The 144,179-nt window shown below is 45.1% G+C and overlaps 1 long non-coding RNA gene and 1 pseudogene across 1 annotated transcript; both read left to right on the plus strand.

Moving 5' to 3' along the window:
* The first annotated feature begins 753 nt into the window (after positions 1–753).
* On the plus strand, positions 754–96,696 carry LOC137211848 (uncharacterized). The gene is made up of 4 exons (XR_010937238.1): positions 754–994; positions 28,106–28,235; positions 31,607–31,853; positions 96,508–96,696. It is a non-coding gene; the product is annotated as an uncharacterized lncRNA (long non-coding RNA).
* Positions 96,697–115,670: 18,974 nt separating this feature from the next.
* LOC137219766 (antizyme inhibitor 1 pseudogene) lies at positions 115,671–117,842 on the plus strand (annotated as a pseudogene).
* Positions 117,843–144,179: the final 26,337 nt, after the last annotated feature.

A 144,179-nucleotide genomic window follows, 5' to 3' on the forward strand; every position in this document is an offset into this window, starting at 1 on the left:
GGAGGGGAGGGGAGGGGAGGGGAGGGGAGATCCCTTCTGGGGGGGCGGAGAGACGGATATTGATGATGATGATGTGATGATGGTGGTCGATGGAGGTGGGTGTCATTTTCTCAGCACTGCTTAGATGCTGGGTGCCGTGCTTTAGTCCTTTATAGGTATTAGTTCATTTTCTCCTTACAAATTACCTTGAGGCTAGAGTTACTCCCACTTTCAGATTTTACATTTTGCAGTTTACAGATGGGAACACCAAGGCTCAAACCTCCGGCCACCAGTGGAGCCCCCGTCTGTCTGAGCTCCTGAGTACTGCCCTCCCTGGAGCCCTTCAGAAATACTGGGTGGGGGGCTGCAGGGGAGCCTAGAGCAGGTGTGGCTCAGAACCAGCCCAATATGGGTTCCTCTTGTTCTTTTGTCTCCGACTGGCAGGGTCTGGGCCATCTTCGGTTACATTTATAGGTTTTCAAAAGCGGAATTATTTTCACCCTTGACTCTAAAATAATATACTTTCTCTAGCCTTTGCTCATAAGGAGGAATGGCTGTCTTTAAAAGACTCTTAAAAATGCTTCCTGCTATGACTCCTCTGGGCCATTTTACTATGAATTGGCACAAGAACTAACAGCTTAAACCCTTCTGGGCAAAACTACAGAAGAAAATAAATCCTGGAGTGTCACAGTTGGCCACAAACTGAGCATGAGTAAGCAGCAGAGATACTGATTGGTGAGAAAAACCTGATTTGTGGCAGTGTGATGTGTGTTACCCTCCCTCAGGAGGGCAACTTCCTTGTGAACTGGGCTCCAGGGATCTATTTATGGGTCACTTTTAGGAACTGGGAACCGCTTCCCTCGCAGAACAACCGTTATGCACGGAGGCGAAGTTCTGAAGCTAGTTTAGAAAGGCCCACCTGTGACTCGACACCTCCTTCTTCTGATGGGACAACAGAAGAAAGCAATTCGGCTGGGATGTGCAGCTGATTTTCACCATTCCTGTGTTATGACCGGTAAATACGCCGTCGGATACTTTACGGGGGAAGCGATGATGTCATGGCCAGAAGCACAGCTTCTTTCAATTTTCAGGTTGTTAGTACTCGGTGCGCCTCCGCTTCTTCCTACCCCCACCCCACTGCATCTTTCTAGAAGGCTTTCAGTTCTCTCCCAAATCATTTGCAGGTGTGTGCCTGTGCGCGCATGCGCACTCACACAGGTAGCGGGCTGCCTCTCACGCCCCGGCCAATGATGCACGTGTGTCCGGCCTCACCACAGCCTGTGTCTCCGACTCCCGGTGTGAGATGCTTCCTCATGCACTTTCCTAAAGTCTGCCGACAACCATGTGACAAAGGTCAGTCCCGCCTCCAACACAGAGCTCCCTCCAGATCGTACCTCCATCCTTCTGTTGGCTCCATCCTCATTACCAACACCCTGGTCGTCGTTTCTCAGGGAGACAAGGGCGATGGCCCAGCTGGCTTCTTTACTTCCCACTGCCTCCCCTGCCCCAATCCCCGCTTCCATTTTCCACACAGCAGCGAGAGCGATCTTTGAAAACTGTCATCAGTTCATGTCACCTCGCAGCACATTGAGTGAAATCCACCTCCTACCCTGACCCTGCCAGGCCTGCTGTGGCCTCCCTGCCTCTCACCTCCTTTCTGTTTTCTCAGCCACCCCCGCCCACCCGATTGCGGGCAGACACCAGGCTTGCCCCTAGGCTCTGGGCTTTTGCTCTTGCTTTCCCCTCAGTCTGGAACGCTTTTCCTCCCCCTGCCTCTTCTCATCTGGCAGGTGTCCACAGAAATATTAGCCCCCCTGCTCAGAGAAGCCTTCCTTGATCTCCCTTTCTAAAGGGCTTCCTTCTCCTGTGCTCTCTTGCTTGATTCTCTTTCTTTCCTTCGAAGAAGGCAGTCACAATCTGCTGTGCTCATTTGTTTATGTGTGTTCTTGTATACTGCGTGTCTCCTCAACCAGAATGTCATTTTGAAAGCCCAGCTCTGTCCAGCCTTTTGATCACCGTCGCTGCGGCACCTAGAACAGTGCCTGACAGTGAAGGTGTTCCTAAATGTTTGATGAATGAATGAATGAATGAATCTAGAGTGCTTTAGAGAGGGCAAATGAAAAAATGTTCCCACAACAGGGAAATTTTACAGAAGGGATTTTGGAAGGTGGTCGCTGTGTAAACCCACAGAATCCTGCTGCCTGGGGACTGGCTCAAAGTCGAGGTCAAGGTGGAATTGTGTGAGGCCTCAGTGGTTGGAGGGCATCTGCTGGGTTGGTGAGGATGAGGCTGAGAAGCACAGACCTGGGGTCAGTCCCGGACTGGAGTGGTGTAGGGACTGATGCTTCCAGGAGGGTCATGTGGGGAGGGCGTATAGTAGCCGCTGGTCAGGACCTTGTTGCATCTATGCTTATAACGAATTGGGATATGTGGTTCCAAGCCCCATCCTCCCATCCATATTAAGTGGATTGAGAGTGATAAGGCTGGGGTGAAAATAATCGCAGTTTAATTGGTTTTAAGTAGGCTAATACCTGTGTTGGAAACACAGTGATGTGAGCACACCTTTGGGGGTGTGACCTTTATGCCACACAGTGGGATGACTGATGAGTGAGGCAGACACCGCATAGATAACTTCGGGATGTATTTATGAAGAGTCAAGTCCAGATCTGGGAGAAGAGAACTGGGGATGTGTGAAGAATTTGGTGGTGAGGAGAGCTGAATGTATGAATAGAGGAGGCAAAAGAAGTAAGTTCTTTTAGATATTGGTCTTGGGCCATGAGAGAGACGTGAGATATTATTTTTGAGATATTAGAATAATGGATTGTCAGGTTCAGTAATCAAGATGCTCCTATCCACTGAATCAATGGGTTTGTGGCTTCAGGGGAGACTCACACATTCTAGGACAAAGAAGTCTTACTCAGCTTTACATTTCTAATTAGAATATTACAAGTCCATAGGAGGCCAATAATCAATAATCTTGAAAGCCTGAGGAATTCCCTGGCAGTCCAGTGGTTAGGACTCCACACTTTCACTGCTGAGGGCCCAGGTTCAATCCCTGGTCGGGGAACTAAGATCCCACAAGCCACGAGGCACGGCCAAAAGAAAAAAAAGCCTGGTTGTTGAAAGGGAGACAGTTTTCTACTTTCCAAGAAGATGCCTTTTCTGTAACTAGAGCACCGTGTGGGACTCTAAGCATAGAGTGATGTGTTAAGCCGGGGTGCAGAGAACAGAGGGCTCAACACAAAGGAAGCTCTGGCCTCGCAGGATGGATGAAAAACCTATCTGGTGTTGGGAGAAGCTTGGCGTGAGACTCAGAGGGATGAGGACATAGGGTAAGATGCTGTGTGCCCTCCCACTACCCACAGATTCAGGGTGGAGTGGGCAAGATGGTAGAATCAGCCCAGATTGGGTGACAGGAAGTGGGGAGGAGAGGGGCTTATGTCCACTTCACTTTTGGATCACTGGGAGGAGAATCCCTTGCAGATGTCTGGGTGGGGCAGTCACAGTACGGTAGAAATACTGTTGTGTTGTGTTTCAGCAGAGGGAGGGCCTGAGACAGTGGCCCTTGCTTCCACGAGCCCTGCATGACGGTGTGTCCAGAACCTCCCAGATGACCCCTAGAGATACATCAGGAAGCTGGGAATAAGAGCCAGCATACCTGGGGATTGAGAGCCTCACCCAAGTGACTGGGTCAGTGGGACCCGTGGAGCGTCTTGGTGTGGATAACCAGAGCTGGGACCAGAGGGAGGATGTGGTTGAGCCCTAGTGGGTCAGTGGTGCCAGGGAGCACAGAGTGGGGGTCCACGCAGCAGGAGGAGGGCCACACTGCCTGGGTACTTGTTAGGTCTAGCCTCCTGGAGAGGATAGGACATGAGCATCCCAAACCCAGCCAGACAAGGGGCAGGAGAGGATGTGGCTTTGGGACAGCTCATGGGGAAAGCACTTAGGGGTTTTCATTCATGATAAAATCAAAGTGAGTTCCCAGTGTGAAATATTAAGACTCACGGAAAAAAATGAAGGGGTTATATAGTCTGGTCTCATTCTTCTCCGGCTGGTCAGCTCACTTCTGGAGCACCGTAGTCACCCTGGTGTCCCACCTTGAAACTGAAGAGACAAAGCAGACCGCATTCCCAGGAGAGTGGTGAGAGACTGCCATGTGAGAGTAGGTTGAAAGGAATCAAGAATGTGTAGTCGGGGGCTTCCCTGGTGGCGCAGTGGTTGAGAGTCCGCCTGCCGATGCAGGGGACACGGGTTCGTGCCCCGGTCCGGGAAGATCCCACATGCCGCGGAGCGGCTGGGCCCGTGAGCCATGGCCGCTGAGCCTGCGCGTCCGGAGCCTGTGCTCCGCAGCGGGAGAGGCCACAACAGTGAGAGGCACGCGTACCGCAAAAAAAAAAAAAAAGAAAAAAAAAAGTGTAGTCGGGAGACAGACAATTCAGGGGTGACTCACTGCTTAGTTCCTCTGTGGTCCCAAGGGCAGCCTTGATGTGTGGACATTACAGGGAGAGAGATTCCAGCCCTAAACCTAAAACAACTGTCCAGTGATTCTCAGCTGGCATGGCCTGAATCAGGACATAATGCCTTTCCTGGAGCTGGTGTATCTAAGCCAAAGCCAAGACATCATGCAGGAGATTCAGACGTCTGTCTGGGTCATAGGCCTGGACAACCTTCAAAATGTCTCCCAACCTTAAGATTTTGTGGATTGCTGAATGAAATTCTAATTTGATAATTTCTGGCTCAGAAGAGGCGCTTACTTTGGGTCATCAGTTGGCGTCTTGGCGTCAGACAGATCTGGTTTCCAAGACTGGCTGCGTCACTCACTAGCTGTGTGACCCTGGAGGACTTCCTTCACCTTTCTCAATCTCAGTTTTTTCATCTATAAGATGGCGATACTTACCTGGCAGGGTTTTGTTGGCCTTAAGTGAAACAATATAGTAAAAGATGAAAACAAAATCAAAGCAGACTGTGTGTGTACGTGCGTGCATGCGTGCGTGCATGTGTGTGTGTGTGTGTGTGTGTATTAGTGGGAGCAGGGAGACTATAGGACCTTTGCAGTGCTGTAAATTGCATTACTGCCTACTGGTTAATTTTCTTCTTCATAAGACCAGCTTACAGAGCATCAGGTTTAATGCCAAGACGAAAGAGACTCTGACGTGGTGTGGACAGATTCTGGCTTGAATCCTCTTAACGGGGAAGGGAAGGGTCGGCCAAGGGGAAGAGGGAAGGGCTGAGACTGCACTGGGGGAGGGGCAAGAGAAAGTCATCCTCTGAGGGCTACAGACAGACACCCTCTGGCCCTGTTCCTGGCTTTCTGGCCACGGATGAGTCTGCCTGTGTGGGTACCCACTCTCTTTTGAAAAAGGAGTGGTCTTGGACAAGACCCCCCTGACTGTCTGTGGCGTAGCACCATCTGTGGCAACCTTCAGCTGTGACGGGGCACAGGGTTTCTTTTAACCCTCCCACCTCAGCTAGCCCCAACTCCCTCTTACTTAATCCGTCCTGACTCCTCTGTCACAATGTTTCTCCTTCACAAGGAGCTGTAAGTGACCGACAAAGCTAAACATGCTACCTCTCCCAGGGATACTGCATTTCAGCTCTAAGCCAGGTGTGACGTTCCACTGGGGGCCCCTCTTCCACGGCACAGGAGTACCGGTGGGAGTAGGCACAGCTGGCACCAGGCGGTGTGTCTTCTTGCAAAGCTGACCTCCTCTTGAGTCCCGGTGGACGGTGATGAAGGAACAGGCCCAGCTTTGCCTGGGGTGGGGGACTGCTCCCCCTCTGCCTGGTTGGAGGAAGTGAGTGGTCCTTCCTGAGGCCCCAAGCTGAGTCAGCAATTCCTGGAAGGAGGTGATGTCATGGTGACATAGCGGTTCCCCTCCCCAGCAAAGGCAATAGGAGAGTGAGGGACGAGTGTGTCTCCTGGGCACCAAGGCCTGAGGCGCTCTTAGGAGTGACCATGTCCCCTTGCGGGCCACTTCACGCTGCCTCCATCGGTAGCTCCCTTCTCCAAATTCCCACAGCTTGGATCATCTGTCCCTACAGTGATCCCATATTCGGGGCAGTCTGGATTGATTTTAAACATTCTGCCTCTTTGTTTTCCCACGTAAACACATTCACAAATCATAGAAAAATCATCCTAGGTCTGCGCATGCCTCCTGGGGCTTTGGGAACAGGAGCCACCAGGCTGGATCACAACCAGAGCGCGGGATCCTGGGTATCCTTGTGTCTTTCTCTGGTTTCACATCTGCATGTCTTTTCAACAATATTAATAGCTCCAAAGAGTCTGAGCTGTGTCCCTTTACTTCTTTTGTCTTCTCCGGACTCCCCCAAGGGGCTGAAGGTGTGGGGAACTAAAAAAACGCTTGGCGGGGGAGGGATGGTAAGCACCCCATGTTGCCCTTGTCAGGCGCTCCCTCCTTTTACCTCATGGGGGTTGGAGGCATCCGCAGCAGGGCCCCTATGGGTAGGTAAGAGGCCCACGTCTTGCTTCTCCGAGGTCAGACCAGCGCTAAATTGAAAGGTAACTGTACTCAGTCCTGGTGTGGGCTTGGGAAAAACCCGGCTGGATTTGTCGCGGGGCCGGGGATGCTTTCAGAAAAACGCTGCCTGATCCCTTGTTCACCAAAGACCCGACTTTCCGGGAGGCCGCATGTCAGACCCACGTGGAATAACACGGGTCCTTTGTCAGCTGGAGTCTGAATTCAAAGCCGTCTCCGCGGTCCTTTCCCAGCGTTTGACAAGGGAGGCCCCGGCGTGGCCGTACGCTGCCCGATGCTGCCCCCTGCAGGCGGTTAGGGGGCACAGCCCCTCACCACCGGGTTTGCAGGCTCTGAGCCTGTGCCGCCGGAAAGGTAGCTTTTCATCACCTAAAGTTGTCAGAGCAGCTAATAGCCCATGAACATGGAGAAAAATAGGCTTCTCTAAGTGAATTGGGTGTTGAAAGACACTGAGATAAATGGTGGAGGTAATGCGAATGATGGATGGTGTCGTGTCTACGGCAGCCATCTCATTTAAATCCAAGCTCACCAACACCCCAGAGGAGAGGCAGGTGTTCCGAGGCCCTGTCTAATGAATGACAGAACCAGTCTTAGAAAGGTTAAATGATGTGCCCAAGGTTATATATCCAGTAAATGCTGGAGCCAGGACTTGAACTCAGTGACCCCAGAGCTTCGTGACATCTGCTGTCCATCACCCCGTGCTAAGAGAACAGAATCCTGCCCAAGAGGAAGATCCCTTTATCTATGGTGTGAACAGGGTTCTGTGGAATGAAGGTGACTTTTCAACAGCATTCTCTTCACTGAGAGTTTTAGCTGTAGCCTCTGTGATGTGATTTTAGGGATGCTGGGAAGATCTCCCTACCTGGAAATATGCCCCCAAGTTGCCCATCCCATTGCTTGGAATTTCACTATAGGAAAGCCATTCCCTTGATTAACATTGGTTAGGTGGTACTCTCATGCTAACTAGAAATACGATTCCTAAGGGGAAGTCACACGTTTACCCTTACATCGTAATTCTACGTCAGTGGGGATGAGCTTGTTGGATTGCTTCATCCCTGTGGTGGAGAATTAAGGATGTGGGGAAAGTGGTGGACTGGGGTGCCTCTGATTGTTTTCCTGGATGTCCAGAGGCTCCCCAAACTGAAACTGTCCCAAACTAAATGCTTCATCTTCTCCCCCACACTGCTCTTTCTTGGACATCAAACAGGACCAGAAATCTTCAAGTTCTCCTTCACTCCTCCAGCTAATTGGTCATGAAGTCTCACCTGGCCTGCCTCTAAAGTGGTGCTTGAATCTTTCCCGTGCACACCTCTGGTCTCTGGTCCTCTCAGGTCCTCATGAGCCAGCTTCTTTCTAGCTCTGGGCCTTCACTGTTCAATCAAACCCCAGGGCAGCAGCAGAAGAAGACTTTCTAGAATGTAAACGAGATAATGCTGCATTTCCTCTTAAGATCCTCCTCATTGCTCCAGGAGTGCAGACTCCTTAGGATTTTATTACAGGTCCCTCAGGACCTCATTGCTACCCCTCTCTCTAGCTCCAACTCTGTCTCCCTCTGTGCCTCCCTCCATCACCCTCCTCCATCCTATTCCCAGCCTGACTGGCAGACACTTTTCCTTTGTTATCTCGAATGTTCCTTCACATCTCCATGCCTTTGCCCATGTGTTGGTTTTGTCAGAAAAGCCCTTCCCTTCTGTGGTCAGTTGGCCACTCCTCGGTGAAGCCATTCCTGATTCCCATCTCCATCCTCCAAGGAGGAGGTAAAAATTTAAGTCTCTGTCTCCCCCACTAAGCCTGGGTGCGTAAATGAATGAATGAAGGATGAGTAAATGAAGTCAGCTGATGAGTGGGCTATCTATTTCACAGGCTGTGCTGCTGTTTTTTGAAATGAATGCAAACCAAACCGTGGCTGCATTTACAAATGGTGCTGTGATGCGCCGAATGTGTATGTGGGCGCATTGGTGGGGTATGCTGGCTCTGTTGTGATAAATAATTTGATGGGCCTTGAACTTACTCGCACAAGCAGAATAGTTTCAGAATGTTGCCATGGAGACGAATGAGGAGTCAAGCAGCAGGGTACCACTTAGGCAGTGACAGATTTTACAGAAAAAGGGCTTAGACACACCCTGCTTGTCAAAAAATCCCCTAGCTAATAGGAAGAGTGCTTCAAGGCAGAATAAAACCTTGCACCCCCGATGAACAAAAAACCCTTGAAGTTAGGAAAACAGGAAGTAGCAGGTCAGGAAGAAGATAAATTCTTAGCGATGGACTGAAAGACAAAAGGAGAAAGAGGATGCTGGAGCCCTGACATGATGTTGGATATTATCAGAAAATAAGCAGTGGATGAAGATGTTTCAAATATATCATTACATTAAAGAATGTGAGGAGGGAATCCTGTTGTGTGAAGTGATGGGATATCAAAAGGAATGTTCAGGGCTGGAGGAAACTGGACCCTTGGACCTTAGCAACGTGTTCATCATTTATTGCAGAACTAGAACTAAGGTCTTCCAATTCTGATCTGCAGAGAATGACCTTCCCAGCCTGCTGAAAACCTGTCCTTTCAAGGGCCAGTTCAAATGGCAGCACCGAGTGAATGAAGTCTTTCGCGACTCTCAACACAGGGATAACCATTTCCTCTTCCCTCTGCTCGGTACATCAATCGATCCTGCTTGTTCTCATGTCGGCCATGGCTGGACTGTGACCCACGTGAGGACAGCGCCCTTGTCTCACCATCTTTAAACCTCGACACCCAGTGTGGTGTCTGGCATAGAGCATAGAAGCTGAGTTGTGTCTCCCAGTTTCCCCACCAGGGATCGAACCTGGGCCCCTGGCAGTGAGAGTACTAACCACGGGATCACCAGGGAATTCCCAGACAGGCCTTTTAAGAGGTGGTTAAGTTAAAAGGAAGCCGTTAGGGTGGACCCTCATCCAACTTTACTGGTGTCCTTATAAAAAGAGGAAATTTGGACACACGAGAGACATCAGGGATGTGCATGCACAGAGGAAAGACCCTATGAGGACTCAGTGAGAAGGTACCATCTGCAAGCCGAGGAGAGAGGCCTCAGGAGAAGCCAACCCTTTTGACACCTTGATCTGGGACTTCCAGCCCCCAGAACCGTGGGAAAACAGATGTCTGTTGTTTAAGCCTCCCAGCCTGGGCCTTTTGCTGTGATGGCCCTGGTAAACCAGTACAGCACACTTCCTCAATAACTCTGTCAGCGGAAGACAGAGACACTGATTAGGAGAAGAGGTGGTAGCAGGTTTTGGCTGAAGATGTTAGGAATAGAACCTTCAGGAAGCCAGAACGGCTCACTGCTGTAGAAAGAGCCACATGTCTGAATGGATGCCCTGGCCAGCCATAAAAGGGAGAGATGTGTGGCTTTATTATATATATTTATATTTATATATTTATATATTTACATATATATATAAAACTTTTAATAATTTATTTTGAAATAATTTCAAACTTTTGGAAAAGTTGCAAGAACAGTATAATGAATTCCCATATCCCACACCCAAATTTCCCAATTCAATGCTTCACCGAATTTATCCTATTAACCTCTCTCTCTCTGTTTCTCTGTGTGCGCCTGCACATATATGTACGTGTATATATATGTCTGGACCATTTATCTCTTTCTGAACCTTTTAAGAACAAGCTGTTGATATGATCCCCTACCATTTCTTCATACTCCAGTGTGTATTTCCACCAAACAAGGGTTTATATACCCTCCATACAACCCTCCAAATTAGGGAATGAACTTTGACACATCATTACTGCCCAGTTCACAGACCCTCCACCCCCCTTTAACATTTTCAAGACATCCCAACAATGTCTCTTTTTCCTTTCTGGTCCAAGATTATATCCAGGAATACATGTTGCATCGTTCTCATGCTTCTTCAGTCTTCTTCAACCTGGAAGAGTTCCTTAGTCTTTCCTTGTCTTTCGTGTTCTCAGTTCTTTTTAATTAAAGAGTACAGACCTTTCATTCTGTAGGATGTCCCTGGGTCTGTCTGGTGTCTTCTCATGATCAGACTTGGGTCATGCTTTCTTGATAAGAATACCACAGAATTGTGTTTTCTCAGTGGATTATATGGGGGTGGGCTGGGGGAAACATATGATGTCAGCCTATCCTACAACTGGTGATATTTACCTTTTTTTTTTTTTTTTTTTTTGGTACCTTTGACCACCTTCACCCATTTGGTGATATTTATCTTGATTACTAGACATGTTGGTGTCTGTCAGGTTTCTCCCATATAAAGCTACCGTTTCCCCCTTTTATACTGATTGGCATTTGAGGGGAGATATTCCTGTTCTTTATCAACCTCCCATCCATCAGTCTTAGTCTCCACTGAAGTCTCCCACTGGAAACAACCACCGCTCTGACAGTTACCAAATGATTGTTTTCTGTTTTCATCATTCCTTCTTCTTTTATTAGTTGAAAGGCTACTGAAATAGCGAGCTTTCCCATTTTCTGCGTTTGTTTATATATTTAAGTGGTTCCTTCAGGGTAGTCCCTGCATCCTTCTGACATGTCCCCTTCATTCTCAACCCTTTCTTACTTTCTGGCACCACAATTTGTCCCAGTTTCACCTTATACCTTTTCTGCCCCAGCTTGGAATTAGCCCTTTCTCCAAGGAGCCCTGCTATTTTTTCAGTGGAGGATGGTATTTAGAAATCAAGATCTGGGCACTTAGTGTGTTTATTGTTGCTGGAGTTCTAGGCCCTTTCATTGGAGAGATTTAGGAAATATATATATACACACACCTGCATATACACACACTTAAATCTATTTTAAGATTCTTACTAGTCAGGTATATTCCTAGGCGAGAGACATCAGGGATGTGCATGCACAGAGGAAAGACCCTTACTTACTATGCTCTGTGGTCTGGCAATTACACTGAATGAGAGCAAGTCTGGAAGCAGGGAAACCAATTTGGTCGTTGCTGCAGAAATCCAAGAAAAGAACATGGAAATGGCAGAGGGAATGGAAGGAAGTAGAGGGGTTTTAGATGCGTCCAGGGTAGAAGGTCAGGACCTGGTGGCTGACTGGATAAGGGCGTTGAGGGATGGGAGGAGTAAAGGATGATGGGCAGGTGTCTGGCCTGGTTTAGGCCTGCCATATGCCAGCAGCACACATTGCTGAACTGGGGAAAATACTACAGAGTAGAAGGAGGGGCTTAAATATTTAAAACTACAAGATGCAGTCAAAATTTTTACTTTGATCTAGGCTTTAGAAGTCATCGCACCTTATCCCACGATACTGGCAGGCAATATAAGGTCTATATATCTCCAAAGAATTTGCCAGCCACTCTGGAAGGCACCCTCTCTACTGGAGGGCCGCAGCCATGGAATGAGAGCCCCGTTACTAGTCACAGACAGCCTAGGTCTGTTCTGGGAGCCAGATATAAGGGAGATCTTAGCAGTGCCAGGTGATAGAAGCGAGAACGTGGACTCTGGAGCAGGTAGAACTTGGTTTGAATTCTGCCTCTGCTGTGTGACTTTAGGCATATAACTTAACCTCTCTGAGCTTCTCTGAGCCACTGTTTTCTTACCTGTAAAACCGGAATGATGACACCACACAATGCTGTGGTCAGGATCAAAAAAGATGGTGTTCTTCCACCTGTACGAACCCACACCTTGTCTTGTTGACATGAATGCCTGAGACCCTTTCTCAGGCAATCCTGATTGCATTGGATACTACCAGGACTGGTGCCCACTTACCAATTATATTTATTTCCTCCACGAGGCCTGCTCTGACCTCCAGAACCCAGAGGAAACTCTCTTCCAAACTCTCTACCCTATCACCTGCATGGGCCCTATCCTGCTTTGCTGAGCGAGCTTTCTATTTCTGTATCTGCAGTTTACTTGCTCAACTAGACTGTAATCTCTTTGAGACCTGAGGCTTTCATCTTTTTTAATGTTCCATTTTGGAATCTTAGCACAGTGCCTTTTTGCACCTAGCACTTGCTCAGAAAATAGAGATCAGTTGATATGTTACCTACTTTCGTCTCCTAAAAGTTGCTCCAGAGTCATAAGCTGAACTCAGCCTACGTAAGGTCATTACTACAAAGAAAGATGTTTATTCATTTCTCTATGTATCCAGCTGCCCTACATTGACACACATCCAAATGAGGACAGTGCCTTTTAAGGGGGCTTTCTCAAGGATTCCAAGGAGCCTATCGCCTCTCAAAGCATTTGTGGAATTGCTGCTTTGAGTTGGGTGGCGAATCCTCACACCTGGGAGGAGCTGTTTTTGGACACAGCGAAAGTCATTTTGGCCAAATTTGGTAGGTGTGGTCCTTCAAGGGGCAGGTGGCTGTGGAGCAGGAGGCATGATGGTCAGTAAATATTTAACTGGGCATTTCCAGTGTGTCAGGCACTTTACACTCACTGTCTTATTTTCATCTTAATATCATCTCTATGAGGCAGGTGCTATTATTATCCCCATTTTATAGACAAGGAGCCTGAGGCTCAAAGAGTGCAAAACACACTCTCTATAAGGGGCTCCATTGCTCCTTTTTCCATTACTAAGCTACCGTTAGGGGCTGGGAAGTGCACAGGACAGACGTACCAAAGTGACCCTTCTGCACCCCAGCAGAGATGAGGGGCCTGGGTGCTTTATCTAAAGACATCAAACCCAAGAACTGTGACACTTGAATTGATGGGGGCGGGGAGAGTATGAGGAACGCAGGAGCTGGGAAAACTGGTCCTTTCGTGCACCATAGGCAAATGCAAGCACCGAGGAGGTCTCCTCCAAGAGAGACCAGAGAAGAGGGGAGGGGACTGGTCCATGATTGGGGGACCCGTGAGCAGGGGAAGGATTCCCAACTGAAGGATTTCCTTCTGTGCCTCTCTTTTTTACTTTCTTTAAAACGGTATTCATATTTACTGACTATAAAAGGAGTTCAAGTTCACTGTAGAAAACTTGGAAAATAGAAGTATAAAAGAATTAAAATTATCTATAAATGACCCCCCTCCTGAGATCCCAGGCCTTGCTAAGACAAGGCTGCTGAGCAGATCAGTACACAGGGGGTTATTTATAAGCTCCCTCCTTCCCACCCACCCACTCCCCTCTCTGCCTGGGCTAGAGCAGGGCCTTCAGCCAGGACATTCCCTTGCAGCCGACTCAGGCTGCTATATAAAGCCCTGCCCTTCTAGGAGCTGGACCAGGCCACTCCTTATCTCTTTGCAGCAGGGTTCTGATCATGTGCCCTGTTGGCAGGCGCTCGGAGATGTGCCAACGGGCTCTGGCTGTTGCTACCAGGGCCTCCAGCCCCCTTGGGGTCGTCTTCTCTTGTTCCCACTGAGACCTGGCCAATGACCCTGAAACCTTCCCTATAGGAAATCGTTGGCTCATTTCATGAGAGGGCAGTTGCCAGACAGCTGAGGCAAACCTGACGGGCCTGGCACGGGTGATGGGTGTGTCTGGCGCGTGCAGGCGCCGCGGTCCGTGTTCCCCTCCTGAAGCGGCGCTGCCCGCCCCCTACTCTCTCGGCCCCCACCCCGACTTCCCTCCCCTTTCTCTTTCTGAGCGCCTGGCTCAGAGTCTTCATTCCATATGGCTTCAGCAGGCAAAGGCCTTCCCTGGCTGGTGGCCTGCTGCGTCTCAGTTCCAGAATTGTGGGCTGGACTCCTCCTTAATCGACAGTGGACTGTAGCAGATGTATTCTCTCCGCCCGGAAAAGAAGTTTTGCCGAGGGAGGCAGATCCACCTTATTGCTGCAAGTCAGGGCAGAGGAGAGACAAGAGAGGCATCCTGAAAACATACAAAGGCTTAAATCAGGCAGAGCCACTGTGAAGTCCTAGCCCCTCCACTTAAAACGAGGTGTGATCGTAGCAAGTTATGTAACCCCTATGAGGCTTAGTTTTCTCATCTTTAAGATGTAAAGAATGCTATCTCAGAACTCACGTAAAAATTACAAAAGATGACATATATAAAGCACTGAAGCCGTATTATGGTAGCTGTTACAATTTTGTTAATAATATTATTATTTATGATGATTTGGATGGGAGAGGGATGGTAGCTTCTTTTTTCCCTCTTGGATTTGAGATTTAACAGGGGAACTCTTGATGTTGGTTGTTAAGAAGTTCATCTAGGTAAGTAGGTGCGTGCTCCATTGGTACTTAAATGTGAGGTTCTGAGAGAATCCTTTCAAAGCAATTTCTGGGCCCTGAGGAAGTCCTGGTTCACCTTCATGTTGGCCTCAAGAGAATCAGATTAACCTTATGTGAAAAGGCAACTGGTTGTACTTATTGCCTGGTCAAAATTTAGTAGCAAAACATTCCTTCTGTAAGCCACAAGGCACTTTCTAGAAGGAATGATTACCTCTAAAGTAACAAAACATTTCTTATCAAAACTTAGGAGGTACACTTAGAGCAGTGCCCAGAGAAAATAGTATAGTGAGATTTTATGTGTCAGTTGGACTGGGCCACGGGGTGCCCAGATACTTGGTCAAACATTATTCTGGGTGTGTCTGTGAAGGTGCTTCTGGATGGGATTAACATTTGGATTGGCAGACTGGGTAAAGCAGATTGCCCTCCCAGTGTGGGTGGGCCTCATCCAATCTGTTGAAGGCCTGCCTAGGACAAAATCTGCATAGGAAAGAATTCTTTCTCTCTGTCTTTGAGCTGGGACATTGGTCTTCTTCTGCCTTTGGACTTGGACTCAGACTAGAACTTACACCTTTGACTCTCCTGGGTCTCCAGCCTGCTGTCTGCAGATCTTGGGACCTCTCAGCCTCCATAATCATGTGTGCCATTTCCTTATAATAAATTTCTTTTTATAGCCTATTGATTCTGCTTCTCTGGAGAACCCTGACTAATATAGATAGTCTTATAATGAGCTAATAAAACATTACACAGGAATGACAAATGAACTAAGCATCCAACTAAAGTAGTTAGAAAAAGGTAATAAACATAAGAAAAGCAGGAGGAAGGAATGAATAAATGTTAAAGCAAAAGTGGACGACTTGTAAAACAAAAAGTTTTATAATGAATAAATTACAAGTAAATAGTAAATCTAATTCTTTGCAAATAGAATAAGATTGATAAATTGTCAATTGATAAATTGTCAAGAGAAAAGAAGAAGGGGGCACAAATAAGAAATGCCAAGGGGAAAAGAACCACAGATGGAGGGAATGAAGAGAATCCTTAGGGACAATTGGGTCAGCTCCATGCAAATAAATTTAAAAACTTAGGTAGTAAAAAAATTAACCTTACCCCAAGAGAGATCTGGCCTTGGTCTTTGGCTCCTGGGAGGTAACTTCTAGGCCTAGGAGTGTCTTTGTTTACCTTGGGCAACACCCCACAGTCTAACACTATGGTTTATGATGGGATCTTTGGGCCATACAGTATTTGCTCTATCTCTGGGGCACCTGGAGACTAAAAGTCAGCCACGTGGGCAGTCAGTGATGTCTTATGTGATTGAACCCCCATAGAAACTCTGGACACTAAAGCTCAGGTGAGCTTCCCTGGTTGGCAATACTCTGTGTGTACCACTGCATATTGCTGGGGGGGGGGATAGGAGCACTGTCCATGGCTCCACTGGGAGAGGACAAGTGAAACTCTGTGCCTGGACGTTCCCTGGACTCTGCCCTCTGCACCTCTTTCCTTGGCTGGTGCCAATCCGTGTCCTGTCACTGTAATAAACTGTAACCACAAATACAGCAGCTTTTAGTGAGTTCTGTGAGTCCTTCTAGCAAATTTTTGAACCTGAGGATGGTCTTGGGAACCCCCTAACTTTGCAAAACCTAATATATTGGATACTTCTCTGGAAAAATATAGTTCACCCAAAACTGACCCAACATCATATTCAATGTCAGTTTGCCTTAGTTAACTTATAAAAGAAATCCCAATAAAACTAACAGCTCATATGGAAAAAGAAGCTGAAAAATGAATAGTAACTAGCCCTATAAGATGTAATGCATATTATAAAACTTGAATAATTAAAATAGTGTAGGACATCTTGTAGCTGGAATAAAATAGGAAGTCCAGAAATAGACCAAAATTTATTGGGAATTTAGCTTATGATAATGATGGCATTGCAAATCACTGGGAAAAAGATGAACTATTCAATAAATTGTGTTGAGACAACTGGGTAGCTATCTGGAAAAAAATTAAGTTGTATCCATACCTCATTTTTTTAATATCAGATACATACCAGGAGAAATAAGTGATTTAAAATTTTAAAAATGCTAGAAGAGGGCTTCCCTGGTGGCGCAGTGGTTGAGAGTCCACCTGCCGATGCAGGGGACACGGGTTCGTTCCCCGGTCCGGGAAGATCCCACATGCCGCAGAGCGGCTGGGCCCGTGAGCCATGGCCGCTGAGCCTGCGCGTCCGGAGCCTGTGCTCCGCAACTGGGGAGGCCACAGCAGCGAGAGGCCTGCATACCGCAAAAAAAAAAAAAAAAAAAAAAAAAAAAAAAAAATTGCTAGAAGAAACTATGGGAGATTAAAAACTAATCTAACGACTATTTTTTAAGGGGAAGAACTTTTAAAGATGACACAAGATACAGACGCCATGAAGAAAAAAATAACTTCTATTGCATTAAAACTATGTATGGCAATGGGACTTCCCTGGTGGTCCAGCAGTTAGGACTCCGCGGTCCCAATGCACGGGGCCTGGGTTTGATCCCTGGTCAGTAGATCCCGCATGCTGCAATGAAGATCCCACATGCTGTAACTAAGACCTGACGCAGCCAAATAAATATTAAAAAAAAAAATTATGTTTGGCAAAACTAGTAAAAGGAAATTCTAGAGTACCATCAAACCAGGAAAAATACGGTAATATTCTTAACACATAGAGACTTTTTACGAATCAAGAAGAAAAATGACTATGATAAAATTGGCAAAAGATATGAATGGCAAGTTCACAAAACAGGAAACACAAATGATTTATAAACATACGAAGATGCTTCACATTACTCATAATAAGAGAAATTGTAGAACAAAACTACAGAGAGATACCATTTACCATTTTTCACTTACCAAACTGACAAAGATAAAAAATGTGTTTATAAACTGTTGGTAAACTATGGAGAACAGAAACTCTTACATGTTGCCAATGGAGAACTGAATCTGTACAGCCTCTCTGGAGGGCAAAAAGTAACAAACACACATATCTGTTGACCAGCATTCTACTTCTAGGAATTTATCCTAATCATTTTGGACAAAATATAGTATATCTATTTGGGGAGATGTTATTTAAGGGTACAAACTTGCACCCAGTCGGTAAATAAGTCCTGGAGACCTCATGCACAGCATAGCAATTAGAGACAACAATATTGTATTATAACTTCAAAGGTGCTAAGAGACTAGATCTTAATCATTCTTATCCCCAAAAAGATAATTATGTGACATGATAGGGGCGTAAAAATTATATAGTATGTACAAAATTATTCATTGCAGCATTGCTTGTAAAAGACTGGAAACTACCAAGATGTCTATTTAAAAAAGACTGGCTTAAATAAATTAGGTGCACTGAGGCAACGCAATGCCATGCAGCTCTACAAGAGACTGAATGAGCTCCGAGATCCACTTGAAAGAGAAAGAAATTAGATGTAGAACAGTATGTGTGAAACAGTGTGATATCACTTCTATAAGATGGAAAAGACCATCCATTACATTGAGCGCTAATATGTGTTGGGGCATGGGGGCAGCAATCTGTTGAACAGAAAACCCTAAGTACTGTCAGCACATCCCCGTAGAATAAGCCTTGGCTGCTGGCCTGTGATTTTGTCCACGTCAAAGGAAGAGAAATGTCCCCTCCTCCGCTCTGGGAGAATTATTACTTTTGCGGACAAGCACACTATGCTTCCTCTTCTCTGATTTCAGGGAAAGGGGAACCAGTTCCCAAAGCTGTCAGAACAGCTGTCTCTGAAGTTTGCTCAAGTGCTGGTGCTGGCTGTTGAGAGGGGCTACCAGGCCCCCGTCCCCAGATTCAGTCTGTTGGGGCAGAAAGAACGTTTTCCTTCATCTTACCCTGTTCTAGGCCAGTGATCCTCAGCTGTGACTGAACAACAGTATTTCCCCAGGAGCTTTAAAAAATCCTATTGCCCGGGTAGCAGCTGAAGTCAGCTGAACACGAATAGGACTGGGGGAAGGGCAACTGTGTGCCTGAAAGCTCCCCGGGGGATTCCTGGGTGACGCTGGGCTTGGGAACCTCAGTCCTTGTGTGTGGTTCCTGTAAATGCCTCTTTCTTTACAGCTTGTAACCCAGTCTGGCTAAAAGCTGGGCAGGTGTTCCTGATGTTATAGTGTTGAACGCTGAGGCAAATCAACGTGGGCCTAGGGGAAAGGTGAGTAGGGCAAAGGGTAATCACCAGCGCGAACCGCTTCTGAGTAGATTGCCATTTACCTCCTCACTGTCGAACAGATGTTTGTACCTGACATAGGCCCCCTATTCTTGTTCCCAAGGGTCAGTAAAACTCCACCCACACCTCCCTCCTTGCTTCATTGGCTCCCTATCTTGTACAGACCCCAACTACCATGCATGTGTCTTGGTTGTCTTGGGTTACTAAGACTGGGTGGATTAAATGACAAACGTTTATTTCTCACAGTTCTGGAGGCTGGGAAATCTGAGATTGGGGTGCCAGCATGGTGGGGTTCTGGTGAGAGCACTCTTCCTGGTTTGCAGATGGTCACCTTCTTATTATAATCTCACAGGGCAGAGAGAGGAGGCTCTGGTGGCTCTTCCTCTTCTTCCTCAGAACTTCATCTAAATCTAATTATCCCTCAAAGGGCCCACCTCTCATACCATCACATTGGGGATTAGGCCTTCACCATGTGAATTTTGGGGGGACATAAACATTTAGTCCATAACAGCATGATTATCTTGTTCTACCAGAAAGTGTTCTCATCCTTACAAAAGAGTTAACAATGCCTAGGTCATAACCTGACCTTGAGGGCTGAGAGATATACTACTTATGAAATGTCTAATATAATTCCTGGCTTATTGCTGAAAGCAACATATCAAAGCTGTTATTGCTATTACTGTTCAGATATGTTGTACTTTTGTTGCTTACTTCTTTTTTAAAAATTTATTTATTTATGGCTGTGTTGGGTCTTCGTTTCTGCACGAGGGCTTTCTCTAGCTGTGGCAAGCGGGAGCCACTCTTCATCGCGGTGCACGGGCCTCTCACCATCGCGGCCTTTCTTGTCGTGGAGCACGGGCTCCAGACGCGCAGGCTCAGTAGTTGTGGCCCACGGGCCCAGTTGCTCCGTGGCATGTGGGATCCTCCCAGACCAGGGCTCAAACCCATGTCCCCTGCATTGGCAGGCGGACTCTCAACCACTGCGCCACCAGGGAAGCCCCTGTTGCTTACTTCTTAATTTTTGTAATTTCCATTGTGATTTCACTCCTTAGTACTTCTTTTACCTGGGGCCCATGGGTTGTAATTTCTTTTAGTACAGCCCATGGGCCCTAGGGCTGTACTGAAAGAATTATTATTGTGTGCCTGAAAATGTACATATATATATTTTTTCTTCTCACTCTTGAATGAACAATAGTTAATCTGGGTATAGAATTCTATGTCAATTAGTAAGTTTCTCTCAGCACTTTTCAGGAGCTCCTCCCATGTCTTCTGGCATCTGTTGCTACCATCAGTTTTTCTTTCTTTTTTGTGGGCAGTCTTATTTTTTCGGTTATGATTTATTTCTCTATCCTTACACGTGTTGCAGTTTCACTATGACGTATGGGCACTTGGACACATCATTGTGAAAATACAAGTTCCTGTATATCCATATTTAGAGTTCTTAGTGAATTCTAACTCTAATACTGGAAAACTTCAGATGTTATCTCTTTGGACATCACTTTTCTCTCATTCCTTCTGTTCTTTTCTTCTAGAATCCCTATTAGCTGTATGTTGGTGCCTGTCAGTCTACCTTCCAAGGCTGTTAACTGTTCTTTCATGTTTTTAAAAGTACATTTTCTCTCTTTGTGCTGTTTTATGGGTGATTTCTTCAGTACTGCCTTCTAATTAATCTCTCTTCCACTGTGACTTCATAGCATTTATCTACCACTACTGAGTTTATGTATTTCAATGACTATATTTTTCATTTTATTGGTTCTTTTTCCTAACTTGCTTTTGTTTAATTTTGCTTATTTGTTGTTTTATAATTTATGTTTTTATATACGGTTGTATGTTTATATATAGGATCTTTGAGGGTCCTAAACATTTCTTCACAGCACTTGTTACTGCTTGGCATATTATGCAATTTTGAAAAACTGCCTGGCTCTTCCATTAGAATGTGGTCCATGAGAGCAGTTATTATTTATTATTGTATCTTCAACACTTAAAACAATATCTGAGAATTGTAGGTACTTAAAATATTTGCTGAATAAATAATGAATTTTTTTTTTTTTTTTTTTTTTGCGGTATGTGGGCCTCTCACTGTTGTGGCCTCTCCCGTGGTGGAGCACAGGCTCCGGACGCGCAGGCTCAGTGGCCATGGCTCACGGGCCCAGCCGCTCCGCGGCATGTGGGATCTTCCCGGACCGGAGCACAAACCCGTGTCCCCTGCATCAGCAGGCGGACTCTCAACCACTGCGCCACCAGGGAAACCCTATTTCATTCTTTTTATGGCTGAGTAATATTCCGTTGTATATATGTACTGCATCTTCTTTTATTGCATTTATTAATTACATTTTTTAATTGCAATTTTGGACTGCCTCTCTTAGTCTTTCTCTTGGGGGGACTTATTATTAGTAATTTTGATCTCTCTGGTGCTCACCCCTTCCCAACCTAGTGGTTTTGAAGTTACTTCCTCTTGGCCTCCATAGCCCCCAGTTCAGAACCAGATTTCTATCATCAGCTCAAGTATCCATGCTGTCATAATTTGGGGATATTTCTGATCCTGTCATTGGGCTAGGGACCAGGTTCCTCCTCATTTGGGGGTATGAAGCTTTGTATAAGCCTCAGCCCTGGAAGCAGTTTGTTATGTGTTTTATACCCCTGGTTGTTGGGTGTGGGAGCCCCACACAGTCCCTGAGTTGGGGACCCCTCCTCGTGTGGTATTCCCCATCTCACCACAGGAGAAAAGCTCCTCACTACCTCTGCCTGTTCCCCGCCCTGGAGACCCACAATCCCAAGCACCATCCCAGTTTACAGCGCTGTGTCTCTGCTGTAACCCTTGGAGATGCTGATCTTTTGGAGTAATTCTTTGACTTCTAATTTTTTTGTATTTTATCTGTTATTGTTAAGTGTTTGGAGCAGAGGGGACCTTAAAGCATGAATTTACAGCACTATTGTGCCTGTGTGTAAGTCCTATAATGACTATTCTTTTCACCAAGCCTGTGATAACACCAGGCCCACAGGGTTTACACTTGAAAGTATGGAATGAATGCTGAGGTCGGAGGTTGCCTTAAAGTTCACCTCTCTCGGGGCTTCCCTGGTGGCGCAGTGGTTGAGAGTCCGCCTGCCCATGCAGGGGACATGGGTTCGTGCCCCGGTCCGGGAAGATCCCACATGCCGCGGAGCGGCTGGGCCCGTGAGCCATGGCCGCTGAGCCTGCGCATCCAGAGCCTGTGCTCCGCAATGGGAGAGGCCACGGCAGAGAGAGGCCCGCGTACCGCAAAAAAAAAACAAACAAAAAAAAAACAGTTCACCTCTCTCTGCCTCCTCATTTCACAGAGGAAGAAACTGAGGCCCAGTGCCTTGCTTTGGGCTCCACACATTGTTAGCAGTAGATCCAGGAAGGTTAACCTGACTCTACAGCTTGGGTCTTGGAACACCTGCCCTTGAACATGATTTCTCTCATGCAGAACGGCTTTTCTGTTTTGCTGCTGTCTGAACCTCACTCACGGTTTAAGGGCCAACTCAAGTTCTACCCAGTCCTCTGCGGCCTCTCGCTCCTCTAGAGGCATATGGCACTTAAGAGCAAGGGAAAGAGGATCAGCTCTAATTACTGAGTGTCTCCCTTGTAATGGCTTTGCCTGCAGCGTCCTCTCAGGTAATATTTGTGCGGAAGTTCACATTTTATATACGCTACTGCCCTCTAGTGGCCACAATGGGCATCAACTTGTATAGTCCGGAACAGCAAGATTTTTTTTTTTGTTTTTTTATAAATTTATTTATTTATTTTTGGCTGCGTTGGGTCTTCGTTGCTGCGCGCGGGCCCCCTCTAGTTGTGGAGAGTGGGCGCCACTCTTCGTTGCCGTGCGCAGGCTTCTCATTGCGGTGGCCTCTCTTTGTTGCGGAGCACGGGCCGGGCCCTAGAGTGCGCGGGCTTCAGTAGTTGTGACACGTGGGCTCAGTGGTTGTGGCCTGCAGGCTCTAGAGCGCAGGCTCAGTAGTTGTGGCGCACGGGCTTAGTCGCTCCGCGGCATGTGGGATCTTCCCGGACCAGGGCTTGAACCTGTGTCCCTTACATTGACAGGCAGATTCCCAACCACTGCACCACCAGGGAAGTCCCTGGAATAGCAAGTTTAAGTTGCCCCAAGACCAGTCAGTTCGTCTTAAACACATTAAGGTTCTCATAGTCATAACTTCCCTGCCCTGCATGGAAACATAAATTCAAGTCCTATTTATTTGGTATTTCAATGCCAAGTATATAAAATATATAAGAATATAATCAAAAGCTATAAACTACCTCGATAGCATCTAACATTTTCAGGTGGGTGCTGCTCATCGAAGCAGCACTGTCAGTAGAAATACAATGTGAGTCACAAAGTAATTTAAAATTTCCTAGTAGCATCATTTTTCAAAGAGTGAAAAAACTGTTAAATTCATTTTAATGATATATTAATATATCCAGAATATTATCATTTTAAGACACATTCAATATAAAAATGACCAAGAGATATACTTTTTTTTCTTGTACCAAGTTTCTGAAATTTGGTGTGAATTTTACAATTACAGCACATCTAAGTTCAGACCAACCACATTGCATGTGCTTAATAGCCACATGTGATTAGTGGCCACTGAATTGGACAGCAAAGGTCTGGGGCAGTGGGTTCCACACTGTCTGTCCTTGTTATTGCACTGATGTTTGTACGTCCGTGAGGAACATTTCCACCCATGTGCAGCAGAATGAGACAAATATGAATCATGTTTTTTAATATATAAAATCAATGTCAGATTATCACCTATCTTGCTTGAGGGAATGCTTGGAGGTTGTCCTTCTGACTTTGTTGCTGTTAATATATTTATTCTTTTATGGAGTGATGGTCATAGCAAATGATAGATTATTGATTAAGTGTTCCTATTTCGTAAATGAAAATTCTCAATTCTCTCCAGGAGCCCACACTTTGTGTGCACATTTTACTGGTGTGTGATGTATTAAATTCTGGGAACCACATGCCAGGCACCCCCTTGCCCTGCCCTGCCCCAGCTTGGACAATTGATGGTTACAAATGGGACACACGTCTGTGTGGCGAGGCTACTGGGCAATTCTCAGCGTGTCAACTCTACACCTTTCTCTCTGCCTCACGAAAACGTAAGGACAAACGTAGTAAGGTAGATAGCTAGTGGGAAGCAGCCGCACGGCACAGGGGTATCGGCTCGGTGCTTTGTGACCGCCTGGAGGGGTGGGATAGGGAGGGTGGGAGGGAGGGAGACGCGGGAGGGAAGAGATATGGGGACATGTGTACATGTATAACTGATTCACTTTGTTATAAAGCAGAAACTAACACACCATTGTAAAGCAATTATACCCCAATAAAGATGTTAAAAAAAAAAAAAAACGTAAGGAAATGCAAGAGAGTGAGCGTGATGCAAATATAGGGGTGACCTTGAATTTACTCTAAAAACCACAACTAAAAGAGTAAGTCGTTAGTCAAATCCGGACCTTAGCAATAATTAGCAACAATTACTACTCAGTTGAGTCTACAGACTTGGTTGCCACGCATCTGGAAGATGGCGTTGCAATGTCACATGGCTGGTTTTAAATGCAGAGCAATGGAGGTAATGAAATGCTAAGAGAAGCCACTGTTTTATGGGAAAGGTCTTTAATATTCTCCCAGGCTTTATAACAGGCAGTATCTGAAGTGGTGCTGGGTAAATTTGTCTCACTGAGTGTGGCTGAGGGATGGAGGGGTAAGAGCTCCTTTTCCGGGAACCTGGGCCTTTACCGTCTGTACACACATAAAGAGCTTCTAATTGCAGTAGCTCCAAACTGCAGTCTGGTCTCTGGGTCTCCTCTTCTCTGACTGATGTTCCCTCTTTGGTTCACCTGTCTGCCTTGTGTGTCCTAGCAGGTCAGAGCCCTATCCCAGGCTTTGAGACATCTGCAAGTAGTCCTTAAAATATGCCTTCTAGCCACCCTGTTTATAAATGCAAATGTTTCTTTCTTGCTCAGCTGCTGTCACTAGGGTACTCATTAGCAATTGTGTTTCTTTTTCAAATACAGCCTCTACACTCGAGGTATAATATGGAAAAGATGCTGGCAAATTGAAAATTTGTAAATCAAAGAATTTGTATTGCTCTGGGAACTCACTATTTAAGAAATCCTATAGTGAATTCTCTTGTAAATTGAGTCATCACCCGCTGTTTTAAAAATTCACGTTTTAATATATTATCTTGCCCGAGGGAGGTAAGTCCATTCGTATTAAAAAATTAAAACGATGCAAAGATTAAGCCTCTAGTGCGCCTCCTCCATATTTAAATAGTGGTATGTAATCACAATCCTCCAGCTACAAGCAATTACGCCAGTATTAACGAAGGGACCCTAGTCAAAAACTGTGCCCAAGGGAAACTTCTGCCTGAAAGTCAGGGTTAAGGGCCCAGCGATTGGTTTAACGGATTTTCAATGAGGTGTGAAGATGACGGGCCAATAAGGGTGAAATTCTATGACGCAGCTAAATAGGCACAATTAGTGTCCTGCCCTTAGTCTCCTGACCTTGTTTCTGCTTTTATTTCCTTAGGGTCCTGGTGAACTGATTCCCTGCATGTTTAATTATTAACGTACGTTTAACAGAATTCATAGAGCCTTTGCCAATTCAGAGCAAAGCTGTCCCATCTCAGCCGCTTTTGTGGGTGGGGTGTTAATAAGGACCCTCCCTAAAGACGTTTCAGGGGTGAGCCTGACGTCCATGACTCTAATGACCCGCCCACTTCGGCTCGCCACCAGCTCCTTCCAGGCTCTCCGGCCCTTGTCATCTAGAGTAGCCAGGCCCCGCCCCCCCGGGAGGCGTGCGGTTACAAACTCAGCCTCCAATCAGAACAACTGCGTTTGCTTCCCACCTCTAGTGGCTGTGAGGCAAGTCACTGGGTCTTTCTGTAAGATGGGCCCTTCCAGGGCCTGTGAGGGATCCTCCCCGGCCTTCTGCCGTCCCTCATTGTGAATCCAAGTCTCTTAGCCCAGACCCTGGGCTACACCTGCATTGACTCTACCCCTAGCGCTTCTGGGGACTCAAAATTTGCTCCTGACTTTTATTTCCTGGGTGGAATTCCCTCTTTCAGAAAGGCTGCACCAACCCTTTCTTTTTTTTCTTATTTTGGAAATCTGTCTCCTAACTTAGGGGTTGGCAAACTGTGGCCTGTGAGCCATGTCTGGCCCACTGCCTAGTTTGTTAATAAAGTTTTATTGGAACATAGCCATGCTCACTCATTTACCTATTGTCTGTGGCTGCTCTCCCGTGACAGTCTAAAACATTCACTATCTGGCCTTTTACTGAAAAAGTTTACTCTTCCTTCTCTGAATGGATTGAATTATGTCCTGTGAAGAAGATACGTTGAGGTCCTGACCCACAGTACTTCAGAATGTGGCCTTATTTGGAAATAGGGTCTTTATAGGTAATCAAGTTGTTAAAATGAGGTTATTAGGGTGAGTCCTAATCCAAGATAACTGTTGTCCTTATAAACGGGAAATTTGGACTCTCAGTTTATTAACTCTATTTTCTTATTTTCTCTATTCTTTAATTTTTATTTTATATTGGAGTATAGTTGATTAACAATGTTGTGTTAGTTTCAGGTGTACAGCAAAGTGATTCAGTTATATCTATTCTTTTTCAAATCCTTTTCCCATTTAGGTTATTACAGAATATTGAGCAGAGTTCCCTGTGCTATATACAGTAGGTCCTTGTTGGTTATTTATTTTCTGTATTCTTTTTTTTTTTTTTTTATTTTGCGGTACGCGGGCCTCTCTCTGCCGTGGCCTCTCCCGTTGTGGAGCACAGGCTCCGGACGCGCAGGCTCAGCAGCCATGGCTCACGGGCCCAGCAGCTCTGCGGCATGTGGGATCTTCCCGGACCGGGGCACGAACCCGTGTCCCCTGCATCGGCAGGCGAACTCTCAACCACTGCGCCACCAGGGAAGCCTTATTTTCTGTATTCTTGATCCTCTGGTATCTGGGGCTTCAGTGACTGGGGAGAGACTGTCTCTCCCAGGGCTAAACGGTTCCCAGAAGTAGCAAAGGACCTGCACAGAAGCATGTCTTTCGTATGCTAACTAACCAATCCAGAGCCCACACTCCAAAGCATCTCCTCTATCTGGCTCTTCCACTCAGGAGGCAATATTCCTAATCAACGTAGGGCCACGTCCTGGACAACTAGGGACCACCCCACAGCCCAGAGCCTGCTGAAATTATTTGAACCATCCAATCCTAAACCTACTCAGCTTGCTTACTATACTGTCCTCATTCCCTCCCTCGAAAACCACAATAAGGACCCTGCCCACACTTTCTCCTCTCCTCTACCTCCTGACCAATCCCGGTGCTTCCCCGTGTGGCCCTGTGTGATGTGGGTTGCCCCCTCCTTTTGAGAACTACGAGGAACAAACTCTCTTTTCAATGGCAATCATCTTCTGAGCGCTTGGTCTCACCACACCTGAAAAAAATGGAAATCCCAGGTGCGTTTTTTTTTAACCCCTGTATTGGAGTATCATTGCTTTACAATGGTGTGTTAGTTTCTGCTTTATAACAAAGTGAATCAGCTATACGTATACATATACCCCCATATCCCCTCCCTCTTGCGTCTCCCTCCCACCCTGCCTATCCCACCCCTCTAGGTGGTCACAAAGCACCAGGTACATTTTAAAACACAGAGATAGACACACACAGAGGGAAAATAGTGTGAAGACATAGGGGGAGTATCATGTGAAGATGGAAGATTGGAGTGATGTATTTATAAGCCAAAGAACACCTGAGGCTACAGGAGGAGGAGAAAGACTGGGAACAGTTCCCTCCCTGCTGACTCCTCGAGTTTGGACTTCTGCCTTTCAGAATGTGAGACAATAAATTTCTGTTGTTTTAAGTCACTCGGTTTGTGGGACTTTGTTATGACAGCCTAGGAAACTAATACACCACCTAGCCAATTATTTTGTTTTGTTTCCTTTATTCCTCATTGTTCTTTTATGTAATGTATTTGTATGTGTGTTCCAGTCATTTCAAGGTGACCCTCACACACATTACTGTGTTCGGGTCTCGTGAGGTAGTCAAGCCAGCGGGCAGCTCATTTAACCCGAGACTGAGGCTCAGAGACTTTGGGGGACCTGCACGACGTCCCCCCACAAAGCAGTGAGGCAGGGGGTAGACTAGTGCTACCGGGGGCTTATTCTGTGCTTTCCTCACATTACCTCAGGACAGCCCCCTACCCATAACCAACCTGAGGTTAGTTGCTGGACAGTCATTCTAATCAGATAACTCTGAATGCAGGAAGGATGCTCTCTTCTCACCTCTCTCTCCGGTCTTTACTTAGCTTCTCAAGGCAGAACCATACGAAGGAGGTCAGATACCTACAGCTTTTCACGGCCTTGATTGGAACCAGCCGGTACTGACTGGACCGTCTGGGGAAGCTGTTTCTTCGAAGGACGATGCTGGACTTATCGGTGCGTGGTGAAATGAGACAGATTGCTCTAGAGACCCCTTCTGTTGCCCCTCTGGGCTGTACGGGGGCGAGGAGGGGAGGGCGGAGGGAGGCCTGGGACTGTTCCAGCGTGTAGTGGTGTCATGACAGCTGGAGCCAGTTCTGGTCAAGGCTTGGCTGGGTGCCGTGGATCCCCACGACCTCTGACACCAGGTGCCTAGTGCACCTCCTGAGGTTCCTGCAGCCATGATCTGTTTCTTCCTTGTTCAATTGTTACAAAGATTCTTCCACATCAAGGATATTTTGTAAAGCTATGCCAGGATCTTGGGGACAACGAATGGGGGGGCCATCCCAAGAGGGCTGTTATACCCATTTTGAAGATGTGGACCTTGAGTGTCAGTGGGGTCAGGTCTCCCAGCCAGTCAGGGATGGCATTGGGGGCAGGCCCTTCTGGCTCCATAGCTCCTGTCGTCACACTGGGCTGAGGCGGGGCAGGGTCCACGCCCTTGCCTCTTTGGTCATTAAGCGTTGTTTAGAATGTGACTCAGAATGCGATCCCTGTGTGTGAGAGAGAGACACCCAGCAAAGGCTCAGTGAACTCTCCTGGGTGTACTGAGTATGGCAGGTGCGCCTGATGCCACTGGATGTTACCAGCTGAGGTGGGAAGGATGGAGGATAAGAGGCAGAAAAGTCAGAGTGTGTCCCGGGGGAGAGAAGAAGCAGGTGAAAGAACAGAAGGAAAGAAAAGTGCAGAAGAGACAGAGGGACATCCCCCCTCGCACACACACACCCTGCCTGTCCCCTGTAGGCTCTTCTCTCCCCAAAAAACAATTCAAAGAAGGTACCGCTGTCCTGGCCTCCGTGACACTGGTTCCCAGGACTGCCCGGCCTTGTTGTGCCTTTAACAGGAGAAAGCAGGCGTGACCAGGGGCCTGCAGCTGGTCAGGGACGGTGTGAAAGCCTGGGGTGGGAGTGAGGGCATCGGGTCACAAGTCCCAGAAGCTGGGCTTGGGAGAGGCTGATGGAAGGAGTCTGGGAGGCGGGGCTCCACCTCAGGGGGGGCGGGGCGGGTGGCCTGGCACTGCAGACATGGCAGCCGATGGATGTCATGACAACAGATAAGAAGCAGGCCTGCCTCGCCTGCCTGTGGGAGGCTGAATAACGGCCTCCACATACGTCCCTGTCCTAGCCCCCTGAACCTGTGAATGCTGCCTTACACGCCAAAAGGGACTTCACAGGTGCAATTAAGTTAAGGATCTTGGCGATCATCCTGGATCATCCAGGTGGGCCCCAGCTAATCACAGAGGTCCTCTCTGTAGCTGCAACCCTCCCCAAGCATGTAGTGTAGCAGAAGTTTCGTTCATCGGATGAAAAAAATTTTCTTTAATTTTTATTGGGGTATAATTGATTTACAATGTTGTGATAGTTTCTGCCGTACAGCAAAGTGAATCCGTTATACATATACACACATCCACTCCTTTTTAGATCCTTTTCCCATATAGGTCATTACAGAGTATTGAGTAGAGTTCCCTCTGCTATACAGTAGGTCCTTATTAGTTATCTTTTTTATATATAGTAGTGTGTATGTGTCAATCCCAATCTTCTGATTTATCCCTCTCCACCCTTACCCCCCCGGTAACCATAAGTTTATGTTTTACATCTGTAACTCGATTTCTGTTTTGTAGACAATTTCATTTGTAGCCTTTTTTAAGATTCTGCGTATAAGGGATATAGCTGATGAAAACTTATCGAACGCCTAATGCGTGCCAGGGACTGCTCTGCAGACCCGGAATACAGCAGCGACTAACACAAAACTCCCTGTCCTCACGGTGTTCATAGTCTAGCGGAGGAAGACAGGCAGGAAATAGGCCAGCACTTGTGTATCAGGTGGCGATAAGCACTGTGGGGAAAACTAGCAAGGTGAGGGCATAGAAAGTGCTGGGTGGAGTGGGGATGGGGTGCTCAGTGGGGGCCTGGTAAGATGCAGTTTGAGCCACAGAACTCTCTGAAGGAAGGGAATAGCCGGACCCAGGCTGGGGCAGGAGCATGCCAGGCACTTTCAAGGGTAGCAAGGAGCCCAGGGTGGCAGAGTGAACAGTGGGGCAGCGACAGCACGTGGAGTGTGTGCAGAAGCAGAGGGTGGATGGTGTGGGCCCTCAGGACAAGGGAGCCCCTGGAGGATTTTTAGCAGAGGAGTGAGCTGGTGTGAGTGTTAAAAGATTCCCTCTAGGAGACCCGAGACACCTCCTTTCCCTGTTCTGCTACTGGGCCCGCTGAAGGGTTGGCCCTCAGCTACGTCACTAGAAGGACAAAGAAACCACTCTTCATGGCTCCATCCTCCTCTTCCTTACCCCATTTCTCCTCATTAGTGGACCCACTGACCTATGCATGGTCCTCTCCTCTCTTCATTTGCACAACAGCTCCCTGCCCCCCAATACCCTATCAGTCATTTACACTTTAGTGAAATCAAGGATATGTATCCCGTTACCTTCTCCAAGGCTGTGGATTGAATTGTATCCCCCAAAAGACATGTTGAAGTCCTCATCTTCAGTGCCTCAGAATGCGATGCTATTTGGAAATAAGGTCATTGCAGATGTGATTACTTAAGATGAGGTCATACTGGAGCAGGGAGGGCCCTTAGTTCAATATGACTGGTGTCATAAGAAACTGATGTGAAGATATGAGAAAGGAATGTCAAGTGAAGACAGAGGCAGAGATTGGGGGGATGAAGCTGTGAGCTGAAGACTGCCAAAGATTGCTGGAAACCACCCAAAGCTAGGAAGAGGCAAGGAAGGATCCTTCCGTAGAAACTTCAGAGGGAGAGTGGCCCTGCCAACACCTTGATTTCAGACTTCCAGCCTCCAGAATTGTGAGAGAATGAATTTCCGTCTCCATTGTTTTAAGCCACCCAGTTTGTAGTACTTTGTCACGGCAGCCCTAGGAAACCAATACAGGGGTGTTATCTTTTTTAGGATCTTATGCCTAATTGTGAAATTTAAGATTTTATCCTCTCCAAAGAAGATTTCTGCATTCTATTAGCCTACCAATCAGACCTTCCCTGAAGGCAATAAGGCTTTGTTTTTGGGGGGAATCCCAGGGCTCCACGAGAATTCAAAAGGGCCCATTTCTCTCCACTGCCTGGAGGTGCTTATGTTTGGGGAGTGGGGCAGCTGGACCGCTGCCCCACTGCTGGGTAGAGTTTGGCTCCAGGACACTGAGAGTGTGGGTTTGGGAAGAGGAAGACATGGGGGTCTCAGTCCTGCAGTGTTGCAGAGGCTGGATGAAGGGGGCCCGGAGCCCAAGGACATTAGATGCTCAAACCTTGACTACTATTTATTTGTCTGAGGATTAAACTATCCATAGCTGGTAATTACTGAGCCTTTCCCTGTGCAGGTCTGTTCACGGGCCGGAGATACAGAGTGATCAAAACAGAGTTCCCTTCAAACAAACACTCGTACGCAAATGTCCACTGCAGCGTTACTCACGGCAGCAAAAGGTACAAACAATCCAAACGTCCATCGGCTGACCAACGGACAAGCAAAACGCGGCATATCCACACCATGGAATGTCATTCAGCCAGAAAAAGGAAAAAAGAAGGACAGCTATCCGATGCGGTGAGAGGAACCGCAAAGACATCATGGTAAGTGAAAGCAGTCAGACACAAAAGGCCGCCTATTGTACGATTGCAATTATATGAAACATCCAGAATAGCTAGATCCACGGTCACAGGTTGGAGGAGGGAAGAAAGGAAGCAACTGCATAACGGGTATGGGGTTTCCTTTTGGGGTGATGTACGTGTTCTGGAACTAGGTAGTGGTGCTGGCTGCACAACACTGTGAATGCACTAAATGTCACTGAGTTGTGCATTTTAAAACAGTAGATTTTATGTTATTGTACTACACAGACACACAAAACCCAGAGTCCCTGCCCTTCTGCATTCAAGTGAGAGGAGACAGACAATTAACAAAGAAGTATACATTTAACACAAGTGCTGTGAAGACAAGACAGGCTAAGGGGACAGAGAGCGACGGGGAGGTGTTGTTTTACAGGGTGTTCACTCTTGGCCCTTCTGAGCAGTATGTGAGGGAGAGAGCCCAGGAGATGGCTGAGAGGGGACCCCTCCAGGAAGAGGGAGCAGAAAAGACCAAGACACTGAGGCAGAAGAAGGCTAGAGTGTTGGGGAACCGGCAAGAGGCCAGCGGGATGGAGCTGCGGGAAGAGGGCCTGCAGGGGAAGAGGTCAGGGCAGAAGAGGCAGGAGGCTGCCCAGGGAGGCTCGTGGACCAGGAGCCTTGGGAACCCTGAGGGGCAGGGGCCGGCGGAGGAGCGCAGGGGAGGGAGCATGCGCAGAGGCGCGGCCAGGAGGCTGCGGTCACAGGGATTCACGGCTGCCTAATGAACAGGTCGAGGAGACTGGACAGCCTGGCTTTGGCTGTGTCAAGTAATACTAATGAGAGTTATTCAGACGACTTACCTCTGGTCTCGGTTACCACGCAACACGGTCAAGATTAAGCAGGTGTGTAACTAGGTGAGGATTTTTGTCTTGCTTTTTGAGCTCAATGCCTAGGTATGTTCATTTATTTTTCACTTAGGTTGCATTGAATGACATACTGTATTTCACACAGGTGGGTCTCCTGTTGTTGTCCGCCTTCCACGGGGTTCCCTGATCCCCTCACCCTGCTTTCTTCTTTTCCATTGCGCCTACTTCTCACTACTCAGGCAGGTATATACCGCTGTGTGGTTAATTTCCGTGTCCTCTGGGCCAGGCTACAGTACCCAATTATTCAATCACACACCAACTTCGTGCTGCTGTGAAGGTATTCTGAGGATATGGTACACATCTACAATCAGTTGACGTTTAGGAAAGGAGCTTACTCTTTTTTTTTTTTTTTTTTTTTTTTTGCGGTACACGGGCCTCTCACTGTTATGGCCTCTCCCGTTGTGGAGCACAGGCTCCGGAAGCGCAGGCTCAGCGGCCATGGCTCATGGGCCCAGCCGCTCCGCGGCACGTGGGATCTTCCAGGACCGGGGCATGAACCCGCGTCCCCTGCATCGGCAGGCGGACTCTCAACCACTGCGCCACCAGGGAAGCCCAGGAGCTTACTCTTGATAGCATCTAATCGGTGGAAAGGCCTTAACTACAGAACTGAAGTTTCCCTGTGGAGGAAGAGATTCTGCCTCAAGACGGCAGCCTCCTGTCTGTTTCCAGGCTGTCTGCCTGCCCTGCAGACTTCAGACTTGCCAGTCCCCACAACCACATGCACCAATTCCTTGAAATAAATCTCTTTCTATATCTACTTCTATACATACACATATGTAGACACACACACACACACACACACACTTATATATATCTCCTACGGGTTCTGTTTGTCTATTTACCGTCCCCTCCCCCAGATGCCTGTTTCCTTCACAGCGGTGTCCCAGGGCCTAGCGCAGTGCCTGGCAGTGGTAGGGGCTCAGTCAGTATTGCCCAATGGATAGTTCTTTATAATTCTTGTTTATTTGTGTGGTTGTTGGCTCGGCTTGAAAATCAAGGGAAAAAAAAAGACCCACAACAGTCTTACCTGAGCTGGGATTTCCCAGGGGAACCCAGGGTTGTGGGTCCTACTCTTGAGTGTGTGCGTCTATTTGCAGCTGAGAAAAAGCTGTGGCAGTGAAGAAAGGTTGCAAATTTAAACTCAAGTTCAGGTTCTCCTAGCAACATGCCCACCCCCGGCTGCTGGCTCGTGTAATCCAAGCAGCAAATACGCACAGCTGGGGCAGTTCGCGTTCCTAGGAGAACAGGGACTCCTGACTGCCGTGCTACTACCAGGGGCATGGACTGGGCGGTGCCTTTTGATTCCCCAGTAATTGTTTTACAGCAAGGTGTGCAGGAGGACCCAGGTGAGTGGGAGAACGAGGGGGAAACGCATAAACCCTGATGTTTGTTTGTTTGTTAGTATGTTTGTTTAGGAGCTAGTGGTTCGTGCAGAGCCTCTTGTTTCAGAAAATGTCCCAAATGGGTTTGCAATTAGGGACAGAGTCTGTAGGAGCTTATGAAGCAACCAGTTCCCCGTGCTGGCTGGCTTCCAGCATCCGTAGGCCATCTGGATCAGAGCGTAAAGTGTGCGGGTGGATGGGGGGCGGGGTCTAAACACCAACGGATCAAACTGGCATTGGTTGGGGCCGAGAGGGATTTGGGTTTCCAGATTTTACATTCACTTAATTACATTCACAGACCATTCTGACCTCCGTCTTCTATCCAGTTGTTAGGGCCGAGTCAGTCAGGTTGACTGGTTGAAAAACAAACCAGGACACCCTCCCCCGTCGTGGCCCTGACTCTCACTTTGTTGGCTTGGAGGAACGTTAATTAGCCTGGAGAGGATGGTGTGGTGTTGGTTGGGGGATGGGAGAACAGAAGAGGGCCAAAGAAAATTCCGCTCGTGGCCGCCCTTTATAAGTATCGTCTCCAATTGGTAACCACCCTGTGTTACCGCTTCTACTTCGTAAAAAAGGAAGCTGACTCAGAGGGCTGAGCTGTCCTAGTAAGTGACAAAGCTGCGATGTAGGCCCAGCTCTGTCCCATTCTGAAGATCGCCTTCTTTCTCCCATGTCTGCTGCCCAGGTGGAATGACATCATCTGCTATAGGATTTGAGGGGAAGCACGAAACGCAAGTTCCCTCCTAGAGAAGCCTCAGAAGGAGTAGGTAGCAGAAAAAATACTATGTGATCATTGAATTGATTTTATTTTCCTCTTGAACACGTGGAAAGACTGTTTCAGAGCTTCTACTACAGTGAGGTGGTGTCATGGGACTGCGTTTCTGGCTAATGGATGTGGCTAAAGGAATAAACTCCCCCACCCAGTATGGTCCCCAAACCTGCATGTGATCTCCATGTGCTTTCTTCCCACCTGCTGGTGGATGCAGAGGACCCAGGGTGGGGGTCCATGGCCCTGCAAGATAATGGAGCCCATGGGAAGGAGCCTGGGTGCCCGAATGACTTTGTGGAGCAGAATATCTCCTACCCTTGATGATACTGGATCACGAGTGAGAAAAGCCTTTGTTGTGTCAAGCCCTTGGCTTTGGGGGTGTTTGTTACAGCAGTTAGGCTGTGCTGACTTATACAGAGCATACATGGGGGTAGGTGATAAGATCCCTTTTGTTGGGGCTGAGAGAGAGATATTTGGCAGAGGTGTTTCCATGAGGAGGTGGGGAGGAGCCTCCTAGCGTCAGAGGGGTGAGGTTTCATTAGCCACCCTAAACTAGGAGAAAATGTGTAAAAATTGCAGTAAACACCCTCTAGTGGGATCCTTCCTGAACTGTAGTTAAAGATAATAATAATAATGATAATAAAAATAAAAGTTAACTTTTATTGCAGACTCACTTTTCTAAGTGCTTTACATGGATTTTCTCATTTACCCTTCATAATATCCCAATGAGTAGGAACTACTAATGTCATCCCCACCTGACAGGTGAGGAAACTGAGACAAGGAAATTCCCCTGTCGCCGGAAAGTCAATGGCAGAGCCGGGATTGGAACGCAGGTATGTTGGCTATGAAGCCTGCCTCTTACCTGCGATGTCTATCTCTGTGGAATGTGCATTGACCCTTTTTCATGAGGACAGGATTCAGCTCTCTTACTTTGTTGTCCGAAGCAAAGGCGGAAGTAATTTGGGTGGCTTAAGTGTCCCAGATTGCTAAGGAAGCCATGCTATTTGAACTTCTCTGAAATGGTGCCAAATGTTCCTGGAAACATCCCGGAGGGAACAGGAGTGCTGGGGTGATGGGGAGGAAGACAGTGGGAAGGGGGGAGGCTGGCCCGTATTCACTGTAGGTTTAAAGCGAGGGGCGTATGTAGACCTGTGCTCAGGCAGAGGGAGCCACAGGGGCTGGACCTGTGTTCCTCTCGTCACCGCAAGTGGGGTCCAGCTGCTCGCCGCTCAAAAGCCATGAAAGAGGCAAGGTTGGTGGAAAGGAGTTTGCTTTATTTTGGTTGCTGGCAACTGCGGGGTCGGGCAGGGGAGGGTGGATTCCTGTCCAAAGGCTGACTCCCCCCCTCCCCCCACTGATAATCAGTGGGCAAGAGCTTTTATAGACAGAGGGAGAGGGCTACGTGCAGAAACAGCACAGTCGGCTCTGACAGTCATCTTGCAATTGGTCATGCGGTGGTCTGACCAGTGTCATCTTAATTGTTTTAGGTACAGTTAATCTTCAGTTCCAGGGTCGGTTTGTTCCTATTTCCTTGAGGCCAATTCTTGGAATTGTGGCAGCTTATGTCATGGCTGCAGTCTGGTCATCATGTAGTTAACATCTTCCACCTGGCGGGGGTTTCAGTGTCTATAAGACAGCTCACATGGCTCAGAATATTATCTGTAGCCCTTGAGGAGGAACTAAAAGGTCCTTGACTTTGCTTAACGGCTAAACTATTATTTAGTCTTGTTGGATTGTTTTCTTTTGCTTCTGCATTCTCTCACTTCTCTCATTAAACTTATTCTTTGGCTAAAGTTTTTCCGCAGACGAAAGGCAGGCAGAGGACATGAGGGGCTAGGACCACAGGGTCCTGCTCCGTTTCACTCTGACCCCGGGACCCCTCTGGAACATGCCGGCTCATCTGCAGAGGGGGCTCTTGGTGGGAAGAGCCCTGGTCGCCCTTTCTGCTCTGTGTCCTGAGAAGAAGGACAGGCCTGAAGGTACCTTACACAGGAGAGGTGCTTGACCAAAGTTTATTGAATCTACATAACAAATATTTATAAAGGGCCTACTGTGTGCTAGGCAATGTCCTAGACCTGGGGATGCACTAGTGAGCAGAGGGACACGGCCCTGCCCACATGGAGCTTTCAGTCTGGATTCTAGATGACGGATGTTTCACTGGAGGACCAGCTGGAGGTCACAGGCACCACAGAGTTGGGGTGGGGTGGGGAAAAACTCAGGACGGGGCGTCCAGCAGCCTGCAAAGCTAAGTCATACAGTGTGACTGGGACAGGCTTGTTTACCTGCAAGTGTTTCCAGACAGCTAGAAGCCATTGGTAGATACAGTGCATTTCAGAGGTGAGGGAGGGAGGGGGAAGGAGCCGTTAGTGGTCTGGCTGCCCTCAGGGAGCCAGAAGGGGAGCTCTTGGGTGGCAATGTGGATAATTCTTTTCTAGGACCAGCAGGAACCATGCCCAGAACAGGCTCTTTCCATTTCTGATAGCACTTTGGGATCTACATTTGATTTGCTCAGTGCCACAGGCATTCAGACGGAGCCGAAGTCTTGTGTCAGATGAGGAAACACCTAATCATTGGTTGGTCTGGAGTCTGGAGACGCGACTTGCTGTCTGGGGCACTGCGCAGAGGCAGCCTCCCTTCTCCCCACTGACGCTAGCGCTTCCCTGGGTTAGGAACATTCCATAGTGTAAGCGTTTTCCCTTTGATGGTTGTCTGGCCCTCCGGAGCAGGCGACTTGATGTCCCGATTCCTTAAACGGGATGAGTTCTGAGTGGGAGCAGCCTGGGCTCAAGAATAGGCCCCCTGTTAATCTAAGCTGCGTCAGGAGTGTGGAGCCTGCTGACTCTCTTCATGTTCCAGGTAAGCGCTTGGACCCCACATACTCAGCATGCCAGGTTTAGTGACACTCACGGTAACTTACAGGTGAGAGGGCAGAATTCCAAAAATAGCCCTTTTCCGGTCATCTCTCCTGACCTCCAGCCGCCCGCCACGCACACCCCATTCCCAGCTGCTCTCTGGACGTCCTGCCACACTTCAAAGTCAATGTGTCTTCCTTCCCTCAAGCATCATTTCTAGAGTCTTCTCCATGCCAGGCCCACTAGGGGTGGAGATAAAGAGTCAGAGAAGAGATGACCCCCTATTACGTGGCCAGTCTCTGTTTTTTGGTTGTTATTTATTTATTTATTTATGGCTGTGTTGGGTCTTCGTTGCTGTGCATGGGCTTTTCTTTAGTTGCGGCGAGCAGGGGCTATCCTTTGTTGCGGCACACGGGCTTCTCATTGCAGTGGCTTCCCTTGTTGCGGAGCAGAGCTCTAGGCTCCTGGGCTTCGGTCGTTATCGCACACGGGCTCAGTAGTTGTGGCTCGCGGGCTATAGAGCACAGGCTCAGTAGTTGTGGCACACGGACTTGATTGCTCCGCGGCATGTGGGATCTTCCCAGACCAGGGCTTGAACCCGTGTCCCCTGCATTGGCAGGAGGATTCTTAACCACTGCGCCACCAGGGAAGCCCTAGTCTCTGTTGATCTGGTCTCCTCCTTCCTCCACTGGACCAAGCATTCCTTGAGAGCAGGCGCTGCTTTTGCTCCCTGGTGTGAAGTTCTCAGCACCTGGGGGGTTAGCACAGAGTAGGTGCTCCATAAACACTTGTTCCTACCTGTCGAATAAATGAAACACCTGATGGGGGAAGCCGAGAAGGGAACCAGCAGTTGTGGTGCACCCCGCACACGTGTTAGGGTGGAGGGGAGCAGGAGGGGGGCACTTAACTATGTCCCCGGGGTGGCGCTCAGGGACAGCTTGCAGGGGGAGGCGATCTTGAGCTGAGGACTGAAGAATAAGTGGGAGAAAGGGGAAGCGGAGAGAGGAGAAGCAGCGCAGGGCACCAGCTGATGGTATTCTGGGGCAGTGGAAGGCGGCAGGGTAGCAGGCCCAGGGCAGGTGGACAAGCTCATCTTTCTGCGAAGCAGCCCCGCCTGCCCTGACCCCCCAGTTTCCGTGGAGGCACCCGAGACCTGTTCTCTCTGTTCTCCTGGAGACTTTTCCGGCAACCCTCCACAGCCCATCTTCTGTCTTCCTTGGGACTCTTGTTCTCTGGGTTCTGTGCTCGCCCTTCCCCCTGGGGCCTCCGTCCTGGTCCCACCATCCTGCGTTTATGTTCTGCTTGCCTGGGTTACTGTGCAGGCTGCCGAACTGGTCCTTCTGCCCTTGTCTTGTTTGGCTCCAATCCACCCCCAGACGCTTCCGCCAGATTCTTTCTAGAGCTCAGTCCTGACGGCAGTCCTCCCTGCTTGGTAGCTTTCAGTGGCTCGCAGATGTCCACTAAATTAGGTGAAAACTTCTGGACTGGGCATGCGGGGACTCCAACCTGTAGGTCTACCTAACCTTCTAGAATCTTCTTCCATTGTCCACATTCATGTGGCCAGCACCACACTGGACTCTTTACTCTTCTCCAAACGTGCCTGAGTTCCTTCTGCCTGGACTGTCTGTCCCCACGTCCCCAAATGTCAGTGGGATCCTATACATCTTTCAAGGCCAGTCTCCAGCTCCGCTCTCCCCGTGAAGCCTTTCGCCGCTCCCCAGTAAACTTGATTGTCTAGCTCTTACCTCGTGTCACGGCACAGTTCTAAACTTCCCGCTGAACTGCTTCTCCTGGAGCATGAGGGGTCGTCACCAAGGTTGGCAGCAGTGAGGGGCTAATACGTGCCTGATGGCCAGAGGACCCAGGGAGACCCCAAACCCTAGCATCCACTACCCACAAAGTCCCAGAGGGACAGTTAGAGGAAGAGCAGAGACGAAAGAAGAGTCAAATTGGATGCAGCTGGGTTTGGGTCCCCACGCCTCACACAGCAAACTGGGGTAAGCTGGGCTGAGCCTGTGGGCCTTGTTCTCCCCAAATCTCTGCTCCTCCTGTGCTCTGGGCAGCTTCATGGAAGGACAGGGAGAGGGCATCAGCCTGGGCCAGTGAACTGATCTGCTGCAGGAACAGAGGAGACGGATGGGCCAGCCACCGCCCCACCCCAGCCCATGTTTCAGGAACAGTGGCCACATCCACCTGCAAATATGGGCCAATCGGTGACCTGCAGTCTGCCCAATCAGATGAGCATTCTCCCTCCTCGGGACAGAATGACGGGAGGTATGCAGAGATGGGGAGCCCTGAGATGTCTCCTCTTACCTCTGGAGTCCTCCCCCGCAACCCCCAGCACAGCACTGGAGACAGAGTGGGAACGACAGGGACCTGTTGGATGAATTTGAAACCAGTGCTGCCAGAGTGAGTGATGGTCTGGGTCTGCCCTCCCGTCAGGGTACAGACCTGGAATCTCTAGACAGGATGGAACTGACATCAGAGTGAGCCCTCTCCCTGCCTCCCCACGAGTACCCATACAGCGGTGCACAATAAGTGCCCATGGCCCCCTGGGCTAGGAGGATTCAGAAGAGGTGTATGTGAAGGTTTACACCCAAAGATCCTGGCTCTCTTTGGGAGACCATCACAGAGGAAATAGATATTGCATGACGACATGGAGCCAAGATTAAGGAAAGTCTAAGAAGCAGAACAAGTCAGGACAAAACCACTGGGCATTGGAAATACATGGGCTGTGAGAGTGAATGTGACCCTCTCTGGTTAGGGAGAGAGGACAGAGGGGAGGAAGGGGCCATGGGGACCTGCATAGGGACCCTGTATCAGAGGGAACTTTTAAGAGATGTGTCAACCAGGGAACTGAAATCCCAAACTCGTGTCTGCCCTGCCAGGTGCTGGGGCTCTGGTCAACTTGCCCCAATCCTCTCTCCTAAAGCGGGTCTTCTGGCTCTGCCTATCGTGTGCAGGCAGTGGGTGATGCTGGTTGGCTCACTGCTTCACTTGCGGGTGGGATTTGGGGTCAGGGCTGCCTCTTATTTCTCTCCCTTACTCTGCTGTCAACTCCCATCCTGTCTAGAGGTTCCCAGTCCTGGACTCTGAGATGGGGGCAGCCTTATTCTCGTTATACTGGGCCAGTGGTCGGGGGGCCTGGACTCCACATCTAGGGAGATCAGAATGGGACCAGCACGCGGATTTGTTCTCCTACAAGGACGATGCGCTGCCTAGTGGAGGTGTTCACTCAAGTTCTGAATAGAGGTGCCTGCAGCTGCAGGCGATGTCCCAGGCCAAAGTGAAAGCCAGAGCTTCTGTGATTCTGCCTTTGCGGTGGTTCTGAGTAGGATCCTAGATAACTCTCTTGGCTGCTTCTTCATCCTCCAAATGTTTTGGGGGATCATAGTGTCTATTCCACAGGTTTCCTAAAGAGCAAGCTGCCTTCTAAATTCAATGTGGAAAAAATCCACAAGACATTCTTGATCATTTAAATTTCCCATATGGAACTTTGTGGTTTTGGATCTCAACTGCACGTTCCTTTCCTGCACCTCCAAATAAAAATCTCTTGTTTGAGGAGTTTTTAATAGTGAGGACTTGAGGGTCTTACTTTTGAAGCAAGTGTGCTTGTATTTGCCCCTCGTCACATGGCTGCTAAAGTTATGAAGGATCAGGAACTCCGAATAGCGATGGCTATTGTTCTTGCAAACGCTTTCCCCAGTGTTATCTTGTTTGAGTCTCACCACCCCTCTGTGAGGGAAGTTGGGTAGGTGTTTATTTTTATCATCTCTCCAGGCACTGGCTGATGGGGGCCGGGCCGCAAGGAACCAGGGCGGAGCTGCGGTTGGAATCTGGACTCTCGCTGGGTCCTGTTCCCTAGATGCCACCCACAGGGCGAGGAGGCTGCTCCCGGCCTCAGGGCTGCAGACGCCCTCTATCTTTGTCTCCTCAACAGCCCAGGGCAGTGCAGGGTAGTCAGGGATTTCCTGGGACAGGAGCCTCCACCCCCAGCCAAATACTCTCTTATGGGAGGAGAAGCCTGAGGACCCCAGTGGGAACAGACAAGGGAGAAAAGAGCCCCTGCAGACAGCCCTGCTTTTCCAACTGAATTAATTTCCTGTGAGCTAGATCCCACCAGTCCTTTTGGTGACATTCTCTCCACCCACCAACCTTCCCTTTCTTTTGCCTTCTCTTCCCTTCGTCCCTGCAGAGGCCCAGGACAGCTAGACCCCGACGCTCTGGACCTTCAACTCCACCGGCCTCCCCACCGCCGATTCCGCAGGTCGCCACTGGGTGGCGCAGCCGCACACAGTGTGCGGGCTCGGGTCACGGCTCTGGCTGTAGATGGCGCATCCTGCCTTCCATCTCCTCCAACCCCAGCTGGGAGCCGGGCTCCTAGGGGCGCTGGAGAGAGGAAGCAAAGGGAAGGGGGTGCCTTCCTGGAGCCTGGGCGCGGCTCCCAGGCTTTGGGGCCAGGTGGAGCTGAACAAGGCTCAGGGTCGTTTAAGGAGAAGTGGGCGGGTCTGGATGCCCCGGGGTGGGGCAGCGTAGGGTAGGAAGGGGTGGGGAGAGGAGGACTTGCTGGAACTTCTTTTTCCCCAGGCAAGCCGTCTCAGGATTAGAATAGGCCAGATAATTGCATTCCAAGAGCAGAGGAGAAAATAGCAATGCACGTGATTTGGGGAGGGGGGTTTCTTAACCTATTAACAAGCACACAACACTTACTATATGCCAGGCACTTTACAAATGTTAACGCCTTTAATGCTCAGAACAACCCCACATCTCATTTTGCAGCTGAGGACACTGAGGCACAGCTTCCCCAGTTAGTTAAGTGGCATAACGGGGGTCCCACCCAGGCAGTCTGGCTCTCCTGCAGTCTCCTCTCAGGGCTGGGGTGGGCATCAGACGCCCTTCTCCTCGCAGACTCTAAGGAGGCATGCCTGGGCTCTGTGTATAGTTTAGCTCTGATGCCCTCCTGCTTTATTAATTCATTCTTTCAACCAATGTGGATGTAGGGCTTCCTGTTTGCCAAGCATGCTGCTTGGCACTTGGGCTACGGTGGTCAGCAAAACCAGCCACAATCCTTGTCCTTGTGGAGACCTTATCCCTGTGGAGCTAGTCGGGGAGACAGAGATTAATTAAATAATCATACCAATGACACTTACGGAGATCAGTATTCTAGAGAAGGCTCCTTTTTCCTCCTGGCCCCCCTCCTTGCCCCCTACCTGAGGCCTGCTGGGCATGTCTGAGCCCCTATGTGTCTGCTCAGGAGCTAAGGGGACAGATGGTGACTAAACTTAGTTGCACAGCCCTTTGTGACTTAGAAGGCAGCTCACATCCATTATCTTGTTTGGCCTTATCCAGGATTGCCTGGCGTGATTCTCTTGGGGAGCCAGGCTTTTTAGAAAGGGATGCTTTAATCCAGAAAAAATTCTGGGCGAGACTGGAAAAAGTCTTTGGTTTCCGACTTGGGTTTGAATCCAGACTGTCACCTGATTTGTAGTGTTTGCCAATTTCTGTGGTCCATCTGTTGGTGGATTTCAAGTTACCAATGTGATGTCACTGAATAAGGAATTGGGAAGAGATGCACAAAGCTGACTTTCACAGCCTGTGTGAGCATGCACCAGCCCACTGGTCGTGGTGTCTCTTACTAGCTGTGTGAACTGGGGCAAGTGATTTAACCATTGTAACTTCAGTTTCCTCATCTGTAAAATGGGCTAGCGATACCTCTCCCAGAGTATTGGTGTGTAGATTAAGTGACTTACTGTTATCCCTACCTATCTCATCGAATCCTTATGATGCCCTTACTCATTCTACTTACTTGGGTCCATGTCTATTTTTCCAATAGACTATGAGCTCCTTAAAAGTAGGGACCACGTCACACTCATTTTTTTGTTGTTGTTATTATAGTTGTTGTTTTGTCCTATTTTTTGCCTTTCAAAAAAAATCGAAGTATAACTGACTTACAATATTACATTAGTTTCAGGTGTACAACATAGTGAGTCAATAGTTTTTATACATTACAAAGTAATCACCATGATAAGTCTAGTTATCATCTGTCATCATACAAAGTTATTACAATATTATTGACTATATTCCCTGTGCTGTACTTTACATCCCTGTGACTTATTTATTTTGTAACTGGGAGTCTGTACTTAATACCCTTCACCTATTTTGTCCACCCCTCCCCCCATCCCTCCCTTCTGGCAGCCACCTGTTTGTTCTATGTGTCCATGAGTATGTTTCGGTTTTATGTTTGTTCATTTATTTTGTTTTTTAGATTCCACATGTAAGTGAAATCACGTGGTATTTGTCTTTCTTTGTCTGACTTATTTCACTTAACATAATTCCCTCTAGGTCCACCCTTGTTATTGCAAATGGCAAGATTCCATTCTTTTTTATGGCTGATTAATATTCTATTGTATATATATATACCACATTGTCTTTATCCATTCACCTATCTATGGACACTTAGGTTGCTTCCATATCTTGGCTATTGTAAATAATGCTGCAGTGAACATTGGGGTACAGACATCTTTTTGATTTAGTGTTTTCATTTTCTTTGGAAAAATACCCAGAAGTGGAATTGCTGAACCATACGGTAGTTCTATTTTCTTTTAATTTTATTTATTTATTTTTTTATACAGCAGGTTCTTATTAGTCACCTATTTTATACATATTAGTGTATACATGTCAATCCCAACCTCCCAATTCATACCCCGTCCCCCACCTCACTTTCCCCATTGGTGTCCATACATTTGTTCTCTACATCTGTGTCTCTATTTCTGCCTTGCAAACCGGTTCATCTTTACCATTTTTCTAGGTTCCACATATATGCGTTAATATATGATATTTGTTTTTCTCTTTCTGACTTATTCACTCTGTATGACAGTCTCTAGGTCCATCCACATCTCTACAAATGACCCAATTTCATTCCTTTTTATGGCTGAGTAATATTCCATTGCATATATGTATAACATCTTCTTTATCCATTTGTCTGTCGATGGGTGTTTAGGTTGCTTCCATGACCTGGCTATTGTAAATAGTGCTGCAATGAACATTGGGGTGCATGTGTCTTTTTGAATTATGGTTTTCTCTGGGTATATGCCCACTAGTGGGATTGCTGGGTCATATGGTAATTCTATTTTTAGTTTTTTAAGGAACCTCCAGACTGTTCTCCATGGTGGCTGTATCAGTTTATGTTCCCACCAACAGTGCAAGAGGATTCCCTTTTCTCCACACCCTCTCCAGCATCTGTTGTTTGTAGATTTTCTGATGATGCCCATTCTAACTGGTGTGAGATGATACCTCACTGTAGTTTTGATTTGCATTTCTCTAATAATTAGTGATGTTGAGCAACTTTTCATGTGCCTCTTGGCCATCTGTATGTTTTCTTTGGAGAAATGTCTATTTAGGTCTTCGGGCCATTTTTGGATTGGGTTGTTTATTTTTTTAACATTGAGGTTCATGAGCTGTTTATATATTTTAGAGATTAATCCTTTGTCCGTTGATTCATTTGCAAATATTTTCTCCCATTCTGAGGGTTGTCTTTTCATCTTGTTTATAGTTTCCTTTGCTGTGCCAAAGCTTTTAAGTTTCATTAGGTCCCATTTGTTGATTTTTGCTTTTATTTCCGTTGCTCTAGGAGGTGGGTCATAAAAGACCTTGTTGTGATTTATGTCAAAGAGTGTTCTTCCTATGTTTTTCTCTAAGAGTTTGATAGTGTCTGGTCTTACATTTAGGTCTTTAATCCATTTTGAGTTTATTTTTGTGTATGGTGTTAGGGAGTGTTCTAATTTCATTCTTTTACATGTAGCTGCCCAGTTTTCCCAGCACCACTTATTGAAGAGACTGCCTTTTCCCCATTGTATATCCTTGCCTCCTTTGTTATAGATTAGTTGACTATAGGTGCGTGGGTTTATCCCTGGGCTTTCTATCCTGTTCCATTGATCTATCTTTCTGTTTTTGTGCCAGTACCATCCTGTCTTGATTACTGTAGCTTTGTAGTATAGTCTGAAGTCAGGGAGTCTGATTCCTCCAGCTCCATTTTTTTCCCCTCAAGATTGCTTTGGCTATTTGGGGTCTTTTGTGTCTCCATACAAATTTTAAGATTTTTTGGTTCTACTTCTGTAAAAACTGCCATTGGTAATTTGATAGGGCTTGCACTGAATCTGTAGATTGCTTTGGGTAGTATACTCATTTTCACAGTGTTGATTCTTCCAACCCAAGTACATGGTATATCTCTCCATCTGTTTGTGTCAAAGAAATCTTTGATTTCTTTCATCAGTGTCTTATAGTTTTCCGAGTACAGGTCTTTTACCTCCTTAGGTAGGTTTATTCCTAGGTTTTTCATTCTTTTTGTTGCAGTGGTGAATGGGATTGTTTCCTTAATTTCTCTTTCTGATCTTTCGTTGTTAGTGTATAAGAATGCAAGAGATTTCTGTGCATTAATTTTGTATCCTGCAACTTTACCAAATTCATTGATTAGCTCTAGTAGTTTTCTGGTGGCATCTTTAGGATTCTCTATGTATAGTATCATGTCATCTGCAAACAGTGACAGTCTTACTTCTTCTTTTCCAACTTGGATTCCTTTTATTTGTTTTTCTTCTCTGATTGCCATGGCTAGGACTTCCAAAACTATGTTGAATAATAGTGGTGAGAGTGGACATCCTTGTCCTCTTCCTGATCTTAGAGGAAATGCTTTCAGTTTTTAAGCATTGAGAATGATGTTTGCTGTGGGTTTGTCATACATGGAGTTTATTATGTTGAGGTAGGTTCCCTCTATGCCCACATTCTGGAGAGTTTTTTTTTTTATCATAAATGGGTATTGAATTTTGTCAAAAGCTTTTTCTGCATCTATTGAGTTGATCATATGGGTTTTATTCTTCAATTTGTTAATATGGTATATCACATTGATTGATTTGTGTATATTGAAGGATCCTTGCATCCCTGGGATAAATCCCACTTGATCATGGTGTATGATCCTTTTAATGTGCTGTTGAATTCTGTTTGCTAGTATTTTGTTGAGGATATTTGCATCTATATTCATCAGTGATATTGGTCTGTAATTTTCTTTTTTTGTAGTATCTTTGTCTGGTTTAGGTATCAGGGTGATGGTGGCCTCGTAGAATGAGTTTGGGAGTGTTCCTTCCTCTGCAATTTTTTGCAAAAGTTTGAGAAGGATGGCTGTTAACTCTTCTCTAAATATTTGATAGAATTTACCTATGAAGTTATCTGGTCCTGGACTTCTGTTTGTTGGAAGAGTTTTACTCTCAGTTTCAATTTCATTACTTGTGATTTGTCTATTCATATTTTCTGTTTCTTCCTGGTTCAGTCTTGGAAGGTTATACCTTCCTAAGAATTTTTCCATTTCTTCCAGGTTGTCCATTTTATTGGCCTAGAGTTGCCTGTAGTAGTCTCTTATGATGCTTTGTATTTGTGCGGTGTCCGTTGTAACTTCTTTTTCATTTCTAATTTACTGATTTGAGTCTTCTCCCTCTTTTTCTTTCTTTCTTTCTTTTTTTTTTTTTTTTTTGCTGTACGTGGGCCTCTCACTGTTGTGGCCTCTCCTGTTGCAGAGCACAGGCTCCGGACATGCAGGCTCAGCAGCCATGGCTCACGGGCCCAGCTGCTCCACAGCATGTGGGATCTTCCCAGACCGGGGCACGAACCCGTGTCCCCTGCATCAGCAGGTGGACTCTCAACCACTGCGCCACCAGGGAAGCCCTCCCTCTTTTTCTTGATGAGTCTGGCTAAAGGCTTATCAATTTTGTTTATCTTCTCAAAGAACCAGCTTTTAGTTTTATTGATCTTTGCTATTGTTTTCTTTGTTTCTATTTCATTTATTTCTGCTCTGATCTTTATGATTTCTTTCCTTCTACTAACTTTGTGTTTTGTTTGTTCTTCTTTCTTGAGTTCCTTTAGTTGTAAGGTTAGACTGTTTGAGATTTTTCTTGTTTCTTGAGGAAGGATCATATTGCTATAAACTTCCCTCTTAGAACTGCTTTTGCTGCATCCCATAGGTTTTGGATTGTTGTGTTTTCATTGTCATTTGTCTCTAGGTATGTTCTGATTTCTTGTTTGATTTCTTCAGTGATCTCTTGGTTATTTAGTAATGTATTATTTAGCCTCCATGTGTTTGTATGTTTTATGTTTTTTTCCCTGTAATTTATTTCTAATCTTATAGCATTGTGGTTGGAAAAGATGCTTGATATGATTTCAATTTTCTTAAATTTACCAAGGCTTGATTTGTGACCCAAGATGTGATCTATCCTGGAGAATGTTCTGTGTGCACTTGAGAAGAAAGTGTAGTCTGCTCTTTTTGGATGGAATGTCCTATAGATATCCATTAAATCTATCTGGTCTGTTGTGTCATTTAACGCTTGTGTTTCCTCATTAGTTTTCTGTCTGGATGATCTGTCCATTGGTGTAAGTGAGGTGTTAAAATCACCCACTATTATTGTGTTACTGTCGATTTCCTCTTTTATAGCTGTTAGCATTTGCCTAATGTATTGAGGTGCTCCTGTGTTGGGTACATATATATTTATAATTGTTATATCTTATATTTGGATTGATCCCTTGATCATTATGTAGTGTCCTTTCTTGTCTCTTGTAACATTCTTTATTTTAAAGTCTATTTTAACTGTTATGAGTATTGCTACTCCAGCTTTCTTTTGATTTCCATTTACATGGAATATCTTTTTCCAACCCCACACTTTCAGTCTGTTCTGTCCCTAGGTCTGAAGTGGGTCTCTTGTAGACAGCATATAGATGGGTTTTGTTTTTGTATCCATTCAATCAGCCTGTGTCTTTTGGTTGGAACATTGAATCCATTCACATTTAAGGTAATTATCGATACGTATGTTCCTATTAACATTTTCTTAATTGTTTTGGGTTTGTTTTTGTAGGTCCTTTTCTCCTCTTGTGTTTCCCACTTAGAGAAGTTCCTTTAGCATTTGTTGTAGAGCTGGTTTGGTGGTGCTGAATTCTCTTAGCTTTTGCTTGTCTGTAAAGCTTTTGATTTCTCCATCAAATCTGAATGAGATCCTTGCTGGGTAGAGTAATCTTGGTTGTAGTTTCTTCCTTTTCATCACTTTCAGTATATCGAGCCACTCCGTTCTGGCTTACAGAGTTTCTGCTGAGAACGCAGCTGTTAACCTTATGGGGTTCCCTTGTATGTTATTTGTCGTTTTTCCCTTGTTGCTTTTAATAATTTTGCTTTGTCTTAATTTTTGTCAGTTTGATTACTATGTGTCTTGGCGTGTTTCTCCTTGGGTTTATCCTGCCTGGGACTCTCTGCGCTTCCTGGACTTGGGTGGCTATTTCCTTTCCCATGTTAGGGAAGTTTTCGACTATAATCTCTTCAAATATTTTCTCGGGTCCTTTCTCTCTCTCTTCTCCTTCTGAGACCCCTATAACGCAAATGTTGATGTGTTGAATGTTGTCCCAGTGGTGTCTTAGGCTCTCTTCATTTCTTTTCATTCTTTTTCTTTATTCTGCTCCACAGCAGTGATTTCTACCATTCTGTTTTCCAGGTCACTTATCTGTTCTTCTGCCTCAGTTATTCTGCTATTGATTCCTTCTAGTGTATTTTTTTTAACACTTCATTTCTTTTTATTGGCAAATAATATACCATTGTATGGGTAATATCATATTTTGTTTATCTAATCATCAGTTGATGGACACTTGGGTTGTTTCTACTTTTTTCTTTTCACTGCTGAGTAGTATTCTATGATCTAGATGAGCCACAGTTTATTTACCCATTCACTCATTGAAGGACATTGAAGTGGTTTCTAGCTATGGGCTATTACAAATAAAGCTGCAGTGAACATTTGTGTACAAGTTTCTGTGTGAAAATAAGTTTTCATTTCTCTGGGGTAAATGTCCAGTGATTCCTTCTAGTATATTCTTCATGTCAGTTATTGTATTGTTCATTCTCTGTTTGTTTGTTCTTTAATTCTTCTAGGTGTTTTTTCTTTAATTCTTCTAGGTCTTTGTTAAACATTTCTTTCATCTTCTTGATCTTTGCCTCCATTCTTTTTTCCAAGGTCCTGGATCATCTTCACTATCATTATTCTGAATTCTTTTTCTGGAAGGGTGCCTATCTCCACTTCATTTAGTTATTTTTTCTGGGGTTTTATCTTGTTCCTTCATCTGGTACATAGCCCTCTGCCTTTTCATCTTGTCTATCTTTCTGTAAATGTGTTTTTTGTTCCACAGGCTGCAGGATTGTAGTTCTTCTTGCTTCTGCTGTCTGCCCTCTGGTGGATGAGGCTATCTAAGAGGCTTGTGCAAGCTTCCTGATGGGGGGAACTCATGGTGGGTAGAGCTGGGTGTTGATCTGGTGGGAAGAGCTCAGTAAAACTTTAATCTGCTTGTCTGCTGATGGGTGGGACTGAGTTCCCTCCCTCTTGGTTGTTTGGCCTGAGGGGACTCAGCACTGGAGGCTACAGGGTCTTTGGTGGGGCTAAAGGCAGACTCTGGGAGGGCTCATGCCAAGGAGTACTTCCCAGAACTTCTGCTGCCAGTGTCCTTGTCCCCACAGTAAGACACAACCACCCCCCACCTCTGCAGGAGACCCTCCAACACTAGCAGGTAGGTTTGGTTCAGTCTCCTATGGGGTCTGCTTCTTCCCCCGGGGTCCTGATGCGCACACTACTTTGTGTGTGCCCTCCAAGAGTGGAGTCTCTGTTTCCCCCAGTCCTGTTGAAGTCCTGCAATCAAATCCCACTAGCCTTCAAAGTCTGATTCTCTGGGAATTCCTCCTCCTGTTGCCGGACCCCCAGGTTGGGAAGCCTGATGTGGGGCTCAGAACCTTCCTCCAGTGGGTGGACTTCTGTGGTATAAGTGTTCTCCAGTTTGTGAGTCACCCACCCAGTGGTTATGGGATTTGATTTTACTGTGATTGCACCCCTCCTACTGTCTCATTGTGGCTTCTCCTTTGTCTTTGGATGTGGGGTATCTTTTTTGGTCAGTTCCAGTGTCTTCCTGGGTTCCCGTTTCTCCACATCCTGACCAACACTTGTTACGTGTTGTCTTTTTGGTAATAGCCATTCTGACAGGTGTCAGGTGATATCTCATTGTGGTTTTGATTTGTACTTCCCTGATTATTAGTGATGTGCATCTTTTCATATACCTGTTAGCCATTTGTATGTCTTCTTTGGAGAAATGTCTATTCAGGTCCTTTGCCCATTTTTATTTATTTATTCATTTTTTTCTTTTGCAGTACGCGGGCCTCTCACTGTTGTGGCCTCTCCCGTTGCGGAGCACAGGCTCCGGATGCACAGGCTCAGCGGCCATGGCTCACGTGCCCAGCTGCTCCGCGGCATGTGGGATCCTCCCGGACCGGGGCACAAACCCGTGTCCCCTGCATCGGCAGGCAGACTCCCAACCACTGCACCACCAGGGAAGCCCCTTTGCCCATTTTTAAATCAGATATTATTTTTTGATATTGAGATGTATGAGTTGTTTATATATTTTGGATATTAACCCCTTATTGAATATATGATTTGCAAATATCTCCTCCCATTCAGTAGGTTGCCTTTTCATTTTATTGATGGTTTCCTTCACTGTGCAAAAAAGTTTTGGTTTGATTAGGTCCCATTTATTTTTGCTTTTGTTGTCCTTGCCTCAAAAGACAGATCCAAAAAAGTGTTGCTAAGACAAATGTCAAAGAGCATACTGCATTTGTTTTCTTCTCGGAGTTTTATGGTTTCAGGTCTTACATTTAAGTCTTTAGTCCAAGAAAGTAGTCTGTTTCTTTCTTTTGCATGTAACTGTTGAGTTTTCCTAACACCATTTTTGAGGAGACTGTTATTTCCTCATTGTATATTCTTGCCTCCTTTGTCATAGATTACCTGACCATATAAGCAAGAGTTTATTTCTGGGCTCTCTATTCTGTTCCATTGATCTATATGTCTGTTTTTGTGCCAGTACCATACTCTTTTGATTACTGTAGCTTTGTAGTGTAATTTGAAACCAAAAAGTGTGATACCTCCAGCTTTTTCCTTCTTCCTCAAGATTGCTTTGGCTATTCAGGGCCTTTTGTAGTTCTGTACAAATTTTAAGATTATTTGTTCTTGTTCTGTGAAAAACACCTTTGGTATTTTCATAAGGATTGCATTGAATCTGTAGATGGCTTTGTGTAGTATGGACAGTTTAACAATATTAATTCTTCCAGACTATGAGCGTGGTATATTTTTCCATTTATTTGTGTTGTCTTCAATTTATTTCATCAGTGTCTCATGGTTTTCAGAGAATAGGTCTTTCACCTCCCTTGTTAGAGTTATTCCTAGGTATTTTATTCTTTTTGATGCAATTGTAAATGGGATTATTTTATTAATTTCTCTTTCTGATAATTCATTATTAGTGGATAGAAATGCAGTACATTTCTATATATTAATTTAGTATCCTGCAAATTTATTTATTTTTATTTTTTGGCTGCACTGCATGGCTTGAGGGATCTTAGTTCCTGACCAGGGATTGAACCCATGCCCTTGGCAGTGAAAGCACGGAGTCCTAACCACTGGACTGCCAGGGAATTCCCTAGTGTCCTGAAATTTTATTGAATTATTCTAATTATTTTTGATGGAGTCTTCAGGGTTTTCTTTATACAGTATTATGTCATCTGCAGATAGTGACATTTTTACTTTTTCCCTTCTAATTTGGATGCCTTTTATTTCTTTTGCTTGTCTGATTGCTATGGCTGGGAGTTTTGATATTGTATTGAATAAAAGTGGTGATAGTTGGTATCATTGTCTTGTTTTCAATCTTAGAGGAAAAGCTTTCAGCTTTTCACCACTGAGTATGAGGTTAGCTGTGGGTTTGGCATACATGGCCTTTATTGTGTGAGATATGCCCTCTATACCCACTATGTTGAGAGTTTGTCAAATGCTTTTTCTGCATCTATTGAGATGATCATATGATTTCTATCTTCATTTTGTTAATGTGGTGTGTCATGTTGATTGATTTGTAGATATTGAACAATCCTTGCATCCCTGGAATAAATTCCATTTGATCATGGTGTATGATCCTTTTAATGTGTATTGAATTCAGTTTGCTAATATTTTGTTGAGGACTTTTGCATCTATGTTCATCAGGGATACTGGGCTGTAACTTTCTTTTTTTGTAGGTGTCTGGTTTTAGTATCAGGGTAATGCTGGCCTCATAGGATGAGTTTGGAAGCGTGTCTTCCTTTCAATTTTTCAGAATATTTTGAGAAGAATAGGTATTAAGTCTTCTTTAAATGTTTGGTAGAATTCCCCTGTGAAGCCATCTGGTCCTGAACTTTGGTTTCTTGGGAAGTTTTTGATTACCGATTCAATTTTACTACTAGTAATAAGTCTGTTCAGATTTTCTATTTCTTCCTGATTCAGTCTTGGAAGATTGTATGTCTAGGAATTTATTTAGTCTAGGTTGTCCAATTTGTTGGCATATAATTTTCACAGTAGTCTCTTATGAGTTTTTGTATTTCTCTGGTATTGGTCATAAGTTCTTCCATTTCATTTCTGATTTTATTTATTTGGGTCTTCTCTCTTTTTTTCTTCATGATCTGGCCAAAGGTTTGTCAACTTTGTTTATCTTTTTAAAGAACCAGCTCTTAGTAAGTTTCATTGATCTTTTCCATTTTTTTTAAGTCTCTATTTCATTTATTTTTGCTCTGGTCTTTTTTATTTCCTTCTTTATGCTGACTTTGGACTTTGTTTACTTTTCTTTTTCTAATTCCTTTAGATGGTAGGTTAGATTGTTTGAGATTTTTCTTGCTTATTGAGGTAGGCCTGTATCACTATGAATTTCCCTCTTGGAATTGCTTTTACTGTGTCCCATAGATTTTGGAAAGTTGTGTTTACATTTTCATTTGTCTCAAGGTATTTTTTGATTTCCTCTTTGATTTCTTCATTCACGCATTGGTTGTTTACTAGCATGTTTTTAGCCTCCAGTGTTTGTGGATTTTTCTTTTTTTTTCAGTTTTCTTCTTATAGATGATTTCTAGTTGATTGTGGTTGGAAATGATGCTTGATATGATTTCAATCTTCTTAAATTTATTGAGACTTTTTTTGTGGCCTAGTTTGTGATCTATCCTGGAGAATGTTCCTTGGGTACTTGAGAAAAATGTGCATTCTGCAGATTTTGGTTAAAATGTTCTATACATATCTATTAAGTTCATCTCATCTAATGTGTCCTTTAAGGCCAATATTTCCTTATTGATTTTTGGTCTAGATGATCTATCCACTGATGTTATTGAGGTATTAAAGTCCCCTACTATTATTGTATTACTGTCAATTTCTTTCTTTATGTCTGTTAAAATTTGCTTTATATATTTAGCTGCTCCTATGTTGGGTACATAAATATTTATGAATGTTATATCCTCTTTTTGGATTGATACCTTTATCATTATGTAACGCTCTTCTTTGTCTCTTGTTATAGTCTTTGTTTTAAAGTCTATTCTGTCTGGTATGAGTATTGCTACTCCAGCATTCTTTTTGTTTCGATTTGCATGGAATGTGTTTTTCCATCCCTTCACTTTCAGTCTGTGTGTGTCTTTAAATCTGAAGTGATTCTCTTGTAGGCAGCATATAGATGGGACTTAAAAAAAAATCCATTCAGCTACCCTGCATCTTTTGATTATTCATACATATGTACTTATTGCCATTTTATTCATTGTTTCCTGGTTGTTTTTGTAGTTCTTCTCTCTTCCTTTCTTCTTCTGTTTGTTTTTTCCCTTGTGGTTTGATAATATTCTTTAGTTTTATGTTTGGGTTCCTTTCCCTTTATTTATTGTCTATATATTGTAGGGTTTTGGTTTGTAGTTATCATGAGACTCATGTATATCAATATCTATATCTATATATATGGCAGTTTATTTTAAGCTGATAGTTACTTCAGTTTGAATGCATTCTAAAAGCACTACATTTTTACTTCCCACCCACATTTTATGTTTTTGATGTTATAATTTACATCTCTTATTTTGTGTATCCCTTAACTACTTACTGTAGTTATAGTTGAAATTTCTTATAAGTACCGCACACTAATCAATTGCACCACTGGAGCCACAATAGTTGAAATTTCTATTTTTGTCTTTTAACCTTCATACTAGTTTTTCAAGTGGCTGATCCTCTGCCTTTACTATATATTTACCTTTACCAGTGAGATTTTTTTCTTTCATATATTTTCTTCTAGTTATGGCCTTTTCTTTTCTGCTTAAAGAAGACCATTAACATTTCTTGTAAGGCTGGTTTAGTGGTGATGAACTCCTTCAGTTTTTGCATGTCTGGAAAAGTCTTTATCTCTCCTTCACTGTAAATGTTAACCTTTCTAGGTAGAGTCTACTTGGTTACAGATTTTTTCCTTTCAGAACTTTAAATATATCATGTGACTCCCTTCTGGCCTGTGAAATTTCTGCTGAAAAATTAGCTGATAGTCTTATGAGAGGTCCCCTGCATGTGACTTGTTGTTTTTCTCTTGCTGCCTTTCAAATTCTCTCTTTGACTTTTGCCATTTTAGTTAGGATGTGTATTGGTGTAGATTTCTTTGGGTTCATCTAGTTTGGAATTCTGTATTTCTTGGACCTGAATATCTGTTTCCTTCTCCAGGTTAGGGAAGTTTTGAGCCATTTTTTCTTCAAGTAAGTTTTCTGGCCCTTTTTCTCTCTCTTTTCCCTTTCTGGGACCCCTAAAATGTGAATGCTAGTATGCTGGATGTTTGCCCAGAGGTCTCATAAACTATCCTCATTTTTTTTTTTTTTTTTGGCGGTACGCGGGCATCTCACTGTTGTGGCCTCTCCCATCGCGGAGCACAGGCTCTGGACACGCAGGCTCAGCGGCCATGGCTCACAGGCCCAGCCGCTCCGTGGCATGTGGGATCCTCCCAGACCGGGGCACAAACCCACATCCCCCGCATCGGCAGGCGGACTCCCAACCACTGCGCCACCAGGGAAGCCCCTATCCTCATTTTTAAAAATTCTTTCTTCTTTTTGTTGTCCTGTTTGGGTGATTTCCACTCTTCTGTCTTTCAGATCACTGATCTGTTCTGTATCATCTAATCTGCTGTTGATTGCCTCTAGAGTATTTTCCATTTCAGTTATTGTATTCTTCAGCTCTGATTGTTTCTTTCTTATATTTTCTAACTCTTTGCTGAAGTTCTCATAGTGTTCCTTCATTCTTCTCCTGAGTTTGGTGAGCCTCTTTATGGCCATAACTTTGAACTCTTTATTGGGTAAATTATCTCCATTTAATTTTTTTCTGGGGCTTTATGTTTTTCTTTAATTTGGAGCATGTTCCTTTGTCTCCTCATTTCGTTTGACTTTCTGTCTTTGTTTCTATGAATTAGATGAAACAGCTACCTCTCTTGGTCTCGAAGGCATGGCCTTGTATAGGAATGTCCCCTGTGTGGACTGCATGTACCAGCTGGCTTTGGCAGGCTGGCTGGAGCTGAAGTGGGTATAGACCAGGGAGGTCCTGAGGTATGCTGTGCTGGGGCTACCTTGGTGGGATGGCTGGAGTTGGGATGAGCACAGGCAGAGGTGGACCCAGGGCACACCATGCCAGGGCCACCTTGAGAGGACAGCTGTAGCTGGTGTGGGCCAGGGGCCTTGGGTTCAGTGGGTCAGCCCTGGCTGGCTGGCTAGAGCACCTGGACCATATTCCCACTCATGCCATCGAGGTGGAGGGTAAATGCAAAAATTGAGCCGTGCAGCATCTTTCACCTGGAGAGAGTTCCAGCAGTTCCCTGCCCATTTGTCATATGTGCTAGGGTTAGTAAATGGATTTCCTTCACATCTAGTCTAGGTGTTCTTTAAACTGCTGTGCTTTTTTTTTGGTTTTTTTTTGTTTTTTTGCTTCAGCACAGGGTGGGCAAGTCTGCACACAGGTCCCTGAGAGATATCCCTCCATACTGCAGGTCGCCATGTTGGGAGTGGGGTTTCCATCAGTACTGTGTCTCTGTCTCTACTACTCATATCTATGGGTCCTTCTATTGTTTTGTGTGTGTGTGTGTGTGTGTGTGTGTGTGTGTGTGTGTGTGTGTAGAAGCTGTTCAGTCAACCCTCATTTCTTTAGGAGGAATTGCTCTATATATTGGTATAGCTTTGGTCTGTCTATAGGAGCAGGTGAGTTCAGAGTCTTCCTACACCACCATCTTGGACCCCAAGTAGCCACGTTCACCTTTGTATCCTCAGTGTTCAGTACAGAGCCTGGAACATAGTAAGCTCAATAAATGTGTCCCTTTAAAACCCAGAGGTATGGTCCTATGAGAGCAGATCTTATGGTGGGGATGTTTTATGAATCACAGCCATTCCTAGAGAGGACCCTTCCCTAGGGTTCATCTCTGGGCTCTTTAGCTCTTTCTGTGATTCTGGGTGAGCCACCCACTACTCAGCCTGGGCTTTCTCCATAAATTTGGGGAGGGCTGACCCGCTGACTCTGTGTGGATCTTTCTGGAGGAGCCAGCATTGCTGGATCAGATTTTAGCTTTCTGAGGTTTGTGGACCAAGTCTGAAAGATGGTTGTCAGAAGGATCACCCTGAATGTCTCTCTTGGGCTACCTGGAGACCCTTGTCCAGGCCTGTAGACTTGCAGGCTGCTGGGGGCTGGGTCACAGCTATAAGGAGCTCTTTCCATGAGGCTCCCCTGGCTCCTCCCTGGCTCTCTCAAAGTTTATGGAACAGGGTGGAGGGAACACCAAGGTAATGACATTGCCACCCCAAACCTAAGAATCATGCCTATACATGGGAAAAGGAGCCACTCTGGCCTTCTCCCCGGGGAACATCAAATCTATCATCAGTCCCGCCCACTCTAGCTCTGTTGCAGCTGGAAAGCCTCCCTGTGAACTTCCACTGGTATGAGCTGGGCCCTCCCTGAATCTCCTGTGTTCCCTAACACCTTGCTGCTGCCAGCAGTGCCCAGCTTGGCAGCGCTCACTGCTGCCCACAAGCCTGAAGCTCTCTTCCATCCCTGCTTTCCTTCCCACTTTCTAGCTGCCCCACTGTCTCCAGGGGTACGTTTCCAAGGTGAAGGGCTGGACAGCGTGGTGATCAGGGAAAAGAGACACAGGGAGATTGATCTCTGCCTGTGGCTGCCGTATAACTACATTCTTACTTTGGCTACTATGTACTTTTGCTCACCAGCTCTGGCCTCTCCCCGCACAGCAACTTAGTGGAGCATGAAAATACTGTCCCCCAGGGTGGCCCCGGGGTATCTTGCATCTCCAAGTCTGAAAGGTTTCTTCTCTCAGGAAGCCTATTGGGAGGAGCCCTCTCCCTCTTCTCTCTTCTTTATCAGGACACTTGGTCTGGTGGTTTTGAGGCCTCCTGCCCTTGGACACCATAGCCCGTTGGTCGACAAGTCCTGTGGCATCCGCCATCGCTGTTCACTGGCTGTGTCCTCTCCTCCCCATGCCCATCACCACTGATTTCCCTCATCAGTTCACACCTGGACTCTTGCTGTGAATTCCTAGCAGGGCCTCCTCTCTCCTCCTTGCCCATCCTCTACTTTCAGGTATGTTGTCCAATGTAAGTCTATTCATGTATTCATTCTTTGATTTCTTCTTTCAACAAATGTACATCAAACTCCAGCTCTGTGTACTATTCCAGTACTGGGGGTATGGTACTCTTCCACGTACTGGGGGTATGGCCATGAGCAAGACAGACAGGTCTCCAGTGTCCTTGGGCAGCTCTGTCCTATGGCCTCCGGGGGGTTTCCAGGACCCCTGGGGTGAGGGGCACACCCCTCAGTTTGGTGTTAGGAGCACCTCAGTATCAGCCCCAGACTATTTTGTAACCCCTTGATTTCCACCTCTTGCCTGTGCACTCAGCTCCAGCCTTGCCAGACCACTCTGCATTCTCCAAATACACCTTGCAATTTCTTTGCTCTGGAATGTCCTCCTTTGTCTTCTCCATCTACTTCATAGCCCCCAGCTCCAAAGGAACAGCTTTGGCATCCTGCACTGTGCCGCTCGTGCGGTTGGCGCTTCCTAAAATGGATGGAGTCAAATGGGATCCCTCGATTAGGAAAACCAAAAGAGACCCTTTATTTGCAAAACTGAGCAGAGAGACCTTGATTTCAACCTTCTCAAACCACCTGAGGTTCTGGAGTAAACGCTTCGCTTCCTTTGTCCGTGCTTTATTCTAGTAGGATTCTGTTTACCAGAGATTGTCTTGGTGAGTCCGGCATATGTGTTTGAAGCTTGTTAGAAGCTGACTCTGCTACATCCCAAAACCTCACAAAGGATTGAAAGTCCATGTTGTCAAAAGTATGAGATGAAAGTCCATAATTCAAAAAAATTTTTGCGATACCTCCTCTACCTACTAATTCCAATGAAAAACACAGAGAAAATAATATCAAAAACTATTATTGAAAGATAGGAACCAAAAAATTAAAAGTGAGGGAAGAAGAAAAAAATATTGGAAATGACCCATTGGCTGGGAAACTTCACTGGCTGATCTCAGATGCCCAAGGTTAAATACCAGCTCCGCCTCACTGGTGCTTGTCCTTGGGCCTGTTACTTACGCTTTATAGTTATTCCGAGAATCAAATGAGACAATTCATGTAAACCGGCTTAGAACAGTGCCCATGTGGTGAGCGCTCAGTCGACGTTGGTGAGACACAAACCAAGCTCTTCATAGCAGCTTGGGCTCCCTATTCACTACATGTCCGCAATCCCCTATCTGCCTTCTGACGTCCAAAGGCTCTGAAAGCCCAAGGCCTTTCTATTTGTTTGCAAGAAACTAATTTGGTGGTGGAACCTGAGCTGAGCTGATGCTGACGTGCTCATAGATTTCTGTATTTACTAAATGTAAATGTTCGGTTCACATATACGGTTCTCTGCAGGACTATCAGGCTGCTTGACCATGAGGTGGCAGCCCAGACCTCCAGGGGGAACCACATTGTATAAATCAGCTGCACTCTAGTAGCTCTCAAAACTCTAGACATTCTCAGTTCTGAAATGCATCTGTTCCAGGGGTTTCTGATATGGAGTTCCAGATCTGTTTTAGGAATTTCTGGAGTAGAAATAAATTCCTTAAATTTTGAGATGAATTTATCATAGTCTTTGAATAAGGAGTCTTGAGTAATATGATAGTCGATAACATTCATTCACCCAACAAACATTTATGGCAGTTTAAGAAAATGCAGATCCATCTTTTTTTCAATCACTATCAAGTTTCTCCCAACTCCTGTGATAGCAAATGGTGAAACTGTGTATTGGTCTCTGAGGAAGCGAGGTCTCTGCCTTGTTTCATCACCTTTTAAAAGTTATCTAAAAAGCTATAGTTGAAAAATCTAGATCTTCCTTAAGATCTAGATCCTTAGCACGACTGAAGATCGTCTGGCTAGACTTGGCTCAAATGTTCTTGCAGCCCCATGACTGAATAAAAGGGTTACCAACCATCAGTACTGAAAGTGGCATGATTGGAGTAATTACAGAATAAGCATCATCTCCCTCCTTCGGCTTCTGTTTCCACCTACAAAATGGGGATGACAATAGCAACGTTTATTGAGCACTTGCTAGGTGCTGGGCAAAGTTCCAAATGCTTTACACATTATTTTATTAACACATTTAATTCTCACAACAACCTTATGTTATAATAGCCCCATTTTACAGATGAGGAAACAGAGGCAGAGAGAGGTTAAATAACTAGCCCAAGGTTATCCAGCTAGCAAAGGGTGGGTCTGAGATTTGAACCTGGGCAGTCTGGCTCTAGAGCACAGATTCTAATAATAGTAGTTCCTCTTCCTCCTGTCTCCCTTTTCTTTTTCTTGACTGCTGAAATGCTAATTACTAATCAGTCTAATTCATTCCTTTAAACAACCCCACCATTTCATTAGTTTAACTGGGAAATTATGTGGTTTAGTTGCGTTTTCTTTCTGCTCTTCATCTATGCTTTCATCCGTCCATCCATCCATTTGCTTATCCATCTATCCATCCATCCATCCGTCCATCCATCCGTCCATCCATCCATCCATCCATCCAAGATCAGTGCAATGTAAATAGTTACAGGGATACTACTCACCAGCTGTTAGCTTCTAACCTATTTGAACACCAGGATAAAATGACATTATAATATTTTCAGACCACTTGTGAGAATTACATGAGCTGTTTTATGTCTAATGTCTAGCCTGGAGTTCATATTACTCTATGTAGTTGTAAGAGATATAATTACATTGAAAAATTTCTACAACTGGTAGAACTGAAGATTCACTAGCGCTCCCACCTTCATGTTTATTCTAAAACAGTTATATTTTAGTTTTAAAAAAATCTAATCGTGCTGCACCCTGGGAGAAGATAATCCTCCCAGTATTGAACTGATTAAGGAGCCAATGTCCACCTTGGCCACCCATTCCCCTCCCGTGACGGTGGGAGCATCTGCCACAGCAGGGCCAGCATTTAGAAATTTCTAGTCTCCTGTGACTCTGATCCTGGATATGCTTTGGCAGTGGAAGTAGACAGTCTTTTGCCAGACAGAACTTGGCACTCAGGCTCCTTCCATATGGGTTGTGAATGCTGTGTGTGTGTATGTATTTGTGTGTGTGTGTGTGTGTTCCCATAGGCAGACTCTCTGACCAAATGTCAAAAGGTCTCAAACCAAGGGCAGGAGAGTCCTTGATTAGTTGTCTCCCTAACCATACCCCGTTCCTGCCACTTCCCACAAGTTAAATGTAGAACAGATTACAATTCAAAGGAAGTTGAATTTTTATACATGTGTTGCCTTACATATATTATCCAAGTAATAAGCTTTTAAAAGACAGTCCATATTATATAATAATCATCAATAGTAAAACAACGACACAAACCAAAACATAAGACAAACCAAGCAACCACAGGCTCAAGCTGTCTGCTCCAGGCACCTCCCTGGTGCCCTAGGAAGGAGGCTGACATTTCTGGGTCGGCCTCTGCAGTCAGGGAACAGGAGGGGATGCAGTGAACTGCAGTGTTGGTCAAGAGTCCAGGATGCCCGTGTTGGGGACCACCAGAGAGCAGCCCACAGCCAAGGCTGAGCTGAAAGACTGTCCAGCTTTCACAGAAAGCCATGAAAGCCACACTCACGGGAGGGGTGGGAAGGAGGGGCTCAAGTTAGGAACACTGTTGGGGAAGTTCAAGGCCCTTCCAAGGACTCAGGGGCAGGGGTCTCCCCAGATTTTGTGTGGAGCCCATGTTGGAACATCTGGACTATTAACTCAGCTGGAGGGGAGCAACCTGTTGCTTCTGGGAACAAAGAAGCAGAGAGCACACCCCAGGAATTACAAGGCATGTGCCTACTCTTATGAACAGCAAGGCTCATGAAACCATTTGACCTTGAAAGTATAGCTGTAGGAGAAACTTGCAACTACTGAACAAGCACTTGCTCATTACCCAGGCCCCCTGCTCAAACCTAAAGATCTCATGATTCACTCATTCAACAAATACTTATTGAGTCCTTACCTGTGGTGGGTGCTGGAGATGCAGCAGTGCACCGACAGAATCAGTAACCCTGTCCTCATTGAGTCTACCTCCTGGTGGGGTGACCCAGCTCATAAGTAAGTAAAATGTGTGGCATGTTGGCTGGAGATAGGTGTCTGGAGAAAAACAAGGGACAGGAAAGGAATGTTGGGGGAAAGGCTGTACAGTTTTGAATGGAGTGGCAAATAAAGGCCTCACTGAGAAGCTGATATTAGACTGAAGATTGGAAGGAGGTGAGGGAGTGAGCCTTTTGGATGTGTGGAAAATGAATGGATCAGGCAGAGGGAATGGCAGGTGCAAAGGCCCTGTGGTGGGGAGGCCAGTAGGGCCAGAGCAGGGGGTACAAAAGGGAGACTGGTTGGAGATGATATGGAGAGAGGGGAGGATCACACAGGACCTCGTGGGTCACTTCAGAGCCTCTGTTTTATTTTTTTATTTGCTTGTTTGAATTTATTTAATTATTTATTTTTGGCTGCGTTGGGTCTTCGTTGCTGCGTGCGGGCTTTCTCTAGTTGCAGCAAGCGGGGGCTACTCTTTGTTGTGGTGTGTGGGCTTCTCATTGCGGTGGCTTCTCTTTGTTGCAGAGCACGGGCTCTAGGCGTACGGGCTTCAGTAGTTGTGGCATGCGGGCTCAGTGGTTGTGGCTCACAGGCTCTAGAGTGCAGGCTCAGTAGTTGTGGCGCACGGGCTTAGCTGCTCCACGGCATGTGGGATCTTCCCGGACCAGAGCTTGAACCTGTGTCCCCTGCATTGGCAGGCGGGTTCTTAGCCACTGCACCACCGGGGAAGTCCAGAGTCTTTGTTTTTATCTTGATGAGAGATGGGAAGCTGTTGGACCATTTCTAGCAGGGAAGTGATCTAGGGTTTTACAAGGTCACTTTCCCTGAGATGTTGAAGAGAGACTGAAATAGTGTTTGGCCCCAGCTATGAGAGTGTGGGGAGATGGTTCCCTGACGTAGGAGAGGATGCCTTCAAGTCATATCTGAGCCTGGACGATAGGATGGGCTACTAACATTGGGTACCTGGGCGGGGAGGTCAGGTGAGGAGATGGCAAGATAAACTCACAAACACACTGTGACAAAGAGAAAGAAAGAAAACTGCAGTGCGCATGAAACAATTCCATCTATGGAAAATTGCACATGTATGTATGCAAGAAGTGTGAAGACTGCTCATCAAAAGCAGGCAGTGGTAACGTCTGAGTGGCAAGCGACCCTGACTTTATTCCCCGACACATTTATGCACTGTTTAAATTTTTTTTTACAGTAAGCAGGTATTATTTATATAACCATGGAGAAAATCCAGTAGAGCTATTTTCATCGTGGAAGAATAAAAGAGAATCAGTGTGATTACTGGAGGTTCTGTGGTTTGTTCTGTTAGTACATTTTATGACTCAGGCCCTCAAAAACAGGCTGTACCTAATTGAATGCGGACAGTGACGATTTCTTCTTCAACTGATCACACGGCTAAATGCACATCGGAACCTGCAGTTGCTTTGCCCCAGGAGCATTCATGCCCGTCTGTTCCGGGTTCAGGCATTTCCTCCCTGTGCTGCAAGTTAACTAACAGCCGATGTGCATCATCCCAAGTTCATTACTGTGGAGAGGTGCAATGCTACGTAAGGGCAAGGAACCGGAGATTTAGGGCCGAAATTTACCAGGCGCCCGATGGAGAGCAAAGAAGCGATAAGGAAGGAATAAACACCACTGAGAAAAATTCTGGGCCTCGGAGAAACACTTGGCCCCTTGCCCCCAGCCCCTTTCAAGGAAAAAGTATGAAGGTCTTCAAAAAGCAGAGTGAGGAGGAGAAGGGGATAGACAAGCCCTACTCCTGTCTGAGCCCTGCTCCCTGCAGAGTCACCTCGCAAGGATAATTAACCCCCCAACGAGCTGAGGGGCTGGCCTTTAGCAAGCAGGGATTTCATGAAAATTTAAAGACTGGAGCTGAGGCAGGCACTGCATGTTGTCTTCACCGTGGCTTGGGCATCTTTGAAAACCCGAAGTCTCAGCGTTGCCTACGGAGGCCCCTGTGACGTCTGCATGGGTTTCCTGGATCCCGGAGCCATGGGGGCCCCATTCCCTGGGGACTCTGCACAGGGAAAGGAGGCCAGAGCCCGAATGTGAGGTTTCCGGGGTCCCTCTGCTGATACCTGTGGGCGGGTTTCAGGTGTCCCCAAAGCAGCAGATCCACACTGCGGTTACCAAGGCAACGCTCGCCCCTCCTGGGCCAGGGGAGGGAGAGAGTGCTGACAGAAGAGGATTTCATGAGATGCTTTTCCAGAGGGATCAGGGCTAAAAATACTCCCACAATTGGCACTTGCATGGTTTTGGGAGTCTCTGCCTTGTGTGTCTCGCTCCCCTACTCTGTTCTGATCCTCTGGGTGGGGGGCGGTCCTGCCTAGGGTGAAAGGGGCAGGCACTTGAGAAAACCCACAATGACCTTGATGGCCCTGGTGCGGAGGCAGGCGTGAGTTAGGGCTGGTGTGAAGAGGAGGGGCAGCTGCTGCCCTGGCAGACACAGGGCCTTCCTTCTTTGACTGCACAAAAGTCACTAGCTTGGTCACCCCTGGGCAGCCTGCCTGGAATAATCAAACCATTGGTGGCTCTGGAGGGCACCGGAGACAGGCACCAATGCTCTGAGCCTGCCCACCCTCCCTGAGTGGCTGCTGAGGGTGGAAGAGGCCCTCCCAGTCACTGCTGGGCCTGGGCCCAGTCCATCCTGAGATTTGCTGGCCCTGGGGCTTCCTGCTGATTTGGTCCACGTGGCAGGGACACACACCGTAGCAGAGACATGAGCTCGAGGCCCTGCTACTCCCGGGCTTCCAGCCTGCGCTTCTGAGGGCAGCCCTGCTTCTGGGTCTACATATGGTGAAAGAGGAGGATTACTTAGGTCTGCACTGTGAACAAGGACCTCTGAGGTGGGCCACTGAGTACAACCTCTGCACCCTGTAGGAGGGTGATGTGGAGACTTGAGGCTGTGACCAAAGGGCCACACACCTGGTGAGGGGCCACCCCTGGCAGGTCTCAGACAGGAGCCTGCTTGGCTGTCAGAGGGCCTACCCAGCTCACACAGAGGCCGCCTCGACGGCCTCTAGATTGGTACCAAAGTATTCCCAGAGCATTTGTTAAAATGCAGGTTCTGACTCCACGGGGCTTCATGGGGCCTGAGACTCTGCATTTCTGACAAGCTCCTGGAAGGCTCAGGTGCAATGGTTCTCAAACAGGGGAGTAAATAAGAATCCCTGGGAGGCATTTTAAAACTCCAGATTCCTGGGCTCCGTCTGTGATCCCCTGAATCAGAGTCATCATACGGCCAAATGTCGGAAAAGCTAACGGGTGATTTGTGACCACCGTCCTCAGGCTTTTAGCGGGTGGCTAGACACGGGGAGAAGTGCTTCTCCAAGCCAGTGTGCTTTAAACGTTCCTCTGGTTTTAGTAAGATTTGCCCCTTGCAAAGCTGGCCTACCATTGTTCATTCTTCAACAAATATTAGGTCTCTTCTGTGTTTCCATAAGGGTCTATTCTTCCTCTTCTGGCTGGACAGACAGACTGCAGATGACTGTTCTGCTTCATGCCTCCAAGGCTGTGAAACGGAATTAGAGAAACCTCCAGCGGCTTAGGGTTCAGTGGGTTGGTTTCCTTACATGGTTACAGAGCGACTAATGTGTTCTTAATGAGCTGCCATTTACTTATGCAGATAGCAGGCTCCAGATGCCAGGGGGATGAGGGCTTAGTAGAGAGGCGTGCCTCTGCTTATCACTCATGTTTTAACACAGGAGCTGCCATCCTTTCGGACCTGGCCCTGTTTTTCGTCTTTAATAGTTACTGTGCGACCAGCATGTTTGTGCGTGTGGATGTGTGTGTGTGTCTGGGGGGGTCTCAGCAAGCCACCCTGTCATGAAGGCATCTATAGCAGCCAGAGGTCCTGTGGAAGTCACAGACCTCTCCCTGCCCCCGTCTGCTTTGGGCCCGGCCTCACGGAGCTCTGTGAGGACCAGCCAGGGTGGGAGGCCAGGGCTGTTGAACTACACGGTATCACAGGCTTGCTAGAGTCAAGCAATGCTGTGAATGTCATTTCCGGTCTTCATGAAAAACTTTTAGCAAAAGTTCTTTGGCATCTTGTCAAAGGACAAAAAAAAAAAAAGGGCAAAGCAAAGCACTGTCTTCCTTTCTCTGCCGTTCTCCCAAGAAGCTTCCCCACCAGACAAGGGAAGATGCTGCTTGGAGTGTGAGGGTGTGAGGTCTGGGTGTGTGTGGTTTTGGTATTGGCCCATTACCTTAATTGGCACAGAGGAGCCCTTTGCTGGAGCTGTTGACATTCAGTGCCATACCAGGCACTGTCCAAACAGAATTGAAAAGGCCTCTCTTCTCATTTCTCAGAGTTTTCAGAACGTGGATAGGAAAGCCAAAACCTGTGCAAACAGGCACGGCATTCTTTTTTTTTTTTTTTTTTTTAACATCTTTATTGGAGTATAATTGCTTTACAATGGTATGTTAGTTTCTGCTTTATAACAAAGTGAATCAGTTATACATATACATATATTCCCATATCTCTTCCCTCTTGCGTCTCCCTCCCTCCCACCCTCCCTATCCCACCCCTCTAGGTGGTCACAAAGCACCGAGCTGATCTCCCTGTGCTATGCGGCTGCTTCCCACTAGCTATCTATTTTACGTTTGGTAGTGTATATATGTCCATGCCACTCTCTCACTTTGTCACAGCTTACCCGTCCCCCTCCCCATATCCTCAAGTCCATTCTCTAGTAGGTCTGTGTCTTTATTCCCGTCTTACCCCTAGATTCTTCATGACCACTTTTTTTTTTTCTTAGATTCCATATATATGTGTTAGCATACGGTATTTTTTTTTCTCTTTCTGACTTACTTCACTCTGTATGACGGACTCTGGGTCTAACCACCTCATTACAAATAGCTCAATTTCATTTCTTCTTATGGCTGAGTAATATTCCATTGTATATATGTGCCACATCTTTATCTATTCATCTGTCGATGGACACTTAGGTTTCTTCCATGTCCTGGCTATTGTAAACAGAGCTGCAATGAACATTGTGGTACATGACTCTTTTTGAATTATGGTTTTCTCAGGGTATATGCCCAGTAGTGGGATTGCTGGGTCATATGGTAGTTCTATTTTTAGTTTTTTTTTTAAATAAATTTATTTATTTATTTTTGGCTGTGTTGGGTCTTCGTCTCTGTGCATGGGCTTTATCTAGTTGCGGCGAGGGGGGGCCACTCTTCATCGCGGTTCGCGGGCCTCTCACTACCGCGGGCTCTCTTGTTGCAGAGCACAGGCTCCAGACGCGCAGGCTCAGTAGCTGTGGCTCACGGGCCCAGTTGCTCCGCGGCATGTGGGATCCTCCCAGTCCAGGGCTCGAACCCATGTCCCCTGCATTGGCAGGCAGATTCTCAACCACTGCATCACCAGGGAAGCCCTATTTTTAGTTTTTTAAGGAACCTCCATACTGTTCTCCATAGTGGCTGTATCAATTTACATTCCCACCAACAGTGCAAGAGTGTTCCCTTTTCTCCACATCCTCTCCAGCATTCATTGTTTCTAGATTTTTTTGATGATGGCCATTCTGACCGGTGTGGTATGATATCTCATTGTAGTTTTGATTTGCATTTCTCTAATGATTAGTGATGTTGAGCATCCTTTCATCTGTTTGTTGGCAGTCTGTATATCTTCTTTGGAGAAATGTCTATTTAGGTCTTCTGCCCATTTTTGGATTGGGTTGTTTTTTTTTTTGATATTAAGCTGCATGAGCTGCTTGTAAATTTTGCAGATTAATCCTTTGTCAGTTGCTTCATTTGCAAATATTTTCTCCCGTTCTGAAGGTTGTCTTTTGATCTTGTTTATAGTTTCCTTTGCTGTGCAAAAGCTTTTAAGTTTCATTAGGTCCCATTTGTTTATTTTTGTTTTTATTTCCATTTCTCTAGGAGGTGGGTCAAAAAGGATCTTGCTGTGATTTATGTCATAGAGTGTTCTGCCTATGTTTTCCTCTAAGAGTTTGATAGTGTCTGGCCTTACATTTAGGTCTTTAATCCATTTTGAGTTTATTTTTGTGTATGGTGTTAGGGAGTGTTCTAATTTCATTCTTTTACATGTAGCTGCCCAGTTTTCCCAGCACCACTTATTGAAGAGGCTGTCTTTTCTCCACTGTATATTCTTGCCTCCTTTATCAAAGATAAGGTGACCATATGTGCATGGGCTTATCTCTGGGCTTTCTATCCTGTTCCATTGATCTATATTTCTGTTTTTGTGCCAGTACCATCCTGTCTTGATTACTGTAGCTTTGTAGTATAGTCTGAAGTCAGGCATGGAATTCTTGAGAGTCGGAGACACACTTCTGACGTGATTCCAGGCCTGTCTACCCTGACATCTCATTAGCACAGTTTTGTTGCCCCTCCCCTTCTCCCCCAGTAACTGGCTGGAGCTGCTTGGATGTCTCTGTGCTCACTGCTGAGAACAGCTCCCTCTGTCTATCCAGCCTGCCCCATAACCTGGTGGGAAACACCTGCTGCTGGAGCATCACAGATGCTGCCAAGTAGATGTCACACTTGTAAAATGCCCTTCCTGTCCAGTCTCCACCACCACCGTCTCATGCCTCTTCAGACCCCAACCCATCCCTTTCTCTCTCTGTGGCTGAGGACTTTACTGTGAACACATATAACTTCTTGCTGGGAACCCAGACTGGGAGGAACCGCTGGACACCATGACAGCTGGGTCAATGAGGGCATATTTTGGTCTTTGCCCATTCCTCCAGCTCAGGAGTCAGCCCCTTTCATGAGGGATGTGTATCTTGAGCAGGGCAAGCCAATGTCTGCTTCTCCAGTGGGGAGAGAAGGCAGTGGTGGGGCAGACGGCAGGGCTGCAGCGCAGTAGATGTCAATGTGGGTTTCACCCCTGATTCTCACTTAAGACATAAATCACCTTGTCTCATGGGTCTCAGTTTCTTTATCTGCAAAATGGGGAGGCTGGTCTGAAATTTTCTGGCCTACACTGATTCCAAAAAGCAAAAAACAAGAATGAAACAAACAAACGTTTAAACCATTAGAGCTAACATTTGAAAGTTAGAGGTTTCATGTAAAAGTGTGGATTTTATTCCTTCTCTAGAAAAATTGGCATACTTGGCAATATCACTGCTTCTTGGCTACAACTGGCTAGTACTGAGTGACTGCTGCCCCATGCTGCAGGCAGTGCTCTGCAGTGGGGTCCACGTCGGGGCCCACTTCTGATTGCCACGCTGGCTCACCTCATTGCTTTATATATTTGGTCTCTAGGTACCAGTTTAATTTCCTAGGGCTGCCGTAACATAGTACCACAAACTAAGTGGTTTAGAACAACAGAAATTTATGCTCTGAGCTCAGAAATCTGAGATCAATTTGTCGTCAGGGCCACGCTCCCTCTGAAGGCTCTGAGGGAGCATCCTTCCTTGCCTCTTGCTAGCTGCTGGTGGATGCCAGCCATCCTGGGCACTCCTTGACTTGTACATGCACCACTCCAATCTCCGCCTCTATTGTCACCTATGCATCTGTGTGTCTCTTTATAAGGGCACTAGTCATTGGATTCGGGCCCACCCTAATCCAGTATGGCTGCATCTTAACTTGATTCCATCTGCAAGGACCCTATTTCCAAATAAGGTCACAGCCTGAGGTTGCTGATGGACATGACTCTGGGCGGGGTGGGGGGGACACTACCCAGCCCAATGTAGCATGTGGACGGGCAACCCTGGACCAGCGGCTCTGTGTTCTAAGACTTGCTGCCCTCCTGACTTCTACCCTCAGGTTTCTTCCTCTTGGTGGCATTTCACTCCTCCTTCAGCTCTCTGCATGTGAAGAGGAGGCACCACAGTTTTCTGGTCTTGGTTTGGCTACTTGAAGGACCACCTTGGGGACAATCGTTGTTCTTCTGGGTGTTTTGTTTCCGTGTGTCACTGCAGGACAACTGATGCTGCCCTAGGTTGTGGTGGGCATAGGCTGCCTATGGGATGCACTTTTCTTCTGGGTCTGATGCAGCCCTCAGTGGCACTGTCTCTGAGCAGCCCCTTCCCTGACTTACCCCCAGAGGTCAATTGTCCTTCCTCTGAGCACTCACGGCACTTGAGACATACCTTTATTCTGTGATAGGGGGAACAAATCTGACTCCATATTGGATCTGTTTCTTTTACTTTGACCTTTTCTATTGCTTTTTGCTACAAGTTAATCACTGAAGGGATGTTGCCTATAGCTTAAAGTATCATGGCGGCCCACCTCCGGGGACCCTGCTTCTCATGCCTGAATGTTAAGCTAAAATACCTCTTTGTTTAGCTCACAGGAAACATCCTAACCAGGCCCACCTGTGAATGGTTGCGGGAAGGAAGAAATTAACACATCCTCTAGAGAGTCTGGCTGTAACTAGGAAATATTTGCAACAACTTACTGTCTTTTTTACTTTACCTCCTCACCTCCCCCTCTTTGTTCTATAAAAGCACTAGCATCCAAACGCAGGCAAGATGGTTCTTTGGGACACTAGTCCACCATCTTCTCGGTCTGATGGCTTTCTGAATAAAGTTGCCATTCCTTGCCCCATCCGTCTGTCTCTCAATTTATTGGCCTGTTGTGTGGGGGGCAGTATGAGCTTGGACTCGGTAACAATTCTAACGCTTAATTACTAAACTGTAGTGAAGTGTTTACAGATCTGTTTCTTCTCTAGATACAGAGCTCCATAAGGCCAAGGACTGTGCTTTTCATCCAGATATTCAGCTAGGAACATGGTTGGCCCTGAGTAAATGTTTAAGGAGCTGATGATGCTTGAGGGAGCCCGATCAACTTTATAACCAGGATGGGGTTACCCTCCTGCCTGCCTGCTCTGTGCCACTGGAGGCCCGAAGCTGCAGTTTTACTTTCTTGAATGCTCCAGCTTCTGACTCTTCCTAGGTCTACTGAGCCTTAATTGGGTGGATAATTGAGAAGAAATGGAGAGCTGGGCCCTCCCTTGACAGCCATTCTCACCACTAGGCCTGACATTGTGTGTGTTTTGGAGTTTTCTTCCCTCAACTTTCAATCCTGTTCAATAGAAACATTTCACTTAATTTCAGGAGGGTATAATCCCCAGATATATCTCCAGGGGTTGGATGATGCCCATGTTCTGCCTAATCCTGGCAGATTTCATGTCCTTGGTCAAGGTCCTTCATCTCAATGAGACTCCACTTCCCCATCTACCCTGTCTGGGCTTCATTCGTTAAAATATTTCCCAGTAAACATCTACTGAGTTCTTATCACGTGCCAGGTGACGTTCTGTTTGCTAGGAATAAAGTAGCGACTGAATGAACACGGGCCATTGTCATGGAGTATGATTTGATTTAAATGGTGATAGGTGCTGGAAAAGCTAAACACGCGGTCCTATGACCGTGTCTGTCAGGAGGATCTGACCCAGCCACGAGGGCTGGGGAAGGCTGGTTTCCTTGGAACATGGCATTTGAGCTGAGCTTTGAAGGATAGCTAGGAATCTGGTCGGTAGAGACATGTGGGGCCAGAGAATGGTGGGAACAGGACACATGGAGGCCCTGAGGTGGGAGAGATGTAGCCTCAACAAGGAGCAGAGAGAAGGTCCGTGTGTCTGGAGGTTGGAGAGTGGAGGGGGGCGGTGGTGATGGAGAGGCCAGAAAGGCAGGCAGGCGCCTCACCAGGCCTCGTTGCCCATGTTGGGTACAGTGGGAGTTACGGAAGCATTTTAAGCAGCCGAGTGACGTGTCCAAATTTGCATCTTCAAGTGCTCGTTCTGGCTGCAGTGTGGAGGAGAGATTGGAGGGCGCGAGAAGGAAAATGAGGAGAGCGGTGGGAAACTGCTGGAATCATCTCAAGCAAAACTTGACGATCGCTTGAACTGAGGTGCAGGGAGTGAGATGGGGCAAGGGAGGTGGATCTGGGTAGTAGTTGGGAGGTCAGATGGCCTTGGCAGTGGGCTGGATTTGGGGGGTGAGGGGAACGAGGTGTCAAGGACGACTTGAGGCTTCTGGTTTATAACATCTGGTGGTGGCATCTGTCATGTATGGGAGCCAGGCTTGGGTGAAGAGCATAGGAGTTCAGTCTGGGATATGACTGCACCTATTTCCTGGGACTCATGGGAAGGACATTGCTCAGGAAAAACGTCGGGCTCTTTAGAGAAGCATCTGTGGTTAGATTCAGAGATGAGCCACTGTGCTTTCTTTCCTCTTTACCTTGGTCCACTTGAACCCTTGTAAGAAATGATCACTGAAAACATGCTCCTTAGGGGGACTAATTGATCTGTCAGGTTAGCAGTTAGTGCCATGTGGCATTAAAAAATATGATGCTCTCGTTTCCTGGAAGAGTTAAATGTCCTTCCCACAATGAGCCACTCCCTCAATCCTTATTACGACCACGAGTGGGCGGGAAGCAGTGGACCACAGAGCTGGGCTTCAGCCACTCATTTGCTTGGTGACCTTGAGAGATCCCTTACCTTTTCTGAGCCTCTACTTTCCATGGCGAGGATCAGATAAGATGGTGTGGCTGAAAGGGCTTTAGAAAGTTAACTGCTGTATAGGAATAGATGGTGTTTTATTCTTACCGTGGCTGCAGCTTTCTCAAGGCGCTGTCTGCTGCCCCTTGCAGATCAGGAGGCGGATAACATTTGTGTCAATGACCTCGACATCACTTGGAGGGTTTGGCTGTCAGCATCGCCCCCATCTGTGGTCCCACAGCCAGATTTTTCTTCCACGTGATGCTGTTCTTACGCAAGAATTTTGCAAATTCAGTTCCTTGAGACACTGTGCCACATCCTTCAGCAAAACTGAAATCTTCCACATCTGCTCTATTCCTCTTAGTCACTAATTTTGGTAATTTGATTACAGGGAAAACCCTCTCTGTTGGAGCTTTTGTGCTCTGGCCAAGGAAACTTGTTCTGCTTAAGGTGCTGTCTCCCCTCCTTCTGGAACAGGTTGTTTTTGCTCACGTTTTGTTCTAGAGTTTGGAAAATACAGACTTGCCGTGAGCTACAGTGGGCAAACTGCCTCTAGTTCTTTTGAGAGTAGGGCAGGGAATAAACAAATAAATACATTCACATCTACATAAATACTTTGGGCAGCTGCTTCTGGAAAGGACTAATACCTGTGCATGTTTTCCTCGAAAAAAAGAGGGACGGGCAGAGTGTTACAGATGACCTCACTTCTTGGCACCCGGAGCCCAGCCCGGCTGTTTGAGCTGTGAAAACGTGGGCAGGTCTTTGGTTTCTCTGGACCTCCATTTCTTCACTTGTCAAATGAAGGCATTTAAGGTGTCCTTTCCAGCTCAGAAGGTCATTCATTCATTCCACAAATATCTGTTCTAGGCGCTGGGGATGTAGCCTTGAATAAATTAGACACAAACTCCTGGTTTTGAGAAACCGAAATCCTAGTTCTGTAGTGGGATGTTCATTCGCGCAGGAATTAGTGGTTAAGCCCCCGCTATGTGCCGGGCACTGTGTGGGCACTGGGGAGACAGTGGTGGCCCATGTAGAAGTGGGTGCTGCTTTGGGAGAGCTTGCAGTCCGAGAGGGAAGAAGTGAGCACTATAAAGGGTCCTTATTGCATTGTGATGGGGTGAAGAGCAGGAATGCTAGGGTGCTGGGGGCCAGAGCATGGGGGACCTGCCCCTGTCTGAGGGTCAGGGACGGTCTCCTGAGAGGAGAAGGCTGAGTTGAAGGAGGGAGGAGGAGGGAAGGAAGGGATGTTCTGGGCCAGGGAAGAGCCTCTGAGAAGCTGTGAGGAACCGGGAAAGGTCTGAAGTGGCTGGAGCTGGGAAGGAGAGGGGCAGCAGGGTTGGGGATGAGGGGAAGCAGAAATCTAGGCAGGGGACAGCTTACCAGAGTCATAGGCCATGAAGTCTGGCTGGGGACAGGGAGACCCAGGGCCTTTGGGACCCCTTAGAGAGTGAGGTGCCCCTAGAGCCAGACCCTAGCCTGGGGGTGACACTCCCGAGTTCAGGGTCCTCATCAGCCAGCCCAGGTCCCCCTTAGTTTATGCTCAGGCCCTCTTGTCTTCTGGGCCATTGGAGCACCCCTTTATATTTGGCCTCTGCTGCGAAACTGCTCACCCCTAATTTCTTTCTTTTAACCATTTCTTTCCTGAAGAGATGTTTATGGGATTTGAGGCGTCTGAGGCATTTGATGATATGAAGGGGGGTCTTTTATAACTGCACAGTTTTATTTTCCCAGTAAGTTTGGATCTTTCCCTGCATGTTTTCTTTGGAAGCTTTGCTGAGGGTGTGGCTGGACCCTGAACTCTGGTGAGAACGCTGTGTAGGAGCAGGGGGTGCTGACCATGAACCACGTAGTGCCAACGCCAGGGAGGATCCACAGACCCAAGAGCCACTCCGCACCGAAGCAATCTTGAGACAAAAATCTCATTTAAATATAAAACACATTTTCCCACATGAATTATGTCCTCTGGGGTTGTGACACCCAGTGGCACCCCTGCCCTCTAAGCTTCAGCTACCCCGGCCACCCTGAAGCTCCTCAGACGCTCTGTGTTCCCTCCCTCCTTGGGGCCTTTGCATGTGCTGTGCCTTCACCCTTGGAACACTTTTCCTTCACCTTGTACCTTTTGCCTCAGTTCCCCTTCCTCATGCTTCTGAGCTCAGCTCAAACATCACTTCCTCAGAGAAACCTTCCTTGACCCTCCCAGGCGAGATCATATCCTACCATGGCTCCCTGTTCTCTCCCCTCATAGCACACACTTCAGCTTACCGTCACATTGGTGAAGTGATCTGAATGGTTCTGCACTAGACTCTAAGCTCTCCGAGAGCAGGAACCGTGTCTGCTGAGTCATTGCTTTATCTTCGGCAGGGAGCACCGTGCTTGGCACACGGTGACTGCTCCATAAACGTTTGTTGCACGAGCAAACTGTCACGAGTCACAATTTTCCAGCCTTTTTGGATGTGCTGTTACCATGAGGGACCTCAGAAAGTGGAAGCCACACTCTGCTCTGATGACTCTCTGGCTTGTACTTTTGTGAAACCTGAGCTTAGACAAGCCTGTCAGGACATGTGTTTTAGTCCATGTTTGACAACAGCTCTGGCCCAAAGGGAAATGAATGGGATATTTAGGGGTAAGGAGCTCAAGGCCCTGGGTGAAAGATCAGACATTTGGGCAGAAGCTGGGAGTTCGATGTGGCTGAGCTAGTCAGTGCTCATCAAATATCCACATGTTCCCTACATGCACTGGCATCCCTTGTAATTATACTGGGGCCATGTGCCTGGTTCTTTCCAATGGACCACATGGAAGTGATGGGAGCCATTTCCACGGGGAGGCAGTTAAGATGCGTGTGACTTTTTCATCTCTCTCTTCTCTTATGTTGAAGAACATGTGTCCATAGGACATAGCTGCAAGATGGAGAAGGGCCTCCTGACATGTGGCCGATTTTTTGTGAATGAGAAATAAATCTTTGTTTTGGTAAACCTTTAGGACTGAGATTAATCTTATTAAAATTTCAGGATTTATTTGTTACTGCGGCATATCATAGATTTATCTCGTTTTAAATTCATCCCTGTTACCCAGATGGCTTCAGACTTTCTGAAATTTGTATTAAGAATTCTAGGCATCCCACCAATGATTTTCAGACACCATAGATCCTGTCAACATTTGGTTGCATCGGTCTCTCGATACAGGTTCCTTCCCCTCCTCCAGGAGCAATGTTTCATATTAAGTAAAAGTCTTCCAGCCCTTGGTGGCATTTCTGACAGCTTATGGAAGACAGGTTCTGCTTGGCCGATCCCTGGAGTGTCTTGCGCACCCTTCAATCTGACCTCTTCCAAGTGAGTTGGGGCAGAAAACACGTCCCATTCAGCCCCTGATTTCCTCCAATTATTCAGAAGACTCAGAATTGAAAGGCTTAGACCCCCAGCAGATGAAAAAAAAATCCCTTAAACAGTCATTTAAAGCAGCAGTCCCCAGCCTTTTTGGCACCAGGGACTAGTTTAGCAGAAGATGATTTTTCCACGGATGGTGGGGGGTTGGGGGTTGGGGGATATGGGTGAAGCGGTATTGCAAGTGATGGGGAGCGGCCGATGAAGCTTCACTCACTTGCCTGCCGCTCACCTCCTGTGTGGCCTGGCTCCTAACAGGCCGCCGACCAGCACCGGGGGCTAGGGACCCCTGATTTAAAGGGTAAAGGAGGCCCTTCTCTGTAGTAGCTGCTGAGGGGAAAGGGGCTTGTGCTGGGGTACGGGGGCTGCTGTCAAATGACAGATCCTGTTAGTGTTGAAGGGGACCTCTTGCTTTCCTCAAGGTCTGACTAGCTGGCTGACCTTGGGCAAGCCACTCCCATTTCCTCGTGTGTGAAATGAAGTGTGTGAGTGGGGGTGGGGTGATGTAATACTTAGTAGTTTTCAAACCACTGGCCCTCAGGGATCATAGGGCCGGGTAATGGGGGCATAGGACACTGACACTCTTTGCTAGAAAAGCCCTGCTTCTATTTATGTCGTTTGTGTGGTGGGATAATCCAGCATGCATTAACTACTCTATTTATTAATTCATACTTTGTTCTGGCTCTCACGAAAGATTCCACAGAATGAGGTGAGGTTTTTTCCTCCCGTAATCTGGAATTCTGGTCTCCTGGCCCTAGGGGTTTGTTAACAGCATTTGAGATTCAGGACAAAAAAGGTCGTGCACAGGGTGGATCACTCTCCCCCAACCTGTTTTATTTTTTAATTTAATTAATTTATTTATTAACATCTTTATTGGAGTATAATTGCTTTACAATGGTGTGTTAGTTTCTGCTTTATAATAAAGTGAATCAGCTATACATATATCCCCATAACTCCTCCCTCTTGCATCTCCCTCCCACCCTCCCTATCCCACCCCTCTAGGTGGTCACAAAGCACCGAGCTGCTCTCCCTGTGCTATGTGGCTGCTTCCCACTAGCTATCTATTTTACATTTGGTAGTGTATATATGTCCATGCCACTCTCTCACTTCGTCCCAGCTTACCCAACCTAAGTTTTGTTTGGAGGTGGGTTGTGTGGGAGGAGAGGAGAGAGAGTCTGGGCTTGGGGAGGTCCTTCCTGGGAGAGCAGGGCTGGCAGGGGCCAGTGAGGGGTGGAGACCTGTCTCACCTGCCAAGGTAATGGTACTGGTGGTTGGATGGCTGCTGTGTGCTTTTGGAGGCCAGCGCTTTGGCCTTGAGAATAGCCATGGGTGGGTCTCTGTGGTCAAGTATGTCTTGATGAGTGAACCTAGAAGAGAGTTGTGGAGGGTGGTCTTCTCTGTGCAAGGAGCAACGGTAGATGTGGAGATGAAGCCCCAGCCCCAGTGACCCAAGGGATGGGATGCGGGAGAGGATGCTTCAGTAACTGGCTGTTATTCATACTGGACTCCTTAGCTACCATGATTAGACACTTGGTGCCCAACTTAGTGTACTCTAGAAGAATAAGGAATGTGAGTGACGTGGAGACACTCCTTTGCCCTGCTTGTTTGGCCTTCTAGATAAAAGTCCTTTTAGAGAAGAGGTAACTAAACATTTCCAACCCACTGTACTGAATGACCTCTGAGTTTCTTTCTAGAGCAGACAGTCTATGACACTGTACTTTTAATGGTGACTTAAGGGTGTCCAACTGGGGGAAATCCTCTTACATCGTCCCCAGCTCTGCTCTGTACCAGGTGGCACATCTGTGGAAACTGTAGAGGTTCAGCCATGGTTGGGGAGTCTAAAAGGGTCCTCCTACAGATTCGGAACCCAGTTCACAGAGTGTACATGAGACTTTGGGAGCAGCAGAGCTGGATGTGTGGTTGGAGAACCTGGATCCTGGCTTGCTTGAACGAGCACTGATTCTCTGATACCTAGAAATGCTCCGGGAATTTATATATTTGACCCGCCAGGCCAGCTGAACTCTCCAGCTTTGGTGTCGTTACTGAAAGGCACAGCTCCTGCAAATGAAATGAGCCACTGGCCCCACTGGGGGCTCAGGTGGGGTTCCTGTGAGGTCATACTAACAACATGAATGCGTACGTGAGCTAGAGGTGTTTATATGCCTGGTCACATCAGTGGCTGACCTCTGTGTTTCACTGGCTGCCCTGTGTGTTTCACTGGCCAGCGGGGCACAAAGGTCTTCTCCAGGGCCTACTCCACAGACTTGACGCTGCCTTTTCTCTCGAACTTGAATCCAAGTCAATCGCTGGCTGGTTTGCTTGTGCTCAGGGACAGATTTACCTGGAATTCATGAGGCTGTGGCTCCAGGTTCTGGGAGGTACTTGGATTTGAAGAATATTCTATGTGGAGAGGGGAATTTCTATGGAAGCATAAAGAGATTTGGGGAGAAAGGTCTTGAATCTCTAAGGCTCCAATAATAACTTGCTATTATTTCTTACCTTATTTGAAATAAATGTACTCTTTTATACCTAATTTTATATTAGTTATTATGTGTCCTTTTCCTTGCAGAGGGCACAAAAATATTGTAAGCTTCAGATATCACAAAACCCAGATCTGTCCCTGCTTATGCTAACACACGTGTGTTTGGGATATGTTTACAACCATCAGTGACTAGACAGGAGTGTGTACAGTATTCTCCCCAATACACCCTGTACTTTCCATTGTTGGTGCTTTGGTCCAGCCCATTCCCCCTCTGGAGTGCCTTCCCCATCCTTGTAGGGGCTCCAAAGCCCACATCTGAGCCAGCCACTCCACGTGTGGCCAGATGTGATTTCTCCACACCTCCAACAGTTCTGGACATTTTCTTTAAAGTCCATTTAGTGAGTTCTCATGTACAACTTTATGATATTTCTTTTGTTGTTTGTCTTGAATTGAAATTCCAGTACCAGATAGTTATTTAACGTTCTATGTTATTTTGTCATATCTCCCCAAATCAGAGTGTACGCTCTGTGAAGACAGGGGGCCGCCTTCAAAAAAAGAACGGTATTTTCCACAGAGCTTGGCTCGGAGTAAACTTCTCAACACACACCTGTTAGTTTGTTTGAATAATGCCTACAATGTTTCCAAAATTTACTATCTTACTTAATTAAAAGAGGCAAAATAGGTAGATATTTTCTGTTTTATATAATTGAAAAATTCAGCTGAGATACAGCTCATGTAGGAACTATTGTTCCAAGGTAAGACAATTTTAAATCATTTCAGATAGATGGTTCCATCTTATTTTTAAGTTTTTTCCAAAAAGTAGAAATTTCCAGCAAGTCCCTTTCCAGCAGGTCCTGCTTATCAGAGAGCCTTCTCTTCTGGCTACCTTAAACCTCCTCTGTTCTATTTTTTTTTTTTAAACCTCCTCTGTTCTGATTCAACGTTCACCTGCATTTTCTCTACACCCCTGGAGAGATCTTTTCAAAACACTGTGTCAGCCCCCTGCTTAAAATCCTCCATTGAGTTGAAAGAAAACCAGCATGTAGTGACTTTCCACCCTGAGTGAGTCAGCCTGGCCTGCCTCCCTGGCTCTTCCTGCCTTCCTTTTCCTTCTCTCTGCTCTAGTCACACGGCACTTCTTACGCTTCCTAGGACACACCAAGAGCTTTGCATGTGCAGCCCCTCTGCCCACTCTTCCTCCTGTCCCTTATCCTTCAGGTCTCTGCTTAAATATCAAAGGATCCTCCTTTCAAAGGACCTTTTGACCACCCATCACGAAGACATCCCTGCTCTTCTAGACTCTATCACAGCACTGGATTTATTTCCTGGACAGAATTTTTCACAGTCTGAAATGATTTTGATTATTGCTCACTTCAGCTGTTTATGATCTGTCTTCCCCACGAGTGGGTTCTGTGAGGGACCCTGTCTGTTTTATTCACTGTTGCACTATCCCCAGTCCCACCTCTACTTGTCACATGGCAGAGGTTCAATATATATTTGTCAGCTGGAGGACAGAAGTAAGTCATTTGTTGATCTTGGGTAAAAGAGAGCACAGGACCCACCTCTCAGAGTTTGGTCATAAGAGGCTCAGTTGAGATCAAGAGGCCACCTGATGACAGGTGCCCATCTTTGGATGAAGGCAGTCAGTTGGCCTGGCTGGCAGGACAGTGGTCTCCTTCTCTCTCACTGCTGTAGCCCCTGTCAAGACTGAGTCATAGGGCTTCCTCTCACCCTCTCCGTGGCCTCATCCAGCAGGTCTGAGAAGGCTAGCGGGGAGCTGGTGAGCAGCAGGTGCTGCTTGTATGGCTGAAAAAAATGCAGTTCGGCACATGAAAGGATGCTCAACGTCACTAATCATTAGAGAAATGCAAGTCAAAACTGCAGTGAGGTATCACCTCACACCCGTCAGAATGGCCATCATCAAAAAGTCTACAAACAGTAAATGCTGGAGAGGGTGTGGAGAAAAGGCAACCCTCTTGCACTGTTGGTGGGAATGTAAATTGGACAGCCACTATGGAGAACAGTATGGAGGTTCCTTAAGAATTAAAAATAGAACTACCATATGATCCAGCAATCCCACTACTGGGCATATACCCTGAGAAAACCGTAATTCAAAAAGAATCATGTACCACAGTGTTCATTGCAGCTCTATTTACAATAGCCAGGACATGGAAGCAACCTAAGTGTCCATCGACAGATGAACGGATAAACAAGATGTGGCACATATATACAATGGAATATTACTCAGCCATAAAAAGAAACGAAATTGAGTTATTTGTAGTGAGGTGGATGGACCTAGAGTCTGTCCTACAGAGTGAAGTAAGTCAGAAAGAGAAAAACAAATACCGTATGCTAACACATATATATGGAACCTAAAAAAAAAAAAAGGTTCTGAAGAACCTAGGGGCAGGACAGGAATAAAGACGCAGATGTAGAGAATGGACTTGAGGACACGGGGAGGGGGAAGGGTAAGCTGGGACGAAGTGAGAGAGAGGCATGGACATATATACACTACCAAACGTAAAATAGATAGCTAGTGGGAAGCAGCCGCATAGCACAGGGAGATTAGCTCGGAGCTTTGTGACCACCTAGAGGGGTGGGATAGGGAGGGTGGGAGGGAGACACAAGAGGGAGGAGATATGGGGATATATGTATATGTATAGCTGATTCACTTTGTTACACAGCAGAAACTAACACACCATTGTGAAGCAGTTATACTCCAATAAAGATGTTAAAAAAAAAAAGTGTGGTTTGGGAGACCCCCGTACTGCCCCTCGCAGCCCCGTCTTTTCCCCAGGCCTCCAAGTGTGAGCGTTGTCACTTAGCGACAGAATGGATTTCGTCTCCAGGGAGGTGGGATCACTCAGGGAGATGAGTCCAGATGAGATTTTCAAAGATGCTATTGTCTGAGGTGACAGAGAACAGCCCGTTTTAGGGCCGGGGGTCTTGCTTGGGAGTTCATGGATAAAAGAATGATTTAGTAGCTAGAGAAAGGGAAATCAGCTTCTGAGGCTTCCTCCAGCTGCTCAGTCATAATACCGGCCAAGAGCTGACCTTTAATGTGGGTGTGTGAGGCCAACCTGCTGGGACAGACTAGAAGAATCGAGCCAAGAGATACTGATGGCAAATCTAAACCAGCCAAGGGTGGAACAGCCAGGGGGCACAGCCTGGTGGGGAGGGCGCCCGAGAGCTGGAAATAAAAAACAGCAATCAAATGTTGGCAGTGGGACCAGTGAATGCAGAGAGCTTTTGTGGGGTGTTGAAACAGTGGGAGCCACACTAGACCTGAAAGCCATGCCGGCAGAAAGACAGCAGTGTCCAGGGAGGGGATGGAAAATGTTATTCCCACCCCAGAGCTGGGTGGGCATGGATGCCTGGGGCTGCTGCGGGAGGTGGGTGTCGTGTGACTTTGGAGGATATTTAGGGGTGCTTGGCAAATCCCATTTCATGTAGACAGGCTCATTTAAGCTTAGGAGGAATGTATCATCTGCATTTCCCAGTATATGGAAACAGGCCCTGGAGAGGCTGAATGGGTTACCTGAGGCCCCTGGCTGGTGAGTGGCAAAACCAGGATGGGTAGTTGGGTTTTCTGAGGCTGAGGTCAGGCTTTGATCCTTTCTGCTAAGCCAGAGAGGTGTTTTGTGAGCTTTGGAGCGCCCCCTGGGGGGTATGGCCACCCTCCCTTGCTGGATCTTCCTCCTCAGTTCCAAATCAAGTCTATCATCTTCATTTCCAATCAAGTCAGGTACCGAGAGGCTTCAGAGGACCCAAGCCTGAGCAGGTTCTGCTTCCCTGATCCATCAGTCCCTGAGGCAACCCTCCTTACCCTGGACTCGGCACTGCAAGAGATCCAGACTGTGGGATTTGGGGCAGAGAAAGATGGCGGATTCTGGAGTCAAGCATTCTGTCTCAGGCTACGCCATCAGAGGGATGGAGAGCCTATATGTTCGTAAGGATTGGCTGATACCACCAAAACCTCACTCAGGGTCAGGGTGGACCACTGACCCGACTTGGATGGCATTCCTCTTTTCCCAGAGAGGCTGTGGTCCATTGCATTAATACTCCTGTTCTTTGACTATAAGAATGGCCTCGATTCTTCCCTCTCTTTATCCATGCCCTTTACCATGTAACTCTGTGTATTTTATTTCCTTATTTCTTGAATCTGGGATTAGTCATGTGACTCCCTTTGGCCAATAGCATAAGGCAGAAGTATAATTTCCAGCCTGGACCTCAAGAGACCTTGCGTGTTTGGGCTTGCCCTCTCGCTCTCTCCCTGGGAAGATCATGCCTGGGCTCACCTGCTGGTTGATGAGAGGAAGAGGATGAGAGACGTGTGGAGCAATGTTGTCCTAGCTAAGGTAGCAGCCAAGCATCCCAGAGAGAGCCCCCAGCAGATCTACAGACGCCTGGGGAGCCAGCCTGTACCAGCCCCTCTGCACCGCCATGTGAGCTGGAATTGTTTACTTTTGTGTGCCGCTGGGGTTTTGTGGCTGGTAAGCAGTAGCCTGCTGGTGGTAGCTTACAGATACAGAGGTACTTGAAGAGCTAATAAAGTACCAGTACCTGAAAAACTAACTCAATATATTATGCAGAAAAAGAAAAAAAGTAAGAAATTTGGTTGAACAGACCTTTGCTCTGGAAGGGGGCTCAGGGCTGCTGAGTCCCACCCCTTCGTCCTGCAGGTGAAGAATTGGAGTCCCAGAAAGGTGAAGTGACTTGTGCCTGGCCACACAGCTGTCTTGAGAATAAGAGTCCTGTTTCTCAGGCCCAGGCCCTTTCAGGCTCCTGCCTGCAAACCTGCCTGCCTCCTGGTTCACACAGGCACACTGGGCAGGTGGGGGTCTGAGCATGTGGGTGAAGGTCAAGGGTGGGGTATGCTCCATAGCCATGCTCTTAACCTCTGAACCCTGCAGCCTCTTGGCCTCAGGGTCTGAGACTGAGTAAACAGCCTTAAAGCAGGAGGCCAGTCCCAGAGTGACCACTCCAGCCTTCAGTAGGGCTCTCCTGGCTCCAAATGGCAGCCGGTTGTTGCCTGCGGCTGCTAAGCCCCAGAGGTAACTTTTTTTTTTTTGTGGTACGCAGGCCTCTCACTGCTGTGGCCCCTCCCGTTGCGGAGCACAGGCTCCGGACGCACAGGCTCAGCGGCCATGGCTCACGGGCCCAGCCGCTCCGCGGCATGTGGGATCTTCCCGGACCGGGGCACGAACCCGCGTCCCCTGCATCGGCAGGTGGACTCTCAACCACTGCGCCACCAGGGAAGCCTCCCAGAGGTCACTTTTGAGCTCTGTCATGCCTAATTGGTTTTGTTCCCAGAAAACTGTGACATGGCCTCAGGCAGTCAGATTACACTATAGGCACTGGCATTTCCCTGCCCTTGGAGGCCCAGAAGCACTCCTTTGTATAGCGGGCATGGTATAGAACCGTTGGCTTGTGTCTTCCTATGCTGCTGCAACTGCACTGCTTTTCAGGTGGGACTCGAATCCAGCCAGAGCTCAGATTGGGACTTGAACCCCAGGATCCCTGACTAGGAGAGGGCTCCAAACCACTGTCTTTTCATTGAAACCACTCACCTGGGGTCAGGACTTACTGAAGCTCAGATTCTTTTGTCTCATCGCAGAAGGAATTCAGCGTGAGGCAGAGCTGCAGGCAAAGAGTGAGTTTATTAGCATAGGACGCTTGTGAGAGACACAAGCAGACAGGTGAGAAGCCTATGCCCCAAGGACTGAGAGGACTTTATTTTTATAAACAAAAGAAAAGTGGAGAGGGGGAGAAGACCATTTTCTTCCTCATTCTTGGGCAGATGTCAAGGCTTACATCATTAGTTCCTCCTTTGACCCTATATGGTTTAACCGGGACTGTCATGGTGCTATTTAAATCATGTGTATGTTAGCAGAAGGGTGGTAACGTATACTAAAATATGGTAATTCATCTCAGGTTTCAGTATAATGTCCCTTTTCACCTAGTTTTTTCCCCTTTCATTTATATTTCTGTCTTGGGTACATGCAGAAATGCTACTCTTCAAGGACTTTTAACTCCCTGACTTCATGTAACAAGATTCAGACCCCATATCTACTGTCTTGTGTTTTAACTATCAGGGTTTGTGGCTTGGGTGTGTTTGGCACTTAGATGCACCTGGTCTTCCTTCAAGGTGGTGTAGATTGTTGCTAGGTTACTGGATTCTTTTCTTAAATGGTCATTAGCTTACAATAGTCTCCCAAACACCCTTAAAATCCCCTTTGTGTCTTTAATCCCCTAGTGGGATTTTTAAACTATTTAATTAGCCTACTCTAGCCCTCTCACTGCCAGCTTCATCACTTGCATACCTGTTCTCCCAGAGGTGGGCCAGGGGGCCAACCCCTGCCAGGAAGCCAGGGGTGAGTTTGCACAGATGCATACATGTGTGCGTGTAAATATGGGCAGAGACTGGGGTGGGACCGTTCCAGGGTGTATATGATCAGGGATCTGTGAAGCTCTCCTTCTTCTTGGATAGACCACGATGGGTTTAAAGATCCTTATGCTTTTCCATAATTCTTCTGTTCCAGGGTCTCCCACTGGTCTTTTCTCCTTTTCATTCCCTTCCTACTGGATGTGCATTAATTAGATCTGTGTTTGGGAGAATCAAGACTCCAGCCCAATTCTGGGAGGAGGGCAGGTGTGGGGCTCCAGGCAGCCAGATTGGAAAAGAACAAGTCCTACTGAGCCTTCTGCTTGGTCCCCACCTTCATCCAGGCTCTGGGGTTCTTGGGTCTGTTGATGGATCAGGACAAAGAGGCTGAGCTCAGGCTCCGAAAGGAGACCCGAGGCGGCTTTCCAGTTCCCCGAGGTATTTTGCACTGTGATTTCCAGTCTGGCTACACATTAGTATCACCTAGGAGTTTAAAAAATACCTATATGCCCAGACTTCACCTCAATAAGATCAGAATCTTTGGGGTCAGGTGAGCACCCAAGAAAGGTATTGTTATAAAACTCTCCAGGCACCGGGCTATGTGCAGCCGGAGTTGGAACCACAGTCTGGGCCTATGCATGTTTTTTGAACTGAGCTCAGTAAGAGCTATGCCGTATCTTAAATTATTATTTTCATTAAAGTTATATATATATATATATATACACACACACACACAAACACATATATATATATATATACATATACATGAATTTAAAAGTTAAAAAAAAAAGTACTGCAAGGATTATAATGACAGTCATCAGTCCCCATCCTACTTCTTCCTATCTCAAATTCAGAGGCAACGTCTTTCAACTCTGTTAGCTATTTATTCTGGTTTTTAGCCTCCGTGTTTCTAAATGACATGTGTGTACTGCTATTTCTTGATTTTTCAGTTTGAGACATTATCTATTGACTCTCCACTAAGGATAATGATTAACTTTTTCATCCCTGTCTCTAACCCTTTCAACAGACCCAGTTCTCTCCCTCCATCTTCTCCCAAGGGGGAAAGAAGGATTGGAAGTTTGGGATTAGCAGATGCAAACTATTATATATGGAATGGATAAACAACAAGACCCTACTGTATAGTACAGGGAACTATTTTCAATATCCTGTGATAAACCATAATGGAAAAGGATCTGACAAAGAATATATACGTATAACTGAGTCACTCTGCTGTATAGCAGAAATGAACACAACATTGTAAATCAACTATTCTTCCAAAAATAAGTGAAGGACTGATCCTGGTACTCAAGAAGCCCACTGCCTAGTGCAGGGATGGAGCTGTGGGATGGAAATCAGGGGGGATAGGAGAAGACTTAAATCTGGGAAGCAATTATTGGGCTACATAAAAACTTCAGGATATACTTAACTGCTAAGTGAATGTTGTGGCACAGACTGTCACTGCTTTTGGAGGTCGGAGGTATATGAGATCAGTGAAACATAGGCTTCCCGGAGAAGGTGGAATTTCCTCTAGGCCTTGAACAGTACATAATGTCCACACAAGTGAGAACATTTGGGGCTGAGAGGGGCCCAAACCCATTCATTCATTTAACATATAAGTTCTGGGTGTTTACCATGTGGTAGGTCCTGTGCTTGGTGCCTGGGATGCAGCAGTGAATGGAAGAGACCAATCCAGTGTTTGTTCTCATGGAGTTTAATTCTTGGGGGGAGACATAGACAATAACAAAGAATAAATGTTTATGGTATGTTAGTAGGCATAGAGTGTTTTGAGAAGAATAAGACAAAGAAGAGTGATATAGAGGGTCAGCAGGTGGAGTGGGTGAAAGGCTGGACTCCCTGAGAAGTGAGGTAGAGAGCCATGCAGATCTGTAGGGGAAGAACTTGTGGGCAGAAGGAACAGCAAGTGCAAAGACCCTGAGGCGCCTGTATGCCTGGTCTATGCAGTTGGTTCAGAGAGAACTAGGGCAAGAATAGTAGGAGATTGGGTTCAAGCTTTTTCTCTTACTCTGAGCAAGAGGGGAAGCATGGGAGGGTATATCAGTTTCCTATAGCTGTGCAACAAATGACTAGAAACCTAATGGCTTAAAGCGACGCACATTTACTGTCTCACCATTTCCAAGGGTTAGGAGTCTGGCATGCTCTCACTGGGTCCTCTACTCAGGGTCTCCCCAGGCTGAATCAAGGTGTCAGCTGCAACTGCAGTCTCATTTGGGACGTGGAACCCTTCTCCAAGCTCACTGACTGTTGGCAGAACTCAGTTCTTTGCAGCTGTAGGACTGAGATCCGTGCTTTCTTGCTGGCTGTTCACCTGGCACCATTCTCAGCTCCCAGAGGCCACTATTCCCTGCCAGGTGGCCCTCTCCACAGTGTGGCTGTTTTGGAGGGCATCTCTGCTGCTTCAAATCTCTCTGACTTCCTCTGTCTCTGACTTCTCGACCTTCTTTCCAAGGGGCTCACCTGATTAAACCAGGCCCACCCATACCAGGGACAGGAATCTTGGGACCATCTTAGTATTCTGCCTACCAGAGAGGGCTTGGAGCAGGGGAGGGGTACAGTCTGGCCTACGTTTCAGCAGGATCACTCTGGTTCTGCATGGAGAATAGACTGAGGGGAGCATAAATGGACACAAGGTAACCAGTTAGGAGGCCTAGTGGGGTGTTGGGCTGGAGAGGGCTGAGAGCGCGTGTTGAGACTGCCGCCTGCCCAGGGACTGCCTGGAGGCCTCGCTGGGGATCCTGGGCTTTGAAGGGGCCGTGGTAACGTCCTGAGTTGGGGACCAAGTGAAACTTTAGATGCACTTAAAGCACAAGGGCTCTGATGTACGTCTGCCTCATCCTGCGAAAGGATTTGCCAGTAGTTAAAAGCACAGTGGTTAATGTAAAGTAGATAGCTAGTGGGAAGCAGCCGCATAGCACAGGGAGATCAGCTCGGTGCTTTGTGACCACCTAGAGGGGTGGGATAGGGAGAGTGAGAGGGAGACGCAAGAGGGAAGGGCTATGGGGTTATATGTATATATATAGCTGATTCATTTTGTGATACAGCAGAAACTAACACCATTGTAAAGCAGTTATGCTCCAATAAAGAGGTTTAAAAAAAACAAAAACAAAACCAGCACAGTGGTTACCAGTGGGCAAGAGGCAGAGTGGAGGTGAGTGTGATGTGTCTGCAGTTGCTGAGGATGCTGGGGCCAGGCGGGGCAGGTGACACACCTGGAGAGCCTGCGAGCTCGGGCTTAGGCCAGCGCCTCCATTCCTCCCTCGTCTGAGCACCTCCTGTCACCCCTTCTTTCCCTGTCAAGAAAGACGTGTCACTGGCTCCCATAGAAGGGAAGGCAGCAATGGCTCTGAGCCGTGGAAGGCAGAAGCAGTGTGAAAAGCACAGCAGGGATGTACCTGTGAATATCCACTCATCTGTCTCTGAGCCTTGTCGGTGCTCCCCGAGGGAGAGAGAAAGAGCACGAGGACGCGTGTGTGAGGCAGGGGTGGTGAGGACTAACGTGGAACTCGATGTGACAACACCTAGCCCGGTGCCTGGCACAGAGCAGGCCCTCGAACCGGTGATGTTTATTGAGCTCTAGCTCTGTGTGCTGGGTGACCAGCACTCCATTTCTGCCTCAAGGAGTTCACAGTTTTGTTGAATGTGAGTTTTCCAAGAGCCCATGTGCAACAAACACACATGTGTGCATGTGTGTGTGTGTGTGTGTGAGTGTGTGTGTGAGTGTGTGTGTGTGTGTGTGTGAGAGTGTGTGTGTGTACTCTCAAGTCAGACTCTGTGGGTTGAGATCTTGGCTCCGGCACTTACTCGCATGACATTGTACAAACCACTGAACCCTCTGTGCCTGGGCTCCTTTTTGTAAATGGGGGCATAGTAAGAGTACCTGCCTCAGAAAATTGCTAGAAGGGTCGCATTAAATGACATGAATTTGTAAAGTGTTTAGAGCAGTGCCTGGGGTAGAGGTATGTCACATACGTGCTTGGTGCGTGGAAAGCATGAAGCTTGAAATCTCCAATGATGTCTCCTCATCTTGTGAGGTTCTCTCTCAATTCTTGGAATCACCTTGTACTGGGTGTGAATGGAACTGAAGGGCTGATGAACGAAGGAGAGAGGGGTCCCAAGTGCTCCTGGGGGGACACCAGTGGTCATCTGCACGTGGCCTCTGGCTCCACCCCAGACTACTGCAGCCCAGTGTCTGGGCACAGGAACTGGGACTGAGCTTTTAAAAGGAGCCTGGGAGATTTTGGTATCTAACTAGCTGTGGCACTCTGATAGCATTGACTTGTCTTTTCTGCCTGTGTTTAATTTTGACTTCTGTCTGTGGAGAGTGTGCATATGTGTATGAGGTAATCCTTTGTCACCCACCTGCTCTGACAGAGCTCTGGGAACAACAGCCTTGGATGTGGGCTTTTGTACCAAAGCTCATTCCATTGTTAGGTCGGTGAATAAAGCTCGTTTCTGGTTGTGGTGCCCCTGTCAGGAGGTAGAGAGCTTTCCTACTCTGTGCTCCCAGCCCCCGCCGTGTGCAGCAGGTATGCGGGCCTGATGCGCCCTTCCTGACCATTGCCTGCATCCCTTTCTGAGTCAGGTAGAAATATCTGAGGGCCAGCAGTACTGACAGTAGCTGCTCTGGGAGGTCAGAGAGGGAAGCAGAAAGGTGAGGCCTGAGCTTACTGTGAGGAGAGCAGGAGAGCTTCTGAGACTTTCTTTTCTGGAGAAAGAAGAGTCCCTCCTCTGAGCCCTACAGCCTGCTGCTGCTGCTGAAAGGAGGGTCACGTTGAAGAATTCAGAATCGCATCTCTAGGGGGTTCTGTTCATCACCCCCCATCCCACCCGCAGAACTAGAACAGGTCACTTGGAATGGCGCCGTCGGTCTTTCCGACCCTCCCTGATTGTTTTGTCATGGCGGATGGGCTGATTTCTAGTTACATAACCTCCTCTCTGCTAGAGGAGGTCTTATTATCCCACAGTGCCGTGCACTTCAGGTCTGGGTTCCCGTGGAGCTACCTTAGGGAAGCTGGAATGTGCTGTTTCTCATCATTTCCACCCAGCAAGGGAATTGGAGAGAGAGAACTACACCCAAGCCAATTATGGTGAATACTTTGGGGCTGTTGTGTAATCTTCCACGCACAATGGAGTGGAGCGGGCCTTGCCCTTCTGTGGTTGCACTGGCCAAGGCACCGTCTTTTCCTTACTTGGCAGTAAGTAAGTTCTCTTTCAGACCCAGAAGTTTGTGTTTTTTGTTGGCTGTGCCCACGCCGCTTGTGGGATCTTAGTTCCCCAACAAGGGATTGAACCTGGGGCCACAGCAGTGAAAAGCACCGAATCCAAACCACTGGACCACCGGAGCTCCCTCAAACTGAGAAGATTTTGAAGTACATTCATATGTGGTTCGGTGGGGACTCCTAAGTTCACTTGAGATTTTCTTGCACACCAATAAACAAAAATAAGGAAATAAACAAAAGCAAAGAGAGGCCTTCCTTCCAGGCCTGGTAGCCGCCGTGTCTTAGGTCCTGAGTGAGCTTTGAACTAGGCAAATCAGGTCACCAGCACAAGAACCTTTGAATCCAAAAATGGAAACCCTGACCCCCAGGACAGAGACACGGCTGCAATGGAGAGCAGAAGCTTCGGTGAGATGCCAGGGCCTGGAGTCCTCTGAGGCAGTGATGTGGCAGGACGGCATGGCAGGGGGAGCGTGGGGGCTTTGGGGTCAGCAGAACTGGTTCGACTCTGCTGCTTACCAGTCATGGGATCTCGGACAAGTCACTGCATCAGTCAGGGTCCAGTCAGGAAAACAGAAGCCACTCTTCATCTTTCAATAGAGGGTAATTAATTAAACAGGGAATGGAAGAGCCAAAGAGACAAGCAGTGGGTGGGGAACATGGGACCAGCACAGCAGGAAGCTGCCAGTTCTGGGACCCAGGGAGCCAGTGGACTTATCAGAGTTCAGAAGCCAAGGCTGCTGTTCCCAGGAGCTGGGACCACAGAGACAGGGAATGTCAGGGGGAGCTGGAATCATAGGGGAGGCAGAGCCGTGGCTGGACATGCCATTCATATCCAGAGAGATGAGGAGAGATGCCCCCATTGGCTGAGCCTGCTCGAGGGTAAAGGAACCTGCAAAATGAGTCTTCTGTGATGCAGAACAGAGCAGGGCAATGGTCTAAGAACACACAGGTGCATGGCTCGCACAACCGCTGATGTCTTTGAATGAACAGTGTCTACTATGAACTGCTACTGCTATCCTCGGGCTGAGGCTCGGAGCTGGACTGGCAGATGGACACTCTCAGTTGTCTGGGAGGGGAAGGAAATGCAGTGTCGCCCACTTAGGTACCTTCTGTGGACACAGCGCCTCCGCCCTCCACGATAACCTCAGTGGGGCCGAGTCAGAGTAAACGTGACCCCATGTGCTTCCATATTACTGCTTTGTTTCTTTCTTTTAGAAGCCACCTACCTCTTCCTTTTTTTTTTTTTTTTTTTTTTTTTGCGCGGTACGCGGGCCTCTCACTGTTGTGGCCTCTCCCGTTGCGGAGCACAGGCTCCGTCCGGATGCGCAGGCTCAGCGGCCATGGCTCACGGGCCCAGCCGCTCCACGGCATGTGGGATCTTCCCGAACTGGGGCACGAACCCGTGTCCCCTGCATCGGCAGGCGGACTCTCAACCACTGCGCCACCAGGGAAGCCCTCTTCCTTTTTTTTAATGGCTAGTCATTTTTATTTAATTTTGCAAGCCTAAGGTGCCACCTACCTCTTCTAAGAAGACTTTTCAGGCAAAACCCAAATCTGCCTGAGTGACTGCAGAAAAAGAAGTTTTAGGGAGAATAGGAAGCTGATAGCACATGGGATGTGGTTGAAAGCGTGTATCAGACAAACCTGCTCTACAGTGTCCCCTCCAGCTGATGGCTGGAAACCTCGGCCGTCCTCATCCCCTCCTCCTCCTTTCTCTCCACTTGCTTTTCACCACCTGTCTTGATCAGCCCAGTTCCCAGTAGGAAAGAGATGGTTTAACTAAAGGAAGTTTAATAAAGGTTCTATTTCTGTGTGGACAGGGTTCAGGGAATCCCCACGAATGGTGACCCATCAGGGACAAGTGAGATCTGGAAGCTGTTACCACCCACAGGCCTCCAAGGAGCCATAGTGCTGGAGCCCGTGGAAGAGCTGGAGCCTGGAGGAGGGGTCACCGCTCAGAGGCTTATAGAAATACAGCCGCTGCGTTTCCCAAACTGTGGCAAGACGTGGAGGGAGCAGAGAAATGAATCCCCGAGCATCTCTCTCGCCTGCCCTCACATCTCCTACTGGTGCCTTGCATTGGCTGAACCAGAAATGGGAGGGCAGGATGCCAAGTGTAGCAGCCCATGGAGGCCAGCCTCTGAGGTCAGAGCAGAACAGAGAGGGTGGGGAAGGGATTTGGGGGACAAATCAAGAATAATCAGCGCAGTGTAACCTGTTTGTTACTTGGCATCTTTCTTGTCCTTTATTTAGTGAAGAAATGTGTGTTTCTCCAACACAGGAAAAGCCCCAGGTCCCATGAACCCCTCTATCATCATAGGATGATGTTGATTCGATAACACTCCAATCTCGAAAGCTATCACGTTGGCCATTGCTCTTCATATAAAGCAGCAGAAAAAAAGTACGGGAAAGAAGCAACATAAAGCTTTTCTTTTTCCACCACTCATTTTGTGTTCCCTCAAGCCCCTGCCCACACCTTGGCTATTGGGCACCTAGTGGATGATCCAAACCTGCAGTTTTGCAGGATCCACAATTTTAGTGGTCCCATCTTTACTGGGTTGCCATGGCTTCCCATTGGCCCTTATGACTGGCCATGGGAGCGCTGAGAGATGTCCCAGGGAATCCTCTCAATTGCAATCTCAGTCCCTTTTGCCCCATGTAGCAGCAACCAGCTTCCTCTTGTTTTCATTAAATTAATTCATTAATCATCCCCTTCTCTGACCATCCATGAGAGCTCCAAGTGGCCAAATGTAGCTCAGAGTGGGTTCTCTGGTGGCAGCCTTGCTCCAAATGCACTGTCTTATTTTGGGTTCCTCCAAAAGCTGACCTTGGGACAAGGACTAGGGTGTAGGTAGTTTATCTGGGAGGTGATCTCAGGAAACATGAGTGAAGGTGTGGGGAAATGAGACAAGGAGGGGAGAAGAGCCAATGAAAGGTGAATTAATGATCAAATGACTGTGGCCGCTGGGCTTGGTCCTACTGGAGACTCTGAGAAATAGTGTGAAACACACTTCAGAATCATCCTACCAGAGAACAGGGAGGCTGGGGCTGGGACTCCCATCCACCATTGGTAGAGGTTTCGACCTTGACTTCTAGGTGTGTCTGTGGTAGAACAGGCTCCCACAGTGCTGGAGAAAGCCCTCTGGCAGAGAAGAAGAGAGGTGTGCACTTGGCCCTTACGGCATGCTAGGATCTGCCTGCCCCCACTTCGGGGTGTCTCAGGTGGGCCAAGGGAAGTGGGGCATAGCCTGAGTGGTGTGTGTCACCACCCCTGAGCCCAAGGGAAGGAAAAAAAATCCCTAAAGTGGGTTATTGGGCAGTAAGACGAGTCATTCTTACCTTTGACTCTTGGTTCAGGGACCTGGGTTATCTGACTTTAGGGGAAAGAATACACATTGGCCACGGTACCTCATCTTGCAGGATAGCATCCGCACCTTACAGAAAGTGGCCCCCCAGCTGGCACCATGGAAAAGGGACTGCCCTATTGAAGCTTTGGCCATGGATGAATACAACCTGGCAAGACCTCAGTGAGGTAGGGAAGAAGTGAGGGCATAGGGGGTGTGGAAAGACAGACCTCGACCTCTGTCCTCTATTTCTTCCTTCTACAATCTCCTACTGGTGCCTCTCATTGGCTGAACTCAACTGGAAGCAGAAGGGAAGGTGGCCTGGATGGTGCAGCCCACAGGGGTCAGTCTTCTGGAGAACAGCACAGGGCAAAGAGAGCCAGAGGGATCGGGGGAGGGGAGGGCACAATGGAGAATAACCAGTGTGCAGTCCGATCAATTGCCTCTAGAGTGCCTCCCCCCTTTCTATCCATCCCCACAGTCATCGTCTCTGTTCCAGCCTCATTATCCCAACCCTGGAATGTTGGGATAGTCTCTTAACACATCTCTGCATCTCCAATCCACCATTCCTAATGCCTGAGGCACAGACTGAGTCCCATCATTCCTCCTTTCAGAGAACCCGGTGTTCCCCATTCTCTGGTCTTTACTGAAGACCCAGGTGCAAGGCATTTTAGGGCATAAAAAGATGATTCAGAGACTGCACTCCTTATTTCTAATAAGGAGGATAGGTATTAAGAAGCTAGAAATGGATAATTTCACCATAAAAGAGGTGTGGTTAAAAAGAGATGTAAATTTGGGCTCTTAAATGTCTTAGCATCATATTCAAGACTCTTCACAGTTTAACTCCAGATTTTCCTTCCAGACTTGTTTTCTAAGACTTGTGTTCTACTGCATTCTCCCACATGCCCTGGGTCCCAGCTCTGCTGACTGCCTGGTATACTTTGCCCCACACACAGTCAAGATTCAGTGCCTTAGCTCTTGCTGTACCTTCAGCCCCGAAAGCCCCTCCCGAGCTGGCCTTTGGGATGTTCTGATCAGCCACTCACAGCCGGGTTAGTCAGAGCCCCAGAATTCTAGGGCCTCCTACTTGGAGTGTGGTCCGCAGAGCAGCAGCGTGGCATTGCCAGGGGGCTTGTTAGAACTATGGCTCTCAGGCTCACCCGAACCTAGACTCAAAATCTGCACTTGGACCAGACCCCCAGGTGATTCCTATGTACTTGAAAGTCTGAGGAGCATCAGATGTTTTGTGAGCTACCTAGGTGAGGCTTGTAGTGTGAGCAGGGCAGCTTGCCCCCTTCCCAGTATTCCAGAATAAGGTGCAAGTGCCTAGTTCTAAGCTGTAAACTGTTTGTGTTCCTAGCTTTTAAGTTATGAGCATGAGGGGGGTTAACAAAATGATTAAGAGAATGGGCTGTTACATGATATAGCTACGGATTCAAGTCTCAGCTCTGCCACATACTATCTTGGGGCTTTAATAAAAGCAATTAGGGGGCTTCCCTGGTGGCGCAGTGGTTGAGAGTCCGCCTGCCAATGCAGGGGACACGGGTTCGTGCCCCGGTCCGGGAGGATCCCACGTGCCACAGAGCGGCTGGGCCCGTGAGCCATGGCCGCTGAGCCTGCGCGTCCGGAGCCTGTGCTCCGCAACGGGAGAGGCCACAACAGTGAGAGGCCGGCGTACTGCAAAAAAAATAACAACAACAAAAAAAACAAAAAAACCCAAAAGCAATTAGGGAATTCCCTCGTGGTCCAGTGGTTAGGACTCCATGCTTTCACTGCCAAGGGCATGGGTTCAAGCCCTGGTTGGGGACTAAGATCCCGCAAGCTGTGCAGCTAAAATAAATAAACAAATAAATAAGGCAATTATCCTTTCTCAGCCTCAGTTTTCCAAAACAGAATGTATTAATGATGTCACAACACAGGTGCAAGGATCAAATGAGATAAAATATGTACATTGTTTTATAAATGTTAACTGCATTTGTTATTTTGCAAACACGTGAAGAAAAGCAAAAAGTAAGAAACCCTTGGGTCGAAGGTCTGGGCCAGATAGCCAGTGATGGGAGGGGCAGGTCTTTGGTGCCAGAGCCCAAGGGCCTCAGAGTTACAAATCAGAGACAACAAAGGCGCATCCAAGAGCAGCTGTGTTGACCTGGCTAAACAGACGCTCCCCCAGCAGAACAGTGTCCTTAGGCACTGTCTCAAGGCAGGCGGTATCCTGGTGGGCTCCCTGGAGGTGGTGTTGTGACCCCTCCCATGAGGTACGAAGTCAGCTATGTCTGATCAGCCAGGACTAAAAAGGAGATATGCGCCCTCTTCCTGGATGACTCGTCCCAAATAACCTCCACCATCTAACATCTGACTACTGTTCTACCACTTACACAACACGCATCTTCATCATCTTGTTTAATTTGGGCAGTGACAGGGTTTAGCCTGCTGGTTCAGGTCTCACACAACTGCCTACTTCTGCTGACTCACACAGGAGAAATGATCTAGTCAGGGTAAAAGACAACCTTGAAGGTGTCTCCACAGACTTTGACATTTTGAGCAGGAGATAGAAGGACTTGAGGACTTGAAAACGATGTGTTTTCATCCCTCCTTCCTGTCGAAGGTTGTGACCTTGGAAGAGAGAGGGGGCTGTGGGACGTGCGCAGCTGGCTCTGGGGAGGGTTTTGAAGTATAAGATCAGTGGACTTAACACACTAGAGGGATGGGTTGCTGGCAGGGATGGAGTGAAAACCCAGGAAGTGTGGGTTTTGGCCTGGATGCTTGCCAAACCCATCTTGAAGACTTTAAAGGGGCATCCGAGACTGTGGAGAAAAAGGCCCAGAAAAAAACCTGGAAAGCTCAATATCATCAATGGCATATGCAGCAACATGGAAGCAGTTGATAAATTTTCAAATGAAAATCAGAAGGAAGGGGTTGGGAATGTGACTGTAGACTCTAGACCCAACTGCTCAGGGTTTGGGCCACAAACAATTGAACCTGAATGTTAATGCAAGAAGGTAAATTCGTGTGCAGATTTATTTTCTCCATCTTGCAGGTTTATGTCAAACTGAGGACTCACCAGTGCTGTGGATACGCTGATATGCTGTATACCCTGTTCCCAAGAGGCAGCTGCACAGTGGGTAAGTCTTGGCCTCAGGAGTTCAAATCCCGGCTTCTACCTCTTCCTCTGTGACTTTGGGCTGGAACTCTGACTTTGTTTACTGGTAGTTTGCTCACCTGTGAAGCAGAAGAATAATCAAGTCTATCTCATAAGATTAGTCAGAGGATTCAGTAAAATGATGTAAGCCGAGAACACCACTAGGTACACGGTAGATGCCCCATTTCTCTCAGTGGAGCCTTTCCTGTTCTGGTGACATAACCTGACCCTTCCAGGTGTTCTCTCCAGGCCCCCAACCCGGCCTGATCTGGATTTCCAGAGGCACAAGGATGTCCAGAGTTCCCCAAAGCCACACAAAATACCACATGGGTAGAGAAGGAGACATCCAGGCAGGAGATGGGAGGGTGCTGACAGTCAAGTAGGAGGAAACCAGGAGCAAGTCGTGTCTCGAATGCCCCAGGAGGATGGATTTGATGAGAGAGGAGTGGTCACCAGCGTCAGGAGCTAGTGTGCAGGGAGCTGTGCTATCCAGGGAGAGCAGAAGAGCGCCTGTGGACCTGGGAGGTGAGCTGTGGCGGAAGGAGGGAGACCTGGAGACAGCCCCACCTGCTGTGAGGTCTTGGAGTCCGTGGACCCCTCTGTCTTGACCTTCCTAACTGTTATGATCGCCGTAACAGTTAAATGCTTTAAATGATCCCATGCTTAAAGACTTGACTTTAAGCTGGACGTGAAGTCTCAATTCAATAAGCATTTACTGAGCACCCAGGAAACTTACTGTGTCCGAGGCACCTTTGGGAACAAACACCTGGTTTGGAATCCTGGATCCGTCACCCCCTGTAGTTTGATCTGGGATGAATCATTCACCTTTCTTGAGCCTCAGTTGCCGCACCTGTTCTAACAGTTATTGAGCCCTGGCTGCCCTGTCAAAGTACCAGGTGTTTTCAATGAGATTATCTTATTAACTACTTAAAACCCTGTGAAGAGTTTGTGCATAAATAGGACTTAGAGAAGTTGTGTAATTTACTCAGGGTCCCATGTCTGGGAGCCAGGGAGCTGGGAGGTGAGCTGAAGTCTGCCTCCCCCCACATGCTGCCTCTCCATGGCTGTTTGCCACTTTATGAGCAGAAGACGCACCGCCAGGACGATGTGTGTGTACCATAGAGCAAGCCTGGTGAATTACAGTTAGTTATTCATCCGTCTCTCCTGCAAGATGTAAGATTCTCAAAAGCAGGGGGTGATTCTGAATGACCTTTTTGTATTCCTAGAGTCTAGTAGAACATATGGTATATAACAGGGGCACAAGAGATGTTGGACCAGGGATTAGCACGGGTTCTGTGGATGGATTGAAATATATAGTCACTGCTCTCAAAGACTCACAATCTAATGGTGATATGGGAACTACAGCTACGTAAAGACAACACAATGAGATACTTACTTTAATGGACATATGTATAATGTGCACATTTTCTTCTTATTAAATTTATCTACATGAATACATTTTTTAAATTAAAATTAAGGTAATTTTTATTGTGGAATATTTCAAGCATACAAATATAAAGAATTTGATAAAGAACATCTGTGTATCTACCATGTAACTTTATCAAATCTTAACATTTGCCATGTTACCCGAAAACATACACCACAAATGCACTGCAGATCAGCTGAAAGAATCGATATATTTCTTCAGAGCTCATTCCCTTGTTAATGTGAATTTGGGTTTATTATCCCCATGTATCTTCTTTTTTAATTTTTTAAATTTTTGGCTGCTTTTGGGTCTTTGTTGCTGCACGCGGGCTTTTCTCTGGTTGCAACGAGCAGGGGCTACTCTTCGTTGTAGTGTGCAGGCTTCTCATTGCGGTGGCTTCTCTTGTTGTGGAGCACGGACTCTAGGCACGTGGGCTTCAGTAGTTGTGGCTCGTGGGCTTCAGTAGTTGTGGCTCATGGGCCCTAGAGCGCAGGCTCAGTAGTTGTGGCACACGGGCTTAGTTGTTCCGCGGCATGTGGGATCTTCCGGGACCAGGGCTCGAACCTGTGTCTCCTGCATTGGCAGGCGGATTCTTAACCACAGAGCCACCAGGGAAGCCCCCCCATGTATACTCTTATATACTATTGCTTTGTATAAATGTATCCATAAACAATATATAGTATAAATTGTGTTTTAATACTTTATGTAATTGTTTTCATAAGGTAGGTATTATTCCTTAGCTTTGCTCTTTTGCTCAAAATTACTGTTTGAAATTTATTCATGTTGATATACTATAGCTCTAGTTCATTCACTTTTAACTCGTGTACAGTATTTCATGTCATATTTTTTGTGCTTTAAGATAACAAGTTAGGGGCTTCCCTGGTGGTGCAGTGGTTAAGAATCCTCCTGCCAATGCAGGGGACATGGGTTCGAGCCCTGGTCCAGGAAGATCCCACATGGTGTGGAGCAACTAAGCCCGTGCGCCACAACTACTGAGCCTGCGAGCCACAACTACTGAGCCCGTGTGCCACAACTACTGAAGCCCGCGCGCTAGAGCCCGTGCTCCGCAGCAAGAGAAGCCACTGCAATGAGAAGTCTGCACACCGCAAGGAAGAGTAGCCCCTGCTCACCGCAACCAGAGAAAAGCCCGTGTGCAGTAACAAAGACCCAACACAGCCAAAAATAAAATAAATAAAATAAAAAAAACCCAACAAGTTAAAAGTAATACTTGCTACATTAATCTGGATAATACAGATGCATATAAAGAAAAGTTACCCTCCCCCCAGCCTGTTCTATTTCCTCAGGTAACCGAGCAGATTACCTGTTTGGCGGGTGTCCTTCCACAACTTTCTCTTGGCTCAGACAAGCATATATACAGCATATATAGATACCATTGCGTCTTCCTTTCTTTCTCCCTCCCTCCCTCCCTCCCTCCTTCCCTCCTTCCCTCCTTCCCTCCTTCCCTCTTTCTTTCCTCCTTCCTTCCTTCCAACAACATAGGATTCTACAGAGCACATTACACTGAGATGTGTTTTGTTCCACTTAATCTGTGCAAATTTATTGAATCAATGACTTACTTGCCTTTCATCCTGTGTTGGCAAAAGTGAGAGGTTAGATCGGGTCCTATGCCTCTCACCAGAGATGTCCTCTCTGCCCTTAAACTGGCAAGAGAAGATCCCAAGAGAGGCAGGTGGGAAAGAGGCAGAAATGCTCTACTGGGCTGTGTAGGAGCACCAGGCTTTGGGCAGGAAGGGCCTTAGCCATCATCTAGAGCCATGGCCCTCCACAGACGTGGGTATGTTCAAGTTGGAGTTAGGCTAGGCTACAAGAATTTTTTTCAATAATAACTGGTAGAAGCTTTAGAATTTTTGGTTCGAAGTTATCCCTGGAGCAACATAATTTTTCAGGCAACCCTGGGTCATCCATGGGCTGATTTACATATCACGTACATCTGAGAATATGATCTCAAACCCAACTCCCACTTCCTGCATTACCTTTGTATCAGTTAGGATGCAGGTTTTGCTAGTCTGACAAAGACCTGAAGCTGGAGCTGTCACAAATTTTCAGAATTCTTACGAACTGGTTGTTAAGCATAGCCATCATTAAAAATTTAATTATATAGGGGCTTCCCTGGTGGCGCAGTGGTTGAGAGTCCGCCTGCCAATGCAGGGGACGCGGGTTCGTGCCCCGGTCCAGGAGGATCCCACATGCCGCAGAGCGGCTGGGCCCGTGAGCCATGGCCACTGAGCCTGCGCGTCCGGAGCCTGTGCTCCGCAACGGGAGAGGCCACAACAGTGAGAGGCCCAAATAACGCAAAAAAAAAGAAAAAAAATTAATTATATAAACTTAAAAAGAAATAAACTATCCTAAAAACAAAGGCAATGAAAACTCACCACCTCCTAATTATTTTACTACATTTTACTATTTTCTGTGCTTTGACAGTGACATACATCTATTGCATGAGCGTGGTTGTACTGCTCTGCAATGGTGTGGTACTGCAGTCCCACGGTTCTGACCATCCAGGCTCCTTTGATCTTGCTGCTCCGGCATCTCAACATCTGCATTCCATCCTGGGTCCAGGGAGGCTTGCCTAAGTTCTAAGATCCTGCCTGTACCCCAGGCAGAGGAAAGAGGGGAAAGGCGGGGGGGGGGGGGAGGTTCACTCCTTTCCTTCTGAAGTCATGGTCTTAAATTTGCCTACATCACTTTTGCTGACATCCCATTAGCCACACCTCACTGCAAAGGATCCTGGGAATATGGCCTTTATCTGGGCTGCCGTGTGCCCAGCTAAAACTCTCTTCACTCAAGAAAGAGAGTAGATACTAGGCGGACAGCTGGCGCTCTCTGTTATTACATTTCCTGAATTCTTCTCAGCTATCCCTAGGCCACTAAGCGTTCTATCCCACCCTTGCCCTCCTTCTTCTGAAGGCCTGTTACAGGGCTCAGGAAAGTCTCTTGCCATGGTCACAGCTGATATAGACATGGCACCCTTCAGCCAATCTCACTCCTCAGCCTCCAGGCAACGAGAAGAGACTCAGAGGCACATGAAGCAGGACCATTTCTTCCAAAGACAGAGCTCCAACAGATGAACAATGGTGTAGGAGCCCCCCTCTGTTCAGGGCTGAGCTGGGCTCCAAGTGGGGAGGGGATAATGATACCAGGAAAAATGAGATAGTACCAGCCTCAAGGAGTTTCTAGTCCAGGTGAAACGCTTATACCTGGAAGATCACTAACAATACAGGCAGTGGCTGGTAAAGACAAGGTAATTCCTCTCTAATTTAAAATTCTGGGCAGAGAACCAGTCTCCATGAACAACCAGCTCATGGATGGACTACTTGCTTTTAGCTTTTACCGTTATAATCAAATAAAACTTCCAGGAAACTTAGGTTGACATTAAAGATCTACATAATTGTTGTGCTGCGTGGTAATTAGGCAGAAATGGTAAGCAACTCACATAAATGACTGTAATTAGCATTATTTGTACATAGCCAACACAGTTTCAATTGTCCCTGTTACCCTGTATAGTTTATCGGTTGTCACTCTTGGCTCCAGCAGTAACTAACACTTTGCAGTAGGTAGGCTGCCTGGCCCTCTCCAGTCTCTGGCCAGAATGGCTTCTCCTGTGCTTCCCCACCAAGCCCCCTTCATACTGGGAAGTGGCAAAGTTGTCACAGGCTTGGGCTCTGGAGTCAAAATGCCTTCACCACCCACTCCATGACTTAAGCCAGGTGACCTTAGCGAATTGTTTAATCTTTCACTTCCTCAGAATCACCTAGACATCATTCCTGAGAATGTGTCTAGGATATAACTAATAATATATGTTAGTCATTACATGCTCATTTATTCATTCATCTGTTTGACAAAGAATTTTAGCATCTGCTGTCAACCAGGTGCTACTCTGGGCGCTGAGAATTGGTAGTGAACCAAAGTCCTGCCCCCATGGTTTACATACGAGGGGAGGGAGACAGACAACTAATAAATACCGCAGTTTATCAGGTGGTGATCCATTGGATGAGGAAAGCAAGATTGAGGAAGGTATCATGGTGACGTAGCTTTCTATTTCAGCAGAAGAAGTGGATCACGATAAACTAGGTGAAAGTGCAATGACAGAACAATTCCCACATCTCAGGGGCTTCCTTTTGCTCATATGCTGCTTGTCTGCTGTGGGACAGCGGGGATCCTACTCCACATCTTTATCACTCTGGAGCCCAGGCTGACTGTCTTCATCCTCTGGACTGTCCCTGGTCATTATAGGAGGTGGAAGGGGGAACATGAAGACTTATGTCTGGAAGTGACCCTGGCCAAGGCAAGTTGCATGCTGTACTTGACTTCAAGGGTAGCAGGGAATGTGGGGAACTACCCTGTGCCTGGAAGGAGAGGAGCCAGAAATACTGATGTGTTGAGTAACTTCATTTATCCCAGATCTGCTCTCTGTCCTTCTCTGCCCTGCTCCGTGCTCTTGTGCCTAAACTCCATGGACTGTATCGCCAGGGCTCCCCGGCCCTCTGACTCCCGCTTGACTTTGGCCAAAAGGGTACACCAGGAGGAGAGCCGAGGGTGGGGAAGGGCGGGCCCATGTTCTTTGTGCTCCCTGCTCTGCCAGAGCTCTGCAGTGACTGTTCTCCTATAGCCACAGCTCCACCAGGCACTCTCACACCCATGGCTCCAGCTCTCGGAAGGGCTCTGGTAGCACCATTTCCTTGTCTTCCCCCTTCAGGAGTAAGGGTGGTGTCGGCCTCCCAGCGTTGCTAGTCCTTGAGGCCTTGAAAGCTATTCTTGGTTTCCTCTGTGAATACCATCACAAAAAGATCTTCTCAAAGATGCGTGTTCCATCTACATCTGGCTAAGACCCCCTGATACAATAGGTAACACTATCTATGCCACAGAGGTCCCTCTGAGGAGATGACATTTGATGGGAGGTATCCGGCAGAAGATGGTCGAGCAGACAGGGAAGACCTAGCGGAGGAGTGGAGGGTGGTGCTTGGCACGTTCAGGGGAGAGGAGCCAGGCCTGTGTGGCTGGAGCCGTGAGCGTGGTGAGGTGTGGCTGGCGGGGAAGCGGGGGGAGTCCAGACCAGAGGGGTGGAGGCCCAGATTACATCAGACTCTTCTAGGGGATGGGAAGGATTTTGGATTTTATTCTGAGTGACATAGAAAACCACAGGGGGTTTTGAGCAGGTGAACGACGCGACCTAACTTACGGTTTTAAAGGATCATTCTGATTTTGGGGACAAAGTGTAGGTGATGTGTTAGGAGGCTAACGCAGGAGTCTCAGAGGGAGATGTGGTGGCTTGGACCACGTTGAGAGCCGTGGAGGTGGTGAGAAGGGGCCAAGTTAGTGTTACGTGTTTGAGGTAGAGATGATACAAGATTTGCTGACTGCTTGAACGTTGGTGTGAGAGAAAAAGAGAACTAAAGAATGACTCCAGGTTTTGGCCTGAGAGGGAAAGATTGAGGAGGTATTTTCGGGGGAGGTGAAATTGTGATCAGTTTCCATGATGTTAAGTTAAAGATACCTGTTAGGAAAGAGAGAAGCGAATACCGCACGCTAACACATATATATGGAATCTTAAAAAAAAAAAAATGGTACTGATGAACCTAGTTTCAGGGCAGGAATAAAGAAGTAGATGTAGAGAGTGGACCTGAGGACATGGGGTGGGAGGGGGAAGCTGGGACGAAGTGAGAGTAACATCAACATATATACACTCCCGAATGTAAAATAGTTAGCTGGTGGGAAGCAGCAGCATAGCACAGGGAGATCTGCTGGGTGCTTTGCGGATGACCTAGAGGGGGTGGGATAGGGAGGGTGGGAGGGAGGCTCAAGAGGGAGGGGACATAGGGACATGTGTTTGCATAAGGCTGATTCGCTTTGTTGTGCAACAGAAACTAACACGGTATTGTGAAGCAATTATACTCCAGTAAAGATCTATTAAAAAAAAGAAAAAAAGATACCTGTTAGACCATGAAGGTGAGCTGTTGAGTTAGTGGTGAGAGGGAGAGGTCAGATCTAGAAACAAAAATTTGCTGGTTTCTAGTAGTAGGTGGTACTTAAAGCCAAGATATGGAGGAGCTCTCCTAGGGAGTGAGAGCAGTAGAGAAGAGAAGAGGTCTCAGGATCAAAAGCAGGGCCTCTCACTGTTGTGGCCCCTCCCATTGCAGAGCACAGGCTCGGGACAGCCGCTCTGCACGGCATGTGGGATCTTCCCGGACCGGGGCACGAACTCGTGTCCCCTGCATCGGCAGGTGGACTCTCAACCACTGCGCCACCAGGGAAGCCCCGTTCTAACATTTAAAATGTTCAGAAGATAAGGATCCTTCAGCAAAGGAGATTCAGAAGGATTAGCTGAACAGGAGGAAAATGAAGTGAAGCAAGGGTTTCAAGTGGGAGAAGGGGGTATTAAGTGCATCAGATGCTGCTGAGAGACTGATTTAGATGAAGACACTCTTTCAGGTCTCAGCTTGACTGGCCCTCCTCTAAGAAGTCTGTTCTAACCCCCAGAGTGGATTCAGGAGCTTGTGATGTGCTCTCATACACCACCGCCTCTCCTCTGCACTGTAATTACCTTCTGCCATGTGTCTGTCCCTGACTGTACACAGTTCCTCGAGGGCTGGGCTGGTGTCTTACTCATTAATCACACTGAAGTCAATGCCAAGCACTTAGTAGAGTTAAGTTAACATTAGTTCACACACACAAAAAACCCCATGAGTCAATCAAGATGATGTACACACTCCTTCCCCCAGCTGCCGCCCCAAATACATTCACTGTCCAGGGCTCCGAATTTTATTCCCAAGAGCTGACGTTTCCTATATTTTTCACCTTGCAGAGGACTGAAGATTTGTGGGCTCCTTTTAAGCATTTCCATTATAGTGGTTGGGGCCCCACCCATGTTCTTCCTGCTTATGATGCTGGGAACCTCTGGGACTATTTTCACTGGTTGAGCAACCTAGGTACCCTGGGATGGCGCTGCAGAAACATGGAGATGTGGATTTACAAAGTGTCTTCCTTGGTGATAACTTACTGAATTCTAAGAGAGACAGAAGTGGGGAGGAGGAGGTGAGAGGAAGAGGGAGGAAAGGAGGGAGGGGGAAGGAGAGAGACCCAGGACAGGGGTCGTGGCACAGTAAGTATAAAAGAGGTGGCCTTGGGGAAATGAGTTTTTTCTCCTCTGGCATCTCAGAAATGCTTTAGGTAACCCCCTCTTTTTATAAAAGGGAAGTTGAGGCTGAGAAGTGAATGACTTACTCAAGATTTTGGCATTGGTGGTGTGGCAGACCTGGCCTAGACTGTATTCCTTGTGTCTGTCAGTTCAGTGCACTTTTTATAACATGGTGGTAACTTTAGAGACAGGAATAGTTGTCTCCTTTTCCAGGCAAATATCTTCTACTTATTCAGTGACACATGGAGCTGCTTTAAAAGACAAGCTTCTTGCTTCACAAATGAGAGGAGAAAGGCTGAAATTGCAAATGATGGAGAGAGAACAGTGACGGGGATGCCTCTCTGCTGAGGGATAAAGGATGGCAGTTCCTTAGGGGAGGCAGGGAAGCGGGAGCTATCCCAGTGCCTGCTGGGAGGAGAGCATGGATGGGATAGAAAGGAAAGGCTAGAGGTGTGGAATTCAAACTGAAATTGAACCCCTTGCCTGTTCCTTGATGGCTAAGTGGAGACATCTGAAGAGCTCCTATGTGAGAGGGAGGGGAGCAAACAAACTATCTAACTTCTGAGCATGAATAGAACCATTTCACGATGGAGCGACTGGACTGAGCGCATTGGGAAGGCGGAAGAAAGGGAGAGAGGCCCCGTTCTCAACCAGCTAATGAGAGTGGGGTATGAATCTTGAATCTTCTCTCATTAGGGGAACAAGTGGTCTGCTGAGGAGGGTTCTGGTTCGAGAAGTCAAGTGTGACCGAGTTGGGACGTTCTCCTTCTGGTGACGGCCTCAGTGCTGTCTTGGGCAACCTCCATCCTGTCCTGTGTACCACTGCGGGTGGGAGAGTGGGGTTGTGTTCCGGGCCTTATCGAGATCTGCAAAGCTGGGCGATCCTGGGGCTCAGCTGTGGGCTTGGTCCTCAGTCCCGTGAGCTGAGCGTGCCTGGGTTGCTGGAGCCTGGAGGCTTTGCCAGACTCTGTCTCACCTAGATCTTTCTAACAGTGCTAATTTCCAGACCCAGTCATTTCCACAAAGAGCCTGGCAGCCTCACCTCCCTTCTCAGTGAAGGTTTAATAGCAGAGCGCTGCAACAGGTCTCATTGCTAAACCTTCATTATTTCCACAACATATACTACAGGACTCCTACTAATAGACCGTGAAGTACTGTCCTAATTAAAACGAAACGACTCATGTCAAATTAAATAAGCGAGGTACGTTGTGTTAGCCAGGGCTCTGGCTTGCAATTGCGTGTTTGTTTACTTGTTAATTGGCCAAGTTCAATAATCTACAGCAGCCTTTTCTTCTCATCAATACAAATTACTGACGCTTCAGACTTGGTCTGTTGGGGAGCCCTGGCCGTGGAGATGAGATACCTGACAATCTGTCCCACTATGTCATCTTGTAAAGCTGTTGAACTGAGCTTCTCCTGGAGCAAAGGGAGCATGATATGCACCAGCCTCCCACTTCTTGTGGACGCTGCAAAGCTACTATAAAGTGGAGACATCTGAAGAGCTCCTATGTGTGCTCCCCTTTGGAATATCTTTGATCCAGCAGAACTTCAAAGGTTAGTGTACCCAGAAACAGCCTCATGGGTCAGACATTTTTCCAATGCACAGATGAGAAAACTGTGGCTCAGAGAGATTGGGTATCTTGCCCAAGTTCACACAGCTAGTACTTCCCTGTGGTTTTGGTGTCCCTCCTCAAAGCACACACCCACCATGGCATCCATCACAAGGTATGTCTACCACCATTTTCCTACCTGCCTCTGGTACCAGCTCTGAGCTCTTGAGCACCTAGTGGCTTCATGGTGGGCAGATGTAGTTCATGTCATTAAATGATGGCGCTACGTGTAGATGGTCACCATGGGAGCCCATTGCCGTGAGAGCATATCCCTTGCCTGTTACTTGATGGGTAAATTTCTACAATTTGGCATTTATTCTTTTGGTTTAAGGCTCATATTTTGTGTAAAAATGGTGAATACAGTGCATTTGCCAGGTGTTATCATTTTCACCTACTTGTGAATGAGTATACCAGGTTAGCACTTTCTCCAGAGATGCAGCCTTCTCTCACAGGGGAGAGGACTACAACTCAGAGAAGTCCCACAGCTCCTAGGTGGCAGCTCTTAGGTGGCAGCTCCTAGGTGGCAGAGCAGAGCTAGAACACACATCCTTTACATTCCAGCCAGGCCTTTTCCCCTTTGTGTGATGCACAGAGGGATGGCTTTGACTGGGCGGGTGAAGGAGGGCACCTGTCTTACTGGGAGCCTGGGGTCAGGAGGATTGTAGGAAGATCCTGGGGCAAGAACTCCAGCCAATAGAGGAGGGGTCCCAGGGGAAGGGGCCCCGGGCTATTCTCGCTGCACAGCACACAGGGCATGCCCTGGGGTTCCTTCCCTCACACCAAGGTGGGTTATTGTCAGAGTGAATACCCTAACCTCCTCCTGCCACTGGTGTTCAGAAAATAACCCAGACTGTCATTAAACAGTTAGCATAATTTAGAACCAGCATGAAAAAGAGCGAAAGAAAAGGGGAGCAAGGGAGAGAGTTTACCCAGGTGGGAGAGAGCACAGCTTCCCGATGGCGCTCCCTGAAGCTGTGCTGGCATCCAGATCTACCTGGAGCCCCAGGTTGCAGCAAGTGTTTTGTTTTGTTTTGTTTTGTTACATCTTTATTGGAGTATAATTGTTTTACAATGGTGTGTTAGTTTCTGCTTTATAACAAAGTGAATCAGTCATACACATACATATGTTCCCATAGCTCTTCCCTCTTGCGTCTCCCTCCCTCTCACCCTCCCTATCCCACCCCTCTAGGTGGTCACAAAGCAGCCAGTGTTTTGGTAGCTGAGGAGACCCATGTGTGTGAGCTGGCCCTGACCTGACCACACAATGGTCAATGTGCCCTGCTCTGCACAGACCATTCGGGGAGATGTTAGCTACAATCCAGTGCACTTTGCACAAATGCAAAAAGATGTGTATGTGATCCTAGAACGTTCGTTGCTATAGCAACATCTGCCTTTATTATCACCTAAATCCATTCTCAGTATAAATATAGTAACTATTTAACTTCCCCACCCCCCCGTCCACTTGGTAGAATTTTTTAAAATTGTGACAACCAAAAAAAAAAAAAAAAAAAAAAAGAGAAGAAAACGCCAGTAAACTGCAGTAGCACGGGTGTATGTGTAGAAGTGAATTTTGGAGGTGGTGAAAGTATGAGGACATTTGTGGTTGGGGTAAATTTTCACAGGTTGCAAGTTAGTGGAGAGACTAATCCCTATAACCAATTCAGGAAGGTGAATTCCTAGAAGTAATGGGATAAATTTCCACTTGGAAAGTTGAAGAGGAATGAAGTGGTAGAGGTGCAGAAGAGGGGAATATTGTAGTGAAAAGGATTCTGATTTGTAGTCAGACAGACGTGGGCTCAAATCTTGGCATCACTGCTTATCACCTAAGTAACACTGGGCTACTTGCTCCCCTGAGCCTCAGTTTCCTCATCTGTAAAATGGGAAAACCATACCCTGCAGCCTGTTTCAGCAACTTGATCTCCTTGGGCCAGAGCCTGACATCAGTTCACCAGCAGACATTTATTTCCTCTGCACCAGCTCAGTCCTCTGCAGGGGAAGGTGAAAAGGGGCAGGCCCAGCAGGGGTTGGGGAGGGTGATCATTGTGCCAGTTTTGGAGAACATCTGTGAAGTGAATGACGGTCCAAGGTGGAATGGGAAATGGCATGGCAAGTACCGTGAGTACCCTTAGGATAAAACATTCTCCTTCCATCATATAATAAACGTGACCTTAAAAAATAAAGGGTAGAGGAGTTTGGGAAGGAAGGAAAGTCTAACACCTGAGCTACACGTGAATATGCCATTATTTATTTATCGAACCATTTCTCCTTTGTGAGACCTTTGGTTTGTTTCAAGGTCCTTCTGTTATATGACACTGCATGGACATTATTGCATATAAATCCCAGTCTGCATCTAGGATTATTTCCTTAGGATAAATCCCCAGGAGTAGAATTACTGGATCAGAGAAGGGAGGATTTTTAGGGCTCTTGACATATATTACTAACCACCTCCTCCTAGAAAATTGGTACCAAATTATACTCTCATTAGCAGTGTACAAGATTGCTCATGTTCCCACGTGTCTGACTACATGGGGCATTTTAACTTGAAAAGAATTATTGGTTCTCTTCTTACTTTTTCTTTGCTCTTTTCCTAGGTTATTCTTAGAAATAATTTTTTCCAGTTTTATTGAGATATTATTGACATATAACATCTATAAGTTAAAGGTATACAATATGTTGATTTGATACACTTATATATTGTGAAATGATTACCGCAGTAGTGTTAGTTAACACCTCTAACATCTCACATAATTATCATTTGTTTTTTTGTGGTGAGAACATTTAAGATCAGTTCTTTAATCACAATGTTGTGCATTAGACCCCCAGAATTTACTTCTTATAACTGAAAGCTCATGTTCTTTGACCAACATCTCCCCATTTCCCCCACACTCTAGCCCCTGGCCACCACCATTCTACTCTCTGTTTCTACGAGTTCAGCTTTTTAGGTTCCACATGTAAATTGGTATCATACAGTAGTTGTCTTTGTCTTTCTGCCTATTTCACTTAGGATAATGCTGTCAAGATTCATCCATGTTGCTGCAAATGGCAGAATTTCTTTTGTTCTCATGTCTAAATAATATCCCATTGTGTGCATGAGTGTGTGTGTGTGTGTGTGTGTGTGTGTGTGTGTGTATCAAAACTTTATCCATTCATCTGTAGGTGAACACATAGGTTGTTTCCATATTTGGGCTGTTATGAATAGTGCTGCAATGAACATGGGAGTACAGATATACCTTCGAGATCCTGAATTCATTTCTTTTGGGTATATACCCAGAAATGGGATTACTGGATCATATGGTAGTTCTATTTTTAATATTTTGAGGAACCACCAGACTGTTTTCCACAGTGGCTGCACCAATTTACATTCTTACCCACAGTGTACAACGTTTCCCTTTTCTCCACATCCTTGCCAGCCTTATCTCTTGTCTTTTTGCTGATAGCCATTCTAACAGGTGTGAGGTGATGGCTCACTGTGGTTTTGATTGGCATTTTCCTGATGATTAGTGATGTTGAGCATCTTTTTATGTACGTGTTGGCCTTTTTGTGTCTTCTTTAGAAAAAGTCTCTATCCAGGTCCTCTGCCCATTTTTAAAATAGGATTGTTTGGTCTTTTGCTATTGAGTATGATTTTCTTATATATTTTGGATATTAACCCTTTATCAGGTTAATGTGCAAATATTTTTCTCCCATTCTGTAGGTTGCCTTTTAATTTTATTTATTGTTCCTTCTGCTGTGCAGAAACTTTTTAGTTCGATTTAATCCCACATATTTATTTTGGATTTTGTTGCTTGTGCTTTTGGTGTTATATCGAAAAATTGTTGCCAAGACCAATATTAAGGAGGTTTCCCCCTGTGTATTCTTTTAGGAGTTTCACATTTTCAGGTCTTATATTTAAGTCTTTAATTCATTTGAGTTAATTTTTGTGAATAGTGTAACATAGGGGTCCAATTTCATTCTTCTACATGTGATTATTCGATTTTCCCAGCACCATTTATTGAAGAGACTATCCTTTCCCCATTGAGTATTTTTAGCTCCCTTGTCAAATATTGCTTGACCATATACGTGAGGGTTTATTTCTGGGCTCTCAGTTCTGTTCCATTTGTCTATGTGTCTCTTTTTATGCCAATATCATACTATTTTGATTACTAAACCTTTGTAATATAGTTTGAAATCAGGAAGCATACCTCCTACTTGGTTCTTTCTCAGACTTGTGTTGGCTATTCAAGGTCTTTTGTGGTTCCAGACAAATTTTATGGTTGTTTTTTTCTATTTCTGTGAAAAATTCCATTGGAATTTTGATAGAGATTGCACTGAATCTATAGATGGCTTTGGGTAGACTGGACATTTTAACTATACTAATTCTTCCAACCCACGAACACAGGGTATCTCTCTATTTAATTGTGTCTTCTTCAATTTCTTTCACAGAAGTCTTACAGGTTTTAGTGTACAGAACTTTCACCTACTTGGTTACATTTATTTCTAAGTATTTTGTTGTTTTTGAGGTTATTGCATATGGGATTGTCTTCTTTATTTCTTTTTCAGATATTTTGTTGTTAGTTTATAGAAACACAACTGATTCTTAGAAAGTAACTTTTAATGGGCTAAATTAAAGAGTCTGTTTTCTCTTCAAAAAGTAAGGTGGGAAATATCACTTTGCTTTAGAAACATGACCATCAATTTTTTTCTTTTATCCATTCTCCTCATCAGAAGTAGAAAACTTTTAGGTTGCTAATAAAGAACAAGAAACCCCTTCTTTTTAATGGATGTTGCAAATAGCAGATGGTCCTATGATATTTTCCTGAGCCTCTCCTTAGCAATGGCCCCCAATATGTCTCTGCAAGAGTCTCGAAATCTTACTTTGGAGAACTTGTCTTCAAGCTTGAACACACCTCCTAAAATGAATTTTAAACAAGGGTTCTTGATAGAGATTTAAGTAAAGTCATGAGTTAGTTCTTTCTGTTTGTCCTTCCAATTGTCTGGATAAATTAATTATCGAATGCCAGCTAAGTGTCTTGCACTGTACAAGATGCTGTGAAGTAAGGGCAAGCTTCCTTATTCACGGATTCCATATTTATGACTTTGCTTACTTGCTAAAATTTATTGTAATCGTAATCAATGGCTCTTTTATGGTTATTTGTGGACATATGTAGTACAGGGAAAATTTGAATTGCTCAAAATGCACATTCCCAGCTGAGGCAGAACAAGCTGTTGCTCTATTTTATCTCTCATACTCTAAATAAGCATCCTTTGTGCAATGCACTTAATGCCATGTTTTTGCATTTTTCTTGGTGATTTCCCTATTTAAAATAGCCCCCAAGGGTAGTGCTGAAGTGCTGTCTAGTGTTCCAAAGCACAAGAAAGCTTTGATGTGCATTAGGGAAAATATATGTGTGTTAGATAAGCTTTATTCAGTCATGAGATATAGTCCTATTGGCTGAGTTCAGTGAATCAACAACATATATTAAATAAGGTGTCTTTAAACAGAAACACACATAAAACAAGCTTACGTATGGATTGGTGGATGAAAATGTTGTGACCAGAGTCTCACAAAAATCTAACCCTGGGAGCTTCCCTGGTGGCGCAGTGGTTGAGAGTCTGCCTGCCGATGCAGGGGACACAGGTTCGTACCCCGGTCCGGGAAGATCCCACATGCCGCGGAGCGGCTGGGCCCATGAGCCATGGCCGCTGAGCCTGCGCGTCCGGAGCCTGTGCTCCGCAACGGGAGAGGCCACAACAGTGAGAGGCCCGCGTACCGCAAAAAAAAAAAAAAAAGAAAAAATCTAACCCTGTATTTTCCCTAGGAACAATGCTTCAGTATTCGCTAATTCAGTGTTTACAGCAACTATATGGAACGTAACCAGCAGGAATAACCAGAATTGGCTGTATATCAAAGGGTGACAGTTTGCCTTTTGGGAGATGAGAGGAACACACACAAAACGGATAATGAACAACGGAAACGGTATAAGTGGTATAAATGCCAAAGAATCAAAAAACTCAGGGCAAGCTAGAGGAAGGCTTTGTGAAAGCGGTGGCCATAAGTCTGGGCTCTGCAGAATGAAGAGGGTATATGTAGACCCAGGAAGCTAAGAGCAGGAGTGAGGAGTAGTCTTGTTTGGGGAGGAGAGGTTGAAAGCCAACTTGTTTGCATTTCAGGGTAATATTGAATCTGAGGCGTATGAGAAATAAGAGTAGACAAGTAGTGTGGAGGGTCCTGAATATTAGTCTGAGAGAATCTGAGTTTGTTCTTTAGACCAGTTGTTTGAAAAAGAAACGAAATAACTTTACTGAAGTATAATTTGCATAAAGTAAAATGCACCCATTTTAACTGTATAGTCTGATGAACTTTGACACATGTAAACACCACCACAATCAAGATATAAAACATGACTACAACCCTGAAATATTCCCTCATATTCCTTTGCAATCAACACTCCTATCGTTCATAATACTAGGCAAAAGATATGGCATCAATTTGCCTCCTACAGAATTTTATATAAATCAAACAGTAAGTGTTCTTTTTTTTTTTTTTAGTAAGTGTTCTTATGAGACTGGCTTCTTTTGCTCATCATAATGTTTTTGAGGTTTATCCACTTTGTATATAGCATAGAGTTTCTTAAAAAATGCTGAACAGTATTCCATTTTATGGATATACCAAAATTTGCAGATCCATCTGCCTCTTGTTACAACATTTAGCTTGTTTCCAGTTTTGAGCTATTATGAATAAAATTGCTATGGCCATTTAGGTACAACTCTTTTTTGTGGAAATATGTTCTCATTTTTCTTGGATACATATCTAAGAGTAATACTGCTGGGTCATAAGATAAGTGTATGTTTAACTTTTTAAGAAATGCCAAACTATTTCCAAAGTGGTTGAAACATTCTATCTAACCCTAGCCATGTATGAGAATTTCTGTTGTTCCATAGCCTAACAACTAATAGAGTTGGTCTAATATAGTCAGTCTTTAAAACTTTTGCCATTCTAATGGATGTGTAGTGGTATCTCATTGTGGTTTTAAATTAAATTTTCTTTGAGATAAATGCTCTTAAACATATTTTCACGTATTTGAGATTTTATATCTTATTTTGTGAAGTATCTGTGCAAATGTATTGCCATTTAAAAAATTGGTTGTTTGTCGGAAGACATTATTGGCCGGAAGACATTCCTGAAATATTCTGTATATTGGCCCTTTGTCACACATATGTATTATGAATTTTTTCTTGTGTGGCTTTTCATTTTTATGATGGTGTCTTTCGAAGAGCAGAAGTTTTTATTTTTGATGACCGTCAGTTTATTTTTTAATGGTTCATGCTTTTTTGTATCCTCTCTAAGAAATCTTTGCCTATCCCAAGGTCACAAAAATTTTCTCCTCTATCTTTTCCTCTAGAAGTTTCATAGTTTTAGCTCTTACATTTAAGTGTATGACCCATATCAAATTAGTTTTTGGTATATATGATGTGAGGGAAGGGTTGAGGTTCATTCTTTTCTGTATGGATATCCAGCTGTTTCAGTAGCGCTTGTTGAAACAACTCTTTTCCCCACTGTATTCCCTTGACACTTCTGTCAATAGTGATAACTGACCCATGTGAGTATGGACCTATTTCTGGACCCTCAATTCAGTTCTGTTGGTTTATATGATTATCCTTATATCCAAACCACAGTCTTGATTACTGTAGCTTTACAGTGAGTCTTGAAGTCCCTTACTTTAAGTGTTCCAACCTAATTCTTTTTCAAAATTGTTTTGGATATTTTAATTTCTCTGAAGTTACATATCAGTTTTAAAGTCAACTTGTCAAGTTCTGCAAGAGAGCCTGCTGGCATTTTCATCAGAATCCCAATCTGGATGTACATATCAATTTAAGCAGAATTAACATCTTAAAAATACTATTTTTAAGATGTTAATTCCAATCTATGAATATCGGATATCTTTCCAATTATTTAGGTCTACTTTAATTTACTCAAAAATGTTTTGTATTCCCCACACTCTGTGGCTCCTCACTCGGTTGCAGTGTTTCGTTTTTTCCCCTTCTCTGCCTTTTCTCATCCTTTCTCGCTCTCTGCTCTGCGGTGTGACGAGGCTGAATCCTCTCCGCACCCAGCCCTCGCCTTTCTTCTCCCCGCACTGTTGTTCTGTTTCTCTCCTTCGGCCGCCGCCACCACTGCTGCACAGGGGGTGTCGGTGCCGCGCTTTTCCCCCAACGTCGTCCCCGAAACCTATGGCCCAGGCCGCCTTGGGTATTTCTGCTCAAGGTAACCACATCCCTCTTTTAAAATTCCGCCTAAAAAGAGAAGACGCTTTACCCGACTCTTTGGGCCGTTATCTCACGGCGAACTTTCTGACCAAGTATACAACTACCCAGAGGGCCTAGGGGAAGTGCTGTATAGAGAGCAGTTCAACTTCAACGCTGAGCCACCTTGGGAACCTAGATGATGATAGGCGGGTTCCATCTCCTAACTTGTCCATTTTGTTGCATATTCTAAGGACCCAGATGTAAGGGTTGGTGGCCCGTCTCTTGTTTTTCCTGCTTTATGACTTTCGGCTTTGTGGAATACGGCTGAGATGAAAGGACTTATTGACGATGCAAACTACTCCGTTGGCCCGTTGGCTGAAGGAACAAACCTTGGAAATGTTGCTGATAACTATGTTTATGAACATACCTTGACAGGGAAAAATGCATTTTTTGTGGGAGATCTTGGAAAGATTGTGAAGAAACACAGTGGGTGGCAGAACATAGTGGTCCAGATAAAGCCATTCTACACGGTAAAGTGCAACTCCACTCCAGCTGTACTTGACATTTGGGCAGCTCTTGGAACTGGATTTGCTTGTTCCAGTAAAACTGAAATGGCTTTAGTGCAAGAATTGGGTGTATCTCCAGAAAACATCATTTACATAAGTCCTTGCAAGCAAGTGTCTCAGATAAAGTATGCAGCAAAAGTTGGAGTGAATATCATGACATGTGGCAATGAAGTCAAATTGAAGACAATTGCACGTGATCACCCAAATGCCAAGGTCTTACTACATATGGCAACAGAAGATAATATTGGAGGTGAAGAGGGTAACAAAGTTTGGCACTACCCTGAAGAACTGTAGGCATCTTTTGGAATGTGCTAAGGAACTTGATGTCCAAATTATTGGGGTTAAATTTCATGTTTCAAGTGCTTGCAAAGAATCTCAAGTATATGTACATGCTCTATCTGATGCTCGATGTGTATTTGAAATGGCTGGAGAATTTGGCTTCGCAATGAACATGTTAGACATTGGCTTCACAGGAACCGAATTTCGATTGGAAGAGGTTAATCATGTTATCAGCCCTTTGTTGGATGTCTACTTTCCTGAAGGATCTGACACTAAGGTAATTTCTGAACCCGGAAGCTACTACGTGTCTTCTGCATTTACACTTGCAGTTAATATCATTGCAAAGAAAGTTGTTGAAAATAAGTTTTCCTCTGGAGTAGGAAAAACCGGAAGTGATGAACCAACCTTCATGTATTATATGAACGACGGTGTTTATGGTTCTTTTGCAAGTAAACTGTCTGAGGACTTAAATACCATTCCAGAGCTTCACAAGAAATACAAGGAAGATGAGCCTCTGTTTACAAGCAGCCTTTGGGGTCCATCCTGTGATGAGCTTGATCAAATTGTGGAAAACTGTCTTCTTCCTGAGCTGAATGTGGGAGATTGGCTTATCTTTGATAACATGGGAGCAGATTCTTTCACAAACCATCTGCTTTTAATGATTTTCAGAGGCCAGCTATTTATTATATGATGTCATATGGTGATTGGTATGAGATGCAAGATTCTGGAATTACTTCAGACACAATGATGAAGAACTTCTTCTTTGTGCCTTCTTGCATTCAGTTGAGCCAAGAAGACAGCTTTTCCACTGAAGCTTTAGCAGGCATTAATGCTTTTTTAGATCTGAAGTTGCAGGTTAAGCTTGTCCGGTCTACATTCCAGTGTGGAAAAAATTTGAACAATCTTATTCGGTTAATTCTCTTGGAAACAAAAACTACTAGTAATAGCTATTTGGGACCAGACAAAATTAGCTCTCATCTATAATTCACTGGGGGTAATTGAGATGAAGAGAATGTATCCACATTTAAACTTACCAGTTTGCCCTACCCCTTAAGCGTTTAAAATAAAATATGCAACAAAAAGGATGACTTAGTGGAGATGGAAGCCCATTAATTGGGTTCCTCATTTAAATGTTTACATACAAGGACACAGTTTTTATACTAAGGATTCGTGTTAAAAAGTCTTGTAAAGTTAATGTCTTTCACCCAGATATACCAAATGTCAGTGGAAGACCAGTGTGACTTCATTAGATATGTTTAGTGTATTTAGAATGTGTAAATTTGTGCTTTGAACTGTAGTTTAATAAACGTAAAATTGCATCATAGTATCTGTTGTATTTGACCTAATGTTACCCTTGTATGATTGCAATAAAATTTTGTGTAGATTTTACTGTTTTTTCAGGCTAAAGCTTTGGGAAAGGGGCTAGCTAGCAAAGGCAGTTTCGAAAGAGATGTGTATATGGACGATTTAGAAGGTTATTTTCCTTTATAGCCCATTTAAGTTTAGTTTGGCTCAGTACATTTTTCAGTTATTTAATTAGTAATTTAAGTAAAATGTTTGGTAAATCATTGTGAAGTTGAGATTCATTATGGAGAGTTGATGTGCAGTAAGCATGATGTTTAACAATTTTAACACCGAAAATGTTAATCCTGCATAAACCAATTGTAATAATTAATAGCTGTTTCTGTACAGATAGAGTGCATAGAGTACCTTAGTAAATCTTTGAATCACATATCTTTTGGCTGAAATGGAAGATTCTGTTAAGTACCTTGAATAAACTTTGGGGGAGGGAAATAAAATTGCAGAAAACTCTGCAGCTCACTAAATCTTAAAGAAGGGCTACATCTATATCCAGAAACCTGATGCTCCTTTGCATGGAATATTATTTAAGGTGAAAATTGTGAGGTAGGGTGCGGTGAAGCACACCTATTTTCAATTTCTCAGTTGCAGTGATTTCAAACTTAGGGTTTGTTTTGTTTTAGCTATTAGCTTCTTGTTATTTCCTATTTGTTCAGCTTAGTGTAGTTTTAATTCTTTTCATACTAAAATTTTATGGTGATTGGGGGAAGTGAGTTAGAGTCACTAACCTGACAGTTGTTGCCAGGAATTTGCGTTGTTCACTGCTAGTATATTTGTTATCCTAGATCTCAGAATCACAATAGTAATAAACAACAGGGGTCATTTTTTCCTAACTTACTCTATGTTCAGATGTGGAATTTCTGTCTACCAAGAGGAAATGTGACTTCACTTTGGTGGCAATGGACAGAAAATTCTACCTGTGCTAATAGGAGAAGTTTGGAATGCACTTAATAGTTGGTTTTTACACCTTGATTTCAAGGTAGAAGGAAATTGATCATGAGTCTCTAATAAATTTCAATCTCTTAAACCAGTAGGTGCTTAATATTTTTGATTTGATTAATTCCCATTTGAATTTTGTGGGTTCTATTAATTTTAAAAAAAAGGACCCCAATCTGTTGTTCTAATTACCCTTGGACTTTTACAAGGTGTAATGTGGGGTTTTATGCAAAATTCCAAGCTACCATGCAACTTTTTTTTTTTTTTTTTTTTGTGGTAAGCGGGCCTCTCACTGTTGTGGCCTCTCCCGTTGCGGAGCACAGGCTCCGGACGCGCAGGCTCAGCAGCCATGGCTCACAGGCCCAGCCGCTCTGCGGCATGTGGGATCTTCCCGGACCGGGGCACGAACCCGCATCCCCTGCATCGGCCGGCGGACTCTCAAACACTGCGCCACCAGGGAAGCCCCATGCAACTTTTTTTAACTGTAATAAGGAGGAGGAATTGTTCCTAACCTTCTTTACTTGTTGTGCTTTTTGGTCCAGAAATGCCAAATCTTTTAAGAGATGGTACAACTTTGAGTCATTGGCCTGACTATACAACTTTGAGCTTCATGGCATGTTGATTTTGCCATATTTATAGGAGAGCTATTCTGTGTATAACAGCTCAGAGTTGCAAGTAAGACATGTGAATGATACGGTAACTTTAAGAAATATCTACGTTGTATTTGAAGACTGCCATAAATCTGAAGTTTGAACTTATGTATTTCAATTTGGTATGCTTAAAATACTGAATTAATGTAACAACTTTTTTTTTTAAAAAAACAATATTGTAATCTCAGTTCAGAATTTAACTGAAACTATAAAACCCAAATGATTTCTATATAGTAAATTGAACTGTAAAGGTAAGGTGTGTGTGATTCTTAATACACAGATAAAATGTTTTTATTCCTTCTTAAAAATAAAAAGTTTGGGCTTCCCTGGTGGTGCAGTGGTTGAGAGGCCGCCTGCCGATGCAGGGGACACGGGTTCGTGCCCAGGTCCGGGAAGATCCCACATGCCGTGGAGCGGCTGGGCCCGTGAGCCATGGCCGCTGAGCCTGCGCGTCCGGAGCCTGTGCTCCACAACGGGAGAGGCCACAGCAGTGAGAGGCCCACGTACCGCAAAAAAAAAATAAAAATAAAAAATAAAAATAAAAAGTGTTGTATTTTTCAGTGTACAAGTTTTGCACATATTTTGTTTAAATTCTCCCTGAATATTTCATGGTAATTGATGCTACTGCTAATGATCTTTTAAAACAATCATCTTTTCATTGATTTTTCTCTATTTTTATCCATTTTCTATGCCATCGGTTTCTGCTTTTATTTTTATTATTTCCTTTTTTTCCTTCTTAGTTTAAATTTGCTCTTTTTCTAGCTCCTTAAGGTGAAAGTTTAGATAATTTATTTTATACCTTTCTTCTTCTCTAATATAAGTGTTTAAAACTAGGAATTTCCCAATTAGCACTGTTTTAGTTGCATGCCGTATATTTATATATGTGTTTGCATTGTCATTCATTTCAAGATATTTAAAAAACTGTTATGATTTTCATTTGATCGATGGATTATTTTCAAGCGTTTTGTTTGATTTTAATACATTTTGATATTTACCAATTAATTTTTTTATTGTTGATTTATTCATTATTTTGTAGTCAGAGAACATTATAAGTTCTCTGAGTACATGCTACTGAGTGGAGTGGAATGTTCTATAAATGTCAGTTATTTCAAGTTGGTTCAAGTGTTGGTCAAGTCCTCTGTTATTTTTATTGAATATTTTTAGTCTACTTATTTTGTCAATTAAGACAAATTGAGAAGTTTGTCAAATTTCTTAATTTCTCAAATTAAGACAATTGAGAAACATATGTTGAAATTTCTACCTATAAATTATGTGTTCACTTTTTCCTTTCAGTTCGTGTTTTGCTTCCTGTATTGTAAAACTCTGCTTTTAGGAATTGGGACTATTATGTTTCCTTGAGAAAGTGACCCTTTTATCATTATGAAACGTGGGTCTTTATCCTTGGCTATATTCCTTGTGATATTGACATAGGCACTCCAGTTTTCTTTTTGTTAGTATTTGCATCATATATCTTTTTAACATCATTTTAGTTTTAACTTATCTTTGATTTTATATTTAATGTTGCTTTCTTCTAGATGGCGTACGCTCTTGGGTTATGCTTTTTTTTTCCTAGAAACTCTTATTTTTAAAAATTATTTTATTTTTCTTTGCTGCATTGGGTCTTTGTTGCTGTGCACAGGATTTCTTTAGTTGCAGCAAGCAGGGGCTACTCTTCATTGTGGTATGTGGGCTTCTCATTGTGGTGGCTTCCCTTGTTGCAGAGCATGGGCTCTAGGCGCACGGGCTTCAGTAGTTGTGGCATGCAGGCTCAGTAGTTGTGGCTCACAGGCTTAGTTGCTCTGTGGCATGTGGGATCTTCCTGGACCAGGGCTCGAACCTGTGTCCCCTGCAGGTGTATTCTTAACCACAGTGTCACCAGGGAAGTCCCGGCTTATGCTTTTTTATTCAGTCTGACAACCTCTGCCTTTTAATTGGACAATTTAGATCACTTGCATTTAATGTAATTATTTATATAGTTGGGTTTAAATCTACATTTTTCTCTTTGTTTTCTCTTTATATTTTCTTTACTCTGTTCTTTTTTCATATTTTCCTCTTTCTCTACCTTTTTTTAATTGAATATTTTGTGGTATTCTCTTTTCTCCCCACTACTGGCTTACTAGCTATACCTCTTGTGTGTATGTATATATGTGTGTGGGTGTTTGCACTAGGGTTTACAATATGCATCTTTAACTTAACATAGTCTACCTTTAAATAATATTATACTTCTTCATGTATAATACAAGAACTTTAGAATAATATACTTCTGTGTTTCCCTTCCTGTCCTCCATGTTATTGTTGTCATATATTTACTTCCACATATATTATAAACTCCACAATACATTCATATTAGTTTTTAAAATAGTTATCTTAAAAATATGTGAAAAATGATTTTTACATTTTATCCTTATACTTATTATTTTCAACTTTCTTCATTCCTTTGGGTAGCTTCAAGTTTCTATCTGGTATTATTTTCCTTCTTCCTGAATAATTGGATTTACATTTCTTGGACTGAAGGTCTCTGGCAACAAATTTTCTCAGGATTTGTCTGAAAAATACTTACTTTCACTTCATTTTAAAATTTCATTTTCCCTGGATTTAAAATTCTAGGCTGGCACTTTAAAAATGTCATTTTATTGTCATCTGGCTTGCATTGTTTCTGATAAGAAGTCTGCATAGGGACTTCCCTGGCAGTCCAGTGGTTAAGACTTCACCTTCCAATGCAGGGGGTGCGGGTTCGATCCCTGGTCAGGGAGCTAAGATCCCATGTGCCTCGTGGCCAAAAAACCAAAACATAAAATAGAAGCAATACTGTAACAAATTCAATAAAGACTTTAAAAATTGTCCACATCAAAAAAACTTAAAAAAAATAAAGAAGTCTGCATAAATCTTACCTTTGTTCCTCCATATGGCTTTTTTTTTTTCTCTATGGCTTTTTGAAAAGATATTCTCCTTGTCACTGGTTTTGAGAGATAGATTATGACGGTTCTCTGGTGTGTTTAGACTGCTTCGACTATATGCTTAAACCATTTATTCAGTGTCTTTATCTACAGATTTATAATTTTTACAAAATTTGGAAAACATTCAGCCATTTATATATTCAAATTTGTTTTTATTCTTCCCCTCCTCCTTTCTGGAGTTCTAACTACACATACGTTAGACAGTGTGATATTGTCCTACTGGTTACTGAGGTATGGGTATTTTGTCTTATTTTTTTCTTCTTTTTGTACTTCATTAGGATAGTTTCAACTGTTATGTCTTCAAGTCCATTGATATTTTCTTTTGCAGTATTTAATCTGCTCTTAATGCCATTCAGTGAACTTTTCATTTCAAATAATGCATTTTAATCTCCAGATGAACTATGTTATTTTTACTTATATGTTCCATTCCTCTCTTCATATGTTCATGTTTTCTTTTAAATACTTATACATAGTTGTAACATTTATAATTGTTGTGTTACATCCTTGTCTGAAAATTCCCCATCAAATCTGTCATTTCTAGATCTGTGTCCATTGACTGATTTTCTTCATGGTTTTGAGTCACAATATTCTGCTTTTGCATTTCGAATAGTTATTTTCTTTGGAAACTGAGCAGTGTGAATTTTCTTTGTTGAGTGCTTGATTTTGTTGTATTTCTTTAAAGAGTGATGGTTTTGTTTTGGCAGGCAGTTAAGTTGCTTGAAGATCAGATTGATCCTCTTGAGGTTTGTTTTGAAGATTTTTCAGGGCAGGTCTACAGCTCCAATGTAGTAGGGTCTATTTGCCGCATTGCTAAGCTATGAACCTTCTAGTGACTTTACTGAATGATTCCTGAATTAAGTGAGATCTGTCCACTCTGGCTGATGCAAACTCAAATGATTTTCAGATCTGTTTGAGCTCTGGGAATTTCTTGGCTTACAGCTCTCTGCTAATTGTTCTTTCCTGGCATGTTGGAACTTGACCCTATGTGTGTACAGGTTAGTATTCAGGCAAAGGTTTGAGGGAACCCCTATGCAAATTCCTGGAGCTCTACCTTCATATAGTTCCCTTATTTTCAGTATTCTACTCTGCAACTTCTAGCTTCTTTGGGCTTCTCAAATTTCAATCTCTGTCTCCTCAACTTGGCAAGACCAGCAAGCTTTGTTTGGATTCCCCCCTCCTTGTGCTGCAATTTGGAATTTCCTTGCAGGTGGATAGTCAGGATGAATATAAAACTTATTATATTTAACTCCCTTTTTTCAAGGGTCATAATCTTGCATTGCTTATAGTCCAATATCTGAAAATAGTTGCTTAATATATTTTATCTTAATATATTTTATCTTTAATATATTTTAAGTCAGGAGAGCAATTTCCATAGCAGTTATTTATTCATGGGTGGAACTGAAGTCTAGAACAGTATTTATCAGTGTGTATTTGAGTTTGTGTAATAAGGTGTATGTGTGTATTGTGTGTGCCTTCATACAGTTAATATGGGTCATATATGTTGTCTTAGTTGGCTTGGGCTACCATAACAAAATACCATAGACTAGATGCTTAAACAATAGAAATTTATTTTTCTCATTTCTGGAGGCTGGAAGTCCATTATCAGGGTGCCACAATGGTTGGGTTCTGTTGAGAGCTGTCTTGCAGATGGCCTCCTTTTTACTGTGTCCTCAAATGTGAGGGGGAGAGAGAGAGAGAGAGAGAGAGAGAGAGAGAGAGGAGACCTCTAGTGTCTCTCTTTATAAGGGCACTAATCCCATCATGAGGGCCTCACCCTCATGATCTCACCTAAACCTAATTGTCTCCCAAAGGCCCCATTTCCAAATACCATCGCATTGGGGGTTGGGGTTTCAGCATATGAATTTGGGGGGATACAATTTGGTCCGTGGCACACATTCCTCAGAAATATGTCTCATTACTCACAATAAAATTTTCCAAATTATGTGGTAGCCGCTCTGCTAAGATGTGTTTTAGGATTTAAGTGACAAAACTCGCACCTTCTATTCTATTAGTACTATGCAGATTGAGAATTATTGCATGCAATAGGGAGTCCTTACATCCAGGTTTTTGAGCAGGGAGTTGACATGATGAAATGGTGATTTAGGTGTTGAAGTATAGAGGACTAAATGTAGGAGGGTGACAGGGACAGCAGGTTATTCAATGATTATTATGGTCACCAGCTGATGAGTTCTTTCAGGGTTGGGGGTCAGCAGAATTTGTCACTAGTCATTTGCTTAGTTGGTTGTGACCAAGCTTATCATTATCTCAGCACTAGAGCCTCAGACAACTCTAGCAGTGAAGAAGTCTTCAAAGACTCATAAGCTGAAATGCATTATTCATTCATTTAGTCATCTAGCATCTATTTTATTTAACTGTTGTTATCTAGCATTTTTAAGGAATACAAAATAAAGACTACTGCTCTTACCCTTAGGGAGCTTATGAACCCCCTGGGGAAGGGAGACAAACATATAAGTTAAAATATAATCATAATAATAAATCATTATTTTGGTATTACTCTTTTAAAGTGAATTCTTATACCTTCTTTAGTCAGAAGATAACCAACATACTGTCTTACACATTGTCCATATGCTTTAGAGAAAGAAACAGGATAGTCAGTGTGGGATGGCACTAGCCAGGGAAGACTTTCAGAGGAGGTTTTATGAGTGTTTTTCTTGAAAGATATGGTGAAGAAGAGGTGGAGGTTCCTTCGGGCTACAGAAATCTCCTGGCAACCATCATAGGAGTTCAGGCTGACCCAACCACGGTAGAAGTCATATTTGGGAAATATGACTGGATAAAAGGAGGACCCCAAATAATAGAAATCTTTAAGGCCTGTACGAGGCCTTGATGCAACAACAATCAAAGAGAGAGAGTTATGGGAGGTTCGCCTGCAGCAAAGTGATGGAAGATTTTGTCCTATGTATTCTGTCCCCTTCTTTTTCTTCCACTTTCATGTGAGCTTAATTTTTAATTTACTTTTGACACTAAAGAGCTTTTAAAATAAGTTTTATGCTTACATTTTATTTTTTAAATAAGCCATAAAATAGATCGTCACCACAAAAACCTGTAATAAAATTTTAAGACTGTAACCATTACACAAAACTTCAGCATTTGTTCATTCACTTGTTCAGTCAATATCTTATGATGCTTAACCTGTCCATATCTTCAGTGTCTTACAATCTAGTGATCAGATGGGACTGAACTAAATAAGGCAGTATGGTACTGGCACAAAAACAGAAATATAGATCAATGGAACAGGATAGAAAGCCCAGAGATAAATCCACGCACATATGGTCACCTTATCTTTGATAAAGGAGGGAAGAATATACAATGGAGAAAAGACAGCCTCTTCAATAAGTGGTGCTGGGAAAACTGGACAGGTACATGTAAAAGAATGAAATTAGAACACTCCCTAACACCATACACAAAAGTAAACTCAAAATGGATTAGAGACCTAAATGTAAGGCCAGAAACTATCAAACTCTCAGAGGAAAACATAGGCAGAACACTCTGACATAAATCACAGCAAGATCCTTTTGACCCACCTCATAGAGAAATGGAAATAAAAACAAAAATAATCAAATGGGACCTAATGAAACTTAAAGCTTTTGCACAGCAAAGGAAACCATAGACAAGATGAAAAGACAACCCTCAGAATGCAAGAAAATATTTGCAAATGAAGCAACTGACAAAGGATTAATCTCCAAATATACAAGCAGCTCATGCAACTCAATATCAAAAAAACAAACAACCCAATCCAAAAATGGGCAGAAGACCTAAGTAGACATTTCTCCAGAGAAGATATACAGATTGCCAACAAACACATGAAAGGATACTCAACATCACTAATCATTAGAGAAATGCAAGTCAAAACTACAGTGAGGTATCACCTCACACCGGTCAGAATGGCCATCGTCAAAAAGTATACAAACAATAATGCTGGAGAGGATGTGGAGAAAAGGCAACCCTCTTGCACTGTTGGTGGGAATGTAAATTGATACAGCCACTATGGAGAACAGTATGGAGGTTCCTTAAAAAACTAAAAATAGAACTATCATACGACCCAGCAATCCCACTACTGGGAATATACCCTGAGAAAACTGTAATTCAAAAACAGTCATGTACCACAATGTTCATTGCCGCACTATTTACAATAGCCAGGACGTGGAAGCAACCTGTGTCCATTGACAGATGAATGGATAAAGAAGTTGTGGCACATATATACAATGGAATATTACTCAGCCATAAAAAGAAACGAAATTGAGTTATTTGTAGTGAGGTGGATGGATCTAGAGTCTGTCCTGCACGGTGAAGTAAGTCAGAAAGAGAAAAATACCGTATGATAACACATATATATGGAATCAAAAAAAAGAAAAAAATGGTTCTGAAGAACCTAGGCGCAGGACAGGAATAAAGACGCAGATGTAGAGAATGGACTTGAGGACACGGGGAGGGGGAAGGTAAGCTGACGAAGTGAGAGAGTGGCATGGACATATATACTAACAAATGTAAAAAAGATAGCTAGTGGGAAGCAGCTGTATAGCACAGGGAGATCAGTTCAGTGCTTTGTGACCACCTAGAGGGGTGGGATAGAGAGTGTGGGAGGGAGATGCAAGAGGGAGGGGATATGGGGATATATGTATATGTATAGTGATTCACTTTGTTACACAGCAGAAACTAACACACCATTGTAAAGCAATTATCCTCCAATAAAGATGTTAAAAAAAAAAAACCCAAAAAACAAAAAAGAAGGGACTGAACTAAATGGCTGGTTGAATGCAGGTCCCCTCCCTTCTCCCTTGGCTACGGGAAAGGTTCACTCACATCTCAGGGCCTCTCCTTAGGGCTTTCTGATTTGTTTAGGGACACTGGAAGGAAAGGTTCAGAATGGAAATCAGGAACAGTTTTGGGGTCCTCTGAAGCTGCTGAAGCTTTTATTTTTATATCTCAGAACTCCATGTTGACATCTTCCCAGGGAGATTTCTTGGGAGGAAAGGTTTCTTTTCCTAGATTGTTGAAACAGTCATTTAAATCTATAGTTGGGGGTCAAATAGAAGGAGTGGAAAGAGCATGAAAGATGTCAGTTTCTTACATAGTTTTGGGGATAACACCCAGCTGTGTGAGGGAGGCATAATCAATGATTTCACCCACAGGTGGGAAGCACTTGCAGCTAAAGGATTTTAGTCTACAATAGGCACATGCCATGCCATGTGACCACAACTTAGAGTTGAATGCAGTCTTAGTTTATATAAATTAGAGTATCTAAGAATCTAAAATAAAGACTTTCCATTTTACTTTTATTGGCCAGTTTATGTCTAGAGTGTTTTATTCCTTTTTAGGGGCTAAGTTTAAAGAGAGAAATAGGCAAATTGATCTCTTATAGTCTTAAGAAATTAAATAAGAAAATGAAAGAGTTTGAAACCAGGTGATATCTGGAATGGTTGAAGGAAGTCTCTATGTTGATCTAGTGGAAAAAAGGTCTCAAAAGGATCTGAGAGGTTTCAAATATCTGATGGGCTGTCTTGTGGAACAGGAATTAGACTGGATCTGGGTGAACCTAAGAGATGGGATTAGGAGCAACTCAAAGAAGTATCAGGGAAATTCAGGTAGGGGAGAAAAGTCAATTAGAACAGTTCCAGTATGGGCTAGCTTGCCCATTGTGGGTAGTAAGTTTGCTGATACACATAGGTTTGATGCACATCTGGGGGAAATGTTGTGGAAGGATTCCAATATCTGAAAGACCCTAAGATTTTTCACTTCTATGATTCTGTACTCTGTGATGAATCCCATCATACCTCAGTGCCTTCTGAATGGTGAGAGGTTGAGCTTATAGGAACCCAGGGGACTTTGGATAAGTGGGTAAAGAGGGTGACTACCAGATGCCCCAATTATGAGTCATATTTGAGCTACCTTTAGAGGCAGGGTGGAGGGAGGAAGAGAAAAAATTCCAAGAGGGAAAACACCTTCTGTTGCTCTTGGCAAACATTTGAAACAGCACCACCAGATTGATGCAGCCCTCCAGCAGGGAGAATGGCCTCTGGTGCCCTGGTCCTTCTACCTGTCTGTACTTCCCAAGGCAGGAGGCTGATCTTGGACAACCTCTCTTTTGCATCTGGAGGGGGGCGTAATTAGCCCCTGGGGTGGTGGGTGAAATGAATATAGGTCTGTTGTGAATAATAGGAGACAGAGCTTACAGTAGCTCTGAAGCTGTATTTGATATTTTCTGATAGTCACAGTTGTTTTCTCCCCCTTTGGCTTGTGAGGACTTTCCTGGTCTCTAGAATATAGGGCCTTATCACCAGTACAGGTGAGTTGCCTAGAGTTTGCTGCTGATGCTTTCACTCACTTGACATTAATGCAGCCCTCTTTCACTGCCTTTGGTGGTTCTCTTTTCACATGGACCTGTCTTCTATCTCCAATAAATTGTAACAGTCCTGAGGTAAGGATTGGCTTATCCTTATTTGTGTCCCCCATGGCACCTAGCTCAGCACCCTTGTGTAATGAAGGTGCTTACTCAAGCATTAAGGATAAATACCAATTTGTCAAAGTAGATCTTTTTGTAAAGGACATGATGTTGGCTAGTTTTTTTCTAGAGATGTTGTGGACTCTTCATTATGAACATTAATCAGTGAATGTCATGTCTTTTCTTTATAAAAAATCCTTCAGGTGGCTTATATCATTTGAAAATTCTGGCCATTGGGGTAGGTATAGGACACCTTGAGGTCTGTTCTGGCCCAGCATTGGGGATCACCTTTGAGGTCTCTTTGGATCTGTTTGTTACAGTGAGTTTTGGGGATTCTACTGTTGATGACATGAGTCTACTCAAAGTCAACAATACACTACTCACCCCCTCGTGATTTGGGTTGTTTCTTCTAGCACAACCAACAGAAAGTTTTCCAAGAAGCTATACATGCCTAGTAAGTCCCTAAGTGTCCAAAAGGAAAAGTAGCCTAGAGGGGGGCAGCTAGAGCCATTATCAAGTGCTGGCTTTTGTGTGGGTTGCAGCGTGATGGCGACCTTGCACACTACATCCCTTTGGTCCTTTTCTTTTCCTCTTCCCGTAAAGGGCAGAGAGTGTGGCATCCCTTGAAGGAGAGCCTTCTCAAGCAAAAGCAAGCCATCTCAAAGTGAGGCTGTTTTTACCGCCTGGATGAAAGTTCATGTTTGAGGCAACCGAGGAAACCACCTTTGAAAGGCTGCATGTAGACCAAAGAATAGAATCCAAAACCGTGTTGTTGTATTTTTAAAATAACAAAACCTGACAGGTAATGGGAGCACGCCATGATTTAACTGCTTTGAGTATTAATGTAAAAAGATAGAACAGGCTTTCAGGGAAGACTTTCATGACTGTAGGAGTGTTTGAACATTATCTTTGTGTGTGTGTGTATATACATATGTCCTGTAAATCATCACGAAAACTAAAGCAGCAGCAACGGCAGCAGCAGCAGCATGGCAAGCTCATTTTCCTGCCAAAACAAAGATTGTCTGCAATAAAGCGCCCAGGGTCCTTATGGGAGGCTGTTCTGGGCAGCGTTCTCAAATGCTCAGTCTTAACTTTTCCTCTCTTGATTCAGCTTCTTCATCTCTGTTGCCCCATTATCTTCCCCTCGTGCCTCTCAAATTAGTTTTCTCCTTGATACATAACAACTGTGAAACACTGAGCACTGTTTGTCCCACTCTTTTAAATCATGACTGACAGAGCTAACCCGGGCGATTTGATCCTGCCTTCAGCTGGCCCATGTACTCACCTAGTCATTATGGCTGTTCTTCTTTGGGAAACTTACAGGTTTTTATGGTAAAAGCTAAGACAGCTGTGAGGAAATTTCCTGTTGCTCCCAGTTCTCTCTTTCTCGGGGGTGTTGTGCAGCCTTACCTCATTTTCTTGCGTTTTTCAGATGAGAGGAAGTAAAATAAAGTGCCTAATGCTGTCCCTAAGTAGCTGTGACTTTGAGGAAGTCATTTCTCAGGGTCACGATTTCTCTTCTCTTCCCTCCCTTCCTTCCTTTCCCTATACGTGTATCTATCCTTTTTCAAATTCTTTTCCTGTTTATGTTGTTACAGGATATTGAGCAGAGTTCCCTGTGCTATACAGTAGGTCCTTGTTGGTTATCTATTTTATTTATTTATTTATTTTTAATAGATCTTTATTGGAGTATAATTGCTTCACAATATTGTTAGTTTCTGTTTCACAGCAAAGAGAATCAGCCATATGCATACACATGTCCCATATCCCCTACCTTTTAAGCCTCCTTCCCATCCTCCCTATCCCATCCCTCTAGGTCATCACAAAGCACCGAGCCGATCTCCCTGTGCTCTGCTGCTGCTTCCCACCAGCCAACTATTTTACATTCAGTAGTGTATCTATGTCGATGCTACTCTCACTTCGCCCCAGCTTCGCCTCCCCACCCCATGTCCTCAAGTCCATTTTCTATGTCTGCCTCTTTATTCCTGCCCTGCAACTAGGTTCATCAGTACCATTTTTTTTAGATTCCATATATATGTGTTAGCATACAGTATTTGTTTTTCTCTTTCTGACTTACTTCACTCTGTAGGACAGACTCTAGGTCCATCCACCTCACTACAAATAACTCAATTTTATTCCTTTTTATGGCTGAGTAATATTCCATTGTATATATGTGCTACATCTTCTTTATCCACTCATCTGTCGATGGACACTTAGGTTGCTTCCACATTCTGGCTATTGTAAATAGAGCTGCAATGAACATTGTGGTACCTGACTCTTTTTGTTTTTGTTTTTTTGTTTTGTTTTTTTGTTTCTTGCGGTACGCGGGCCTCTCACTGTTGTGGCCTCTCCCATTGCAGAGCACAGGCTCCGGACGCGCAGGCTCAGCGGCCATGGCTCACGGGCCCAGCCACTCTGCGGCATGTGGGATCCTCCCAGACCGGGGCACGAACCCGTGTCCCCTGCATCGGCAGGTGGACTCTCAACCACTGCGCCACCAGGGAAGCCCGATGTATTTTTGTTTTTGTTTTTTTTGTATGACTCTTTTTGAATTATGGTTTTCTCAGGGTGTATGCCCAGTAGTGGGTCATATGGTAGTTCTATTTTTAGTTTTTTAAGGAACCTCCATATTGTTTTCCATAGTAGTTGTATCAATTTACATCCCCACCAGCAGTGCAGGAGGGTTTCCTTTTCACCACACCCTTTCTAGCATTTGTTTCTAGATTTTTTGATAATGGCCATTCTGACCGGCCAGAATGGTTATCTATTTTAAATATAGCAGGGTGTACATGTCAATTCCAAACTCCCAGTCTATCCCTCCCCACACAACCCTTACCCCTGGTAACCATAAGTTTGTTCTCTAAGTCTGTGACTCTGTTTCTGTTTTGTAAATAAGTTCATTTGTTATCATTTTTGGGGGGTGAGGAGTGGATTGGATTGTCTCTAGAGGTTCCATCTGTGTTTCTGCTGCAGCTTGGCTTTCTCCACCCATGCTCTGTACCACAGGGCACCCTGGGTGTGCAATAGACAAGAAATGGTTGCATTTCAAGGGAGGGAGAACTCAGCCTGAGTGAGTGAAATGGCCTTCGCCAAGCCCTGAGAAGCTGCGCCCTGTAGCACTGAAGAAATCATACGTTAATGCATGAAAATTTCCCAGTACGTGCCCTGAGCATTTTAGAGGAAAGAAGCTATAGAAATCTAATATGGAAATGATTCTTCTCTCATTATAATTCATAGGATTTCTTTAGGCTAAAGTGAGATCTCATTGGTGTTCAAGCTTGGGGTGTAGTTTTTTCACACTTTTTGGTTTTTGTGTTGCTCAAGGCTCCTTCTAATTGATGTACAGCAAGAAGGAGCAACTGAGGGCCAAAGCTGGTCTAGGGCTGTGTGGTGTCCCACGGGTAGGACAGTAGCCTGGCATTGGGCACACATTGCTGATGGAGCCTGCTTGCCTCACGGAAGCACCAGAGTTACCTGGGGCGCCAAAGTTACCTGGGGCGTGCACTATTCCTCAGCCTCCATTGTAGCAATCCGGAGATGTGGAGAGGCCAAAGGAAACTTAATAAAAGCCCAGTTAAGTCCTACGGTACCATGTGACATGTGACTGGGGAAACAGAATACTAAGAATCTTTAACTTGGAAAGGAGAAGCCTTGGGAATAGCATTGGAACAATTTCCCAGTACTTAAAAGACTGTCATATGGAAGAAGAATTAGGCTTGTTTTTGTGCTTTCAGAGTACATTATTGATGGAAATGGGACCGATTTAAGTTCAATTCCAAGAAAAATATTCTAATAGCGTGTCAGAAATTGCAATAATAATATTTTACATCTTTATAGTGCTTTACATTTACAGAAGTGATTTTCCTGCCTAATTTAATGGCACCGTGAGGTAGGTAGAGCTAGTATTATTGTTTATATTATTATTAAGCATTATTACCACCAACACCATTGTTTTGAATCAGACATGAAAACAGAGAATATACTAAATGTTTTATTTAAAACCATGAAACTATTAAGTGGGTAAACCTAACTCTATATCCTAAGCTTTTCATTAAATTTACACACACACACACACACACACACACACACACACACACACACACACTCCCCAAACTACAAAATATGTGAGGAAAGAAGTTACCCGCTGCTAAATCTTTTATGATGGCCGGTGTGACCACAGCATGTTCCTCTTTAAGTGCTTCCGAAAGTTCCTCTCTTGGAATATTAACTCTTGGTTGCTAACTCCAGGGTCCTCTACTCATTCTCCTGGGCCTAGAAAGGTCTTTTTCTAACCTTGGCCGGGATCATCTAGAAAGGATCACCAGGTGGGTCTGGGAACCTGGGGCTCTAAATGGCTGATTCAGGGTCTAATCTGTGGGGGAGCAGCTGAGCACATCCCAAGGTGTACAGCTGGTTTCTCAAAGTGTTGCTATTATAGGATTATTGGAAATGGCAAACGGACCTCAAGCATGGGGCCTCTTTTCTAGGGCTTTAAGGGAAACTTAGCAGCAGTCGTCCACGTCCTTGACAGTCTTTGGCCTGAGGAAAGGGGAAATGAGTGGACAGTGGAGGAGAATGATGCCAAACTCATTTTAGTGAGAAGGCTATCCTCTTTTAAAAAGATCTCCAAGGAATAATTCCATATTTTGCCCTAGTTCCTAGCCAATTTCTGAAGTTCTTCATTCTGCTGAATCCAAATATCTCTTGCTGGCATTTAGTGAGTTGATGAGCTGATAGCACTTACTGAGCATTCCCTCTGGGGAGATGCAGGAGAGCACATGTGCATGCTCTCTGAGTTCACAGTGCATTCATTTTCAATTTCCCAAAAGAACTCAGAGTTATAATAGTTGATGCTATGATGGAAGTGTCAAAAGTACGTGAAAAGAGCTATAAAAACTGGGTCACATAAACATGGTTCCATTTGCTATACAGGAATGTATGTTTTTAAAAATCAAGATAGAAAATAAAAACAGTAAAATTATGAGCATGTGAGAGATTGGACAGGAGGAGGGTTTGAGCAACAGGCTAGGGACAGCCTTCCATCTCTCAGGTTTCTTATTCCTTTCCAACTCCTTTTGTAACCAAGCAGGACTCTACGGGGCCTTCCCTGGACAGACCTCTCCCTCCTACCCTTTGCTTTATCTCCTCTCTTGAAGCACCTAGATATATAGTATCTGATGCACATATCCTGAGTTGTTTTTACAGATGCTAAGATCACCACCAAATGGAAGGAATTAACTACTTGATGACCCTGAGCATGTAGCCCCCAGGCCTACTGTTAACCCCTGTGGCTCTGCCCTGTTACCTCACCATCAACCAATCAGAGAATTGTACATGAGCTGATCACACACCTTGGAACCCCCTCCCTCACCTGGCCTTTAAAATTGCCTTCCTGAAACCCATGGGGAGTTCCAAGCTGAACTTCTAGCTTGGCGCCCTGCAATAAACACTGCACTTTCCTTCACCACAACCCGGTGTCAGTATATCGGCTTTATTGTGCAGGGCGAGTGAACCCAAGTTTGGTACAGTAACACTTTTCCCCACCACAAATTGGAGTAGCCTAGCTCTCTCCTTCCTTTTTCTTAAGTCTTCTCATATTGCTATGTTCAGAGAGCCTGTCAGTCCCAAAGCCTTCTTCTTTTCTATTTCTCTCATCTGGCTTAGGGGCCCGCAGGCAAACAGGGCACCTTGCAGCCTGCCTCAGAAGTCCAGAGGCCCGAGATGGTTTTGCAGAGAAGCCCTGTCTGGACACGCCAAAACTGTGGGGAGGGCTGCTGATGTGAAGGAGTGACCAGGATGGGTAGTGTAGTCAGGGAGGGCTCCCTGGAGGAGGCAGGTTGTCAGCAATGTTCTGAAAGTGGTGCGTGTCTTGACTTGGGGGAGAGGGGATTAGAGATAGAACCTCAGAGGGAACAGGATGGAGCCAGACTTGAGCATGAGAAGGGAGGGGCCAAAGGTGTTCTAGTGATAAATATAATAATTCAGGTATTCAGAATTTGAGTCCCTGCTTCCCATCCCCAAACTTCCTTTTCTCTTTCCTTCTCACTCACATTCAGAGTACACTGAGAGCTTTTATTACACTGTTCTCAGGGGGCAGATGGATGGAGCTAGAACAAAAACGTCCATTGGATTTCTGATGAAACCTGAACTTGCCTGGCATGAACAAAAATCTTAAAAGCTGAGGCTTTACATTAAAAATGTTTGGTTTTAAATATCAAGAGCCAAAGTCCAGAGAGCTGAAGTTTTAAAAGGCAGGATGACACAATTTATTTCCCATTCAAAAGGAGATGAAAATGTGACCAGCTGGGGGAAGGGAGGAGAATGGAAGCCAAATGGCTATTGCTGGGACATAGATGACAGAACTTAGGAGTTTCTGTGAAGAACCTAAGTGTCCCTATCTCCTGGGCTGAATTATGGGGGGGATGGGCAACTTATTTTATTTTTATAAATAAATAAATAAATTTTTGGCTGTGTTGGGTCTTTGTTGCTTCGTGTGGGCTTTCTCTAGTTGCGGCCAGTGGGGGCTACTCTTCGTTGCGGTGCGCAGGCTTCTCATTGCGGTGCCTTCTCTTGTTGCAAAGTACGGGCTCTAGGCGTGAGGGCTTCAGTAGTTGTAGCATGTGGGCTCAGTAGTTGTGGCTCATGGGCTCTAGAGCGCAGGCTCAGTTGTTGTGGCGCACAGGCTTAGTTGCTCCGTGGCATGCGGGATCTTCCCGGACCAGGGCTCGAACCCATGTGCCCTGCATTGGCAGCCGGATTCTTAACCACTGCGCCACCAGGAAAGCCCCAGGATGGGCAATTTAAATGGTAAATGGATTGAAAGGCGCTCCAAGAGCAGTAGACACTTGTACTCCAGAAGAAATTCTAAACAGATCAGAGATTTAAATATAAAAAATTAAACCATACAAGTATTTGTTTTAAATGGGTGAATTCCTCTGTATTTTTTGGAGTAGGGAAAACCTTTCTAACAATGACTTAAAACCCAGAAGCAATACAAAAAATTGATCAATTTTATTACATAAAAAATTAAAAAATCTTTTGCATGGCAAAAAATTACCATAAGAAAAAAGACAAATGACAAAGTAGAAAAAATATTTGCAAGTTATTCGTAAACAAAGAGTTAATATCCTTAACTCTTTAATGTATAGAGACTTTCCCTCATCAACTTCCCTTCATCAGTTTGTATAGGAAAAGCAGAATAAATGCTTTTTCCTTTTATTACCCATTTTCCAAAGAATGAGTTGATTTACAAGTGTGATCAATAAAGGTTTATTTTTTTAAGTATCATAATGAATTGTGGATGTAAACTTATTTAATGTGTTTCAATTGACTGTAATTGTTCTTACCGGTAGTTGGATTGTCCCATCTTTGGCTAGTAGGAGCCTCTTCAAGTTGGCTTCTATGTCCATTTGACGTGACTCTTGTAGTCTTTGACATCTTCCGCGATTTCTGGAAATTTTGCTAGATGTTGTCAAATTCTTAACCATAGGGGTTTTATTGTCTTGCCTTCCCACCAGATTTTCAACAGAATATGATGTCATACGAGATTTTTATCAACCCGACTGGTGGGAGATGGTATCTTAGTGTAGTTAAAAAACTTTTATTTTTATTTATTTTTTTAAATGAAGTATAGTTGATTTACAATATTATATATGTTTCAGGTATACAACAGTGATTCACAGTTTTTAAAGATTATACTCCATTTGTGGTTATTGTAAAATATTGGCTGTATTCCCTGTGCTGTACAATATGTCCTTGTACCATATTTATTTTCTACATAGTAGTTTGTACCTCTTAATCCCCTACCCCTAAATTGCCCCTCCCCACTCCCCTTTCCCCACTGGTAACCACTAGTTTGTTTTCTATATCCGTGAGTCTATTTCTTTTTTGTTATACTCACTAGTTTGTTTTATTTTTTAAGATTCCACCTATAAATGATAACATACAGCATCTGTCTTTCTCTGACTTATTTCACTTAGCATAATACCCTTCAAGTCCATCCATGTTGTTGCCAATGGCAAAATTTCATTCTTTTTTATGGCTGAGTAGTATCTGTGTAGTTTTAATTTGCTTTGCTCTTATTATGAGTGAGGGTAAACATTTTTTCATGTGGTTAGGAGCCATTTGCATTTTTTCCTATGAACTCTCAGTTCATATCTTTATTACATATTATATTTTTAAAAGTGTTGTTGGCCTCTTCTCTGTTTTTAGAAGGTCTCTAGATATTAAGGACATTAAGCCTTTGTTTATGAATAAGTTGCAAATAATTTTTCCTACTTAGTCATTTGCCTTTGTTCTTTTCTTAGAATAATTTTTTTTGCCATGCAAATGTTTTAAAAAATTTTTCTTATGTAATAAAATTTATCAATATGTTTCTTGCTTCTGGGTTTTAAGTCACAGTTAGAAAGGTTTTTCCTCCTCCAAGACTGTAGAGGAATTTACGAATATTTTTTTCGAATACCCACATGACTTAATTTTATATTTAAATCTCAGATCCATTTGGAATTTATTCTGGAATATAGAGTACGAGCAATATATCTGATTTTTATCTTTTCCTATGTGGTTATACAGTAATTTTATACCATGTTTTCTCCACTTTGAAATGCTTTCATTACCATATACTTAATGTTCATGTAATAAATAAAATGTTTATATCTGGGTCGTTTTTCAGATATGTATTTTCTGTTCATGTAACAATATCAAAATATTTTATTCTAGAGGTTTAGAGTAGGGTTGAATTCTGACATGACTAGCCCCTTTCCACCCACATAGGCATTGCTCTTCATTTTAATATTTTTCCTGGTGATTCTCCCTTGTTTATTCTTCCAAATGAACTTTATAATCAACTTGTCTGATTCAAGGTAAAAAAAATTATCTGATGGTATTTTTATTGAGATTGCATTACACTTACAAATTATCTTATAAAAAACTGACATCTTTAGGATGCTGAGTCATCTCATTTGTTCAAGTCTACTTTGTTTCTTTCTGATTATTTTATAGTTTTCCTCATATAGATTTTGGGCATTTCTTTTAGGTTTGTGCCTAGGTATATTATCTTCTTCTGTTACACTGAAATATGTTTTTTCTCTCCCATTAGACTTCTAACCAGGTTTCTTTCTGTATGATAATTTTAGTACCTGCTATTTTACTAAATTTTCTTATTATGTGTAGTAGTTTTTCCATTGTTTCTTTTCAATTTTCAAAATTATATCACATGCATATAGAGTTTTTCCTCTTTCATTCCAATTCTTATTCCTCTAGATACTTTCTCTTATTTAATTGCATCAGTTCCAAGACAGTATTAAATAGAGGAAGAGATAGTGCTTGTCTTCTTGTGTGTGTGTGTGTGTGTGTGTGTGTGAAGGAAGAAGCTAGTTTATTGCCTTAAGGTATACATCCCAGGGCTTTAGCAGGTGTTTCCTCATTTGTCAAATGCTGGATTTGGAATTTTTGTCTCTTGGTTTCTTTCTCTATTGGCTCAACACTGAAATCATCTAATAATCTCTTCTTTCCCCTCCCCTTCCCTCCACTAAAGCTATTCTGAAGTAACATCCTTTTACTCCCAGTTAATTCCCGTAAGGCATTCAGTGGGCTTGTTTTACTTTTCACATATTCTCTCCAGCCTCCCTGTTTTGTAATGGTTTTAGTGCATGAGAATTGTCAGACTTCGTATCGCCTTACATATTCTTACATACTGTCCTTTGTAACTATAATTTGGTCTAGATTTATCAATAAGTATACACTTAATGTTTTTAAAAAATTCATTTTCAAATTGCTTGCTCCTAGTGTATAAAAGTAGAATTTCTGTATATCAATTTTGTATCCTTGCTATAATTCATTTATCAGTTCTAGGAGGTATTTTGTAGTTTCCCGAGGACTTTCTCTATAAACAATCACGTCTATTATAGATATTTCCTACTTTTTGATTAATTGCAAGTGAGTTTTCCTTTACCTTACTGCATATAGTTATACTAGTTGCTTTAAAGTCTTGGTCTGAGAATTCTAACGTTTGGATCATCTCAGTGTTGGCATATGTTGATTATCTTTTTCTTTGAGAATGGGTCACATTTTCCTGAGTCTTCTCTTGTTGAATAAATTTGGATTGTACCCTGGACATTGTGAATGTTATATTGTAGAGACTCTGCATCCTGTTATATTTCTCCAAGGAGTGGCAGTGTTTTGTTTTTAGCAGACGATTAACTTGATCTAGACTCAGATGGCCAGTTGTCATGCCTGTGCTGGGCGGTGGCGCAGATCTTCAGTTCCTGAAGCCATACCTATAATCTGCTTTCGTCAGCCAGAGACTTAGGCTGGACTTATATATAGAATTTGAGATTCTCCTTTGCTTGCTCTCTGGTTTCTAGAGCTCCCACCTTACTTTCTGGCAGCCCTGGTTGTCCTGGCTCCTTTGCACGGTTCCTGTGGTCAGAATGATGGGGGGCTTTCCACCAGAATTTAAGCCACCCACACCAGCATTGCTGTAACCGTGGTCTCTCCCAGGGCAGAGCCACAGTAAGCAGGGAGCTCATTCCATACTGGTCACTTGCTCCAAGTTTTACTCCCCTCAAAATGCCTTTGCTCTGTCTTCAGAATTTCCAGGTAGTTTTTTGTTTTTTTTTAACATCTTTATTGGGGTATAATTGCTTTACAATGGTGCGTTAGTTTCTGCTTTACAACAAAGCGAATCAGCTACACATATACACACGTTCCCATATTTCCTCCCCCTTGCGTCTCCCTCCCTCCCACCCTCCCTATCCCAACCCTCCAGGCGGTCACAAAGCACGGAGCTGATATCCCTGTGCTATGCGGCTGCTTCCCACTAGCTATCCAGGTAGCTTTTGTTGCACTTTTCTCCAGAGTTTAGAGCTGTTATTCGGTTTGGTTAGTGATTACTCCTCCATGCCAGAAGCAGAACTTCTTTTAGTACTTGAAAAGGCCCTGGAAATGTGAAATTCATGGGGGAATCCAGCCTGGGGCAGGCCCAGTGGGGATTATTTTTGGTTGTAAGTGTCTTTCATCAGTGATTTCTCAACTCCATCTATGGCAAAGCTGGCCTTGTCTGGGTTGAGGCTCTGGTTGAGGCTTTCTGTTTAACAAGCGTGTCCCTGAAGGAGTATTTCCTGCCCCTTTTGTTCCTTTGCATGCCACGGAGTTAGATGGAATCAGGACAGGGTCAGGTGTCCCACCTCCCACCTCTGAGCATGCAGGTGTATAGCCGACATGAGCAATATCTCTTTAAATCTCCCATGTTAGAGGATGTCCCTCAGTCTGACAGTGAGATGACCACCTCATCTTCATCAGAGGAATATTGTGTCCACAAAAGCACAGAGAAGGGGGATCAGGGATGGAGTTCCATTTCTTGAATCCTGAGAAATGCAATCACTGAGTGCAACACATATCTTCTGCTTTTTGTATAACATTCGTGCTATATTATGGTGTCTTTCAATTCCGACTTTGTTCGTAAAGCCTTTTCTAGGCGTCACTAATGGCATTCTTTTAAAATCTCTTGAGGAATGGAGAGTCTGTGAACTATATTGTCCCCTGTGTTGTCTTCTAATAATTTCATATGTACATGTCCGTCTTTTCTACCAGTCTGTAATCATTCTGAGGGTCTGAGTCCTATTTCTAACACAATTTATCTACCCAGCAGTGCTAGCACAAGACATGTTGTCAAAGTAGAGTTGAGTTGAACTTGAAACCAGGGATGAATTTTGACAGCTCAGAGCTCTGGGTTTGCAGCAGAAAATAATGTCTGTAAATTTCATAGTAGGTAGTCTTAAAATCTGGTGTGCTGAGGGCACACCAGAAAGGCCAGGGCAGTTTTACCAGTTCAAGACTCCCAAGTATGCAGTGTCTGCAGTGCTGGATATTAGCAGTGAAGCTTTAAAAGAAAAAAGTAAATAATGGACCTGAGTATCTGAAGATTTCAACTTAGGTTGAAGGGCTTAAAGCCAAGATGAGAATTATTGAGAAAGTAAACATGGCTATTTCAACAGCTTAGGGATTTAACCAAGTTAAATCCTGGGGCATGATCCTGACACTTTAATTGAAATTAAAATTTAACATCAATAAAGTAAGCATACAATATTGACCCTAAATGTCAACTTGACTTTTTTTTTTTTTTACCCCAAAGGCTCTGTGACCCAAGGATTTTTCGAGTTGGGTACCTCTAACTCAGCAACTATAGTTACATTATTGTTATTTTAGTCACAAGTGGTTTTTGGACATTCTGTGTCCAAAATTTGCTTCCTGACCCAACAGGATATATTCTTTAAATTGTTTTGCCAGGAGTGCTACTGGCTGTGTTTTACTCCATGTACTTTTTCTTCTGACCATCTTGTGAATAAAGCTCACTGATTTCTCCCTCCTCTGAAATCCCAACACTTATTGTCCATACAGCCCACACACTCAAGTCATTCTGTCTTTGATGCTCACTTAGTTCAACTCACTCTCATTACTCATGAGAAAATCAAGGTCCAGGGTACCATAGTTAGTTTCCCAATGTCATGTAGTAATTTGATTGACAAAACCGCGATGAGAATCTGAGTCTTCACTGAAAGTTCAGTATACTTCTACCTACATGGCACTGCTCACACTTATTATTATAAACATACAATAATAACAATAACAACAACAATAATAATATGATACTTCTGTATAATGCTTTATGCTTTATTTCTATTCTTTTTAAGGCCGAATAATATTCCATTGTATGTACGTACCACACTTTCTTTATCCATTCATACCTTGGAGGATTTTAAGCAAGGGTGTGACCTGGGCTGTGATTTAGAACAATCACTCTGGGGGTGCAGTGTGGTTCTAGAATGGAGTGGAGGGCACAAAGTGGCAGCAGGGAGACCGGGGTACAGTTGCCCAGGCAAGATGACAGTGGCCTGGCCTCAGGTGTGGCAGAGGGCTTGGATTCCAGACGTTCTAGAGGGGATTTGAAAAAGGTGATGAGATATTTGTCCTAACTTTAGAAATCCAGAGGTGGCTCAGGTCTTTATGCTTAGAGCTTATGCTTTATTTCTTCAATTATTATTTTTTTACTTTTTTTTCGGTACGCGGGCCTCTCACTGTTGTGGCCTCTCCCACTGCGGAGCACAGGCTCCGGATGCGCAGGCTCAGCGGCCATGGCTCACGGGCCCAGCCGCTCCGCGGCATGTGGGATCCTCCCGGACCGGGGCACAAACCCGTGTCCCCTGCATCGGCAGGCGAACTCTCAACCACTGCGCCACCAGGGAAGCCCTATTGTTTTACTTTTACCAAGATAATACTGATTTGATTAGAGGACTAGCCCCTAAGGTGGGCTATACTATGCTAATATGTGGTTCCTAGAATCGAGCTCTATTTTGGGATGGGAATACTTACAAGGATTTTCCATAGCCTGGATTAAAATGTACCAACATGGTCCTCCTTCCTTTGTAATGATTCTGTGCTCACCAAGCAGCAGCCTCTGATGACTAATTTGGTCTTGCAGATATGTTGACAGCAAGAAGGAGGTATGCTGGCTACAGAATTTAAGTCCATTACTCCAGGACCCAGAAAGGACAACCTCCCGTGTGTAAATTAATAAACTGGCATTCCAGTTTTCCAGCCTCTAGACATTTTGGTTTATGGGACTTTCCCTCTGGTGCTGGTTAATTTCAAGGAAACTAACAAAGCTGAGTTTCTGAAACTGCCCAGCTGAGGTCAGGTTCTAAACAGCTATGACTCTCATGACTGCCTTGTGGGGCACATCTTAGGTAGCAGCCCTCCTCCCTCTTGGCCATTTATGAAGATTTCTTGAACTGCAACAGCTCCAACTAATCACAACCTTCCAAAGAGTTACTTAATCAGTGTTTGCTGTTTGGCACATTTTATGCCAAGCTAAAATTCTTTCACAGGCTGGGTTTGGTACGAACAAGGCTTGATGATAAGGTCAGGTAGAGAACAGACTAAGAAGGCCCCCAGGCAGTCCTAGAGAGCTGAGAGACAGAGGGGGTGCCTAGCTTTTAATTCAGGTTTGAGTGAGTTTAAAAAAAATCCTGGAGCCAATGAGATTTTTGTTCTTTTTGGCTGCCACACATAGCTTGCGAGATCTTAGTTCCCCGACCAGGAATCAAACCCGACCCGCAGCAGTGAAAACCCCGAGCCCTAACCACTGGACCACCAAGGAATTCCCGCCAATGAGATTTTTATGCCAATTTATTTATTCTGCAGAAATTTCACTCTCACCTAGATTCAGGCTAAATAGTAAATGGGCCTGTCCCTGTACTGTCAACTGTTGCCATGATAACAGTCATAAGCTAACCCCAAACTTAGAGGCTTAAAACAATCATTTCTTCTCAAGGAGCAGTATGTCAACTGGGGCAGCTTTGCTTCCAGTTGCAGTGGCCGGGCTGGTTCTGTGTCACGTGCCCCTCCTGTTTCTCCTGGGACCGCCGGGCCAAGCAGGGCATGTTCTCTTCATGCTGGTGGCAGAGGGACAGCCCTAATGTGTCATGTCTGCGGCGTCCCAGGGGCCACAGCAGGTCACATGGCTGAGCCAACGTCAAAGGCCTGGAAGAGTTCCCTGCCTTCTTGTGGGAGGGGCCATCAAGCTACACAGCAGAGGGCATAGGTGCAGGAGGGTGAAGGACCGAGGACATTAAGGCAATGCACCCCAGGCCCAATTTGGAATTGGAAACATGGTGTTATTTATGTCCCTGGGAAGGTTCTGCGGATGAGGACTTTTTAAAAGAGAATGTGTTAACAGTTCGGTGGTTCTCAAAAAGTTAAACATAGAATTCCCATATGATTCAGTAATTTCACTCCTAGGTAGACGTCCAAAAGAACTGAAAGTAAACAGAAATAGACTCACAGATATAGAAAACAAATTTATGGATACCAAAGGGGAAAGGGTGGGAGGGATAAATTAGGAGTTTGGGATTAACATATACACACTACTATATATAAAATAGACAACCAACAAGGACCTACTGTATAGCACAGGGAACTATACTCAATATTTTGTAATATTGAGTAATCTATAAGGGAAAAGAATATGAAAAAATATATATGTGAATATATATATTATATATAAAACTGAATCACTTTGCTGTGCACCTGAAACTAACACAACATTGTAAATTAACTATATTTCAATTAAAAAAAAGAATTGAAAGCAGGGACTCGATACTTTGTAGACCAATGTTCACAGAAGCATTTTTCATAACAAGACAAAGGTGGGAACAACACAAATGTGCATCAAGAGATAAATGGATAGACAAAATGTGCTATATACACACAGTGGAATGTTAGTCAATCTTAGGAAAGGATAGTCTGACACCAGCTACAAATGCATGAAGCTTGAGGACATTGTGCTAAGTTAAATAAACAGTCACAAAGGACAAATATTGTAGGACGCCACTTATATGAAGCATGTAGAGTAGTTAAATTCATAGACACAGAATGACCTCTATAACCTAGGAAGTTATTAGGAACCAGGTTACTAGGTTACTAGGAACCAGGGGTAGTGGGGAAGCAGAGTTATTGTTTAATGGGTACAGAGTTTCAGTTGGGGGAAGATAAAAAGTTCTGGAGATGAATAGTAGTGATGGCTTCCCAACAACATGAATGTACTCAAAGCCACTGAACTGTAGACTTAAAAATGATGAAAAGGGTTAAGTTTTAGGTTATGTATGTTTTACCACAATAAAAGAAGACAGAGAGAGGATGTGGTTGCTAGGCTTGGTCATCAGATCTTTAGAAAGACCTGGGGGCGTCAGAGTTGCTGAGCTGATGAGGTCTCTCTGGCATGAAGTCCTCTGTATCTCAGTGATGGGGAGAGCAGGAAGCAGAAATCTGGAATATTTGCATTTAATGTCCTAATGGAATTTTATTTGCAGAATTAAATTCATTTGATCAGTTTAGAAGCTGGCTTACTTTGTGTAAATTGACTCAATATTACATACAACAAGC

Source organism: Pseudorca crassidens, chromosome 2 (genome assembly GCF_039906515.1).
Source record: "Pseudorca crassidens isolate mPseCra1 chromosome 2, mPseCra1.hap1, whole genome shotgun sequence".
Lineage (NCBI taxonomy): Eukaryota > Metazoa > Chordata > Mammalia > Artiodactyla > Delphinidae > Pseudorca > Pseudorca crassidens.